Genomic DNA, 144,179 nt, shown 5'->3' with positions numbered 1-144,179 from the left:
AGGGTGATTGTCCCTGCCTCCCTACTCCTACGGCCGCTAAACTTACACTCCAAATATTCTGTCTTACTTCGACTCAACTTAAAGCCTCTAGATTCTAGAGTTTGCCTCCATAGTTCCAACTTCATCTCCACTCCTTCTTTCGTCTCATCAACCAACACAATATCATCTGCAAACAGCATGCACCATGGTATACCATCTTGAAGTGAACTTGTTAGTTCATCCATAACGATGGCAAAAAGAAATGGGCTTAGTGCGGAACCTTGATGCACTCCAATCGTAATAGGAAACTCTTCAGTTTTCCCAACACTAGTACGTACACTCGTGCATACTCCCTCATACATGTCCTTTATGATGTCAATATATTTCCGCGAAATGCCTTTCCTTATCAAGGCCCACCAAAGTACTTCCCTTGGTACCTTATCATATGCTTTCTCCAAGTCAATGAAAACCATATGCAAGTCTTTCTTCTTATTTCGATAGTGCTCCATTAATTGTCTCATTAGATGGATGGCTTCCATAGTTGATCTTCCCGGCATAAAGCCAAACTGGTTTTCCGAGATCTTCACCGTCCTCCTTAGCCTTTGTTCAATCACTCGCTCCCAAAGTTTCATAGTGTGACTCATTAATTTGATTCCCCGATAGTTGGCACAATCTTGGACATCGCCTTTGTTCTTATACAAAGGGATTAAGGTACTTTTCCTCCATTCTGATGGCATCTTATTGTTTCTCCAAATTTTGTTGAAGAACGTCGTCAACCATTCGATTCCTCTTTCTCCCAAACATCTCCAAATCTCAATAGGGATGCCATCAGGTCCTACTGCTTTCTTCAACTTCATCTTACTTAATGCCATTTTGACTTCACCCTTTTGAATTCTCCGCAGGCATTCATGATTTATCATATCGTGATGGATACTTATATCTCCAACATCTTGTTGGCGATCTCCATTAAATAAGTCATCAAAATAGGACCTCCATCGTTCCTTGATATCCTTATCTCCAACTAGGAATTTCTGGTCCACATCCTTCACACATTTAACTTTTCCGAGATCTCGCGTCTTCCTATCTCTCATCCGAGCAATTCTATATATGTCTCTTTCCCCTTCTTTCGTATCCAATCTTGTATACAGATCCCGATTCACCTTTGCTCTAGCATCTCGTATGACCTTCTTTACTTCCCTTTTAGCCTCTTTGTATTTTTCGTAGTTCTCGTCACTCCTACATTTCCCCAATAGTTTATAGGATTCTCTCTTACTCTTTACTGCTTGTCGTACTTCTTCTGTCCACCAAGATGTGTCCTTACCCGGTGGCATGCTACCTTTAGATTCCCCTAGAACTTCCTTCGCTACTTCCCTTATACTATGCTCCATCTTATTCCATATTGAATCTATATCTGAATCCATATTGCAAGTCCAAATATCTTTTTTGGTCATCTCATCCACAAATTTTTGTTGATTCTCCCCTTGCAATTTCCACCACTTAATCTTAGTCTCTACTTGAGGTGTTTGTTTTCTTATACATTTCCTACTTCGAAAATCTAGCACCACTACTCTATGTTGGGTTGTCGTACTCTCACCAGGGATCACCTTACAATCAATATAACTCTTTCTCCAAGCACTCCTTACTAAGAAGAAGTCAATTTGGCTCGCATTACCGCCACTCCGATAAGTCACTAAGTGGGATGTTCTCTTCATAAACCATGTGTTCATGATACTCAAGTCATAGGCTGATGCGAATTCCAAAATATCATTTCCTGCTTCATTCTTATCTCCAAAACCATACCCTCCATGAACACTCTCAAACCCATCTCGCCTAGAACCCACGTGTCCATTGAGATCACCCCCTAGTACCATTTTTTCATCCCTAGGAACCTGTTGCACCACTTCCTCTAAGTCATCCCAAAAAGCTTGTCTTATAGACACATCTAATCCTATTTGTGGCGCATATGCACTAATGACATTCACAACCTCATCCCCTATCACTAGCTTAACACTCATAATTCTATCGCTCTTCCTAGACACCGCTACTACCTCATCAATATACTCCCTATCAATAAGAATACCTACTCCATTTCTACCCTTATCCTTTCCTGAGTACCAAAGCTTATAACCCCAATGAGCTATCTCTCTAGCCTTGGCTCCAACCCACTTGGTTTCTTGTAGGCATAATATATTTATTCTCCTCCTCTTCATAACATCTACAATTTCAGCTAATCTTCCTGTCAAAGAACCTATGTTCCATGTCCCAAAGCTTAAATTATAAAAAAACATTATATCCTTTTTTTAGAACAAATTGATATGCAATTGGTGCAAAATAAAGAAAAAAAATGACTGTATGTTATAATAGTGTCTGAAATGATCCAATTTATCAACGTTAGGGGTAAAATTGCTCTTGGCTACAACATAAACATTAGGGGTAAAATTGCACCATTTTAGATGTTAGGGATAAAATTGCTCCTGACCCAAAACGTTAGGGGTATTTTTGCTCTTAGCTACAAACATTAGTCTTAAAAAAAATTTACATAGAGTTTTGACCCCCTCCCTTAAATCCTGGATCCGCCACTGTCACTATGAAAGAGAATTGGACCATAGTTAATTTGCTTACAAAGTACAAAATTAAGAGAAATTTAATAAAGTCAAATTATGGGTCTGTCTAGTTTAGCTGTTAGCTAATAGCTATTGCAGTTGTTGTTAGCCGTTTGCCGTTGCAGTAAGCTGTTAGCTGTTGTTGTTAGTTGTTGTTGTTAGCTGTTTGTTATTAGTTGTTTAATTACTAGTGTTTGGTAAAATTATATTGAACTGTTGCTGTTCGGATTTAAAATGTCTAAAATGGACATGTTTTAAATTAATCAACGATGAAATTATAAAAGGAAAAATGTGAAAAAATGGTCATAACGTTTACAATTAGGAATAATTTTACTCTTAACGTCTAAAATTGTGCAATTTTACCCATAACGCTGGCTGCTAAGAGCAATTTTACCCCTAACATTGACAAGTTGGATCGATTTCAGATATTATTAGAAAATATAGATATTTTATTTCTTATTATACACCAATTACACATATCAGTAGTTCTAAAACAGAGATTTTATATTAACTCAAAAAAAAAAGATTTCATATTTTTTTTTTTTTTGTGATTTAAAAATAAAATTGCAAATTAATATTTATAAATTCGGCGAAATATTTGAATTTTTTTTGTCCATATATTTGTGATATGTTACTAACGATAAAATGGTGCACATATGAAGTGTAGATGACAATATTGATAACCAAAAAGACAGTTTGATAAATTATTTCTCAAATTGATCCAACTTGTCAATGTTAGGGGTAAAATTGCATTTGGCTGCTAACATTAAGAGTATAATTGCACAATTTTAGAGTTAAGGGTAAAATTGCTCCTAGCTATAAATGTTAGGGGTATTTTTGCACTTTATCCTATTATAAAATAAAAAATGTGTTACACAAATTAATAAAAATAATGCATATAAAAAATAAAAAATTTATACAACGCAACAAAACTTTATTCTTCCAGTAATTATGTTGCAGAAATATAAATAATGTTAAAGAATAAATATATTTTATGGAAATAAGAAGGATAATTTCATCAATAACAAATAACTACAAACAATTGTTTATTAAAAGCTCCAAATAGGAGCTTTTCGTGAAACACTCCAAAACGCTGCAGTTTCCAGAGAAAATGCTAAACGCTGCGGTTATATAAACCTAACCAAACACTATATTTCCTGCGGTTTAGAGTGAAACGCTAAACGCTCCTCCGAAAAGCTGAAACAAACACCCTCTATATGTACACATAAGAAAAAGCAAATTGGTGAAACTTAGGTAAACATATGACCAAAGTACAAAATTAAGAGCAATTAGCCGAAAGTGATTGAAAACAGTTGTCTAAAATCATTTCAAAGAAAAATAAGCTTCACTTTGCAACGAACAAAAAACAACTCAAAGATAAAACAAAATGAAGTTACTTCTAAAGATTAACTTACAAGGACGCAAAGCAACTTGGACAAAGCTAAATGAAGTTACTTCCTTTTTTAAGACTAAGTCACACTGGTAACACATGGGAAGGAAGTGACAATTTCAACTAGCTTATATGTAAAAGGTTTCATAAGTCTTTAACTAATTATTTGAGGAAGACTCTCTTATATGCAGGGATGAGGGGATGCAATTGAAGTATCATCGGATTAGAGATGCACACCCACGAGTGGATGATGCAAATACCCCCACTGAGATAGAGGCCTTTGGACCAACCTACTTTTGCTTCGCTCATTAAGTTTTTATCATGTAAATACTTGACCTGATTTCTGTTCATAAGCTGAGCTGAATTATTATTTTTTATTTCACACGTTTTAATTCCAACAGTCACCTCTATTCATGAACAACCATGTTCATTCGTGAGCAGTTGTATTTGTTCATGAATAGTCGTGTCTGTTCGAATTCTATATATAAAGAATTCGAACTATAAGTCGATACACACACTACTGCAAAAGCAAAATTACAGATTTTTGCTCTCTGAAAATATTTTGCTCACCGTTCTGTTCTAAGTGATATTTCTTCTCCCTGTCTGTTGATAACGTCTTACACACAGTCAAAGTTCGCTTGCGTATTTATTGTATCATGAAAGACGATCGTCAATAGCAACAAAAACTATCTTAAGAAGACTGTTAATACATGCCTTAGTTTTTTGTTTTTCTATACTCTGTTTCAGGTTTTCGTTTTTTATTTATGTTCTTATATTTACAGTTTGAGCTGTTATTTTACTACTAGATATTGTTGGAGATTTGAATTGAATGGCTTTTTAGTCATTTGTCTTTACTTTTGTAACTTTATGTATCCCACATGAGAAACTTATAAGATAGTTCAAAGGTTTATATTGGGTTGGGTTTTATGAGATATTAAATTGTGTTAAGTGGGTTTTACAAAATATACCACACACGCGCGCTTGCTTGTTCGTTCGCGCGACGCCCGACCGGACTGGGCCCGATTTGTATTTTGCTATTAAATATTTTAAACCTTTTGACTAATTCTTTAGCTGTTGAAGTCTTATCTCCACTATCCCTAATTTTATTCAACAAGCCACGTTTTTCTCTCATGAACGTTGTCCACTACAACGTTCGTTTTCCAAACCAAAATAAAAGGGTTTTCAGAGCATCTCAAAGACATAGTTTTTCGATTATACGGTTTTGCTCTCAAATATTAATTTCTTCTCTAGGCATTAAATTCTTGTTGTTCCAAAGCTTCGCCCTAGAGTGCACTAGGTCGGTGCTTGCTGTGTAAACCTTGGTTGACGATCGGACTTCCAGATTGCACCAGAGTCTGCCGCAATCGTTTTCAACTCAGTGGTTTTGTCCATGACACATCGATTCCATTCCGATAAGTTATTATGTTCCCTCTTTTGTTCCTACAGATATTAAGTTTGCCTTGGTGAATTTGTTTTTGTTGCCATTATTTCTGTTGTTTTCATACCCTGGGGAAACCCATGTTTGCGATAATAATCAGAAATTGGGAGATTACCTTGCTTAAGATATTGGATCTCGTGTTGTAACTCTAAGATCCCAATGTTATCTCCCTGAGAGAAGTGGTCCTTTAGATCATTCCACACTAATTTTTCAGTGTTAAACCAAAATATGCTTTCCCAATCTATGGTGATACAACGTGTTGAATCCATGAGAGAACCATTGTGTTGCATCTTTCCCATGTTGAGGACAGAGTTGCCTCAAGCTCTGGTGCAATGATTGTGCCATCAATAAACTCATATTTGTTTTTAGAAATAAGGGCCCTTCTCATCGACCTGGATCATTGATGATAATTAGGTCATGTTAATACTTATGTGACTAATATCAATGATGGGTTTTCATTTGAAGGTATAAAGTAAGGGTTAGAAGAGTTTGTGGCTACTGGTTGTGCCATTTTTTGTTATAGTTAAGATAAAGGCCGAAAGAAATCTGTAGATGAGAAGAAGATCAGATCTAAGTTTCCTTGTGCGGATAGCTTGAATTCTCTGATACCATGATAAAAGTAATGATGAATTTAGAAATTGTATTACTTCATCACGAGAAAAGTGTGCACATGTACTTTGTTATATATACAAAATTGTAAAAGTAATGGTAAACATATAAAGGTAAAAGAGTAAATTGGTAATATTAAAGATATCCATGAGATTGATCTAACAGTGTCTATTGTCCCTTAATTTTATTTCACTTGGATCATTGATATGTTCTTTCCATTTAATTGTTTTGCTCATCTTGTGAATCATGCAATGATGGAATCTATTTGTGTAGTGTAACAGTTTATATATATTTGAAAAAAAAAAATTACTTACATTAAAAAAAAGAGAGAAAAAAATTTCATTCCATCTCATATAATTCGAATCCATGACTTCCATAGTCATATATAAGCATAATTAAATTTTGAAGAAGATAATTAGGAGTTCATCTTCCCTTTACCGAAATTTTAAAGCATATGTTATTTAAATGTTATGGTTTACTATTTTTTTTACTGTTGTTAGTTACTATTTATTATTTATAGGTAGTTGGAATGTATTATTTTATTTTACTTTTTGAAATAGTTAATAAGTTGTTATTTATTGATCATAATCATTTTATATTTACTGTTAGAAACAAAATAATAAACAAGAGTTTAAAAAAATGATAGTAATTTAGTTTTGAACTCTTATTGAATGAAGGGTTAAGGTGTAAAAATACCACTAACGTTTTGAGTTAGGAGCAATTTTATTCCTAACGTCTAAAATTGTGCAATTTTATCTCTAACGTTTGTAGCCAAAAGCAATTTTACCCCTAACGTTGATAATTTGGGTCAATTTCAAATACTATTATAAAACACAATCATTTTTGTTTTTTATTTTTCACCAATTACATATCATGAAAAAAGAATTTCATGTTTTTTGTAATTTAATAGTAGAATTGAAGATTAATATTTATAAATTCGGTGAATTTTTTGATTTTTTTTTTTGTCTAATTCGTACAAAAGATAGTATTTTTTTTTTACATCCCAACATATGTTTGTGATTTGTTACTAATAAAATGATGCACGTGTGAAGTGTAGATGACAAGATTCATGACCGAGAAGACATTTTGATGAATCATTTCTCAAATTGACCCAAATTATCAATGTCAGGGGTAAAATTGCTCTTGGCTAAAAACGTTAGGGGTAAAATTGCACCATTTTAGACGTTAGAGATAAAATTGCTCCTAACCCAAAATGTGAAGGGTGTTTTCGCACCTTAACCCTTGAATGAAGCTTTCAGATAAAAAAACAATTAAATATTATAACTAAGTCGGTTGGAGATTGTTCAGAAACCTTTAAATGGGTGCTGTTAAACCCAGCCCCAATTTCTCACCTCTAACCCCGTGAAAGGACGAAAATACCCTTTGAGGCTTTGAGGTGGGAAATGGGGGAAAAAACCTCTCCCGGCACGCGGGCGTGAGGTAATCACGTCTCCCCACAGGGTGAGGCGTGAGGCTATCACGTCCGCACTACGGTGCAGACGTGATAGCCTCACGCCTCACCCTGTGGGGAGGCGTGATTACCTCACGCCCGCATGAATAAATCCAAAAAAATTTGTTGATGATTCTGGTTAACTCGAATTATCGGTTTACAAATAAAATTACGGCATTTTAACTCGGATTACCCTTTAACAAATAAAATTTAACAACATAAACTTTAAAAGAAAAATTAATAAACATAAAAGAGTACATATAATATCAAAAGTGTTAAAATGTATAAAGTTCTACTAAAATAATTTAGTTCGCCCGACGCCACGCGTCCATAAACTCATCCATCTCCCTCTTAATGAGTGGAGCATCCTCGTCAGATCGGTGGGTAGTCGCTAGTTGGGTGACACCCCACAACCAGCTAACCCACTATAAAAAAAAATAAATATTAAAAAATACACATATAAACTAATACTAAATAATAATATTAAATAATAATAAACTTACAAATTCGCTGTTGGCGCGAGCATACTGGACCGGTCCATCCTGTGGTGCATGAAGGAGATGAGGATGCGAATATCGCATATACCAGTCCATGTAAGCAGGATCACAGGCAGTGGGATCATATCCAACTGGCCGGCATCTCCTCCGATCAATGCCCCGAGCCGATGGAAATCTCCGCCAGGTATCCTCAACTGTGACAGAGGAATACGTGAGCCTGTACGATAAAGACCTCCATGGTCGTACTGCTTTATCAGGTCTAATACGCTCAGCTGGGGTAGGCTAAGTATATCCGACCTGTCGTAAAGATCGATCCGGCATATACGGCTCGACGATGTCTCTACACCGTATCCAACCGGCGTAGGACACTCGAAGCCGATCATCATTGGGGACAGGACCATAAGGCAACCACGTCACCTGAAAAAAAATACTCAATAATAAATAATAATATACTATAAATAATACTTAAATTAATTACAAAATTTTATAAAATACCTCTGCTGCTGTCATACGGTCCAGCTGCCCGCGTATGGTATCTAGTCGGGCGGTCGTCTTGCTTGGTACCCCGACCTCCCATCTTAGTGAACGGGCATGGTCAGTTGGGATCACGTGAGCTAGTCTATGCGGCCGAAACACCGGAAAATACTCGTATATCCACGCCTGTAGTAGGGTCAAACATCCGCATATACCAAAACAATCTCCTCTGCTCGCTATCCCCAGCTGTCGGTACAACGTGGCAAGTGTAGCAGACCCCCATGAAAGTCCAGCTGCCCCTCTGACACCGCCGTAAACCTCAGCAAGATGGGCGGGTCTAATCCTATCTCCACTCTTGTCAACAAACAAAGTGGATCCGAGCATAAGCCACATCCACGCTGTGGCCCGAGTAGCGTCATCCCTACCCTCGATGATAAGCCTGTGTACACCATCAACAAATACACCTCCACCACTCTAGAGATGTCGGGTCGGCGATAGAAGCTGCTCCCGATCCACCCCGAACATCATCATGCATATGGCATGCAGCCGGTCAGTAGTGGGAGACTCGGACACCATCGCACCGTCGATCGGGATTCGAAGAATCTGCCATACATCATGCAGCTGGATAGTCATCTCCCCGAACGGCATGTGGAAGGAGTTCGTATCGGGCTGCCACCGCTCCACAAACGCAGTCAACAGCAGAGTGTCGAGGTTCCTAAACATGATATGTGGAAGGTGAGACAACCCAGTCTTCTCGATCATATCCTTCAGTTGTAAAATGACACATATACAATTACTGAATGTTTTTTAGGTTTATAGTTAAAAATACAAATTACAATAAATGTTGACAAACTAAATTATTCTTACCTCGGGTGACGCACCAGAAAACCACACCCACAAATCCCGGCATGCTGTTGATCTGTTGTAGCATGTCAGAAACGACCGAAACTCTCCTCCCAACATCTGTGAGGCAACATGTCTTAGAAAACTAGGAATCACGGAACCATCAACGGGGCCGCCATCCACCGGTCTACTAACAATCCAACTCTCGTCCTCACTAGCTTTGGGACGTTTGCTGTCCCCTGAAAGTTATAAAATTATACTAAAGTTATAAATTATACTAAAGTTATACTAAAATTATACTAAAACTATTAAATTATACTAAAATTATACTAAATTTATAAAATTATACTAAACTATACTAAATTTAAAAAATTATACTAAACTATACTAAATTTAAAAAATTATCTAACCGGGGTCGGCTGCTGATCGACATCCTCACCCTCGCGATCACGTGCAACTGCAGACTATCGCAGTACCTGAGCTACCACATCCAAGTAGTCCTCCACAAAATCGCTATCAGGCTCTCTGTCATCAAAATCTGTCGCCCCCTCTAATCTATGAATATCGGGCTGATCCACAATCGGATCCCTCCGCACCTGCTCCGTCGCAGCCCCTCTCCGCCTACGACCAGATATATCAATACCACGCAATCTCGTATGTCGTGGTGTATCATTCTCGTCGTCCATATCTAGATGACGAGCAGATGACGGGATGGATTCCCCCCCCCCCAGTAGGCCGCTCCGTCTACAAATAATTACACTAAATTAACCTAAAATCGTAACATATAAATTATAAATTAGACTAAATTAATTTAAATGTAAATATAATTTAAAAATAAAACACCCTCGGACGTATGAACATCACGTCCGAACCACTGGTCGGGCGTATGAACATCACGTCCGACCTATGGTTCGGGCGTTTAAACATCACGCCCGACCTATGGTGCGGGCATGTCGCTATCAAGCCCGCACCACTGGTCGGGCGTGATGTTCTTACGCCGGAACCACAGGTCGGGCATGATGTTCATACGCCCGACTGCGATTCCGGCGATTTTTAAAAATATCTCACATATCTCAAATTGAAGCGTAAATCAACAAAATAAAATCGTAAATCTTACCATTTTCGCGTTCCCTTTACGACCTCTGTCACCATCCATGATTTGGTTCAAAAATTAGTCCGGATTTGATCGAAGAGTGTATAGGGTTCTTGAGAGATTTTGTCTTTTTTCAATTTTTGTGCAAAGGGTAGTTCGGTCAATTCCCGAGGCTAGAGGTAGGAATTTTTGACTAGGTATAGTAATTCACCTTTAAATTCATTTCTCCCCTATTTTAAGTAAATAATTTCGTTAATTAAAAATTAATTGGATAAATAATTATAAATTCTTTATGTTTTTGTTTGGGGTTAATACACATATTTGTCCTTGTGTTTTCACGGAAAAACAGATTTACCCTTAAATCAAATAAACCCACAAAAATATCCCTGAATTTTCCATAAACCTGCAATTATACCCTAATCTGACGGAGCTGCTAAACCTTCTTGTCTCCAAAAAAATTGGATGACGACAATCAAAATTCATTTGGTTTCTTATTGTTTTCTATTGCTATTGCTTTTGGATTAATTAGGAGATTTAGACGTCATTTTATTAGGTTGATTGAGCTTTTATGAAAATGAATTTTGACCAATCTGTTCTTCTAACTTGCTTTTAATCGAAATTGAATGTGCATATTTTTTTCTGTTTGTGATTGGTTGTTCTTTTCTGAAGTTTTTCTGGAGATAAGAAGGTTTGATGTCATCGTCATTTAGTAGCTCCGTCAGATTAGGGTATAATTGCAGGTTTATGGAAAATTCAGGGATAATTTTGTGGGTTTATTTGATTTAAGGGCAAATCTGTTTTTCCGAGAAAACACAAGGGCAAATATGTGTATTAACCCTTTTGTTTAACATATTAGTAGGTCCATCATATTATTATAAGGTCCTTAAGTTTTATTTTAATCAACTCTTTAATCCTTCCATTTGTTTTTATAGATGAAAGTCCAAATTGCCCCTAGTTATTTACATAAAAAAAAATTATCTTTTAGTTTCAAATTTTAATCTAAATAGTTTTAATAAAGTTTATGAAGTATATATACCGAATTCTTATAATTGCATATACTAATCATTAAAAATGTATTTTTATTCTTTTAAAATTTTATTTTTTAATATAATGTCTTTAAACTAATATTAAATATTAATAAAAAAATTTAAAAATCATATTTTTTTTTTCATTTATAAAATTTATTAGAAATAAATAAAGATTACTTTTTACAATTTATATAGTTTTACTCTTATTTTGATAGTTTTTGAAATATGTTTCATTCATTTTTTTAGTCCATAAAATTTAATCTACTAAATTAAATTTCTATAATTATATAAAATAGAGGACTGACTTATCCAAATTAATTTAAGTAAAGGAAGATTTTTTTCATTTTTTTTAAACTTCATTTGTCTAAGCTATGATTCGGAATATCACAAAGGCCCAATGAGCAAGGCCCGCTAAGCCATCTCAGCTCATGATAAATACCCCCAACATTGGAAGGTAAAGGGGCAGAAAAACTAGCTAACGACAATCGGGTAACCTCTCAAAAGCTATTCGATTATTTCCTTTCCCTTAGAATCTCAAACATTTAACTGTCTTGATCGTCGGAGTGTTCACAGGGACCGCTCCCCGTGTAGAGACGATCTCCGAAGAACGACCAAAACCCCCGATGAACCGCTCGAATCCCTATAGTCCGTTCTCTAATTATTTGGTGCGGTGAGCGTGGACTACAAGTGATTTTCAAAAATTTCAGCAGGATGCAGACACCAACTTAGTCCACTCCGACCGGAGTGCCAAACGTCGCAGCTACCAGCTCCATGACCAGCGAAGCACGCCCCACGCTGTCCATCCTAATCTCTCCCAGAAACCTGGCTCCACTAATGGAGGTAGTAGATCCCGATGAGGAGGAAGCATACAATACCTCGCAACTTCTTAGCGCCATACGAGGATTTCAGACAACTTAGGCCATTCATACGGCGGCTCAGATGAAGGTCATGGAGCAACAAAAAAGCCTGCAGGAGGAGAACGCTAAAATTTGGCAATACCTCAAGGAGGCCGCGGCGCCACAGCAAACAGGCGTAGTTGCGGACAGATCGGCAGCCCCGGAGGCGCTCATTGACAGACGAAACGAACCCACCGCGGTTGCACCAGGAGCAAGGGGCGCGACGTCCGGAGGACTGGCAGCCACCGGCGATGAGGATCTACTAGAGCAGAAGATCCAGCGTTTTTTGGATAAAAGAGCGCTCGGGGGAGTAATGGGGGGAAGCATCACCTCCAGCAAAACTTCGCTGGTACAAAGAATCATCGAAACAAGGTTCCCTCGTGATTGGAAGGCCCCGCGCTTGTCCCAGTATTGGGGAACCGAAGACCCAAATGATCACGTGGCCTCTTTTATGAGCACCATCAACCTCTACTCCAAGGATGAGGACATTATGTGCAAGGTTTTTCCCACCACACTTTCCGCGAGTGCGCAGGAGTGGTATAGAGGATTGGCCCCTGAGTCCATTGACTCCTTCGACCTATTGAAGCACCTTTTTCTCTCTAGGTTCGCCGCGGCAGCGAATGTAAGGAAGATCGGCTCGGACCTCAACGGACTCAAACAGCGGACAACCGAGCCGCTGCGCAATTTCCTCTCCAGGTTCCACCACATGGCCGCTCAGGTCAAAGGCCTCAATCTGGAAGTGGCCCACGATGCCCTCGCAAAGGGTACCTCGTGCGAGCCCCTTAAACAGAAGTGCTTTAGGAAGATGCCCCAGTCCTTCGAAGAGCTCATGACCATGGCACAGACCTTCATCCGGTACGATGACTGTGATCAGCCTGCAGGGTACGAGGAATCGGAAAAAGACAAGGCCGGAGGAGACTCCCGGAGAGAAGAGAAGGGCAAGCCGACCGGGGATGCTCGGGACGGGGGACGGAGCTACAGAGAGGCTCCTCTTCCATTCCCCCCGCGAGTGGAATCGACAAACTCGGATCGCAGAGGCGACCGGTCCCGCGGCAAGGAAGTGCACTATGTCACTCAGAACCTGGCTCGAAGATACGCACACTAGACCCCCGCCAGCGGACAAAGGTAAGACCCGCATCGAAAAGGAATACTGCAAATACCATAAGTCCTCCGGACACTCCACGGAGAACTGTTATCAGCTGCAGAAGGAAGTAGATCGCAACACGCAGCAGGGAGCCCAGCCGAGATCCCTCAGACAAAAAGAGCAGAGTCCAAAGCAGCGTGACACCTGCCATGCCGTGGACCCGAAAAGACCAAGGTTCCATGGGGAGATTCACGTCATCCGAGAAGGGGCACCAGCGCTCTGCCCCCATCCGGAGACCTCTCGGAAGAGAAAGACAACCGATCAGACCCTGACACTACAGCCACTAGTCCGAACCAGCCACTCGGAGGCCCTCGTCGTCACTATCAATATCGCCAGCTTTAAGGTACACAGGGTCCTAGTTGACACGGGAAGCTCAGTCAATTTGCTAACCTGGACAGCGTTGCGCGCTATGAAAAATACCCACACTGCCCTCCACGTTGGAACTTTTCCTCTGGTAGGGCTATCCGAGATAGAAGTCCCCGTCAAGGGGATCATCTCTCTCCCTACGATCCTCGGTGATGGCGGTAAAGAGGTTGAAAGCATCGTCGAATGGGTAGTGGTGGACATCCCCTTGGCCTACAACGCTATCATCGGAAGACCCCTGCTGGCTAGCCTGAAGGCTATGATTAATGTCTCTGAGCTGTGCCTAACCATACCACATCAAAGCGGCGAGATCACCGTCCATGGAGACCGAATCTTGGCTAAGAAACTGCAGTGGCAGGCTACTCAACCTCGGACAACTCTCTATCTTGAGGACGATCTGATGGATATGAGGGGGTACAATCCCACCCCCATTGAGACGATCACAGACTGCCCGGTCGGGGAAAGCAAGACACTGAAGATTGGGACTAAGCTGCAACCCCAGCTGGTCGATGAGATAAAGGCCGTCCTTACCGAACACTCAGGCGTGTTCGCTTGGTGCACCGAAGACATCACTGGTGTTTCACCCGAGCAGGCAATTCACAAGTTGAATATCGATCCTTCTGTCGAGCCTCTGAAACAGAAGAAGTGGGTATAGGCAAGGGACAAGCAGGCAGCTGTCAAGGCAGAGATCCAGAAGCTTTTGGCTGTAAAATTTATTCGCGAAGTTCACTATCCGGATTGGCTTTCTAATGTTGTACTTGTAAAAAAAGCCAGCGGAAAGTACCGCATGTGTGTAGACTTTACCGATGTTAATAAAGCATATCCCAAAGATTCTTACCCGCTGCCTAACATAGATCAGCTTCTCGACCAAACAGCATGACGCAAAATCCTATCCCAATTTGATGCCATAGCCGGTTTCCAGCAGATACCCCTGGACCCAGCCGACGCTGAAAAAACCTCCTTCATAACGCATGAGGGCACATATTGCTATAACGTAATGTCTTTCGATCTAAAGAACGCAGGAGCCACCTATCAGCGGCTGATAGACAAGATGCTTTCTCATCTAATTGGCGAAATGGTACATGTATACATTGACGACATGGTCGTCTTAAGCACGGAGGAAAGCAATCACCCACGGGATTTGGCGAAGGTGTTCAAGATTTTTTGAAATTACAACCTCAAACTCAACCCGGAAAAGTGTTTCTTCGGAATTCGTTCGGGCAAGTTCTTCGGTTGCGTAGTTTCGGAGAAGGGTATTGAACCTAATCCCGTGAAGATCGAGGCAATCTTAGAAATGAAAGAACCGCACAATCTACAGGGCGTTCAGAGACTTAATGGGAGGATCATCGCCTTGGGGTGGTTTATCTCATGTTCGGCACAGGGTTGCCTCCCTTTCTATAAAGCAATCAAAAAGGAGCATCCCTTCAAATGGTCAACAGACTGTCAGGCGGCATTCAATGCCATCAAAACCTTCCTCGCCACTCCACCCCTGCTGTCAGTACCAAAACAAGGCCGAGACATCCAACTATACTTCACCATAGCCGACGAAACCGTGGCAATGGTTCTCACTCAAGACGAGGGTATTGAGCTCTATCCGATATATTTCTTAAGCAATGTGCTCAAGGGAGCAGAAATCCGGTACTCAGAGGTTGAAAAGGCTTTGTTCGCCATCACACAAGCATCTGAACGCCTACGGCCGTATTTCCAAGCACATACGGTTGTCGTCAAAACCAATTACCCTCTCAAGAAGGCAGTCCAGAAGCCTGAGGTTTCCGGTCGCATTACCAACTGGTCGGTCCGACTGTCGTAGTTTGATGTGCGCTTTGAGGCCCGCACCACGATCAAAGCTCAAGTGCTTTTAGATTTCCTCGTCGATTTCACCGGGTCATCAACCAGTGACCTCTCCCTGGATAAAGCTCATAACAGCGACCAGTGGACTATGAGTGTGGACGGGTCTTATAGCCCGGGATGGGTAGGCGCAGGCGTCGCCATTCAAGGACCTAACGACCTCCGCCTGCGATACGTCATCCGACTTGATTTTCCAACCACAAACAACTAAGCATAATATGAGGCCCTGATCGCGGCCCTCCGGCTAGCCAAGACAATGGTAACAGGGCACCTAACAATGTACTCAGACTCCAAGCTCGTCGTCAGCCATGTCAGTGGTACTTAAAAAGCAAAGGACCCAACCATGTGTCAATACTTGGAGCTTGCCAAGTCCCTGCTCGAGGATCTCAAAAGCAAGGGAGTTACATTCACCCTAAAGCTCGTTCCACAAGAAGAAAATGAAGAGGTAGACGGCATCGCCACCCTCGTAGTGGGGGAACAGTCCAGTGATCCGCATACCCTTATAGAAACCGCCGCTGCCCTAGCTATTAGCACATAATGTTCCTTACATATCGACACAGCCGACGCAGCAACAAACGGATGGAGGAGTCGTATAATCAAATATCTATAGGATGGAGCCCTGTCGAAAGATAGGACTCAAGCATCCCTCGTGGTTCGGCGATCCTGGCGGTACGCGATGCACGAAGGCATCCTGTATCGGAAGTCGTCAGCCAGCCTTGGTTGCGATGCATATCCGAGGAGAAAGGAGATCACTGTCTAAAAGAAATACACCAGGGAGTCTGTAGCTCGCATCAGGGTGCTCGATCCATTGCGAAAAAGGCCTGGCTTCAGGGACTTTACTGGCAGACCATGGACTCAGACGCGATCCGAATAGTGTGCAAATGCCAGACGTGTCAGATTCACGCGAATACCCATCATGCGCCGGCAGCTCCACTCAAGGGCATCATCACACCCTGGCCTTTCGCCGTTTAGGGGGTTGATCTGCTCGGCCCTTTTCCGTTGGCCTTAGCACAGAAGCGTTTCATTGTAGTCGCTGTCGACCACTTCACAAAGTGGATTGAGGCAGAAGCCATCTCAAAGATAACCGCCAACAATGTCATAAGTTTCCTCAAACGAACAATAATATACTGCTTCGGAGTCCCTCATTCTTTCATCATAGATAACGGATGACAGTTTGACTGCGTTTAGTTCCGCAACTTCTGCTCCGAATGGGGCATAAGGGGGCGCTACACATCGGTTACACACCCTTAGAGTAACGGACTCACTGAAGTCAGCAACCAAACAATTTTGCAGGGAATAAAAGCACAGCTTTTTAACAAAGGGCAAGCGTGGCCCGACTACATCCCAGCGGTGTTATGGTCATATCGCACAACCCCGCACTCTGGCACGGGGCGAACTCCTTTCTTCTTAACCTATGGAGTGGAAGCAATGGCACCTTCCGAAGTCATCCGTCGATCTCCTCGCCAAATCACTTACACGAGGGCCAGTAATGATGAGGAACTTACCGAGGCCGGCAAGCGACTCGAGGAGGAACGCCTTAATGCCCTGCTCCACATCACGGACCATAAACAAAACTTGGCATGGTATCACAACAAACGGGTACGACCCTGCACATTCCAAGTAGGGGACCTTGTGCTCCGAGATGCGGCCGTCGCTTAATCCCCGCTCGCCAAAGGAAAGCTAGGATAGACGTGGGAAGGACCCTACAAGATTGACACGGTCCTACACAATGGGGCTTACAGAATCGCCTCCTTAGACGGGCTGGTTTTCGACAATAGTTGGAACATCCAGACATTGAAAAAGTATTATCAATAGCTTATGTAACCTATCGATGACTAATCAAATCAAATGCTTATTTAACATCAGACGTTATTCAAAAGGCTTCTCGAGCATCTCGAACGCCTCTTAGCAATCGCTTAAACAACCCCATGTTGTTACCGATTGACCAAAACGCGAGCTACCCAATACGGTCCTCCCTTAACAACATCAGACGTTATTCAAAGGCTTCTCGAGCATCTCGAACGCCTCTTAGCAATCACTTAAACAACTCCATGTTGTTACCGATTGACCAAAACGCGAGCTACCCGATACGGTCCTCGCTTCACAACATCAGACGTTATTCAAAGGCTTCTCGAGCATCTTGAACGACTCTTAGCAATCGCTTAAACAACCCCATGTTGTTACCGATTGACCAAAAAGCGAGCTACCCGATACGGTCCTCGCTTAACAAAATCAGATGTTATTCAAAGGCTTCTCGAGCATCTCGAACGCCTCTTAGCAATCGCCTAAACATCCCCATGTTGTTACCGATTGACCAAAACGCGAGCTACCCGATACGGTCCTCGCTCAAAAACACCAGATGTTATTCAAAGGCTTTTCGAGCAGCTCGAACGCCTAAAAAACGACCCAATGTTATAATCCATTGGCAAGAATACAAACTATACAAAATTCGAAGCTGGGAAAAGCGTCACAAAGTTTATCGACACACAAAAAGTCATATATTGCACATACATTAAAAGCACATATCCAGTACAGAAATCTAGAAGCGTAAATAGAAACCGCTCACAAACAGGGTACGTCTAAAAAAAACCAACATCTACTAAGGCAACACGTTGGCACAGTCAGGATTAGGGATAGCCTCATCATCCATCAAATCTTGATGCACTGCTCGCCAATCCGCACACTCGTCAGTATTATGCCCATTTTGCCTATGATACAAGAACGCCTTGCCAACATGAGTCACGCGATGATTTGGGTTCGTCGGGACAGGCCCGAGATAACCTTGCCTGACAAACTCAAGGAACACCACGCTACGAGGCTTCAGAGGGTCAACAAACGTCGGGCCATATGGGCGAGACGACGAAGCATGGCATCCCACACGTCGGTACTCAAATTCGGGAGGAAGATTTGTCACCCTTTCCAGTTCATTGGCAAGAAGCCTCTTAATCCACGAAGGGTGCGGATTCAATATAGGTGCGATCGTCTCATCAGGGTTGAGAAAGCCAATACCATCTTGCGACCAAATCTTTTTCTCGGTCGTAGAGTACGCACTAACCGCCACTTCGCAGGAATCTGTCATCGATCCAGTATACGGAGTAGAACTCTCACTCTCCGTATTTCTTTTTTGTGAGTTAGAACCTCGTTTCATCCACACCGGGGAGGCATACCGGGATTTCCGCTCCCCGTCATGATCCACAGTTGGCGGATAGTACACATAGGGATGTGGCATCGCTGATATCGCCTTTTTCACCTCAAGCACTCTGGCAGGATCGACAATATCTCGAAGAGACATTACAAAAGAAGAATATGTCAAAGAGCGACCAAGTAAAAATCCTAGCAAACAAAGTAACCCAAAATGAACACAAAATCGACTCCTATTTATAGCCCAGAAAGACAGGACGTGAAAGACAGTTCAGTAAAAGTAAACATCAGATCAATTGCAGAAGTATAATGATAGAATTCAAAGAACCCGTCCAAAAGATCTTCCAAAATCCGAAAAGTATGAATACATCATTACAGAAGAAAACAAATAAAAGATAAACTATCTTCGCCTATTTTTTCTTCTTAAAACGCCCACAAAATTCGACAGCTTTTGATTGGGCCTCTTTGTCGAAGACATCCGGAGCAAATACAACCTCTGGAGGGACAGTATATCTGACAGTATGAGCAGCAGCGATCAGCATCATTCGGTCCATCTTAACGAGTTTTTCTTCGTGCTGCCTCGCGAAAGCACGAAGTTCAGCAACCTCTTTCCGAGCTACCTCGAGGTCCCGACGAACTCTCTCGTTCTCCATCTGCGCGCTCATCTTCTCCTCAACCAGCGTGACAATCTGACGGGTCTTGTCTAGTAAATTCTTTTTGATGCGACGAGTCTAGAGGATTGCCGCCCTCAACAGCAACTTATGACAACACAGCTCTTCGGCATCGCGCGCCAATGCCTGCAACAGCTTGGAATTTTTCTTCTTTTCCTCCGTCAGCTGATCGGACAAACTGGCAATCTTGGCTTCATGATGCTCCAGCAACTCGCCAGCACTAGCCAACTTCACATTCGCCGCCTCTAACTCGGCCACAACACCTCGCAGACCTTGCTCCATCTCCTGAAACACTTTCTCATCATTAACGCACATGTCGAACACCATATTAGCATTCGCGGTGGCCTGCGGAAAAAACAACATAATGGAACTCGGATCTTTAAATGAATCATAACATATTAAGGAAAACTTACCACACCAAGCGCTGACAAAGTCTCTATCCCCAGATTCATCTTCGATACACCATCCATCTGAAATGACTCTCCAGGGACCCTGGCAACCCGGGCCATCGCCCGCGGCAAATCCAACAACATCATGTCTGCGTGCACCGATAACCCCATGACGAACTCACGAAACTTCACCAGTTTCACGTCCATCCTCTTCACCATCTCTGGATGATCACCCACCTTGTCGACAAGGTCGTCGCATGCCAACTCGGCCTCCCCCTCGGCACGTGTTCGCTTCGAACCCTGACCAGCACCACCAACAACGTCATGCGTGACCAACCCTTCCTTCTCACTCCCAATCACTTCTTTCCCCTTACTCATTTTTCGCTTCCGGGATGACACAGCCTCAATCTGACCCGCACCAACCGAACTATCTTTGAGCACAACCTCTGGTTCCTCCCCGGCCTTGATCAGCTCGTTTTCTTTCACGGGAAGCCCCTCGGGGACCTCTGCTGCCATATCACCATCATCAGCCACGGAAAGCACCCTGCCCATACTCTGGATTACTTGATTCGCATCTTCGAGCAACGAGAATGAGGCCAGAGAAGCCGAAGCACCAGCAAAAGCTTCCTCAGTATTCTCGATACCGACACCAAACTCATCCGGATCAAAGTCCATGCTCACCTGAGGATTCCCGGTACCTGCAAAACAACAAAGGAGTCAAATACTTAGCATATTTCCAAACGAAAGTAAAATCACTATCACATCTAAGCCACCCACACGCCTCACCTACAACGGCAACGTTTACGGTTATCGACTCCAATTCGGCAAGCTCACCGGCTGAGAAATTGTACCCTCTCTTCCACTTCTCGAAATCTGACGCCACCCATCCCCACAGCTGAGCCATCCGCCACTGATTCCAGATATAATAACCTAAGGCAAGGAAGTGACCGATGAGTTCGTCCACATCCTTTTTCTGATCCTTTCCCGCAGGCAAGCCCTTCAGGTACTTCACCAACTGAATCTCCGATTCCAGCATCTCCCGGGGCCTCAGCCACCGACCAGAGTCCATGAGATCCTCATTCCAGACCACTTGGAATGGAAAGTCCCCGTCCAACTTCCGGACAAGTAGGAAGCGATGCCTAAATTCATTCACTTTATCTTTCAGACCCACTATTACTTTGAATTTTTGGTGGGAAAAGGTAACATGTTGTGATCGCGGTCCTTTGTTTGGCCGAAAGAGCTGACGAAATACAAGACCAGTTGTTCGAAATCCCGCTGACCGGCACAGGGAGTAAAATGTTGGTCCCTTATAACGTAACAAGTTAGTTCCAAGGGGGGGATAGGAACTATTTAAAATTTTGCACGTTGAGGCTGACTTCTTTTTCTTTAAAAAAAGGTTTACACAGCGCGCTGAGTGAGCTTAAGACAATAGCTTAGTCAACTGGTGACTAAGTCAGCTTCTTTCCTTGAGTCAGGAGATAGCACTTGAGTTTATTCCTGAACTCAGATACTCAATGCACACAACTCAGCGTGACCTCTTTACTTAGTCAGTATTTAAGCAAGCAATATATATATCAAAGGAGTTTAAGGTTAGAAAGATGTTACTCAGCAGATTTATCCAGGTTCAGCCTCTATGCCTATGTCCTGTCCCCGGAACACGTTCCGATCTTTCGAATTCTCTACTGAGCTCTTTAAAGGTAGAGCACCAAACCTTTTACAATTAGAAGCTGAGTATAACAAGAGTACCTTCCTCTATACCTCTACTCACTCCTATTCTACCGCTGAGTACTATAACCGAGTTGATAATAAGATTGTCCTAAACAACAATTGATAATAAGATTGTCCTAAACAACAATTGCTAAGACACTTTAGATGATTGGAAATCACTCTAGAATTTTACACAATAATCTGGAAATTGGTGTAAGTATTTGCTTTGCTTTTCTCACAGATTCTTCGAGTATGAATTTGGTTAGCGTAATGGCTAGTTGAAGATCTGCATCGAATAAAGCAACTGAAAGGCCTATTTATAGTGACACTTGAGGCACCGAAATCACCGTTGGAGGGAAACGGCTTCATGTCGTTGTCACTCAGTCTGCTTCAGTGCCGTTGGCCAATCAGATTCTTGCATTTTCTGTCTTCGGTCAGTGCTAAGCAGCTTTTGGTCAGTCCAGCAGAATGTCTCTCCTTTTACGGCAAAGTCAACCAGACAGCTTTCTGTGTCTTCTGAACTTTACCCGAAGTGGAAATACTTTGTCTGGAAGTTGCTCTTGCTCAGCTGCTGTCTTGTACTCTTTGTCGTTCAACTCAGCAGCTTCGTTCCGAAGTAGTCAAGAAAGGTCTTCTCGATCCTTCTCATGCTGAGCTGCGTTTTATCATCAACGACAGTGTTTTGCTTACATGGGCCGAGTGGTCTTGATCTGTTTTGACTTGGGCCTTTGACTTTCTTTTGGGCCTTTAGCCTTTTAATATTTGTGTCTTATAAATAAGTAACTTAACATTGAACAAACACATTAGTATAATAAATCAAAGCATTTAAACTTAGTGTGTTTAGAATATTTTAAATCATATACTTAAATAATTTTGTCAAATCAAAATCATGTGGAAAGGTGTTTCAACAAACTCCCTCATTTTGATGTTGGCAAAACTATTCAGTGAAGAACTCAGTGTTGAGCTCCCCTATGATAGTTGACCTTTTATAACTTAATAAACTCCCCCGTAAGGGTTGAGCTACTGACTCAGTTTTACTCTAACCATTTTAATTTTAAGGTTTAATTGAGTAAGCCCAAGGTCAGTTTTTCAGATAAAGGTCAGCTCATGGAACATATTCTATTAACTCAGTTTTAAGCGGAAGATTTAACTATCAGAGAACGCTGAGTATATTGTTGTTCAATGAGTCTTATAAGACAATGTTTTATAGCATGCAAGACAGTGTTAACAGCATACAATCAACAAACATTATAAATAATAAACATGGTTGATGTATTTGAAGATGTAAAACATAAAATATAATAACTCAACATCACATAAGATTTTAATCAAGTTGAGAAATTAATGCAGGCATTGTATTAAGTTTAAAGTAGTCAGCATACATAAGCAAAATAAACATAGAAAATAAAACTAAGAAAGTTGAGCTAGCTAGTTCTATTTCTTTTTGCTCTTAGGCTTTTGCTGACTGCTTCCAATAGCATCCTCTTGCTGAATTCTTCTAGCTTGTTCATTCTCCCCCGTTTTGGCAGCATCGGGAGGAGGAGGAGGCCTGAAGGAGCTTGTTTGGACAGCTTCAGTAATTTTAGCTGACATGTTTTTTAGCTTGAGGGTGCTTGCATTTATGCCATCAAAAATAATGACACCCTCTTCCAGTACATCTTTATCAACCTCAATGTTGGATGAGCTGAGCATGCTCAGCACATATTCTTGTGATTTGCCTACCCAAGTTATGGTGTCCGTCAGCGCAGCAAATGCCTGATGAAACATTCTCAGCAATGTTGTGTCATAGTACTGACGCTGGATGTTGGAATGATGTATATGGGTGAAAGTACGTTGTGAGTACTGGAGAATTTCATTCTGCTTCAGTTGGTCAGTTTCCATCTCTTCCTTGTTTAGATTCAGCAAGCGAACAGCTTCGCCGATCTGCTCAACTGAGCATTGAGAGTAGGAAGCCAGCTGATCGTTGGTCTTTGCTTGCTCAGTTTGCAGCTGGTTGAATAGATGGTGGACTTTAGCTGAAGTGGCATACCCAGAATTCGCAGCTGACAAGGTTTGGAATTGTCCCTGAAGGGAGTTAAGGTGTTGAACCATAGTCAGCTGGAGTTCAACCAGCTTTGTTATGGACTCCTGCTTTGGTTGTTGAGCTTGGATATTGGTAATGACACTCAGTAGGTCTTTTAGACCTCGAACCTCGTTGAGAAGTTGAGTGGCTTGAGAGAGCTGAGTGGACTCATTATCGGCAGACCCATCAGCAGTTTCTGAGTTCTGATGAAGGTTTTGGATCAAGGCCTGCGCCGAATTAATGATCCTTCTACCAGACTCAGTGGCAGTGAGATAGTTGTATGTGCTTTCATCAGTTTGACCAGTTGGTGGAGGCATTAAGTTTAACTCAGCATTTGAAGTGCCAGCGGGTTCAGTGACTGGTCTTCGTGTATCAATCTGCACTTGTTCTGTTGGTTTGGGAAGTGATTGAACAACAGTATTGATGATAGGTTCAGAGTCAGGCTGAAGCTGACTTATTGGTGAAGATGGGATAGGTTCAGTGCTGCTTGGAGCAGGAATTTCCGTAGTCGGCTGAGGACTAGGTTCAGCATCGGCATCGAGAACTTGCTCGGTGTTGGTCGGATTTTCAGAAGCATTTAAGTCGGCTTGTTCTTGTGGAAGAGAAACAGAGACTTGCTTTTCAGTTTGCTCTGGTAGAGAGGTAGAAGGTTTTATGAAAAACTTTAGCTTGATACGTGAAGGATCAGGGGTCAGCTCAGGTTGGTTTTCAGTAAAGTCCAAAACTGTAGTCTGATGTGCCTTTACAAGTCTTCTTCTTTTTCCCTAAGTCCTTGGAGGAGTGGGATCAGCGGGAATTGATTGAGATGGAGAAGGTTCTCCCTGATCAGTATTGTGCTATTCTGTGTGCTCAGCTTCTTCGTCTGCAGCCAACTCAGTGTTAGTTCGCTCAGCATCTTCATCTTCACTTTCTGACTCAGTGTCATCCTGACCACTTTCTTCGTCAGATTGTTCTTGCTCATCATCCTGCTCTTCTTCCTCTAATTCTTCTTCTAGCTGGTCAATGAACTGATCATCCAGTTCAACTTCATCGTTCTGTTGCTCAGGGTCAAAGCCTTGACTCTGGGCATAATGAGAGTTGATGGGTACGAATAAGGTAGTAGGTAGAGCATCAATTAGACTTAACTCCGAAGAGTTCTTCTGTTTCTTGCTCAGTGATTCCTCATCAGCGTCTGCTCTTTCTTCTGCCTCAGGCACATCTTGCCTAGGTCTTTTCTTAGCAGACTTGGGCTCAGCTTGACCTTGCTGGGGCTGAGCATCTGTTCCTTTGGATACAACCCTCAGTTTCTTTGGAGGAGGAACATCTCCCTTAGAGGTGCTTTGCACAGCTTTCCTCTTCCTATCAGTGGGAGCTTTGGTTCTTCTGCTCTTTTTAACCACTGTTCCCTCAGCGGTCTGATCAGCAGCACCTTTTGCTTTCTTAATTGGCTGATCAAATTTCAAAGCGAACAGAGCAGCAGCAGTTATCTCTGATCCTTTGGCTTTGGTTTCCTGCGATAGGTCCACTCGGTGGTCCAGGAGGATTTTGGTGATGAGTGAACCCAGCCTTAGAGTTCCAGTGCTCCTTTGAAAGCCGGCGATCAGGAATACTGGCATGTTGATGGGCTTGTAAGTCAGCATATGCCATATGAAGCATTGCTCAAAGTTTGTTGCTGAGCTGGTGCAATTTATCTTCGGGAAGATATAATTGGTCAGCAGGTAGTGTGCCATCTTTTGGTGTTGGCCCATTGAAGTACTGGAGATTTCTCCAGCATGGCCAGTAGGTTTGCAGAACGTAGTGGAGTACCCAGTGTTGTCCTGATCTCCAGACTTCCTAAGAATGGATCCTTCATTCTTAAGTTTCAGAAGGCTGGCTAAATAGGTGGGATTTATGAAGATGGTTTTGTCCTTCACCTTGGTGACTAAGCGGTCCTGGTTGTCATCAGCGACACGAAGGTGGTGGTAGAATTCCCTCACCAAGTCAGTGTAGGTAGGATCTCTTATTGAGAACAGCTCGGTCCAGCCATTCTTTGAGATCCACTCACAGAATGGTTGCTCAGTTTCCACAAATTCTTCTAAGAACCACCTTGAGTAGTCAATCTTGTATTCCCTGATGTTCTCATAGACCCTGGTATATGTTCGTTGCTTAGGTTTCTTTCCCTTGGAGGAGGTACCTTGCTCAGTCTGGATTTTCTTCCTCGATGTGGTAGCTTTAGTTTGATCATGCTGGGTAGGAGGCTTAGGGTTTCCAGCAGATCGGTCACCGGCATCGGAGATGTTTACAGAAACGTTCGTCATTTTCGCAGAGAAGATTGGAAGGATTTGAAGTTTTTTTGAGAGAGAAAGTATTAATGGCAGAGAATTCTGTAAGCGTAAAGAAATAAAGGTGGGGATTTGCCCACTATTTATAGAGGTGAGAGATTGGTCTTATCGAATCCATGTGTCAGTTTTGCCCTTGGGATATTCAACCGACAAGAATCCTGGCATTTATGACACATTCGGCGCATACGTCATCCTAGGTGTCTATACGCGTTCTTTTGCATTCAATGCAACGGATCAATTTACTCAGTGTGACAATCCTAATCGTTCTATATTCTGAGTAGTCAGTTTTATATAAACGGATGGTTTAAGTAATTGGTTGCACAGTTTGAGGTAACTACTCAGTGCGCATATTTGCTCAGCATGTGATATTCATTCATTTAGCATTAAACACTCAGCATACATCTATTCACTCAGCAAGTAATAGCATAAATCATTCAGCATGGTAATTCACTCAGCATGAATATATATTTAGAACTGGAATTTACTGAAGAGGATTAAACATACCAATGGCTTCTCTCAGTATGTTGAACTGCTCACGAGCCAGTGGCTTCGTGAAGATATCCGCAAGCTGCTCATCCGTTAGGACATAGGTCAGCTTGATCTCACCCTTGAGTACATGGTCTCTAATGAAGTGATGTCTGATGCTGACATGCTTCATCCTGCTGTGCTGAATTGGGTTCTTTGATAGATCAATTGCACTTTTGTTGTCACATTTGACCTCAATTGTCTTTGTTTGAACACCATAGTCTTCAAGCTGTTGCTTAATCCATAGGACTTGAGCAACACATTTTCCAGCAGCAATGTACTCAGCTTCAGTGGTAGACAAGGCTACTGATGCCTGCTTCTTGCTGAACCAGGATACAAGACAGCTCCCTAGGAAGTGGCATCCTCCAGAGGTGCTTTTTCGTTCAAGCTTGTCTCGTCCATAGTCAGCGTCAGTGTATCCAACGAGTGTGAAATCATGCGTGTTGGGATACCATAAACATGCGTTCACTGAGCTTTGCAAATATCTAAGGATTCTTTTTATAGCTATGTAATGAGTTTCCTTAGGGTTAGATTGATATCTAGCACAGTAGCATACTGAGAACTGAATGTCCGGTCTACTCGCTGTTAAGTAAAGTAGAGAGCCAATCATACCTCGGTACAATTTGCTGTCTACTGACTTACCATTTTCGTCAGCGCATAGGACAGTGTCAGTGCCCATAGGAGTAGATATTGGCTTCCAATTTTCAAGATCATATTTCTTCAATATCTCCTTGGCATATTTAGCTTGACTGATGAAGATGCCATTTTTTCCTTGTTTAATTTGAAGTCCAAGGAAGAAGTTGAGTTCTCCCATCATTGACATTTCAAACTCAGTCTGCATTTGTTTGCTAAATTCCTTGCACATTGACTCATTAATTGCACCAAAAATAATATCATCAACATAAATTTGAGCCAACAGGGTATCTTTCCCCTTTCTCTTAATGAATAAGGTTGTATCAGCTTTGCCTCTGACATAATTTCTAGTCAGCAGGAAACTGGTCAGCCTTTCATACCAAGCACATGGTGCTTGCTTGAGGCCGTACAGAGCCTTTTTGAGTTTATAAACGTGGTCTGGGAACTTAGGGTCCTCAAACCCTGGAGATTGGTTAACATAAACTTCCTCGTTTATAACTCCATTAAGAAATTCACTCTTAACATCCATTTGAAATAACTTAAAGTTCATATAAGATGCATATGCACATAAGATTCTAATAGCCTCTAACCTTGCCACTGGGGCAAAGGTCTCACCATAGTCAATACCTTCTTGTTGACTGTAGCCCTGAGCTACAAGTCGCACTTTGTTCCTGACTACGTTTCCTTGTTCATCCAGCTTGTTGCGGAAGACCCATCTTGTTCCAATGGTCTTCTGACTCCTTGGATGTGGCACTAGCTCCCATACATCATTTCTTCTGAATTGATCAAGTTCTTCTTGCATGGCGCTCATCCAAAATTCATCGTGCTCAGCTTCAGCGAAATTCTTTGGTTCCTGAACTAAGACGAAGGCTACGTTGCTGAGGTATCTCCTGAGTTGATTTCTTGTCATCAGGGTATTCTCAGTGGCATCAAGAATAGCACTCTCTGAGTGTCCTCTTGGTATCCTTATCTCCTTTGGTAGATTGATGTCTTGTGCTGTCTGTGTTTCAATAATCTCTGCAGGTGTAGACTGGTCAGTGAAAACAATTTTAGGTTCACTTTTACCGTTGGTCAGCCCTTGAGGGAATGACTCAGCGGCTGTATCTTGATCAGCGGGTACTGAGTGGGGATCATCCTCAGTCAGCGGCTGATATCTTCCTGCAGGGTTAGTTTTGTCGAACTCAACATGTACTGACTCTTCTAAAACTTGAGTTCGTTTATTGAAAACTCTGTATGCTTTGCTGTTTGTTGAGTAGCCTAAAAAGATAGCTTCATCAGCTTTTGAGTCAAACTTAGATAAGCTATCTTTGGTATTCAAAATAAAGCATTTACAGCCAAAGGCACGAAAGTATCCAATATTGGGCTTTCGTCCTTTCCAAAGTTCGTAGGGAGTTTTCTTTAGTATAGGTCTAACAAGAGCCCTATTAAGAATATAGCACGCTGTGTTGACAGCTTCTCCCCAAAAGTACTTTGGAAGCCCATGCTCACTCAGCATTGTCCTGGCTATTTCAACCAAGGTTTTGTTCTTCCTTTCAACAACCCCATTTTGTTGAGGCGTTCTAGGAGCAGAAAAATTATGGTCAATGCCGTTGGTTTCATAGAATTCAACAAACTGTTGGTTCTTGAATTCTCCACCATTATCACTTCGGATGTAAGCCAATTTTAGGTCTTTGTCATTTTCAAGTTTTCTTACCAAATTTGAAAATGTCTCAAAGGTCTCATCCTTGCTACTCAGCAAGATGATCCAAGTGTACCGAGAAAAGTCATCTACAATGACTAAGGAAAATCTTCTTCCACCCAAGCTCAGCGACTGGACTGGGCCGAAGAGATCCAAGTGTAGTAACTCTAATGGATGCTTAGTTGAGACAATGTTTTTACTATGAAAAGATTGTTTGGTTTGTTTTCCAGCTTGGCAAGCGTGGCATAATTGATCTTTTTCAAATTTAAGTTCTGGCAGTCCCTCAACCAATTGCTTTCTTGCTAATTTGGCCAGGAGGTCCATGCTTACATGACCAAGTCTCTTGTGCTATAGCCAGGAATTTTCTTCCTTTGATACTAAGCATACAGTTTTTGAAAACTTTTTCTCTATGTTCAGCATGAAGACATTATCAATACGAGGGGCAGTTAATATTAACTCATTCGTTTTACCCTCGAATATTTTACATCTAGTGTCATCAAATATAACTTTTCTCCCATTGTCACATAGCTGAGCTACGCTGAGTAAGTTATATTTGAGTCCGCTGACTAGGGAGACAGACTCAATAGTAGGATTACCTCCAACGGTTCCTGACCCTACTATCTTACCATTCTGGTTGTCTCCAAAACTTACGTTTCCTCCTGGTTTACGCTCAAATGTGATGAAATGAGTTTCATCACCAGTCATATGCCTCGAGCATGCGCTGTCAATATACCACATTTTTTACTTCTCAGCACACCTCAGGCTTACCTGCAATGTAACTAGTTACTTTTAGGTACCCAATTCTTTTTGGGTCCTGGCTTGTTAGGTTCAACAGGTAAAGCATCATATTTTATTTTATGGCGACATACTTGGATAGTATGGCCATTCTTTCCACAGAAGTCACAGCTGACCTTCCGTTTAGGATGTCTCACTGACTGGTCAGCACCCCAGTGCTGAGCGTGCCAGCACACCTTTGTGGTGTGTCCTTTCTTCCCACAGAAGTCACACTGGACATTCCGCTGAGGATTCCATCTCTGCTGACCAGTACTTCGGTACTGAGTATTCAGAGGAATATTTCTTTTGTTTGGAACCTTTAGTTGGTTCTGAATAGATGTGACGTCCTTTCTCAGTTTCTTAGAATCTGATTGGACCTCAGAGACAAACTTTTGCATAATTCCAATGTTACTATGCAAATCTGAGTTGTCCTGAAGAAGATATCGAAGGTCACTCAGTTTGACCTCCTCAACCTCGTCACATTGCCTGCTGAGTGCTCTAACCTTTTTATTACACTTTTTGACAAGTGTGTAGAGGTCACTCAGGGCATTAACCATTTCATTTCTGAGCAAGGGTAGTGATATTACCTCAGTTGAATGTTCCTCATTGTCAGATGCAATGGAGGGGTCAGCATGCTCAGAAACACATGGCTCAGCAAGTTCGTCAGCCATGAAACAAATCTTTGCTGACTCAGTGGCATCAGCTTCAGATGATGATGAATCATCACTATCACTCCAAGTTGCCACCATTGCCTTCTTGCTGTTCTTTCTTTCTTTCCTCAGCGAGGGACAGCTTGACTTGATATGGCCAGTTTGATGACATTCAAAGCATGTAATGGGCTTTGAGCTGTCCTTCTTGTACTTGTTGTCGCTGGTGTCAGCTTTGTACTTATCAAACTTCTTATAGGGCTTCTTAGAATATTTGTCATTCTTTTTAAACAGCCTTTTCATCTTTCTAGTAAACATAGCCATCTCTTCATCGTCTGTTGAGCTCCCATCAGTGGAGTCAGCTTTCATGACAAGAGACTTTTGCTTCTTGTCTTCAGACTTTTCCTTCACCTCGAAATTCTTCATCGAGATCTCATGGGTCAGCAGTGAGCCGATGAGTTCATCATACTTATATGTGGTTAAGTCTTGAGCTTCCTCAACAGCGGTCTTCTTTGCTTGCCAGCTTTTAGGAAGACTCCTAAGAATCTTCTTGACTTGTTCTTCCTCAGTGAAGATCTTCCCAAGTCTCTTGAGCTCGTTGATGATGTTTGTGAATCTTGCATTCATGTCTGAGATCCCTTCATCATCGTTCATTTCGGACAGCTCGTACAATCTCATATGCTGGTTCACCTTGGATTCTTTCACCTTGTTGGTTCCTTCGTATGTGATGTTGTCCTCAGATGAGACTCTAGCAAGTGCACTAGATACAAGTAATAAAGTGATAAGTTGAGTATCGTATCCACAGGGATTGATGACCAAATTTTACTAGAAAAACCTTGCAGAACAGGGTGTTCATGGTGTGTGATTTTCTTTAGTTGAGAAAAGATTTGATATGGTGAATAGAAATACTAATGATAAAGATTCAGTCTCAGAAAATGTGTTTTGGTTATGATAAAAAGAGAGGACAGGCTAGGCCACAGCGGAACAGGTTACTTTCAGCCTCTAAACATCCTATTTATTCATGAATGACATAAAGTGAAGTCAAGGTCTCTGTTTTAAAGCTCACTTAAGTCAACTTTCGTGTGTTCTTAAGATTCTAAGATGTACTACAACATTAAGGGCCCTTAATGTTGGTTCTTTCTTGCATTATCATCTAAACAGCATTTCAATGAAGAAAACCCTTGATTCAACCTCCTGACATCTCTGTTTCGGGGTTGAATGCTTGACAAATAGTTCCGTGAAGATGAAAGTAGTGTCCTATCATGCATCTAACACTAACATACATGCATTTAGCAATGGAGTTAAGGATTTGTCAAGCACATCAACATATATCAACATTCATTCATAAATAAGAAAAATAGAAGACTTACATAACCAGCCCTTGCTGGCCAAGCCCGTTCAGTTGACTACTCACTCATAATGATGAGTGAACAACCACAGAAACTACAATAAATCTCCATTAATGAAGTTAGGTCTCCAAAATTAAAGAGAACTCTCGTGAAGATGAAGTTTTAGCTCCCCAAAAAGTTATCCATCTGTCCTCACACAGTAATCTATTTAATTAGGAGGAAAGAAACATAAAATATACTAAAAAGTACTAAAAAGTACACTAAACAGCCGTTCTGACAGATTATGGCCACTTGAACACTTCAAGGCCCTAATCTTCTTCAATAAGCTAGATCTCCACTGGTCCCACGTCTTTCCTTAGCTGTCTTCCATCTCTTTACATGCTATTACCCTTTGGTCCATAGATTTCCCTTTAATTTGTCCTGCAACGGGCTGTTTGACAGCAGTTTCCATTTTTCTTCACAAAATCTGCAATAAGGGTTATTTAGTCCTAAATTGATAACAATTAACATCCCATAAGCTCATTTTTAGTGAAATAAAATATGGTTATTAGGGTCAATTATGAACCCGTCAAATACCCCCAAATTGAACTTTTGCTTGTCCTAAAGCAAACACAACAGAAAATAGAGAAAAGAACAACAAAAAGGGAAAAGCACAGAAAATAAAAACAAAAGGGAATGACATAGAAACAAGGCAATGGAGAAAACATAAGAACAAGAACTGGAACAGATCTAGAAGAGATAATAGAGAACAAAAAAGAAAAAAAACAACAACAGCAGAACTTTATTCAACTTTCAACTAACTCAACCTTTGATTAGCACACAAGACCTTGATAAAAATGTGGTTAGACCATATCTAAAACATGCATTCCAATTCAAGAAATTCATCAAAGCTTAAGGTTGAACTTCAAAATTCAATCAAACAACTTGTATGCCCCAAAGCGCCTCACCAAGGAAGGAATTTTCACTCACTCTCAAATGGCCTTTGTTGCCACAAGGAAGGGAATGGAACTTCACTCCTCAGCTCAGTACACACATCAATAGGCTATGATTTTGCTTATTGGCCTTATCTCCACGGATTAAAAATTATCCAAACATAGTCAAAAGGTCTTAAACATAGGTTGTAATATTAGGCTAAGGCTAAGGTATGGAAGTGAATGGCAATTTAAGTGTAAGAATTCTGTCTACATGCAATGAAATTCAACCATACTCAGTTCTTAACACTAAGCAATTCTGCCACAACCTAATCACTCTGCACAGCCTGTTTCAGAACATTGGCCAAACTATTCTTCAAACACACCACAGACAACCATCCAAACATTTCATTCCAGGCTCAAGATATGAACATGTGTCCTGAAAATGAAAATACTTTATTCAAAGATATTTTTGTCATCTTCTAAAATTTCTATTTGGGATTTTTATTTTTATTTTTTTTTCTTTTAACCTTATTCAAAAAATGGTCCTCACTCCATCATCATCCCTTAAATGTCATCATCTCAACAATTTTATCATTACACACTCAGATTTTCTCAAAAATGTATTTTTCTTTAACTAGAGCAGCTTGTTCTAAGGCATGAGATAAATTCAAGGCATTTTGGGATTAAAGTGAAGGGAATTGGTTCCTTTAAGTAGTGTTTCAGAAAGAATAGGCTAAGGCACAAGTTGGTTATCCTAAAAGTGTGAGTGCAATGCACGGGTAAGCTTTTTGTGGAGTGAATTTGGGATCTAAATGCCTTTTTCATTCTATGTTCTTCCAAAATTTTACCATTTTGACTAGGCAACCAAAGCAAAACCTACCTAAAGACAATATGTACTAGCCCTCTCACAAAGAATCAATGCATTTACATGCTAATGTAGGCTCAAGTTCTCACAATTTAGGGCTTTTACATGCACTAGGGCTTAAGGTCCTCTAATTGAATTTTGAATTAAAACCCAAAATTTTCAGAACTTCTATCTTTTGAAAATTGAATTATCACTGGGTTCACCACACACTAAATTTGAGGTGCAAGCATGCAATCATTGATTGGCAATTGAAAGTCTTTTTTTTAATATATATATTATTCTGCTGCTATATACAGAAAGAAAGGAAAAACAGAGAGCAAAAACTAGAAACAGAACATGCTATTCAGAAACAGAGAACAACACAGAATTTTTAGACATTTAACACAAAGTACGAGGAATTAAGAAAAACTGCGAACATGTACTAACATTTACAAGATAGAAAAAGAAAGGGAATGACACAACATTTGTGGTTCGAATGACACACTAACAACCATATCAAGCAAGTGTCTAATTTTGAGTTTCCTCAAATTTTCACAAGCTAATTTCACCTTTCAATCACAGTTTTCATCAAAATTTTAGGGCTTTTATCCCGTTCTCACAACAAATATATCAAGATATTCATTTTCTTTCCCCACCCCCAAATTAAAATATAACATTGTCCTCAATGTTAAACTTAAACACCGTGAGAGTGGAAATTTGCAGATTATCAACAAGCATGCAGTAAACAAGAAATTAGAAGTAGGGTTAGATTCGTTACCAAAAGAGGAAGACAGCAAACACCCCCAAATTAATTTGGTAAAAATTCAAACTCCATCCTAATTTTAGGAAATGAAAGTTTAAAACCTTTGCCAACAAAATTTAGGAAGAACCACAAAATTCAACATTAGTCATGTTAGTGCATAAAAATAACAAAATTAAAAAGGAATTTAGCACAAATCTAACTAAGGGATAGATAAATTGGGGGTTGCCCAATTAGTTTGCTGCAATTGGTGTTTGCAGTGAACACACTGTTCTCTTTGAGTCATGGTGGATCCTGGAAGTGGACGGCCTCAACTACTCCTGGTTTAAAAATTTCTACAGCCCCATTAAGGAACACCTTGTTCACAATGTAAGGTCCAGACCATATGCACTTCAATTTTTCAGGGAACAGCCTCAACCTGGAACTATACACGAGCACTTTCTGCCCTTCATGGAATTCCTTCCCTTGAATCTTTTTATCACGCCACCTTTTTGGGGTGGGTATATCAGGTGGTTCTTTGAGTGAGAGCCCAGTTGTGTTTGGTGGAAATGGTGCTTTTGTTGCTGTTTCTAGGGAACAGCCTGTTCCTTCACAGATATTCACTTCTTCCCCCAGCAGTGTTTCCAAAGTGTCTTGGTGATAGTCCTGCAAAACAGACGAGGTATGGCATGCATCCAAAAAAATAGCATGTATCATCACTTGAGTTAGCACGCCTCATGGCCTCATTCATCCTAAAAATTATTTCTTCACCATTTATCCTTAAAAACAATTGTCCCTTTTCAACATCTATCAAGGCCCTACCCGTAGCTAAAAATGGTCTGCCTAAAATGATGGGCACATGCAAATCCTCATCTATGTCCATGATAATAAAGTCTACGGGTAATATGAATTTCCCTATTTTAACTAGCACATCCTCCACAATTCCCCTAGGATAACGTACAAACCTATCTGCTAATTGAATCGACATCCTAGTAGGTTGAGGTTCTCCCAAGCCTAGCCTAGCATAAACAGAATACGGCATAAGATTGATACTAGCTCCAAGGTCACACAATGCATTTTCAATATTCAATTTACCAATGGAATAAGGGATTGAGAAACTCCCTGGATCTTTGAGCTTTTTAGGAAGCTGCTGCCTGTTCTGTAGTATTGAGGAACAGTCTCGATTCAGTTTGATCATGGAGATGTTCTCAAGCTTTTTCTTGTTGGACAGAATATCCTTCAAGAACTTGGCATACTTTGGCATCTGAGCTAGAGCTTCCACAAATGGAATATTGATGTGTAACTTTCTCAATGTATCAAGGATTTTGGAGTTTTCCTCTTTCAACTTTTGATTCACAAGCCTTGCTGGATGAGGAACAGGTGGTACATAGGGAGGAGGTGGAATATGTTGGGGTTTAGTGTCCTATAGTCAATTGTTGCAGGATACAAACTTAATGTAAATGAATTGTTCTTTATATCATTTGTTTTAATGAGATATATGTTTTATAACTATATAAAGGCAATCCCTTTTAAGCACTAAATAAAGTCTAATAAAAGGAAATCTGTAGGTTTGTTTAAAGTGATTATAAAGTGTTCATACAAGCATGAAGTGAGACAAAACTTTATAATAAACTAATAAACTTAAAACCACCCCAAGTCAAGTGATATGTTTAGGATTGATATATCACTGTTGAGACTTGTATGTAACAATGTCTTCTGTCCGACAGAAAGCTGATCTCACAAGCTTCATATATATAGATATCTAGACAGTTACATAGATCCGATGAAACGTCGTTCATTAGGATTGGGGATCCGATTTGAGATAACAGGATGGGTAGATTCATCCTTGTCACCTGTTCATCTCATTGGTATTAATAGGTATAAGTAATCCTCAGACTCAAAGGAATGTTAATTGGTCATCCTGAATTACTGAATGTGAGACTTTGATCCTGTGGTCCCACGATCCTTAACAGAGATGACTCTGGGGTGTGAACTGCAAAGGTTGGGTGTCACAAGAGGTAATGTCAGGGTAGTTATTCATTGGATTGAGCATTTATCACTCCCGATTAATGGGAGATATATCCAAGGATCGCTTGTGGAAGACTCGACTCTAAATCCTTGCAAGGTGATAGCTTAAGAGTAGAAATACAGATTTCACTTAACCTATCTATTTGAGTTGACTCGGCCTGTACAAGTAAAACAAACGTCTCGCTATATGTGACTTGACATCACCCATAGTCATAAGATTCAGTTCAAGGATATAGTTGATGAAGGATCGAATTATACTGTAACTAATACGGAAGGGTTAACGATAGAATCAACCTGTCTTCTTAACGGACTCTGGGGGAATGATTACAGACTTGCCAATAACATACTCAGTACATCATTCCGTTATTCAAGGATTAAATATAATTCTTGAAGAAATTAATTTAATAGTTGCATACGGCCAGAAGTAGTAAGAACCTAATGGATCACACATAAGACTTGGAACCAAAAGAGAGATGGATGTGATTAATAGATGGAAGCCCAATTGATCCCAGTAAGGCCTGTTTAAATGGAGGGGGCCGAAATTTATATATAGAAATAAGGAATTATTTTAATTCCATTAATCCTAATTTGATTAGGTTTGTGAATTAAATTAATTAAGAGATAATTAAGTTAGGAGTTTTAATTAGATTAATATACTCCTATTATTATCCAATTAGGTTATTTATTATTATCCTAAATGTATTTGATATATTATAAGATAATAATTAGGAATCCTATTCCGAATGGAATTCCTATTAAGTAACCTATTCCTATCTAACTAGGGTTTAGATACAAGCAACTATATATACCCCTTCCTTATGAGAATTTCGACTAAGCCTCCTAACTCCCCTTTATGTGATTTTCGAAACCTACATTAAAAGAGAGAGAGTGAATTCGCATCCCCTAGTTCGTGGACAAGAATTCATACGGCTTCCGTCAATTGATTAATCTCATTCATCTCCTTTTCTCTTTGATCTTGTGTTGGTTAATTAGAGGCAATCTATTTTGGTTGCATCTCATAAGGGTTGATTTCATCTTAACCTCACCGTGTTATACTTTGTGGTTGGAATCTAGGAGAAGAATTGTGGGCGCTTCTTTAACAACGGTAGATTGTTCATCGAAAGGTATTCCTTCTTATCCCTCTTTATATGAAATAACGATTAACGGATCCTATGGAAGGAAATAGGCTAAAATTTTATATTTCCGCTGCTATACCTTAGCCTTAATTTCCAACAATGGTATCAGAGCCATCGTTAAATCCGTTATTTCATATATGAAAATTTAGAAGTTTTTCAATAGGATTGAATAAATATTTATGGTTAGGATTAATTAACAAATTGTTTGGTTAATTAATTCTAAAGATAAATAAATTTTAGTTAATTGTTAATTAAAATTGATTATGCGTATGTTCCTAATTATTTCGGTTGATAATCATTATAACAAAATCTATTTGTTTTATAGTTAGGTTAATAAAATTAGTTTTATTAATTCTAAAAGATAAAACGGAAATCTATTGTAGTTTTTCCTATTTCTGAAAAACGTTTTTAAAACTGTTTTAAAAACTGATATATATATATTTATATTTTATAAAAAAAAAAGCGGCTCGGGTCGCGCCTCACGGCGCGACCAGCCGCTGTCGCGCGACTGCTGCCAAACGGCAGCAGCCCAGTTTCGGGCCCAAGCCCGAATCCCACTTGATTTTAATTGTTAAAATCGGCTTGTAAATAATTTATATATATATATATATATATATATGTTTCGGAAATCAATAGTTTTCTGTTTTGATTATCGAATGAAAAATTCGTTTAAAAGTTTATTTTTACCAAGTTGTAAATCAAAGCGTTAAATAAATTGAAATCAAAATAATTGGGACATGCATAATCGACGTTTTATATGGTTATATTAATCTAAGGGTTAATATAAAGATACGAAACGATAAGATGTAAAATTGGATGAAAGTTAATTTGACGAGTTAATGTGATTAACCTAAATATTACATAAGACAGTTATGTAATCAACCAATTAAATTTATTTAATTGAGTCTTTGCATGTTTGGAGTTATGGACATATTTGGACCCTCTTTTAGTCTTTTGGTATTTTTTTGAAATAGGGCCTGCACGTCCTGCCTTTCTACTATCTATTGTAATTTCTCCTCTCATCTAATTCCCTTCAATTCAGTTGAAGTTTTCTTATAGTAGTATAGAAATTAATATGTAATTTCAAGGCGCCATGGAGAAGACGGGGGACCTAAAGAGAAATATGTAATAGTTAGTATTTCCTTAGGTTTGGCCTTTTTATTCCGTCTCTGGCTCGACGGAATAATTTAGATGATATGTCCATAACACCAATGTATGTATGTATGTGTGTCTGATGTATGCTAAAGCAAATCAAGACTAAGTTAGATTATGAGACTTAAATAAAAAATCCCTCATTAAAAAGTTAAGTAAATAAGCAAGTTATTAAAAACGGTTGCCCCTCCCTAATATTATAATTCAGCCGGCAGTACTGGGGGCCTTTGGGTTATTGGCTAAAGTCAAGCTCGGGGTCTTATGGTAACACATGGATTATCGAAAATCGTTCTTTCATGAATATGGGGTAGTACTTAAATTAGATTATGATAATTGGATGAGCAAACTCATGTTGTCATAAACTAATGGGCAAGATGGTTGGGATTAATATGAATGACATATTAGTTACTAATGTGGTTAGTAACCCAATAACCTAGGAATCACATTCGAGATGTGATTGATTGCATGAATCTACCTAACGAATGGGACTAGCTTGTTGGCTAAAGTCAAGGCGAAATCTCAGGAGTTAGGATCCTAGATCACTAAAGGATTTGTGAAATTCTTCGAATTAATATGGAGGGTTATTAATTTGGCAAAATAGTGGGAGCAATCTGAAATAAATTAAAAGGCCTATAATTTTAGATTGTTATACTTTAAAGCAAATGAATGACATACGTTTACTCTTTCTCACTCTCAGGTTTTGTTTAAACACACACTCTTAAAATCATGACTAAAACCAATCTGCAAAACATTCTTACCGATAACAAACTGAATGGTTCAAACTTCACCGACTGGTTTCGCAACCTCAAAATTGTTTTGAAGTTCGAGAAAATTGGGTATGTACTTGATACATCGATACCCCCTGTCCCTGAAGATGATGCTCCCATCGAGGAAATTGATGCTTACCAGAAGCACAAGGCTGATGACGATCATGCCGGATGCATCATACTTGCATCGATGACATCGGAATTACAAAGGCAACATGAGGAGATGAATGCCTATTCCATCATCATGCACCTAAAGGAATTGTTTGGGAAACAAACCAGGTGCGAACGCTACGAGATATCCAAGCTGTTATATCGTTGCAGGATGCAAGAGGGCACATCAGTCATGACACATTGTGTCAAGATGATTGGCTACATTACCAAACTTTCTAGTATTGGATTTGCGATGGATAACGAATTAAGTGTTGACTTAATTCTTCAATCCCTCCCAGAAAGTTATTCACAGTTCATTATGAACTATCAGATGAATGACTTGCAAACCTCTCTTGAAGAGCTTGCAAACATGCTCAAGTCAGTTGAGCCCAATATGAAGAAAGACAAGACCATACCGGCTCTTGTAATTGAGGGATCGAAGAAAAGGAAAGGGAATTTTCCCAATCCTATACATCCCAAGAAAGGTAAGAAAGCTGTGTCCAAGGGAAAGGAAGTGAAGAAGCCCAAAGGAGAATGCCACTTCTGTGGTAAAGACGGGCATTGGAAGAGAAACTGCAAGGAGTATCTAGCCACCCACAAGAAGGGAGAAGGCAGTGCTTCTACATCTGGTATGTTTTATATTGAAATAAATACAGTTTCATTGTCTGAATCTTGGGTACTTGATACCGGATGTGGATCTCATATTTGTACAAATATGCAGGAGCTAAAACAGACTAAGGAACTTAAGAAAGGAAGCATAAACTTGCGAGTGGGAAATGGAGCAAGAGTTGCCGCCCTCGCAATTGGAGATTATGTTTTACTTTTGCCCTCTGGGCTTGTAATAGAATTAAGGAATTGTTTATACGTTCCTGAGATGTCTCGTAACATTATTTCTATTAGCTGTCTTGTTGACGATGATTTTCATATTTCAATAAAGAACAATAGTTGCAATTTTTATAAAGATTCGATCTTTTATTTTTCAGGAATATCACAAAATGGGATTTATGTGTTAGATGATAAAACTCCTGTTTTTGCAATTGATACCAAAAGACATAAGATAGATAATTCAACTTACTTGTGGCATTGTCGTTTAGGCCATATAAACAAGAGACGCATGCTAAAGCTACATTCAGATGGGCTTATAGATCCAATCGATTCCGAATCATTGGAAATATGCGAATCATGTTTAAAAGGTAAAATGACAAAGACACCCTTTAGCAATAAAGGTGAGCGTGTATCAGACACTCTAGGACTCATTCATTCAGATGTATGCGGTCCTATGTCAGTTCAAGCAAGAGGAGGATTCAGATACTTCATAAGCTTCATAGATGACCATACTCGATATGGTTACATCTACTTGATGAGGCACAAATCAGAAGCCTTTGACAAGTTCAAATGCTTCAAGAATGAAGTAGAAAATCAATTAGGAAAGAAAATAAAGACACTTCGATCCGATCGAGGTGGCGAATATCTTTCAGATGATTTTCTGAATTATCTAACTGAATGTTGGATATGCTCATAATGGACACCTCCCTATACACCACAACACAATGGTGTATCCGAGAGGAGAAACTGTACCCTATTAGATATGGTACGATCCATGATGAGCATGGCCTTACTTCCAAAGACGTTCTGGGGCTATGCCTTAGAAACTACCCTCTTCACCCTAAATCGAGTACCAACTAAATCTGCTAGTTCCATACCATATGAATTGTTCGTTGGTAGGAAACCCGTGTTCTCATTCATGAGAGTATGGGGTTGTTCAGCGTTTGTCAAACGTATTGTGTCCGACAAACTAGATTCGAAATCTAATAAATGTTTCTTCATTGGATACCCTAAGGAAACTATGGGGTATTACTTCTATCACCCAGATGATCAGAAAGTAATAGTATCCAGATACGCAACCTTCTTAGAGAAAGAGTTTCTCGAAGAAACACAAAAGGGAAGCGTGATTGAACTCGACGAAGTTCAAGAGGAAGAAACACCGACTGAAACAACAGAAGCGGTTGAGGTACCCGAAGAAGTCCCATTAGATGAGACTCAAGTGGCACCTATTCGTAGATCATGAAGAGTTCGTGAACTCCCAGTTAGATATGGTTTTCTAGTGGGAGATGATAACGAGGTTCCCGTGTTAGACGACGAACCCGAATACTACGAAGAGGCTCTTACTAGTCCAGATTCTAAAGCATGGCTTGAGGCCATGGATTCTGAAATGGATTCCATGTATACTAACCAAGTGTGGACTTTGGTTGATCCACCCGAAGGGATAATTCCCATTGGGTGCAGGTGGATCTTGAAAAAGAAGACTGACATGGATGGAAAGGTTAGCACCTACAAGGCTAGGTTGGTAGCGAAAGGATATCGTCAGAAACAAGGTGTTGATTATGATGAAACCTTCTCTCCTGTTGCTATGTCCAAATCAATCAGAATCATGCTTGCTATTGCCGCTCACTACGATTATGAGATTTGGCAAATGGATGTGAAAACAGCTTTCCTAAATGGAAACCTGCTTGAGGATGTATACATGATGCAGCCTGAAGGTTTCATATCAAAGGATGCAAATAAAGTTTGCAAACTTCAGAGATCCATTTATGGACTCAAGCAAGCATCTAGAAGCTGGAATAAGCGTTTTGACGAAACCATAAAACAATTTGGTTTCGAACAAAATTGCGAAGAAGCTTGCATTTACAAGAAAGCAAGTGGGAGCTCTATAGCATTTCTCATACTATATGTGGACGATATATTGTTAATGGCAAATGACATTGCTCTATTACAATCGATGAAAGTATGGTTATCCGGTAACTTCTCAATGAAAGACCTTGGTGAAGCAGCCTATATACTTGGTATAAAGATCTACAGGGATAGATCGCGTAGACTGCTTGGTCTTTCACAGGCTACATACATTGAAAATGTGCTAAATCGGTTTAGCATGCTTGAATCGAAACGAGGTAACTTACCCATGGTACATGGAGTAAAGTTAAACAATCATCAATGTCCTAAAACTGATGATGACAAACGACGCATGGCTGTAGTCCCGTACGCCAGCGCGATCGGTTAGATTATGTATGCTATGCTATGCACTAGACTTGACGTAGCGTTCGCGTTATCTGTAACGAGTCGTTACCAAGGGAATCCGGGAGACGAGCATTGGATTGCCGTCAAGAACATTCTTAAGTACTTGAGAAGGACTAAAGATATGTTCCTAGTGTACGAAGAAGGAGATCTGAAAATTGAAGGATTTTCAGACGCTAGTCATCTCACAAATGAGAATGATTTTAAATCCCAATCAGGATACCTGTTTATCTTGAATGGGGGCGCGGTCAGTTGGAAAAGTTCCAAGCAGGGAAGCGTAGCTTTCTCTACGACCGAGTCAGAGTACATCGCTATTGCGGAAGCAGCAAAGGAAGCAGTTTGGATTAGAAAGTTCATTACAGAACTAGGTGTGGTGCCTGACATTGTCAATCCCATTACTCTGTACTGTGATAACAATGGAGCCATTGCGCAAGCAAAGGAACCACGGTCTCATAATGCATCCAAGCACTACCTAAAGCGATACCACATCATTAGAGAGATTGTGGCTAGAGGAGATGTGAGAATAGAAAGAGTACCTACAGAGGACAACGTTGCAGATCCGTTGACAAAGCCTTTAACCCAGAAAGTACATGATCGTCATTTAACTTCTACTGGGATAAGTTGTAGAAACAATTGGCTTTAGTCCAAGTGGGAGTATGTTGGGGTTTAGTGTCCTATAGTCAATTGTTGCAGGATACAAACTTAATGTAAATGAATTGTTCTTTATATCATTTGTTTTAATGAGATATATGTTTTATAGCTATATAAAGGCAATCCCTTTTAAGCACTAAATAAAGTCTAATAAAAGGAAATCCGTAAGTTTGTTTAAAGTGATTATAAAGTGTTCATACAAGCATGAAGTGAGACAAAACTTTATAATAAACTAATAAACTTAAAACCACCCCAAGTCAAGTGATATGTTTAGGATTAATATATCACTATTGAGACTTGTATGTAACAATGTCTTCTGTCCGACAGAAAGCTGATCTCACAAGCTTCATATATATAGATATCTAGACAGTTACATAGATCCGATGAAACGTCGTTCATTAGGATTGGGGATCCGATTTGAGATAACAGGATGGGTAGATTCATCCTTGTCACCTGTTCATCTCATTGGTATTAATAGGTATAAGTAATCCTCAGACTCAAAGGAATGTTAATTGGTCATCCTGAATTACTGAATGTGAGACTTTGATCCTGTGGTCCCACGATCCTTAACAGAGATGACTCTGGGGTGTGAACTGCAAAGGTTGGGTGTCACAAGAGGTAATGTCAGGGTAGTTATTCATTGGATTGAGCATTTATCACTCCCGATTAATGGGAGATATATCCAAGGATCGCTTGTGGAAGACTCGACTCTAAATCCTTGCAAGGTGATAGCTTAAGAGTAGAAATACAGATTTCACTTAACCTATCTATTTGAGTTGACTCGGCCTGTACAAGTAAAACAAACGTCTCGCTATATGTGACTTGACATCACCCATAGTCATAAGATTCAGTTCAAGGATATAGTTGATGAAGGATCGAATTATACTGTAACTAATACGGAAGGGTTAATGACAGAATCAACCTGTCTTCTTAACGGACTCTGGGGGAATGATTACAGACTTGCCAATAACATACTCAGTACATCATTCCGTTATGCAAGGATTAAATATAATTCTTGAAGAAATTAATTTAATAGTTGCATACGGCCAGAAGTAGTAAGAACCTAATGGATCACACATAAGACTTGGAACCAAAAGAGAGATGGATGTGATTAATAGATGGAAGCCCAATTGAGCCCAGTAAGGCCCGTTTAAATGGAGGGGGCCGAAATTTATATATAGAAATAAGGAATTATTTTAATTCCATTAATCCTAATTTGATTAGGTTTGTGAATTAAATTAATTAAGAGATAATTAAGTTAGGAGTTTTAATTAGATTAATATACTCCTATTATTATCCAATTAGGTTATTTATTATTATCCTAAATGTATTTGATATATTATAAGATAATAATTAGGAATCCTATTCCGAATGGAATTCCTATTAAGTAACCTATTCCTATCTAACTAGGGTTTAGATACAAGCAATTATATATACCCCTTCCTTATGAGAATTTCGACTAAGCCTCCTAACTCCCCTTTATGTGATTTTCGAAACCTACATTAAAAGAGAGAGAGTGAATTCGCATCCCCTAGTTCGTGGACAAGAATTCATACGGCTTCCGTCAATTGATTAATCTCATTCATCTCCTTTTCTCTTTGATCTTGTGTTGGTTAATTAAAGGCAATCTATTTTGGTTGCATCTCATAAGGGTTGATTTCATCTTAACCTCACCGTGTTATACTTTGTGGTTGGAATCTCGGAGAAGAATTGTGGGCGCTTCTTTAACAACGGTAGATTGTTCATCGAAAGGTATTCCTTCTTATCCCTCTTTATATGAAATAACGATCAACGGATCCTATGGTTAAAAGGAAATAGGCTAAAATTTTATATTTCCGCTGCTATACCTTAGCCTTAATTTCCAACAGAATATACTTCTCCCTAGGTTCCTCCTGGACTTGAATAGGCTCATGTTCTTGAGCAACCTGCCTGGTGGCCTCTGGAACAGTCTGTTCCTTAACAGTTTCAGCTTCTTTTGAGGTACCTGCAACATCAACAACTTTTTTAGTTTTAGTAGGGGCAGAGATTTCTTTACCAGACCTCAGCGTGATAGCCATGACATCTCCCTTAGGATTAGGCTCGGTATTGCTTGGAATGACACACTTTCCCTTGGATGAGCATGAATTTGCCAATTGATGCATTTGAGTCTCCAGATTCTTGATGGAAGCTTGAGTTTGCTTCATGAATTGCATGATCATGGTTTTCTTTAGCCTGAACAGGCTGTTTGTACTGTTGTTGAGGTTGTTGTTGGTATTGCTCTCTTTGTTGCTGCTGGTACCTAGGTTGTTCTTACTGATTTTGCTGCTGTGTCCACTCAAAGTTGGGATGATTCATGGAACCAGAATCATATGTGTTTGAGTACGGATTGGGTGAATTTCTTTTATTGTACCCAATATAATGACATTGTTCTTAGTTGGCTTTGCTCGGTTTAACCCTTGGGCAATTGATATCGAGGTGTGGACCACCACAAAAGTCACATTCATCAGAAAATGAAGGTTCACTATGAATGGAAGACACATTCATCTTGCTGATTTGCTTAACAAGTTGTTCCACCTGAGTTGTCAGCTTTGAAACAACATCAGAATCTGAAATCTTCTTCCCATCACTCCTCACCGAGTGCCAATTGTAACTTGTGTTGACCACCCTTTCAAAGAGATCATATAGAGCTTGTGGTTCAAGATCTTCAGGGCTACCATTTGCAATGGACTCAATTTGAATTTTATAGGTATTGGTGACTCCATTATAGAAATTCTGAACTTGCATCCACATGGGAATGCCATGGTTTGGTACCCTTCTCAAGAGCTCATTGTAACGTTCCCAAGCCTCGGCTAACGACTCATCTTCTTCTTGCATAAAACGAGAAACCTCATTTCTCAACTTGATAGCTTGCCTTGGTGGGAAATACTTCATCAAGAATGCACTAGCCATCTCTTTCCAAGTAGTTATTGATCCGGGTTGAAGGTTCTTCAACCAAACTCTTGCTTTATCCTTTAGAGAGAAAGGAAACAGCTTTAACCTTATAACATCATCGGCTACCCCCCTATTTGTTCTGAAAATGTTACACATTGCAACAAAATCCTGAATATGAGCATTGGGGTCTTCATTGTGGTATCCACCGAACTGAACAACAGTTTGAAGCATTTGTATCATGGATGGCTTGATTTCGAACAGGTTGTTCTCCTCATTAGGCAGCACAATACATGATGAGTGCCCTTCAGTGGTAGGTCTTGAATAGTCTCTGATTGTCATGACTGGTGGATTATTGTTTTCACCTTCTTCTTCTTGAACAGGTTATTCTGGTACTCTTCCAGCCATTCTTCTTTGTCTTGCTCGTGTAGCTGCTGCCTGGTTCCTTCTACACGTTCTTTCTAACTCAAGATCGATAGGAAAGGCTGTACTATTAAACAAACAAATTAAAAACACCTTGTTTCACAGAAATTTTCAAATAAAATTGTTCCTTTCAATCCCCGGCAATGGTGCCAAAAACTTGTTGTCCTCAGATGAGACTCTAGCAAGTGCACTAGATACAAGTAATAAAGTGATAAGTTGAGTATCGTATCCACAGGGATTGATGACCAAATTTTACTAGAAAAACCTTGCAGAACAGGGTGTTCGTGGTGTGTGATTTTCTTTAGTTGAGAAAAGATTTGATATGGTGAATAGAAATACTAATGATAAAGATTCAGTCTCAGAAAATGTGTTTTGGTTATGATAAAAAGAGAGAACAGGCTAGGCCACAGCGGAACAGGTTACTTTCAGCCTCTCAACATCCTATTTATTCATGAATGACATAAAGTGAAGTCAAGGTCTCTGTTTTAAAGCTCACTTAAGTCAACTTTCGTGTGTTCTTAAGATTCTAAGATGTATTACAACATTAAGGGCCCTTAATGTTGGTTCTTTCTTGCATTACCATCTAAACAGCATTTCAATGAAGAAAACCCTTGATTCAACCTCCTGACATCTCTGTTTCGGGGTTGAATGCTTGACAAATAGTTCCGTGAAGATGAAAGTAGTGTCCTATCATGCATCTAACACTAACATACATGCATTTAGCGATGGAGTTAAGGATTTGTCAAGCACATCAACATATATCAACATTCATTCATAAATAAGAAAAATAGAAGACTTACATAACCAGCCCTTGCTGGCCAAGCCCGTTCAGTTGACTACTCACTCATAATGATGAGTGAACAACCATAGAAACTACAATAAATCTCCATTAATGGAGTTAGGTCTCCAAAATTAAAGAGAACTCTCGTGAAGATGAAGTTTCAGCTCCCCAAAAAGTTATCCCTCTGTCCTCACACAGTAATCTATTTAATTAGGAGGAAAGAAACATAAAATATACTAAAAAGTACTAAAAAGTACACTAAACAGCCGTTCTGACAGATTATGGCCACTTGAACACTTCAAGGCCCTAATCTTCTTCAACAAGCTAGATCTCCACTGGTCCCACGTCTTTCCTTAGCTGTCTTCCATCTCTTTACATGCTATTACCCTTTGGTCCATAGATTTCCCTTTAATTTGTCCTGCAACGGGCTGTTTGACAGCAGTTTCCATTTTTCTTCACAAAATCTGCAATAAGGGTTATTTAGTCCTAAATTGATAACAATTAACATCCCATAAGCTCATTTTTAGTGAAATAAAATATGGTTATTAGGGTCAATTATGAACCCATCAGGTGACCTCCAGCTTCTTCCAGATCTCCTGCGCTGACTCACAACCTGAAATCTTGTTGTATTCTGCAGCATCTAGCGCACAGTGAAGCATGTTTATAGCCGAAGCATGATTTTGTAGCTTCTTGAGATCATCCTCTGTCCATCTGGTCTCAGATTTGACAACCGTTTGGCCATCAACAGTTTCAACAGGAACAAATGGGCCTTGGACTATAGATAGCCATGCACTCATATTTGTAGCCTGAATGAAATTTTTCATCCTATTCTTTCAGAAGGTATAGTTAGACCCGAAGAATAGGGGAGGCCGAGTTATGGACAGACCCTCAGGTAGAATCTGAGTTGTCAGATTTCCTGGGAGAAACCGAGTGCTGTTTTCAGCCATAGTGGGGATCAGCTCAAGGTAGTTAAACCTTGCACAGTGAGCTTTTAAGCTCTGATACCACTTGTTGGTCCCTTATAACGTAACAAGTTAGTTCCAAGGGGGGGGATAGGAACTATTTAAAATTTTGCACGTTGAGGCTGACTTCTTTTTCTTTAAAAAAAGGTTTACACAACGCGCTGAGTGAGCTTAAGACACTAGCTTAGTCAACTAGTGACTAAGTCAGCTTCTTTCCTTGAGTCAGGAGATAGCACTTGAGTTTATTCCTGAACTCAGATACTCAATGCACACAACTCAGCGTGACCTCTTTACTTAGTCAGTATTTAAGCAAGCAATATATATATCAAAGGATTTTAAGGTGAGAAAGATGTTACTCAGCAGATTTATCCAGGTTCGGCCTCTATGCCTACGTCATGTCCCCGGAACACGTTCCGAGCTTTCGAATTCTCTATTGAGCTCTTTAAAGGTAGAACACCAAACCTTTTACAACTAGAAGCTGAGTATTGTTGGTCCCTTGTAAGGTTGCAAGTATAGTTCCAAGGGGGGGGGGGGTTAGGAACTATTTAAATTTTTTCGCAATTGGGGCAGACTTCTTTTTCTAAGGAAAAAGGTTTTAACAGCGGCGGTGAGTAAACAGCAAGATACTGGCTTAGTCAACTAGTGACTAGGTCAGTTTCTTAGCTTGAGTCAGGAGATAGCACTTAGAGTCTATTCCTGAGCTCAGACGTTTAACGCGCACAACTCAACTTGACCTCTTTACTTGGTCAGTTTTTGGTTATTTTAAGCAAGCAATATAAATAAGGAGTTAAAGGTAAGAAATACTTTACTCAGCAGATTTATCTAGGTTCGGCTTCTTCTAAGCCTACGTCCTGTCCCCGGAACACGTTCCGAGATTTCGAATCCTCTACTGAGCTCTTTAAAGGTAGAGCCTCAAACCTTTTACAATCTTAGCAACTGAGTATGACAAGAGTACCTTCCTCTATACCTCTACTCAATCCTAATCTCTCGCTGAATACTAAAACCGAGTACTCAGCCTCTCCTTTCTATCTCTAGAAATGATAAGTGTTTTGTCCTATACAAAGATTTGCTAAGACACTTTAGACGATTGAAACAATCACTCTAGACTTTTACACAGATATAAGAATTGTAGTGTAAGATTTGCTTTGCTTCTTTGCTTGCAGAACTTGTGTAGAAATTTGGTCAGCGTAATGGCTTGATCAAGTTCTGTATGGAATGAAGCTTGTGATGGCACTATTTATAGAGACGTCTGGGCATCGGTCATTTCGAATTTCGAAATAACCATTGGAGGGAAACAGCTACATGTCGTTGTCATCCTGACTTGCTCAGAGCTCTCGGCCAATCAGAATTGTGTATCTTCTGTCCTCGGTCAGCTCAGCAGACTGTCTCTCCTTTTATGGTAAAGTCAACTGGACAGCATACTGTGTCGTCTGAACTTTACCCAAAGTAGAAATACTTTGTCTGGAAGTTTTCATTTGCCAGCTGCTGTCTTGTACGCTTTGTCGAGACTACTCAGTAGCTTCATCTTGAAGTTGTTCCCGAAGGTCTTCTAGATCCTTCTTTTGCTGAGTTGCATTTTGTTCAAAACGGCAACGTCTTGACAAACGCGGGCCGAGTTGTACTGAGTTGTTTGACTTGGGCCTTGACTTTCGTATTGGGCTTGGACCTTCTAATTCTTGTGTCTTATAAACAATTTAACTCAACATTGAACAAACACATTAGTAGAATAAATCAAAGCATTTAAACTTAGTGTGTTTAGAATATGTATTTTAATTATACTTAAACAATTTTGTCAATTCAAAATTTATGTGGAAAGGTGTTTCAACAAGTATAACAAGAGTACCTTCCTCTATACCTCTACTCACTCTTATTCTACCGCTGAGTACTATAACCGAGTACTCAGCCTCTCCTTTCTATTTCTAGAATTGATAATAAGATTGTCCTAAACAACAATTGCTAAGACACTTTAGATGATTGGAAATCACTCTAGACTTTTACACAATAATCTGGAAATTGGTGTAAGTATTTGCTTTGCTTTTCTCACAGATTCTTCGAGTATGAATTTGGTCAGCGTAATGGCTAGTTGAAGATCTGCATCGAATGAAGCAACTGAAATGCCTATTTATAGTGACACTTGAGGCATTCGGTGATTTTGAATTTCGAAATAACCGTTGGAGGGAAACGGCTTCATGTCATTGTCACTCAGTCTGCTTCAGTGCCGTTGGCCAATCAGATTCTTGCATCTTCTGTCTTCGGTCAGTGCTGAGCAGCTTTTAGTCAGTCCAACAGAATGTCTCTCCTTTTACGGCAAAGTCAACCAGACAGCTTTCTGTGTCTTCTGAACTTTACCCGAATTGGAAATACTTTGTCTGGAAGTTGCTCTTGCTCAGCTGCTGTCTTGTACTCTTTGTCGTTCAACTCAGCAGCTTCGTTCCGAAGTAGTCAAGGAAGGTCTTCTCGATCCTTCTCATGCTGAGCTGCGTTTTATCATCAACGACAGCGTTTTGCTTACACGGGCCGAGTGGTCTTGATCTGTTTTGACTTGGGCCTTTGACTTTCTTTTGGGCCTTTAGCCTTTTAATATTTGTGTCTTATAAACAAGTAACTTAACATTGAACAAACACATTAGTATAATAAATCAAAGCATTTAAACTTAGTGTGTTTAGAATATTTTAAATCATATACTTAAATAATTTTGTCAAATCAAAATCATGTGGAAAGGTGTTTGATAGGGGTATTTTACCCCTATCTTTTAGCGTGATTTACGGGTTGATTTTGGATAAAATAAATAAGTTTAATTACAAAAATAAAGTGTTTTGATAAAATAAAGAAATAAAAATAAATCTCGTACTTTCAGTTAATTTTCCGTGCTTTTGATTAGTTTAGGAAATAAAAACGTCAAGCTAACTCGGCTCGCAAGATTTGTATTTCAGGTATGAGCAAGGAGCAAAAATCTACTCAAATACGCGGGGCGTATCATCCTTTACGCGGGGCGTGAAACATGTTGTCAGCAATAATTGCCTTATCCGCAGGTGCCATGTGGAATTGACTCAGCATACGCGGGGCGTATGCCACCCTACGCGGGGCGTATGACACATGTCGGAAATAATTGGCCTAATCCTGAAAGTCAGACTGCACTGTCTCCCTGAGTCAACTCTTCATACGCGGGGCGTATAACCATACACGTGAGGCGTACCAGGCAATTCCTCAATGATAAAAACTCAGAGACTCTTTTACGCGGGGCGTACTTCAGCTACGCACGGCGTAAAAGCTCCAATTCAAGCAATAAAACTTTAGAGACTCAAACACGCGGGGCGTACTTTAGCTACGCAGGGCGTGCTTGAGACAACAAGACACGGAATTGGTCCACATGCAGGAGATTTCTGACGGAATGGGCACTTACGCGGGGCGTAGACCACCTCACGCGGGGCGTATCATGGGATTTATGCACCAAATAATGTTGCTCCATACTTGTACTTTGTGAAGTTACAACATTGCCCTTGCTTGATGTCTATAAATGGGAAGCTCTTGAACTTCATTTGACACCAAGAAACAATTACACACTAGAGAGCAAACTATACTTGTTTTGATTATTGTTGTAGTATAGATTCAGTTTTTGTAGCTAAACTCTCCACCTCGAGAACTTGTTCAGTTGTTCCGGCATTTCATCGAAGCTCCGCTCCACCATTCGTCACCAAGCTCGAGAGTTCCACCTCCACGACCTAGGAGACGGCTTTGAGTCCGGTTAGCTAGTTTCAAGGGCGGATTCTCCCCTTTTACATGCTAATTAGCTTGTACTCTTCCTATGTACTAGGCTTGGTTGTATTCCATTTATATACATTTCATATTTATAATTTCATGATTTATAATCTCTATTTCCCTTTACGTGTTAGTGTTTGCTACTTGTTTTGATATTGATAATTGATTATTGTGTAGGACGATTTCCGACGCCATTCGGGCTATCCTTAGGGAGTTATATAGGTGTTGCCCTACCGGGAGTGACAAACCGAAAACCGTAGGAATTGACAAGCCACGGAACTTACGGGCCCTAGTTTCTAATTCCCCCGTATTAGACACGCCTTGACTAGGAATCACGTAGTCTAAGTGCTTCACGGGTCGGTCCTACTACACTTAGTCATCTTTGCAAGAGTAAACTATTATCCGTATACATTTAGAGTCGTTATTTATCGTGGTTATAACTTATCGATATTCATCCCACTTCATAGGGGTTTAGCTACACAAATCTGAGCCGCCAATAGTTAGGGATAGTGTGTAGTTGTGTCTTACTTTACCCCAAAGTAATCGCCGCTTAAATAACATACGAAACCGAGTCGTCTAATACTTGTAATTATAAATCCCGTGGATTCGATACCCGATCTTAACCGGATTATTACTTGATACGACGGGGTACACTTGCCCCTAAGTAGTCGTAGCGTCTAGTAGAGTTAAGAGCAATTTATAAATATCACATCCATAGATATAGAGTCCACACTCATAATATATATATTTCGTCGTAGAAACTCTACCACTAGGCGTCGCGCTATCAAGTTTTTGGAGCCGTTGTCGGGGATTTATAATCTCCTACAATATTAGACAAAAACGTTTCATTGTTAGTTTAAGCATTCTTTTTGTATAAATTGTTTATGTATACTTTTACTAACATTATTTTTTCATATTGATAATTCTTTTATACTTGTTTTACTTTATGCACACCCGATCTAAGAGTGATTCTCTCGTACCTATTGATCTCGAAATTGAACGTACTCTTTGTAGGATTCGAAAAGAGAGAATGGCAAATCTCAACAATGAAGCTAACCAGCCCGAGATCAACCAAAGGGTGCCGAAACAACCCGTGAATAACGACCGTAATGGTGAAGGCAACGACACGCGTTCGATGTTGGAGATTCTTGCTCCACATCGCCCTCAAATCCGCCACGGAATCGTTGCCCCCACCATTCCGGCTAACACATTTGAAATAAAGACTAGCATGATCCAATTAATTCAACAACTCGGTCAATTCGGAGGGGAACCCCATGAAAACCCTAACGAACACCTTGATAAATTTCTTATGTGTGCCAAAACTTCAAGGCAAAACGATGTTTCGGTTGAGGCCGTCCAACTAAAACTATTCCCTTTTTCTTTGACAGGGCAGACGTTGGAATGGTTGCACTCATTAGAGGCGGGATCGATCACATCGTGGAAGGAACTCGAGAAGGAGTTCCTATCTTACTACTTCCCGCCCTCTAAAACGGTTAAGTTGAGAAAAGATATCACTTCCTTTCGGCAACTTGGATACGAGGCCCTCCACTCAGCTTGGGCTAGGTTCCGAAAGTTGCTCCGAAGCTGTCCCCATCACGATATCCCTAAGCATGATCTAGTAAGTACTTTTTATCATGGTTTAACACCTACTAATCGTGCAACCGTTGATTCTTCCGCAGGTGGGGATTTGTTTCGCAAATCGGCAAGCAAGGCATATGAGCTCATTCACGAATTAGCTAGGAAAAGCGTCCAATGGCAAGAAGATCGGCTTGCCGGACCCTCGCAACATCAAACCTTTGCCGTAGAGGACGAGGCTTCCACAATCTTCATGATCGAAATGAATAAGAAGCTGGATGATTTAATGGCGCAAATGAGCCTCCAAAATTCAGCACAAGTCCTAGTGTGCTCTCACTGTGGTGGTCGCCACCAAGGTAAGGATTGTTAAGCCGAAAGCCCTTTTGCCGGTGACGCCGAAAGCGTAAGTTATGTAGGGGGACAACAAAGGTATAATTCTCATTATAACTCCTATACGCATGCTTATCACCACCATAACAATAATAATAACAGAAGGAGGCTTCAACACATTCCATCTTATGATAACAAGCGGAATGTGTTGAAGCCCCCATCCGAACTCCATGGTAAATTTGTGGAACAAGGGTTGGGCCAATTCCCTCATATCCAAGAAGGGAAAAAATCACAACCTCCTAGCAATGCACAAGATGCAATGGTAATTGATCTCCTTAAAGAAATATCTTCCTGTCTTGCTAACAATGAAGCATTTTGCAGGGACTTGGGACAGCAAGTGGCCCAATTAAGTCGCCAACGACAAGGGAGACAACATGGGTCTCCCCTGATTAACACCGAACAAAACCTGAGACCAAAAGATTGGGAGACCGCACAAGCAATAACTCTCCGTAGTGGTAAGGGTTTGGAACCACCGGTTCCAAAGGCGACTCCACCCACTCCACAGGTAAGTGATGAATCGGAAGTGGTAAGCAACCCCGGTTCGGATCCAAAACCCGCGACTTCCTTGGATAAGAATAAAAATGTGTGTGATCCAATTGGAGCTTACGTACCGAAGCTCCCTTTTCCACAACGACTTAAAAAGGAAAAATTGGACCACCAATACGGCAAGTTTTTGGAAATTTTTAAGAAACTTCACATTAACATTCCACTTGCGGAAGCATTGGAGCAAATGCCCACATATGCGAAGTTTCTTAAAGAAATCCTCGCCAAAAAGAGGAAGTTGGATTATAATGAGACGGTAGCGCTCACGGAGGAATGCTCCGCGATTATAACAAACAAACTCCCACCTAAACTCAAGGATTTGGGTAGTTTTCTATCCCTTGCACGATTGGTAATGTTGAGTTTAGGAGAGCTTTATGTGATTTGGGTGCTAGCATCAATCTAATGCCTTTATATGTATTTAGGAAGCTCGGCTTGGGAGAACCTAAGCCTACCAATATGATGCTCCAGCTGGCCGATAGATCCATTGCCCGGCCAAAAGGAATTGTGGAGGATGTCTTAGTGAAAGTGGACAAGTTCATTTTCCCTGCCGATTTTGTAGTGCTCGATATGGCGGAAGACGATTCGGTACCAATCCTTCTAGGACGACCATTCCTTGCAACAGGTAGGACTCTCATTGATGTCCACGAAGGTAAGCTCATCCTACGGTTGCAAGACAAAGAGGTAGAATTTAACGTGTATAACTCCATGAAATTTCCATCTAATACCATGGCGGATTGTAATTTTTTAAATTCCGTGGACTCTATTGATCTTTTTGTTGAAGAATTTTGTGATAGGTCTTCTGCGGAAACCTCTTCGAAAATAGATGGTATTGAGCATTTGGATGAGGAGCCATTGAACAAGCCGTTTGAATACTCCTCCGAAATAGAACAATGTCTGTTGGCAAGGAGCCGGTTCGAGGGTTTAGACCGGGATAGCAAAGCAAAGCCGAAGACCTCTCTTGAGGAACCTCCAACTTTGGAACTTAAACCCTTGCCTCCTAATTTAAAATACGTATTTTTGCAACCTCCTAATTTCTTACCGGTTGTTATTTCTTCGCTTTTGACAGCGGAAATGGAGGAAGCATTAATTGCGGTGTTACAAAAACATAAAGGCACATTTGGGTGGACCATTCACGACATAAAAGGGATCAGCCCCACCATTTGCACACACCGCATCTTTATAGAGGATAAAGTCAAGCCCTCCGTGCAGCCGCAACGACGGCTTAACCCCAATATGAAAGAGGTAGTGAAGGCCGAGGTAATCAAACTCCTAGATGCAGGTATAATCTTTCCTATCTCCGATAGTCCATGGGTTAGCCCGGTCCAATGTGTTCCCAAAAAGGGGGGCACAACGGTGACGGAAAATGATCAGGGGGAATTAATCCCCACACGGAAAGTAACCGGGTGGCGAGTATGCATTGATTATAGAAAACTTAACGAAGCCACCCGAAAAGATCATTTTCCCTTACCGTTCATCGACCAAATGTTGGAAAGAATGGCGGGTCATAAATTCTTTTGCACCCTCGATGGCTTATCCGGTTATATGCAAATTCCCGTCGATCCTTCGGACCAAGAAAAGACGACATTCACTTGTCCGTATGGGACATTTGCATATAGGCGGATGCCATTTGGGCTTTGTAATGCCCCCGCCACCTTTCAAAGGTGCATGATGGCTATATTCTCCGAAATGATTGAGGATTTCATGGAAGTCTTCATGGACGATTTTTCTGTTTTTGGATCGTCCTTTGAGATTTGTTTAGGTAATCTTGATAAAGTCCTCCAACGTTGCGAAGACACTAACCTTGCGCTCAGTTGGGAAAAATGTCAATTTATGGTTCAAGATTGCATTGTTTTGGGACACAAGGTGTCCGGGGAGGGGATCGAGGTCGATCCGGCCAAGATCGAGGTAATTGAAAAACTACCTCCACCAATCAACGTTAAGGGAATTCGGAGTTTCTTGGGTCATGCGGAGTTCTATAGACGATTCATCAAGGATTTCTCTAAGATAGCAACCCCCTTGACCCAACTCCTTGCAAAGGATGCGGAATTTAGTTTTTCCCCCGAATGTTTACTTGCATTTAATACGCTAAAGGAAAAACTAGTTAATGCACCTATCATGGTGAAACCCGATTGGAACCTCCCCTTTGAACTAATGTGTGATGCGAGTGATTTGGCTGTAGGTGCTTGTTTGGGCCAACGGGTGGATAAACTCTTTCGCCCTATCTATTATGCGAGCAAAATGCTCAATGAGGCCCAACAAAACTATTCCATCACGGAAAAGGAGATGATTGCCATTGTTTTTGCTTTCGATAAATTTAGGTCATATCTTGTGTTATCCAAAATTATCGTATACACTGACCACGCAGCTCTCAAGTACTTGATGACTAAGCAGGACGCCAAACCACGCTTGATACGGTGGATCCTACTCCTACAAGAATTCGACATCGAGATCAAAGATAAAAAAAGAGTAGAGAATGTTGTGGCCGACCATCTCTCTCGCTTACAAGGCGAGCAAGGCGAATCTCCGGAAGCTATTGAGATCAAAGAGACCTTTCCCGACGAAGCACTCTACACGGTAACATCTTTACCTTGGTATGCCGATATGGCAAACTACAAAGCCGGTAATATTCTTCCCCCGCACCTTACATATAAGCAGTGTAAGAAATTCTTTCACGATGCTAAGCACTATTTTTGGGAAGAACCGTATCTGTTCAAATCTTGTGCCGATAACATTATTCGTAGGTGTATACCGGAAGAAGAGGTTAATCATGTGCTACATATGTGTCATACCCAAGAGCCGGGGGGCCACTTTGGCCCTAGTCGGACTATGGCAAAAGTCTTACAATGTGGGTTTTATTGGCCTACTTTGTCCAAAGATTCTCAAGACTTCGTCAAATCATGTGACACTTGTCAAAGGAGCGGAAACATTTCCCGAAAACATGAAATGCTCCAACAAGGAATCCTAGTCTGCGAACTTTTTGACGTGTGGGGGATAGACTTCATGGGACCTTTCCCTAAGTCACATAACAACGCTTACATTCTTGTAGCGGTTGACTATGTCTCCAAATGGGTAGAGGTCGTTGCCTTACCTTCAAACGACTCTAAGGCGGTAGGGAAATTTATAAAGAAAAACATTTTTACTCGGTTCGGGACCCCTTGAACTATCATTAGCGACGGAGGTTCCCACTTTTGCAACCGACAATTCGATCAACTCTTACTTAAATATGGGGTTGCACACCGAGTCTCTACACCCTACCACCCGCAAACTAGTGGGCAAGTTGAGGTTTCTAACCGAGAGCTAAAACACATTTTAGAAAAAACGGTTAACTCCTCTAGGAAAGACTGGAGCTTGAAGCTCGATGATGCTCTTTGGGCTTACCGCACGGCGTTTAAGACGCCCATCGGGATGTCCCCTTATCGCCTAGTTTTTGGAAAATCGTGCCATTTGCCCGTAGAATTAGAACATAAAGCATATTGGGTGCTGAAATTTTTAAATTTTGACGTGCAGGCTATAGGAGGACACCACCTCCTCCAACTCAATACTCTTGATGAACTTCGCTTAGGGTCGTACGAAAATGCCAAACTTTACAAAGAACGTATAAAACGGTGGCACGACAAGCACATTCAAGTTCGGGAGTTCACAAAGGGGGATCAAGTTCTCCTCTACAATTCTCGCCTCCAGTTATTCCCTAGAAAATTAAAAAGTCAGTGGTCGGGACCATACACCGTAATCAATGTGTACTCCTCTGGAGCAATTGAGATCCAAGGTCCCGACAATGCAACCCTCCGGGTCAATGGCCACCGTCTAAAGATATACCACGGCGGCGTTTTTCCACAACAAGGCGAAACCACACTCCTCGCCACACCGTGGGCTTGCGCATCACCAAGGAAAGTCGAGCTACTCCGTCTATAAATGTAGCGCTGGTTTGATGCTCTCAAACCCTGTATATATCCATTCACTTTTTTCTTGTTTTCTTCGTTTCGCTTCACTACCACAGAAAGCCAAATCCCAATTATAATCCGACATAATACGCGGGGCGTCTCCTTATGCACGCCCCGCGTCTTTGTGCCTCTGATCCGAAATAATGCAAGGGACACCTTTCACGCAGGGCGTACCCCCTATTAAGCCCCGCGTATGAGTTCCTTTCCGTGGTTCCCAAAGTTCAGAAACTCAAACACGCGGGGCGCCCTGTTCCTGCGTCCCGCGTATTTGAGTCTCTGACTCAAAAAGCAATAAAAACGCTGCCCTACGCGGGGCACCCCCCTGGGCACGCCTCGCGTAGGGCCCCTGACCACTAAGGGTCTTCTTTTCCTTCCTTACCTTTATTTTTGTTTTTGTTTTGATTTCTTTTTCCAACGCCCTTGGAACAGGCGTCATTTTAAATAACGCGGAGGGTCGTGCAACCCCGCACCCTTAGTTTGGTTTGCACTACCAAAAACAAAAAAAAAATTAATAACAACAAAAAAAGTTAAACTAATTTATTGACTCTTTTAAATTTTTCCGACACGCTATCCCTCCTTCGGAAATTGACTAAAGTTCCATTATTTGTCGTCAAAAATAAAAGCGTCGGAACATAAAGGAATGATTCAATTAAGAAATTTTAGTCTTGGTTTTGAAATTAGGGAATTTGTGCAAAGCTTAGGTTAGTACTAAACTAAGGCATTGAGTCTTAACCCAAATGTTATCTCCATAATAAACTTTAAAAAGGCAATAAAAATGGGATAGTTGAGAATTTAGCGAAGACTTGATAGTACACAATTTAAACCCGAATCTTTGTGAGGTATTTTTGAGCCTAAAAGAGTTCGTACGAGAACTCTAATTCTTTCACAATTTTTCGAGAGCTTTGATTTCACTCGACTCATAGAATTTGCATCCAATACCGGGTTAAGTACACTTATTTTTTGTAAAAAGGCAATAGATGATAAACCGAACCCACTTAGGCTAATTTTTCTTAATTTATTTTTCTCGTTTTCATTGAACATTAGGAAACCCCTTCGAGCCTATTAACCAACCTTTTTGTTAACACCCTTTTAAACATTTAACCCTTTTTCCTCTTGTTCAAATACCGACATAATCAAGTTGCACCCGAATTACCCAAAATAAGTCACGGCCTTAGCAAATGAGCACCATAAGTTTTCAAAATATTATTTTTGTGCCTCTATCAAAACAAAGGATACGATAAAAATAAAAATGCATTCTCAAGCTCCACCCGAGCAATTTTGAAGTATATTTTGTAAAATTCGCCAAGGCCGAAATAAACAAAAATACGGTGCAATCACAAAACGGTATTTTTGAGCTTGAGTTTCTTTAAACTAACCACTAAAGAAGCCACCCACATTACAACCCCCCTCCGGGTTCATTTTTAATGTTGCCTAACCATATTTTAGGAGGAAAAACCCGGATGAAAATGCAAATTCAACATGATCTCGAGTAAGTGCAAAAAAGAGTGCTAAAACACCGACCCACCTAAAATTGAGCGTAAGAGCGAAATCCCTTGGTGAGGTACTATCGGGTTCTCAAAAGATAATCAACCACCGTTAATATTGCCTATTAATCTTGATCATGGAGGTTTCAAACAAGTTTCGTACTCAATTGTTTGCGTAGGTACTTACCGAAACCTTTGCATAAAACCATAACTTTGAAATCACGCACTTGGCAAAACCAACCTTCGGTTTGTTTCTTAATTTTCTCAATCCCTTGTCTTTCGATTTCTTTTACTTGAGGACAAGTAAAACTTTAAAGTCCGAGGAGGTTTGATAGGGGTATTTTACCCCTATCTTTTAGCATGATTTACGGGTTGATTTTGGATAAAATAAATAAGTTTAATTACAAAAATAAAGTGTTTTGATAAAATAAAGAAATAAAAATAAATCTCGTACTTTCAGTTAATTTTCCGTGCTTTTGATTAGTTTAGGAAATAAAAACGTCAAGCTAACTCGGCTCGCAAGATTTGTATTTTAGGTATGAGCAAGGAGCAAAAATCTACTCAAATACGCGGGGCGTATCATCCTTTACGCGGGGCGTGAAACATGTTGTCAGCAATAATTGCCTTATCCGCAGGCGCCATGTGGAATTAACTCAGCATACGCGGGGCGTATGCCACCCTACGCGGGGCGTATGACACATGTCGGAAATAATTGGCCTAATCCTGAAAGTCAGACTGCACTGTCTCCCTGAGTCAACTCTTCGTACGCGGGGCGTATAACCATACACACGAGGCGTACCAGGCAATTCCTCAATGATAAAAACTCAGAGACTTTTACGCGGGGCGTACTTCAGCTACGCACGGCGTAAAAGCTCCAATTAAAGCAATAAAACTTCAGAGACTCAAACACGCGGGGCGTACTTTAGCTACGCAGGGCGTGCTTGAGACAACAAGACACATAATTGGTCCACATGCAGGAGATTTCTGACGGAATGGGCACTTACGCGGGGCGTAGACCACCTCACGCGGGGCGTATCATGGGATTTCTGCACCAAATAATGTTGCTCCATACTTGTACTTTGTGAAGTTACAACATTGCCCTTGCTTGATGTCTATAAATGGGAAGCTCTTGAACTTCATTTGACACCAAGAAACAATTACACACTAGAGAGCAAACTATACTTGTTTTGATTATTGTTGTAGTATAGATTCAGTTTTTGTAGCTAAACTCTCCACCTCGAGAGCTTGTTCGGTTGTTCCGGCATTTCATCGAAGCTCTGCTCCACCATTCGTCACCAAGCTCGAGAGTTCCACCTCCACGACCTAGGAGATGGCTTTGAGTCCGGTTAGCTAGTTTCAAGGGCGGATTCTCCCCTTTTACGTGCTAATTAGCTTGTACTCTTCCTATGTACTAGGCTTGGTTGTATTCCATTTATATACATTTCATATTTATAATTTCATGATTTATAATCTCTATTTCCCTTTACGTGTTAGTGTTTGCTACTTGTTTTGATATTGATAATTGATTATTGTGTAGGACGATTTCCGACGCCATTCGGGCTATCCTTAGGGAGTTATATAGGTGTTGCCCTACCGGAAGTGACAAACCGGAAACCGTAGGAATTGACAAGCCACGGAACTTACGGGCCCTAGTTTCTAATTCCCCCGCATTAGACACGCCTTGACTAGGAATCACGTAGTCTAAGTGCTTCACGGGTCAGTCCTATTACACTTAGTCATCTTTGCAAGAGTAAACTATTATCCGTATACATTTAGAGTCGTTATTTATCGTGGTTATAACTTATCGATATTCATCCCACTTCATAGGGTTTTAGCTACACAAATCTAAGTCGCCAATAGTTAGGGATAGTGTGTAGTTGTGTCTTACTTTACCCCAAAGTAATCGCCGCTTAAATAACATACGAAATCGAGTCGTCTAATACTTGTAATTATAAATCCCGTGGATTCGATACCCGGTCTTAATCGGATTATTACTTGATACGACGGGGTACACTTGCCCCTAAGTAGTCGTAGCGTCTAGTAGAGTTAAGAGCAATTTATAAAGATCACATCCATAGATATAGAGTCCGCACTCATAATATATATATTTCATCATAGAAACTCTACCACTAGGCGTCGCGCTATCAGTGTTTCAACATAAAACGCGACCATCATCCTCCATCCGTTCGGGTGAATTTGGCCAGGACAAAGGTCGTATTCCTTCAGGACCTCCACGAAGAAAGGAAGAAGGGGGAGCCGCATCCCTGATTCAAGCTGCTCCTCATAAAACATCAGCTCATTGGCCCCACCCGCATGATGAGCACGATCCTCCTCGTCTAGTGCAGCCAATTCGTACGGTTGGCCTATTCGATAAACCGCAGAGATAGAGGCTAGATCTGCGAACATAATAATACTATGGGCGTCCTCTACAGCGAAAGACTCTGGCCACTTCGGACGCTCCACCCGCTCGAAGCGCCTACCATCGGTACCCGATGCACCCGGTTGCCTCGTCCACAACTTGGCCCTCATCTCTTCGTATATCGTGCCCAAATGATGAGTCGACGTTATTAAACCATCCGGAACAACCACCACAACCTCAAGAACCCCGACAACAACACCAGCAGCATGTCGTTCCTTACTCGGTACAGCTCGCGGCACGACCGCCTTTTTCTTTTTCGCCTTTAAAACAGGAGAACTACTTTCCCCTTCCGATTCTATCCGCCTTTTCCGCTTCGAGGAGCGGGTCCGTGATACATCACAAAGCGTGAAATCACCCGGAGTAACAGGCGGCAATCGTCTGAAGGCTCCCCGGGAAGAACCTTCTGACATACTCCCTCTCTCCCAAAGAAAATAGTAAAACAAAAGCAGAAAGGGGAAGGTGTGACTGACCTTCGAAAAAAGCAAGAGGAGAAACGGCAAGAAAGAGCTTTCCCTAGATGACACGAGGAGCACTAAATTCCCGGACACTCCAACCTAAAGATGGTCGAAATCCACGGAGCGGCAGCCAACTTTCGCAAATTTGGGATCCAATTGGAAGAGACGAGTCACGCCAAGAAAAATAGGAAACAGGAAATGAGAAGAAGTCATTCTCAAAGTATTTATACTAAAGCCAAAAGTAAAAGCGCCGGCAAAGCACTCCATCCAAGGTATCTGGCGGCGCGTGCAAACAGAAAATAAATGTCACATTTAATGCTACAACGGTAGCCCTAAAAGCACAGGCGTGGAAATTGAGGAATCTCTTCAGCAAAATTCGAACCGCTTACTCCGTTTTACTACTCGACCACGTCGTTTTATGATACTCACTCCGCCACTCGCATGCAATGCTCGTCATGCCTGTTCGCGGGGGGACTACTTGATTCGAAATATCACAAAGGCCCAAGGAGCAAGGCCTGCTAAGCCATCTCAGCTCATGATAAATACCCCCAACATTGGAAGGTAAAGGAGTAGAAAAACTAGCTAACGACAATCGGGTAACCTCTCAAAAGCTATTCGATTATTTCCTTTCCCTTAGAATCTCGAACATTTAACTGTCTTGATCATCGGAGTGTTCACAGGGACCGCTCCCCGCGTAGAGACGATCTCCGAAGAACGACCAAAACCTTCGACGAGCCGCTCGAATCCCTGTAGTCCGTTCCCTAATTAAGCTATATACATATATAATGATTAGTGATGTAAATGAGCCGAGCCAATCATGAGTAGCTCGGTGATCGACTCGATTTATTAACGAGCCGCTTACTAACATGTTTTAGAGCTCGATTCATAAACCAATCGATATTGAGCATGACAAGCTCGGTTCAAAAGCTCATGAGCATACTCAGTTAGAGGCTTGTGAACAAGTTCATAACCAAGCTCGATTATAATGTTCACAGCCATATGATTTAGGTTTTTTTTTCTGAATCATCATTATATCACTTCATATCTTCGTCACATTCACTTCTCTTTCTCTCATACCTCTTTTCATTTCCACCTTGTCTCATAATTTTTTTTATTTAATGACTAAAAATAAATTTTTAATGTTTATGCATGTAAAATCGTATTATTTCATTTGCTAAACATGGTATTTTTTTATTTGATATTATTTCGCAATTAAGTTCGTGAATAAAATAAATGAGCAGTTCGCGAACTAAACTCATGAAAAACATAAACGAGTTGGCTTGTGAGCAGCTCATGAACAAACGATATTTTAAACAAACTCGGTTCAAACACAAATTTGAACTTGAACAGAGTTCGAAACTTGGTGAACTTGTTAACATTATGACGAACCGAACTTGAATATACCAAAACTCGGCTTGACTCGACTCGATTACAACCTAATAATGAGTGTGAAATGGAAAATGGATTGTAGATTTTAGATAGTGAAATGCAATTGAATTTTATGCTTGTCAATGTAAAATATCTCAAAAATCATTTAAAATGAAACTTTAAATACACACTCATTTGGTTAAAGTCAACCTTCATATTATATTGAAATATTGAGAAATATTATTTCTCGGACTAGTAACGTAGCCACTTTCTATGGAGAAAAAGCTAATGATACATGGAATGTAACCGAAAAAGTGAAACCTCGTGAAATTACAACTACCTCTACATATTCATTTTCATCGATACTACTTTTCAATCACTTTTCAATTTCTTTTCAACCTCTTTTCTCCGCCTCATCCTCCATTTTTCATGGATCCACCGCCGCACTCCACCACCATGCACCTCAACTATCCCGACTCCGTCGACTCCTCCCCTCGCTACCACACAACCGACACCTTCAATGACCCTCTCCCTCCCGTTCCCGGAGCTAAACTCCGGGTAATGTGTAGCTACGGCGGCCACATTATCCCCCGTCCACACGACAAGTCTCTCTGCTACGTTGGCGGCGAAACACGAATGGTAGTCGTCGATCGTAACTCCTCTCTTTCTTCTGTAGTTAGCCGGCTATCCCGTAGCCTCCTGGACGGCCGTCCTTTCACTCTTAAATACCAGTTGCCTAATGAAGACCTCGACTCTTTAGTATCAGTCACAACTAATGAAGATCTTGATAATATGATTGAAGAGTATGATCGTATAACTGCTTCGTCTTCAGGTTTAGTTCCTTCTCGTATCCGTTTGTTCCTTTTTTTTGGCAAGCCTGAAACTACAACTTCAATGGGTTCACTTCTCGATGATGCTAAGTCGGAGACGTGGTTTGTTGATGCTCTTAATGGCTCTCTGCTCCCGAGAAACCTCTCGGAATCTGCTGTAATTGAATGTCTGGTGAATCTAGATTGCGATAGCAGTCAGGATTTAGAAGCTCAGGGAGAGATTAACAAACAGGAATTGATGAAAAATCTGCATCAAGAAGTAGTGCAGACGGGTCTTCCGGATTCGCCTATGATGGAGAATGGTTCGTCGTCGTTTGGTTCATCTTCTTCTTCTCCATCGATGTGTAATTTGCCGCCAATTCGGGTTCGTGTGGATCAGGATCAGAGAGTTGGCAGTACTATGGAAGAGCAATTTGCTAAGATGAGCTTTGCACAAGTTGTGCAGAAGCAAGATGATGGTTATATTAATGGCGCTCCGGCTGCTGCTCTTCCGCCGCTTCCTACATCAATAGTACCGGTTGGAATGGCGGCTCCGCTTAATCCTTGTGGCGGGTCTAGTGATAATTTGAGTCGGATTTCATCAGAAGATGAGAGATCCGATCAGGGTGTGCCTGTCAATTTCAGGAAAAAACCACCGTTGCCCCTGCAGACTGTTCAATTGAAGCCCTCTGCAGGTTCCTCCAATTATAGTCTACCTTCCCCAGATTCAGTTACAAGGTACTTAATATCTATTGATAAATGTTACTGGTGAGTGTGCTAATTGCGTAAGAAAGAAATCGAACTCTTATGACATTTCACCTAGATACGATATTCGCTGCTGTTATTGGAATACCCATAGGTGCAGGGGTGGTTTATTCAAAATCTTTAATGGATTTGACATTACTAATGGAATCGGGATGAAATTGGTTTTGATAGGCCTATTTAATTGGGGGAAGAAATATGATTTTGTTGCTTTGAATATTATCTCAGATTGATGATTTAACTATATATATGCAGTGATTCAAGTGTTGCATCAGCTGGAAATCCACTGTCTAAGACAATGTATTATCAAGAACAGAGTAGTGGAGAGGCAAAATCTGAAATCTCCCAAATTCAAATGCAACAGCCTCAAAATCCAGCATATGGACAGTATGATCAGCAGCAATATATGCACACAAACACACATTATATCCCGCACCCGCACCCGGTCTCATCTTACTACCCAATTTATCAAACACAGCAGACACCAAATAACCAAACCATAGATCAACATCAGCCCCAATACCCAGTTTATGTAATGCCTGTTCCACAAACCCAACAATACATGTCTGTTCAACCTAATGTCAATTCCTCTGCTCACCCACCGCTCTACCCCACGCCTGAAGCCGTGGCAGCTGCGAGTGTTTATAGAACTTCCGCGACTCCAAATCCATCATTAGTCCCCATATCAGGTACTGGCCAATATCAGCAACAATATGTGAGTTATGCTCAAATGCAACATCCATCTCAAAGTGTTGCACCAGGTGGTACTTATGGTTATGAATATGGGAAAGCTACTCCGGAACAAGTTTATTACACTCAGGTTCAAGCAGCGCCGAGTTTGCCTCCTCAGTATCAAACCATGACTGCAGCTACTGCAGTTGCACTTGCTGCCGATGCTTCGAATCAGCTGCCGATGTCCAACGCAATGCACCAGATGGGGACCTCGCAGCAGCTCTAAAGCTAATGCTGATTTTCAAGATATAGTACTGAATAAGATACTTTGTACAATTAAATAAATTAATGCTGATTTTTGTTGTGAAATTGGGATCATATATGTAGCAATTACAGAATGATATCATATAATTTTTGTTTGCTGTCTTTGCTAAGGATTGGAAGCTCTAATTGATAAAAGTATAGGTAATTGATGATTGAATTAACAAGACATTACTACTACTTTCTTTTTTATAACTTTCTATATACAATAAAAGAGGTTTTCTGATGCAGTTCCTTCAGTTTAATTCTCATACAATTTCAGGGCCCGGGATGCAGTTTTCCTCCTCTAGTTTATTTGGCAATTTTAATTTAACTCTCAAAGTTGATCATTTGTCCCTAAACTTGTCTAAAAACTTGATTAGCCTCTTAGATTTTTAAAATGTCTTGATAGACCCTCGATTTTTATAAAAAGTTCAGTTAGCCTTCTGAACTTGCGTAAAATATAATCATCTAATCATTCAATTGCAAAAAAAAAAAAAAAGTAAATTAAATGCGGAAGATGTATTGCACGCGTCTTTAAAAAAAAAGTAAAACGACCAAGATTGAAGTATGCGGTTCTAATATTAGAAAAGACAAGTTTTACACTTGAGCAAGTAAGAATTTTTTTAATTTATTCTGCGAGACAATTTAGAAATTTAGAAGGTGAATTAAGTTTTCAATAGCTGATGAATTAAGTTTCTTTTTCATCTTGGGGAAATTAAATGGGTATGAGTACCCTTGTATGCTAGCTGCACCTAATGCGTTGGGCTTAGTTACATAGTTTTGTAGGCTTTTTATAAAATTAGTTCAAAAACATTAGGCTTAGTTAAATAAGGGTCACATATAGTACAAAATTACAACTAAGTTTTTTTTATTTGAAGGCCGGTAACTGAGAGGAAAATTACAACTAAGTTATATCACTAAATTTAATTTTTAGGTGCTTTCTATGGTTACTTTTTTTTTTTTAACAAAGTACCATTATTTGATGCGTTTTCACTCCAATGGTGAAAACACACAAAGTAAGGTTCACTTTGTTAAAAACAAAGTAAGCATAGTCTTTACCTTAATTCTTAATATGTTATTATTTTCTATATATTATAATTTTACACTATAATTTAAAAAAATTAGATTTCAATCCATAAATCATAAACTCTAAAAAATATATTCTAGACTTCTAATTTATAAATTCCAATCCTTAAAGTATATTAAAAATACTGATTTTACTAATTTGACATAATCTAAAATTATGATTTGACATAGTTGTAAATAGTTTTTAAAGATGAATTTCTGTGTAATTTTCCCTAAATAATTCGTTGTAATTTTACTTGGTTCTTCAATATCTCCATAAAAACATATACTTTTTAAAAATGTATAAAAATTTGCAGGAGCCAAATCAAAATCAAAATATATTATGGAATTCCATCACAAATCAATTTACGAACAATTGTAAAATTAACATACTAAAACATATTGACATCTAAGTCTCCAATATAAAATCAATATATGAATATTGAATAGCCATGCATTTCTAATGATATCTAATAAATTGGGTTCAAATATAAACTATACATCTCAAACAAAATAAAGAAATTTTAAAACGAGTGTAATTAATATTGAAAGAGTATAATAATAAATAATAATATTATATTATTGCTACTTTCCCTGTGAGGTGTTGTTGGGATCGGCGGAAAACACTCTCATACCAAAATCAGTAGAGTATTTGAGAATATTAAGAATGATGTCAAGAGCTCTTTTAGCAATTAGTAAGCATACCTAGAATGCATCGGGACTGAGGTATTTATATGGATTTCTATAACCTTTGAGCATTGATGATATTCTACTCGAACAATCATGCCATTAATGCTTTTTAATGGCTATTAATTACTTCTTAAGTTCATTTGTTTCTGTCTTTAAGGTTATTAGCGGTAATAACCATTGAGTTCCCTTGAGACTGTTTCAGAAAGGATGTGAGGGCGAATATACGTGGGAGGAGAATGGATGGTGAGTTCTACCCTTTTAACACCTTCTGACGCATGTCTTAAAATGGCGCATGTCAAAAATTCTAATTAACTACACTTTTTTTCACATTAATGATTTAAGGCCTTTTTAACAGGTGTATTGGGCCTAGTGGTCCAAAAATTGAAACCTCGTGAAATCTATATATAATATAAAACAGTAACGATGGAGCTGAGGTGTTACTTCCTCATTTTTTACTGATAAAAAATATTATATAATATATAACATATTAATTTTAATTATATTATTTTATTTATCTATAAAAAGATTATTTTATCTGTACTATATCTAAAAGTTCTACAAAATTTAAATTAACCTCTAAAATCTCTCTAATTCTCTGCATATCTATATATAATATAAAACAGTAACGATGGAGCTGAAGTGTCACTTCCTCATTTTTTATTGATAAAAAATATTATATAATATATAATATATTAATTTTAATTATATTATTATATTTATCCACAAAAAGATTATTTTATCCGTACTATATCTAAGAGTTCTACAAAATTTAAATTAATCCCTAAAATCTCTCTAATTCTCTGCATATCTATATATAATGTAAAACAGTAACGACGGAGCTGAGATGTCACTTCCTCCTTTTTTACTAATAAAACATATAATATAATATATTAATTTTAATTATATTATTATATTTATCTATAAAAAGATTATTTTATCCGTACTGTATCTGAGAGTTCTACAAAATTTAAATTAATTCCTAAAATCTCTCTAATTCTCTGCATATCTATCTATCTATATATATAATATAAAACAGTAACGATGGAACTGAGGTGTCACTTCCTCATTTTTTACTGATAAAAAATATAATATATTATTTTTTATTATATTATTATATTTATCTATAAAAATATTAATTTATCCGTACTATATCTAAGAGTTCTACAGAATTTAAATTAATCCCTAAAATCTCTCTAATTCTCTGCATATCTATATATAATATAAAACAGTAACGATAGAACTGAGGTGTCACTTCCTCCTTTTTTACTGATAAAAAATATAATATAATATATAATATATGAATTTTAATTATATTATTATATTTATCTATAAAAATATTATTTTATTCGTACTATATCTAAGAGTTCTACAAAATTTAAATTAAATCTATAAAATCTCTCTAATTCTTTGCATATCTATCTATATATAATATAAAACAGTAACGATGGAGCTGATGTGTCACTTCCTCATTTTTTACTGATAAAAAATATTATATAATATATAATATATTAATTTTAATTTTAATTTTAATTATATTATTATATTTATCCTCAAAAAGATTATTTTATCCGTACTATATCTAAAAGTTCTACAAAATTTAAATTAATCCCTAAAATCTCTCTAATTCTCTGCATATCTATATATAATATAAAACAGTAACGATGGAACTGATGTGTCACTTCCTCATTTTTTACTGATAAAAAATATAATATAATGTATAATATATTAATTTTAATTATATTATTATATTTATCTATAAAAAGATTATTTTATCTGTACTATATCTAAGAGTTCTATAAAATTTAAATTAATCCCTAAAATCTCTCTAATTCTCTGCATATCTGTATATAATATAAAGGGATAAGTACAAAAAAAATGCCTGTGGTATACGCTTTTTGCGAACTCGAACCTGTGGTATTTTTTTTTGCAAATAGAGGTACGTGTTACACGTCGTTAGCAAACAGAGGCAAAATTGACTAACGGTATTAAAATTCAAAGAGAAAAGAGTTAATTTGGTCCTTGTATTTATTTATTTTATAAATTAACCCCATAATTATCTAATTATCACAAATAAACCCCAAAATCAAAAATAAAAATAAAAAATACCTTCTTTTTCTTCTTCTTCTTTTTCTTCTTCTTCTTCTTCTTCCATTAATTTCTTCTTCTTCCTCTTTCATTAATTTCTTCTTCTTCCATTAATAAGGAGAATAAAATATTTTTCTCTCTCTCTTCCTTCTCTCTCCTTCTTACATGGTTCTTCTTCTTCTTCTTCCATTAATTTCTTCTTCTTTTCTTCTTCTTCTTCCATTAATTTCTTCTTCTTCCATTAATAAGGAGAATAAAATATTTTTGAAAATCTGGAAATTTTCAGATTCTTGGAAATTTCCAGGAATCTGGAATTTCCAGATTTCCTTCTGGAAATTCCAGATTTCTGATTTCGGAACTTAAAAAAATAGAAGAAAGAGAGGAAGGAGAAGAGAAGAGAGAGAAGAAGAAGAAGAAGAAGAAGAAGAAATTAATGGAAGAAGAAGAAGAAGAAGGTATTTTTGATTTTTATTTTTGATTTTTATTTTTGATTTTTATTTTTGATTTTGGGGTTTATTTGTGATAATTAGATAATTAGGGGGGTTAATTTATAAAATAAATAAATATAAGGACCAAATTAACTCTTTTCTCTTTGAATTTTAACACCGTTAGTCAATTTTGCCTCTGTTTGCTAACGGCGTGTAACATGTACCTCTGTTTGCAAAAAAAAAATACCACAGGTTTGAGTTCGCAAAACGCATATACCACATGCATTTTTTTTATACTTATCCCTAATATAAAACAGTAACGATGGAGCTGAGGTGTCACTTCCTCATTTTTTACTGATAAAAAATATCATATAATATATAATATATTAATTTTAATTATATTATTATATTTATCCACAAAAAGATTATTTTATCTGTACTATATCTAAGAGTTCTACAAAATTTAAATTAATCCCTAAAATCTCTCTAATTCTCTGCATATCTATATATAATATAAAACAGTAACGATGGAGCTGAGGTGTCACTTCCTCCTTTTTTACTGATAAAAAATATAATATAATATATTAATTTTAATTATATTATTATATTTATCTATAAAAAAATTATTTTATCCGTACTATATCTAAGAGTTCTACAAAATTTAAATTAATCCCTAAAATCTCTCTAATTCTCTGCATATCTATATCTATATATAATATAAAACAGTAACGATGGAGCTGAAGTGTCACTTCCTCATTTTTTACTAATAAAAAATATTATATAATATATAATATATTAATTTTAATTATATTATTATATTTATCCACAAAAAGATTATTTTATCCGTACTATATCTAAGAGTTCTATAAAATTTAAATTAATCCCTAAAATCTCTCTAATTCTCTGCATATCTATATATATAATATAAAACAGTAACGATGGAGCTGATGTGTCACTTCCTCCTTTTTTACTGATAAAAAATATAATATAATATATTAATTTTAATTATATTATTATATTTATCTATAAAAATATTATTTTATCCGTACTATATCTAAGAGTTCTACAAAATTTAAATTAATCCCTAAAATCTCTCTAATTCTCTGCATATCTATCTATCTATATATAATATAAAACAGTAACGATGGAGCTGAGGTGTCACTTTCTCATTTTTTATTGATAAAAAATATAATATAATATATAATATATTATTTTTTATTATATTATTATATTTATCTATAAAAATATTAATTTATCCGTACTATATCTAAGAGTTCTACAAAATTTAAATTAATCCTTAAAATCTTTCTAATTCTCTGCATATCTATATATAATATAAAACAGTAACGATAGAGTTGAGGTGTCACTTCCTCCTTTTTTACTGATAAAAAATATAATATATTAATTTTAATTATATTATTATATTTATCTATAAAAATATTATTTAAAGTAAATGTAAAAATAATAATATTTAATTTATATAGCACCTTTATATCATTAATTATAATTATTAGATTATATTTTTATTAATATTTATATGTTAAGATGAATCCGTGCATCACACGGGCCAAAAACTAGTTACAATTACCTCAATAAGAAATTTTATAGTATTCTGAAAATAATACAGCGATAAATAAAAATTGTTTAGGATACTTTGTTATATGAGAACAAGATGAAACGACGTAGTTTTGGTACCTTTAATTAAAGATTAAATAAGAAAATGAGGGTGAAGATACGTAGTTTTGGTACCTTTAATTAAAGATTAAATAAGAAAATGAGGGTGAAGAGATTCGAATTTTGGACTGAGGCATAGGAAGAGTATAGCACGCACCATTTACCACTGAGCCACTTACTTTAGTTTGTTTATTATATAATTCATTTATTTATATATTATTAAGTGTCTCTGATGCTAAAAAAAATCCAATACTATATTTTTTAAATAAAAATACACTTGCTTTAGTTTGTTCATTATATAATTCTTTTATTTATATATTATTAAGTGCCTCTGATGCTAAAAAAATCTAATACTATATTTTTTAAATAAAAATACGATTGCTTTAGTTTGTTTATTATACAATTCTTATTTATATATTATTAAGTGCATCTGATCCTAAAGAAAATTCAATACTATATTTTTTAAATAAAAATATATTATATATTTTAATAAAATTTCATATTAATATTTTATTTATATAAGAAAATATATATTTTAAAACATACGTTAGGACATATATTTTAACTTTTAAAACACGAACTATGAAGTTTAGAACATACGATATATTTTTTAGAACATACGTTATGTTTTTTAGAACATGCGTTATGTTTTTTCGAACATGAATTATAAATTATATTATAGAACAAATGCAAAAATGATCCAGATATCTACTGATTTTTTTAGAACATTATACTTAATTTTTAAAACACAAACTATTAACTTTAGAACATACGTTATGTTTTTTAGAACATACGTTATGTTATTTAGAATATGAGTTATAAATTATATTATAGAACAAATGCAAAAATGGTCCATATAATATTTTTTAAATAAAAATATATTATGTTGTTTAGGATACTTTGTTATATGAGAACAAGATGAAACGACGTAGTTTTGGTACCTTTAATTAAAGATTAAATAAGAAAATGAGGGTGAAGAGATTCGAATTTTGGACTGAGGTATAGGAAGAGTATAGCACGCACCATTTACCACTGGGCCACTTACTTTAGTTTTTTTATTATATAATTCATTTATTTATATATTATTAAGTGTCTCTGATGCTAAAAAAAATCCAATACTATATTTTTTAAATAAAAATACACTTGCTTTAGTTTGTTCATTATATAATTCTTTTATTTATATATTATTAAGTGCCTCTGATGCTAAAAAAATCTAATATTATATTTTTTAAATAAAAATACGATTGCTTTAGTTTGTTTATTATAGAATTCTTATTTATATATTATTAAGTGCATCTGATCCTAAAGAAAATGCAATACTATATTTTTTAAATAAAAATATATTATATATTTTAATAAAATTTCATATTAATATTTTATTTATATAAGAAAATATATTTTTTAAAACATACGTTAGGACATATATTTTAACTTTTAAAACACGAACTATGAAGTTTAGAACATACGATATATTTTTTAGAACATACGTTATGTTTTTTAGAACATGCGTTATGTTTTTTCGAACATGAATTATAAATTATATTATAGAACAAATGCAAAAATGATCCAGATATCTACTGATTTTTTTAGAACATTATACTTAATTTTTAAAACACAAACTATTAACTTTAGAACATACGTTATGTTATTTAGAATATGAGTTATAAATTATATAATAAAACAAATGCAAAAATGGTCCATATAATATTTTTTAAATAAAAATATATTATATATTTTAATAAAATTTCATATTAATATTTTATTTATATAAGAAAATATATTTTTTTAAACATACGTTAGAACATATATTTTAACTTTTAAAACACGAACTATGAAGTTTAGAACATACGACATATTTTTTAGAACATACGTTATGTTTTTTAGAACATGCGATATGTTTTTTCGAACATGAGTTATAAATTATATTATAGAATAAATATAAAAATGATCCAGATATCTACTGATTTTTTTAGAACATTAGACTTAACTTTTAGAACACAAACTATAAACTTTAGAACATACGTTATGTTTTTTAGAACATAAGTTATGTTATTTAGAATATGAGTTATAAATTATATAATAGAACAAATGCAAAAATGGCCCATATTTTACTGATTTTTTTAAAACATTATACTTAATTTTTAGAACACAAATTATTAAGTTTAGAACGTATGTAACAAATTATATTTAGAACATCGTCCTTAACATTTTAAAACATAAATTACAAAAATATAGAGGAATTAAATAAATAAGAAATTGGAGCATGTTCTTGGATTTATTTTTCTATTAATAATTCATTATTATGCATATTTGTTTTTTTATTAATAATTCATTATTATGCACATTTAATTGATATTAATAAGTGTATGCGTCAAATATTAAACAATAGAAGATACAAGGACAGTAGTATATTAAGCAGCGCGCGACATAATGTACAAAAAAATCAATTGGGTTAGTGGTAAGCAGCATGAAAGTGTCCTAACCTAAAAAATGGTTCTTACAAGAGCCCTCTCATATATATATATATGATATGAATTGATTAGTTTTTCTACCAATTACTCGAGGAGCACTACTTTTTTCCATCACTTTCATTCAATTTCCATTAATGTGAGCCATCCAATTTTAATTGGGTAAATTACACCTATGGCCACTAAAATTTATCCATTTTAACATTATGGCCACTGAACTTCAATTCTTAATGGGTATTACTATATATCGCCCCCAAATTCCGGTCCACCGCATCCTCTTGACCATATTGCCCTTCTCATTTTATTTCTTCCAAAACCTTAAAAACTCTCTCTCCCTTTCTCTCCCTTTCTCTCCCGAGCACAAATCCTGGATTTTACAAAAATGGACCCAAGCATTCCCGAAGATAATGATTTCGAACACGAGGTAATATTACGATTCTTAAATACGTGTCTGTTTAATTTTTAATTTTTTTTCGTTGGTTTTTACCTGAACGGGTAGCACGTACTCCCGGTCCGTCGGCTGAACGCATGAACTACCCGTTCGGCCTAGGGACGGGCAGCATGCGCCACCCGTTCCACCGAGGGAACGGGCAGCATGCGCCACCTGTTCCACCGATGGAACGGGTGGTACGCGCCACCCGTTCCACCAATGGAACGACAGTATGCTTTGCCCATTCTCACCAATGGTGAAACGGGTAAGTTACCCGTTCAGGCAAAAAGGGGCAGAAATTTTCCCGAAGTATTTTTTTTAATTTTAATGTCAATTATGCTAACATATTATGCATTTTTTGTATATTCAGGTACCGATAGAAGATTGGAAACCCGATAACATTGATTATAGTTCGCGTTTCATAACGGATACAGTTTTCCCTTCGTGTCAGGATGCTATTGATTGGGCAAAAAAGATAGCTATTCAGAATGGGTTTGAGATTGTAATATCTTCACACAAACATGGGGGAAAACAGAAGTTGGTGCGATGTTCACGGGGTGAACGATATAGAGGTGTTGTGAAAATTGATGAAGATCCTACAATTAGAAAAAGTAAAACTAAAGCGTGCCGCTGTAAATTTCAGATTAAAGCCTATCAACATGCAGACCTTTCTAGATGGGGGATACAGGATAAGGCTGGGATAACTGGAATGCATAACCATACAATGCGTGTGTATCCAGAGGGAAGTCGGCAGATGAGCGGACTCAGTATCGCATCTAAACAAATTGTGCGTGATATGACTTCAGCTCAAGCAAAGCCCTGTGCTATTTTAGCAGCAGTTAAAGAAAAACACCCAGAAGACAACTCAGTAATTAAACACATATATAATTACAGGGACAAAATGAGGAAGGACGAGTTTGAATGTAGAGACTTGGCTAGTCAATTCTACCATATTGCTGTGGAGAACAAATATGTCAATTACACACAGGCTGATTTAGGTGTGATAATGCATGTGTTCATGGCACATCCAGAGTCAGTTGATATGTTCAGGACTTACCACTAGTACATCGGCATTGATTCAACGTACAAAACAAACAAGTACAAAATGTCGTTTGTTGAGATTGTGGGAATGACGCCATGCAATAACAACTTCAAGATAGCGTATGCTATTGTTAAAGACGAGACTAAAGGGAGCTATCGTTGGATTTTGCAAAGGCTGAGGATTTTGATTGGGTTTGATCTTAACTCGACCGTTATTGTTAGTGACAGGGAGCTTGGGTTATTAAAGCCGATCAAAGAATTTTTTCCACAAGCAGCGCACTTGCTATGCACTTGGCATATAAATAAGGATGTGGAAGATCGGGTGTATAGAATTTTGGGAGATAAAGGACATGCCTCTAAATTCAAGAATGGAAGATGGAGAACAATATTACAATCATTAACCATTGAGGAGTATGAGACCAATCTTAGCATGATGAAGGATAAGATGAGTAGGTACAAAAATCTTATCTCAAATGTTGAGGAGACGTGGTTGGTGCATAAGGAGAAGTTTGTTATTGCTTGGACAAAGGAGTTCCTACATTTTGGCAACACAACTTCTTATCAAGTGGAGAGCGAACATGCTAGTCTAAAGCAATGGCTCAATACGGCAACTGGCTCCCTTGACACGGTATGGCAGAAGGTTCACAAGCAGATTGAATCACAAGCAACTAATATAAGGTATTTGCAATTTGTTCTACTGCAATTTAGGAATTTGCATTTATGGCTGTATCATTTCACTAACTAATAGTAATTTTGTCTTCATCTCAGGTACATGCTTGAGCAGTCCCGACTTCGTCAAGCAGTCACTTTCGCCGGACGCCCATTAAACCAACTTGTATTCAATGTCTCTCACTACTGTCTGGAGTTACTGAATGAAGAGTTAGAGCGTATGAGAGGGTTGAGCCATGAAGTGGACGTGCGTTGCGGTTGTGTATTGAGAACCTCGCATCAGATACCATGTGCATGCGAGCTGAAACGAGCTTGTGATCTGGACCAAATGATCAGTATTGAGAGTGTTCATGTGTTCTGGGGAACACTTTTAATCAATTATGGTCACACTGATGAAAATGCAGGGTGTAATGATCTGAACGAGGATCAGCGATATTTTCAGTCCTTAGTGGACCAGGTCTCTAAAGGCGACCCAACCATAATGCGTAATATTTCAATGCTTATCCATGATCAACTACACCCTGATCAAGCTCAGTACACCGAACCCGATGTCAAAATTCACGTTCGAGGATGACCTAAGGTGAGCAAATCCACAAAACGTATGCCGAGTTCTTGGGAATACAATAAAACTCGTCGTGGACGGGCTCGTTCTACTAGTTCATCTAGGAGTCATGGTAGAAGTGGCAGAATTAGCTCTTCATCCTCGGTACATAATGGTGCCTCATCAGGTAATGTTTATTTGATAAACCTAACTTCTTTTTGTAAATGTTTTGCAATATATAATTCATTTACACTAATATACGTGAATGCAGATGGAAAAACGTATTATGGTTCTAACTTCGTACATTCCGATAAAATAGTTGGCATAATTAAACCATATGTCGAATCATACTACGACGTTGCAGGTGATGGAAATTGTGGTTTCCGTACGGTTGCAACTTACATTTTTGGTAGCGAAGAAGCGTGACAGACAGTTAGGCATAACATTCGAAATGAAATAATTACTAACCGTTGTCTGTATGAAAGAGTGTTTGTTGATAGTGTTGATGCAGCTATTCGTAGGATAAGTTGGGACGGTGCAGGTTGTACGCCGGATTATTGGATGCTCGTTTGGGATGACTTGTGGCCGGTTGCTACAATGTACAATGCTGCTGTCATGTTATTCGGCTTCTCGGGTGGGGACACATTGGCGTTGTGTGGTACTATCTTACCCTTGTATGCCGCATCCACTGCTACAAGACCAGCACGTGAGATATGTATAGCTCATTTAGGGAATCACTGCCATCACTACATACGTTTTAATTTATCGCCTAACTTTCCGGTGCCCCCTATAATACACTCGTGGTTTCGGCACCGAGGTCAAAGCGTTGTAGGATGGGAGCGCTTCTATGAGGATAGGGTGGCACAGTGGACCAGATTGGCCAAACTTAGGGGATATTAGTATTTGGTATTGTGTAATGTTACAGTTTAGTTACATTAATGTTACAGTTTAGTTACATTGATGTTACAGTTTAGTTACAGTGATGTTATAGGTATGTGATGTTACAGGTTTGTTACAGGTGAATTCTGATGTTACAGGTGAATTCTGATGAATTCTGTAGGGTTCTGTAAGAGTATGTAATGTTACAAGTTTGTTACAGGTGAATTCTGATGAATTATGTAGGGTTCTGTAAGAGTATGTTATGTTACAGGTGAATTCTGATGAATTTTGTAGGGTTCTGTAAGAGTGTGTTATGTTACAGGTGAATTCTGATGAATTCTGTAGGGTTCTGTAAGAGTATGTTATGTTACAGGTGAATTTTGATGAATTCTGTAGGGTTTTGTAAGAGTATGTTATGTTACAGGTGAATTCTGATGAATTCTATAGGGTTCTGTAAGAGTATGTTATGTTACAGATGAATTCTGATGAATTCTGTAGGATTCTATAAGAGTATGTTATGTTACAGGTGAATTCTGATGAATTCTGTAGGGTTCTGTAAGAGTATGTTATGTTACAGGTGAATTCTGATGAATTCTGTAGGGTTCTGTAAGAGTATGTAATGTTACAGGTTTATAATAGTACAAATATAAATAAAAATACAATAATATCAAAATACCAATTCTGAAATTCGTACAACTAATAATAGTACTAAAATACGTCGAAATATAAATCGTATAACCTGTATACAGTCATAAATCACTTGGCCAAATGCCAAGCACCCATAATCTGCTCTAACGACTGTCTATAGCCAGTCGCAGCATCCTCGTCCAGATGACTCATGTGATCCAAAACAGCTTCACCCCAGGTAGATAAATGACTAACCCACTGTCAAAAGAAACGAACACAAAACAGAGTAAATATCATTTCATATTTGTAGATCAGTAAAGAAAAACCAAAAATGACTTACAATCTCACTGTTCAAGCGAGTATAAACAGTCGGTCCGGGTGCAACAATCTCCAGAAGTAGACGAGGGTGTGAGTGACTGGTGTACCAATGCATGTACTGATCCTCAAAGTCCGATGGAGTATGTGCTGGAGTGAATACAGACAATATAAGCACGACCGACTGGGGAAAAGAGTCCCAAAGATCCTGCACCATCACAGCTGGCACATCTACTCGATACTTCAAACTGGCCCAGGGACGCACAGCCTTGGAAGGCCGCAATATCGGTCTGGGGATGCACTTCTCATATCCAAGCTGTCGAAGGCATCTCCCCGACATGTACGGCTCGATCACATCCCGATATATTATCCATCCAGCGTATAACGTCCTCGGGGTTCCCGTAACGGCACCAGGGCCATACGACATCCACATCACCTACAGATGTATAAAATTACATTAACACATACAAGTAATACAAATTTGTTTTAATTGAACAGTATTTATAATTATATAGCAACTGTACCTCATCTGCCGTCAACACATCAATCTGGGCACGAAATGCTCTCAGCCGATCATCGCTCTTCTCCATCGATATAGATGGCCACATGGAAGCCCTAGGAAGATCCGGGTCAACTGTAACTGCCTCTCGATGAGGCCTGAAGCAAGGAAAATACTCATAAATCCATGACTGGAGCAATGTCAGACAACCCGTCATCTGCCCGCAATCTCCTCTACTAGCAATACCAAGATGACGGTATAGATATGCTAGTGCAGCCGATCCCCAAGAGAGTCCAGCGGCTCCAGCTGCCGAGTCCTACACCTCTAGCAGGCAAGAAGGTCTGGTCACCACTCTTGTCTACGAACAAGGTGGAATCGAGCATCAGCCACGTCCAAGCGATAGCCTGGGTCTCAGGAATCCGATCACCTCTATAATAATCCATGACTGAAGCAGCTCGTATACCGCCAAAGGAGTAGTGACCGATATCTAACTCAGCCTGAGTCATCCCAAACAAATCCATCACGCAATCCTTAAGCTAGTCAATACTTGCATCAGCAGTCACCATGGCACCATCTATGGGGATGCGCAATATCTCCCACACATCATGCATCAAAATGGTCATCTCGCCGAATGGCATGTGAAATGATATCGTGTCTGGCTGCCACCGCTCGACAAATGCCGTGATTAGAGCAGCATCTATGTGACTGTGCATGATACCAGGTAGATGGAACATGCCAGATGTCTCCATACGCAACTGAATCGTCCTAGAAGAACCACTGTACCATAATCTCAACTTCGAGCAATACCCTGATCTGGTATGACACATAAGGACGCCCCTATCCTGACCGCCCCAGATAGCACATGCAATATGTCCCAAAAGCTCGGGATCACAGCACCATCAAATGGACCCCCGGGGACGAGGTCCTTCACAACCCAGTCATCATCTGTAGCACTCCTCGAGCGCTTGCTGTTACCTGAAATTACAGTAAACGGTTTACATTAAATTTTTGGTAAATTTTCTAATAATCACGAATAAAACAAATAAAAATAAGCACATTTTTAAATTTCTCTTACCAGAAGACGATCCTGCGGTAGAAGAAAATCGTCCGTCTCGACCCCTCGTCACGACGCCACGAGGTACGGGGATAGTATCAGAACTAGGACGAGGCATAGAGTCATCTCCGTCCATCTCTACATCAGCCGCCTCATCCTGACCCTCGACACGCTCCGCCTGTGCTGCATATGCCCTCTGGGCGTCCGCCATGAACCGCTGCTGCTCCGTCCGCTGCCGCCGAGCAGAGGCAGTAACAACACGTGAAGACGTGTGTCTGTGGCCAGATCCCCCCTCAACAACATCATCCTGTAATATTATTTATTTATTATATTCAATTTACCATTTTTCTTATTTTTTATGTGTTCGGATCAGCCTACGACCGGTCCGAAATAATTTTTTTTAAAACAAATCACAAACCGGCCCATTTTTGGTCTGGGGCGGTGGTTTACACCACCTGCCCACAGGCCGAACGGGAACGCGCGGCGCACCAGATCCACCATAAGGTGGAACGGGTATCGATCCCATTCCACCTTACGGTGGAACAGGTGCGCCGCGCGTTCCACCATCTGGTGGAACGCGCGGCGATTACTTGCTCCTCCTTAGGTGGAACACACAGTTCGTGCGTTCCACCTAAGGTGGAGCAAGGAAATCGCACCCGTTTAGTGCGATTTCTGGGTTTTTTGCCTCCGATTTCGGAGGCAAAAATCAAGATTTCGTTAATAATTTTAAAGGAAAAACTTACCGTAATACCCATGTATCCTTTGCCCTTGCCTACTCTTTGTGCCTTGTCGTTTTAGCTCGATTTTTTTAAAATGCAAAGAAGGTAGAGAGGATTTGGAAAATTCAAATTTCTTGTTTGAAAAAGTGAGGAGGGCAAATATGTCACAAATGGGCGGTGAACCGGAATTTGAGGGCGGTATATAGCAGCTCACATTCTTAATGGTATAACCACTAAACTTTACACTTTTTAATATCGGTGGCCACTCAATTTTAACCAAGTCCTCAAAATGATCGTTAACGATCTCAAAATGAAAATATTAAAAAATTAAAGTTGTTCAGAACGACATTTACCATGAAATCACATTTTTTATTTTCCAAAATTACCTTTTTTGGAGCTTTCTCTCTATAAAAATTCACTATCTCTTTTAACCAAACAACACTTAAATGATCTCAAAACGAAATTTTTTAAGAATTAAAGTTCGTTAGAATATCATTAACTCTTTGATTTTTTTATTTTCAGACCATCAGCGGTAATTTTGAGATGTTGAGTGGCCACCGATGTTAAAAAGTATAAAATTCAGTGTTCATACTGTTAAAAATTAAACTTCAGTGGCCATAATGTTAAATAGGCAAAGTTCAGTGGCCATGGGTGTAATATACCCAATTTTAATTAGGTTAACCTCTCCTGTTTCGGGTAACCAAGAGAGGATCCGAACCGAATCCATACTACTTTCATTCAATTTCTTTTCAACCTCTTTTCTCCGGTTCATTCCCCATTTTTCATGGATCCACCGCCGCACTCCACCACCATGCACCTCAACTATCCCGACTCCGTCGACTCCTCCCCTCGCTACCACACAACCGACACCATCAATGACCCTCTCCCTCCCGTTCCCGGAGCTAAACTCCGGGTAATGTGTAGCTACGGCGGCCACATTATCCCCCGTCCGCACGATAAGTCTCTCTGCTACGTTGGCGGCGAAACACGGATGGTAGTCATCGATCGTAACTCCTCTCTTTCTTCTGTAGTTAGCCGGCTTTCCCGTAGCCTCCTGGACGGCCGCCCTTTCACTCTTAAATACCAGTTGCCTAATGAAGACCTCGACTCTTTAGTATCGGTCACAACTAATGAAGATCTTGATAATATGATTGAAGAGTATGATCGTATAAATGCTTCGTCTTCAGGTTTAGCTCCTTCTCGTATCCGTTTGTTCCTTTTTGTTGGCAAGCCTGAAACTACAGCTTCAATGGGTTCACTTCTCGATGATGCTAAATCGGAGACGTGGTTTGTTGATGCTCTTAATGGCTCCCTGCTCCCGAGAAACCTTTCGGAATCTGCTGTAATTGAATGTCTGGCGAATCTAGATTGTGATAGCAGTCAGGATTTAGAAGCTCGGGGAGAGATGAACAAGCAGGAATTGATGAAGAATATGCATCAAGAAGTAGTGCAGACGGGTCCGCCGGATTCGCCTATGGAGAATGGTTCGTCGTCGTTTGGTTCGTCTTCTTCTTCTCCATCGATCAGTAATTTGCCGCCGATTCGGGTTCGTGTGGATCAGGATCAGAGAGTTGGTAGTACTATGGAAGAACAATTTGCGAAGATGAGCTTTGCACAAGCTTTGCAGAAGCAAGATGATGGTTATATTAATGGTGCTGCAGCTGCTGCTCTTCCGCCGCTTCCTACATCTATAGTTCCTGTTGGAATGGCGGCTCCGCTTAATCCTTGTGGCGGTTCCAGTGATAATTTGAGTCGGATTTCATCAGAAGATGAGAGATCGGATCAGGGTGTGCCTGTCCATTTCAGGAAAAAACCACCACTGCAGACTGTTCAATTGAAGCCCTCCGCAGTTTCCTCCAATTATAGTCTACCTTCCCCAGATTCAGTTACAAGGTACTTAATCTAATTATCTATTGATAAATGTTACTGGTGAGTGTGCTAATTCAGTAAGAAAGAAATCGACTCTTATGACATTTCACCTAGATTCGATATTAGCTGCTGTTATTGGAGTACCCATAGGTGTAGGGGTCGCTTATTCTATGGGTAGGGTCGCTTATTCAAAATCTATAATTGATTTTACATCACTAATGGAATCGGGACAAAATTGGTTTCGATAGGCCTAGTTAATTGGGGGAAAAATATGATTTTGTTGCTTTGAATATTATTTCAGATTGATGATTTAACTCTATATATATATGCAGTGATTCAAGTGTTGCATCAGCTGGAAATCCACTGTCTAAGACAATGTATTATCAAGAACAGAGTAGTGGAGAGGGAAAAACTGAAATTTCCCAAATTCAAATGCAACAGCCTCAAAATCCAGCATATGGACAGTATGATCAGCAACAATATATGCACACAAACACACATTATATCCCCCAGCCTCAGCCTCAGCCTCAGCCTCAGCCTCACCCGGTCTCATCTTACTACCCAATTTATCAAACACAGCAGACACTAAATAACCAAGCCATGGATCAACACCAACAGCAATACCCAGTTTATGTAATGCATGTTCCACAAACCCAACAATACATGTCTATTCAACCTAATGTCAATTCCTCTGCTCACCCACTGCTCTACCCCACGCCTGAAACCGCAGCAGCTGCGAGTGTTTATAGAACTTCGACGACTCCAAATCCAAATCCAACTCCAAATCCATCATTAGTCCCCATATCAGGTACTGGCCAATATCAGCAACAATATGTGAGTTATGCTCCAATGCAACATCCGTCTCAAAGTCTTGCCCCAGGTGCTAGTTATGGTTATGAACATGGGAAAGGGACTCCGGAACAAGTTTATTACACTCAGGTTCAAGCAGCGCTGAGTTTGCCTCCTCAGTATCAAACCACGACTGCAGCTACTGCAGTTGCACTTGCTGCCGATGCTTCCAATCAGCTGCCGATGTCCAACACAATGCACCAGATGGGAACCTCGCAGCAGCTCTAAAGCTAATGCTCATTTGTACAATTAAATAAATTAATGCTGATTTTTCTCGTGAAATTGGGATCATATATGTAGAAATTACAGAATTATATCATATAATTGTTGAACGTTTTATTTTGTTTTATTGTTTGGAAACTGTAATTGATAAAATTATAGGTAATTGATGATTGAATATGACATTACCACTCATTCTTTTTAGATACTTTCTATACAATAAAAGATGTTTTCTGATGCAGTTCCTTCAATATAATTCTCATACAGTTTCAGGGACCAAGATGCAATTTCCCTCCTTTATGTTGTTTGGCAATTTTAATTTAAGTCTTGAAAGTATTTTTTCAGTGTGAAAATTGACCCTTGTACATGGGCATGAGTACCCTTCCTAGCTGCGCCTAATGGGTTGGGCTTAGTGGCATATTTTTGTAGGGCTTTCTATAAAATTAGTTCAAAAAATATAAATTATTTACAAATAATCCCGTAAAAGTAAATTATTTTTGTATATATTTATTCAAAAGGATATATTTTATGTAATTTTGTTTTTGTATGTATGTGGTTTGGTTCGATTAAAAATGAATTTCAACCTTGGACATAAAGGGTTTATAATTACTTAGTTATCATGTGCTAAAAGAAAATATTAAGAAAAACAATTATTAATGGAAATACTGCAAAATTTTGCATGCGTTTATTGTCATCTTTGAGTTAATCAAATCAATTATTTTTAATGGAAAAACAATTAATAATAATAGAATTGATTTTGTTTAATCCTCCCACAAGGGCTAATAATAAATTCATTTGTTAATTTTATTTTTCTCTCTTCTTATATATAATTTTGAATCCTCCAATGCTTTGTACTAAATGACAAAAGTTAGATCTGTTTTAGGGAGCTGTTTCATCAATTTGACGTCTTCCACATTTTTTTTTGTTCGCTTAATCTAACCTGTGCCATAAGGCACAGGTTTATGTATTAATTATGCTATTAAAAAAAGAAAAAGTAAGATCTAGAGGTATTAATTATGCTAATTAATAGGTATTAATTACTTTCCTTTTCGGTAAATCTCCAAAATTCCACTAATATATGTAGGGTAATTAATTTATTAGTCCTAATATTTTGAAAAAACATACTGTTTAGTCCTCGTATTTTAAAAATACACGGTAAAGTTCCTGACCTTTTTCTCGATGAACTGTTTAGTCTTTCCGTCTGTTTGTTAAATTTTTTACCATTTAGAAAAACGGTAGGGACTAAACAGTTCACCAAGAAAAACGTTAAGGTCATCGAGAAAAAGGTTAGGGACCTTACTGTGTCTTTTTTTAAAACACATGGACTAAACAGTGTGTTTTTTTAAAACACAGTGACTAAATAAATTAATTACCCATATATGCATGAGTTTTTTTTATTAAAGTTCTAATGAGTAGTCCTCGTATTTTCAAAAACACACGGTAATGTTCCTAACCTTTTTCTCGATGAACTGTTTAGTCTTTCCGTCTGTTTGTTAAATATTTTACCGTTTAGGAAAACTGTAGGGACTAAACAGTTCACCAAGAAAAACGTTAAGGTCATCGAGAAAAAGGTTAGGGACCTTACTGTGTGTTTTTTTAAAACACATGGACTAAACAGTGTGTTTTTGTCAATATAGGGACTAATAAATTAATTACCCATATATGCATGATTTTTTTTATTGAAGTTCTAATGAGTGAGTTAGTCCTCGTATTTTTAAAAACACACAGTAAGGTTCCTAACCTTTTTCTCGATGAACTGTTTAGTCTTTCCGTCTGTTTGTTAAATTTTTTACCGTTTAGGAAAACGGTAGGGACTAAACAGTTCACCAAGAAAAACGTTAAGGTCATCGAGAAAAAGGTTAGGGACCTTACTGTGTGTTTTTTTAAAACGCATGGACTAAACAATGTGTTTTTTTAAAACACAGTGACTAAATAAATTAATTACCCATATATGCATGGGTTTTTTTTTTATTGAAGTTCTGATGAGTAGTCCTCGTATTTTCAAAAACACACGGTAAGGTTCCTAACATTTTTCTCGATGAACTGTTTAGTCTTTCCGTCTGTTTGTTAAATATTTTACCGTTTAGGAAAACTGTAGGGACTAAACAGTTCACCAAGAAAAACGTTAAGGTCATCGAGAAAAAGGTTAGGGACCTTACTGTGTGTTTTTTAAAACACATGGACTAAACAGTGTGTTTTTATCAAAATATAGGGACTAATAAATTAATTACCCATATATGCATGAGTTTTTTTATTGAAGTTCTAATGAGTGAGTTAGTCCTCGTATTTTTAAAAACACACAGTAAGGTTCCTAACCTTTTTCTCGATGAACTGTTTAGTCTTTCCGTCTGTTTGTTAAATTTTTTACCGTTTATGAAAACTGTAGGGACTAAACAGTTCACCAAGAAAAACGTTAAGGTCATCGAGAAAAAGGTTAGGGACCTTACTGTGTGTTTTTTAAAACACATGGACTAAACAGTGTGTTTTTATCAAAATATAGGGACTAATAAATTAATTACCCATATATGCATGAGTTTTTTTATTGAAGTTCTAATGAGTGAGTTAGTCCTCGTATTTTTAAAAACACACAGTAAGGTTCCTAACTTTTTTCTCGATGAACTGTTTAGTCTTTCCGTCTGTTTGTTAAATTTTTTACCGTTTAGGAAAACTATAGGGACTAAACAGTTCACCAAGAAAAACGTTAAGGTCATCGAGAAAAAGGTTAGGGACCTTACTGTGTGTTTTTTAAAATATATGGATTAAACAGTGTGTTTTTTAAAACACAGTGACTAAACAATATGTTTTTATCAAAATATAGGGACTAATAAATTAATTACCCATATATGCATGAGTTTTTTTTATTAAAATTCTAATGAGTGAGTTAATTATGTTTTATTAATTACATATGATTATCTAGAAAAACTAAACATCTTTTTGAACAAAAAAAATGTATTAATTATGTCTTATCCTATGCCTTATGGCATAGGTTAGCCGGACCGTTTTTTGTTTTATGTGACCAGGTAGTTCAGTCCTTGTTAAATTATATAATATTTTTTCTGTGCTAAATTACTTTTTCTTAATAAAAATGCCACTTGTTATTCCATTGGCTTAAAAAGTATAAACAGCACGAAAAATAAAAAGGAATAAAACCTTCGTACCATACATACTATAGTCAGTATAAGACCTATAAAAAAATGCTACAAAGAGCAATAAAAAGATTACAAAGAGCAATAAAACCCATAAAAGGTACAAATACAACAAACATAAAAATTATATCTTCTCGTAAGTCGAATCCCGTTGAAAAACCATTGTAATCCATACTTCATCATTTAGATTCTTCCGGATGTTCGGATCTGAGTCCTTTCTGTTTATGCAACCACGCATGTCTATAGATCTACGGACAAGATAAATTTTTTCCGCTCATGCTAAGACCGAAAAAAGAATAAAAGAAAGAAGTATAGCTCACAGATGTAGATTTGATGGAAAAAGAAGTTCAAGAAGGTATACAGACTTCAAACTAATAAGAAAAAGTAAAACTAAAGCTAAAAACGAAGACTAAAATATAAATGGAAGCAGGAAGAAGGAATTAAACCCGAAAAAGTGATGGTGACAGTAGGGCTGTAAATGAGCAGAGCCGCTCATGATCGGCTCGATAAAAGCTCGACTCGACTCAGCTCGATTTGTAAACGAGCCGCTCGTGAACACGATTTACTGGCTCGGTTTGTAAACGAGCCGAGCTTGAACAGGCCAAAGCTCGGCTCGAAAGCTCGCGAGCAGGCTCGATTAGAACATTTATGAACAAATTTTAGTTTTGTAGAAAACTATATAGTTTTGTGTTAGTTCACAAATATCTAAACTTAATATTATTTAGTTGTTATTAGATGAATTCGTTCACAAACATAATAAATGAGTAATAGACAAACTATTTGTAAGCATCTTATTTATTTATTCACGAACTTTTCTTGTTAGCTTGTTTATGTACATAATTAAAGAGTTATTTGCGAGCAAACTTCACAAATATAATTAACGATTTACTCACAAACAATTCATAGTTAGATAATTTTCTTAATGAATAAAGTCCAAAGAGGATTTTGGGATCGAAACAAGCTCGAAGCTCGGTTCAAGCTCGTTGAGCAAGCCAAAGCTCGGCTCAGGCTCGGCTCGTTAATTTTATAGCAAGCTCGGCTCGGGCTCGAGCTCGTTAATTTTATAGTGAACAGAGCTTGAACAGGCCAAAGCTCGGCTCGGCTCGGCTCGTTTACAGCCCTAGGTGACAGTGATGGTAGCAGAAATGACCGAATCTGAAAAGAAGAAAATCAATGAGAGGAAAAAGTAGAGAGAAGGAGGAGCCTCTCTCTCTACTTTTGCTGAATTGTTTAATGATATGGAACTTTTTAAATGTCAATCTATCCTAAAATATTTGAGCACACATTTCGAAATATCCTAAATTTCAACCTCGACAGAGTTACGTTAGTGGAGTTAAAAAGTGGTAAAAATAATACGGACATGTCAGAAAAAGCTAGTTCTCGAAAAGGCAAAGTGGTAAATAAATAAATAAAATAAATGCGCTTAATGACTTGATTTCTAACGAAACAATTGAACAAGAGCTACAAGGACTGAAAATAAAAACAACTCTCTTGAATCTCCGATGTCGCTTAACAGATCGATCGGAAAACAATTTCTACTTATATAGGTACTAAAAATAAAAGCAATAAAGACACAAAGAATTAAGTTTTAATTTTTTTTTCTATTTTTATTGATTTTGTAAATCTTTTTCAATATTTTTGTATTACACTTGTGGGAAATAAAGTATAAAAATTACAATTAGCAATATCACCGGAAGCTAGCAATTCAAAGCAACAATACAAGTTATAAAACTTAAATTAAAAATACTTGCAAAAATATGTACTAGATCAAACAAAAATAAACAAACTTGTTCTCGTCGTCGGAGTGGCCGTGGATGAAGCTAGAAACGTTATGGAACTCGGATTGGAAAATCTACGTTGTTCGGGTAATTCCGGGCGAATTTTGAAATGACTTAAAAAGTTCAAGAAGTATATCAGCATTTTGCCATTTAATGGAATATGAGCAAAAAAATAATGGAAAAATTAGTTGGTTTTTGTGAGACTTTGGATCTCGAGTGCGAAAGAAACTGCTCACTTAGTTGCTTGACAGGTTTTTTCCATACAAAAATAAATAATTGAGTTACAAAAATGTACAAAAAAATTTGCAGTTATAAAATTACTGAATTATAGTGTGATCATAATCACACTTATGTGTAGATTAATATTCCGGAATGAGAAAAGAAGAATTCTTCCAATCGACTAAAGCAAAGAGGACTTCGAAAGCAAGGAGCTGGTCCAACCGCTCAAAGGAAGGTGCCAACCCAAAGAAAAGGCACAAGAGGAAAAGCGATGTCCAAGTCGCTTCCTTTGTCTTTGCCGAATGCAGCTTTTAAGGACTCGGTGTCACCACCTACTGCAGCCGATGTTGCCGATTTTGCTTCAGTGAATGAAGGGGGCACGCTCCAGGAGATGTCATCGATCCGTACGCCTTTTCAGGCCAGTGGCTCTTCAATCCGTACGTTGGCTTTCGTATGGTCATTCCATGCAAAGGCAGGCCCGGAAACAACCATCGCCTCATCGTGATTGATGAAACCTAAGAATATTTACGATCAAGCACTACACTAAGTTGATTAAGGCAGCTTATACTTAGGTGGCTCACTGCTGCTTTCAATCGATTACTGGTCGTAAGCGTAAGGGGCGGGATATCTGGTTCAACAGCAGATCCTAATTACCCATAACTACGCTGACTCGTATCCGGTTGATATTTTACCCTATCAAGCTTGGCCTTGTGCTTTCTTGCCCATTCTATAATGGGGATGTGTCCGAACAATGGTCTACTAATTAAGTCCCTTAGAGTTTCCCCTCGGCCTATGCCTCTGCCCTCTGACGATTCTCCCACCTTTCTTCCTTCATGCCGAAGCTTTATGGTAGCCGAACGCTTTGCAACTACGTATTCGCTTTCCCCCTCTCTACTCTCATCTTCTTTTTGAGGATGTAGCTCACCTGCATGGGCTACACTAATTCTTTCTACTGGCCATTGTCGTGTATTTTTTCTAGTCAAGTCTTATTATATATATATTTATAACTGAGTATAGAAGACATTTCTCTCTCTATCCGAAGGAATCTTCACAAATATATATAAATGTATATATTACAAATGGGAAGATAAATTTATTTATAGTAATAGACTTACAAAAGTCTTAGTCTTAGTGTATATTACAAATGGGAAGATAAATTTATTTATAAAAATAGACTTACAAAACGAATGGTTCTAATTACACTTATCTTCTTTTTCAAAAAAAAAAAAATACACTTATTTTTAACGATCATATGTATATAATTAAGGGTAAATTTTAAATAAAATCCATGTGGTTTCACTAATTTTCAGATAAAGGGTTGCAGTTTACTTTTTATCAAAACGAGGATTGATGTTTCACGCTTTTAAAAAAACAAGGACCTTTTAGATTAATGCTATTAAAACCATCTTTAACGACATGAAAATGAAAATTTTCAAGAATTAAAGTTGTTCAATGTCATATTTTCTATGGAACTACATTTTCGATTTTCGAAAATCATATTTTTTAGAACTTTCTCTCTCTAAACGTTAACTTTCTCTCTTTACCAAACATTATCTAAATAATCTCAAAATAAAAAAGTTAAAGAATTAAAGTTGCTTAGAAAATTATTAGTTCTTAAAATATGTCATTTTTGAAATCGTACGGGTGATTTTAATTGTATCAATCGAAAAAGCCCTTATTTTACCAAAGTTGAAAACCCCAATCATTGTTTTGACAAAAAGTAAACAACAGTTCTTTATCTTAATGAAACCACATGTTATTTGAAATTTATCCTATAATTAATACTTGCGGGTGGATATCTATTTGGGTTAGGCTATGCTTACTTTGTTTTTGATGACATTTATTTAGATACCGTGGACATACATTAAAATAATTATTAACCTAAATAATAATTATTTCATAACGTGGTACAAAATTAAATTTAATAATATTAGTATTATTTTAAGTTAACGAGTCAAAATCAGACCACCAACAAGTATTCATAATTTGGTTGCCAATCAGGCCAGAATCCACGTTTTGTTTATCGTCTTCCCCACATCTCTCTCTCTCTCTCTCTTTCTCAACTGAACTTCATCACTGAAAGAAAAAGAAAGGAAAACATCAGTTAGTTAGTTAGTTATAGTTAGTTACACTTCCACATTTCTATTCTTTACCATTCTTCACTAAATGCTCTCTTCCCTCACTTATGGCCACCATCTACCACCTCCGCCACCACCACCTCCTCTCATTCTCTCCACTTCCTTCATCTTCCCCATTTTACCCTTCTCGTCTCTACTTCCCCACCCACCCCAGACCTCGCAAGATCCTATCTTGTTTATCGATTAACCATTCAAACAATACCCAAATCATCGCCGGAAATACCCAATGTCACCAGGAATCCCATGATGTTCTCCGGGTGGTATTGGCTGCCGGCGGGACTGGTGGTCACATAATCCCAGCTTTGGCAATTGCCGACGAGCTCAAAATTGCAAACCCTAATACCCAAATCATCTTCATTGGAACCCCAGATGGTATGGAAAGTACTTCTGTTCCTTCAGCTGGTTATCCTTTCTCTCCCATTCCTCCTGTACGGTTATTCCGGCCATTGATTTCACTTCGAAATCTTTCCCTTCCTTTCCATTTGATTCAATCAATAATCCATAGCTTCAAGCTTCTTAAAGATTTTGATCCTCATGTTGTTATAGGCACTGGGGGATATGTTTCTTTCCCTACTTGTCTTGCTGCTTTGTTAAGAGGAATCAAAATTGTGATCCAAGAGCAGAATTCTGTTCCAGGCATTGCTAATTACATACTTTCATTATTTGCAGAGGTTGTTTTTGTGGCTTATAATTCCACAGTCGAGTGTTTTCCCAGAAAGCATAAATGTGTGGTGAGTGGAAACCCAATTAGGTTGTCGTTGAGGCAATTCGTCTCTAAAGCAGTGGCTAGGAAGCTATTCTTTCCTAGGTCTGCTGGGAAGGAAAATGCTAAGGTCATTTTGGTGCTTGGTGGATCTTTGGGGGCTCATGCTGTTAATATTGCCTTTTTGAATCTTTATAGCCAAATGTTGCTTCAGCACAAGAATTGGTTTATCATATGGCAAACGGGTGTTGAGGCTTATAATGAGATGGAAAGCCTTGTTAGGAACCACTCACATTTGATTTTGACAGAGTGAGTACTTTTGTTTCTTCTTTTTGTATAGTTTCTGAGTTTAGCCTGTGATATATCTTTTTCATGAGTTTATACACATGATTGATTATATATGATATAAATGCAACAAAAATGATAATGTGTCGACCATGTTGTTTTGTAAGTTGTGTTGTCGTGTCATAAATCGACAGCCCTAGTGAAAATCAAACCTTGGTATCAACTGAGACAAAGTGACACTTTTCCTCAAGGAATAGCAAAGATGAAAACTTTATATTTAGAAAGTCTGTTTAAGTCTATTTTGGAATGGATTCTCAGTGCTGTGAATGGATGATGAGTAATACTCATACATTTTTTACATCATCCTTGAATTTGACTTGGTTTGTGAAACTATCATATGTGTAGATTCTTGCATACGATGGATTTGGCATATGCAGCTGCAGACCTTGTTGTCTCCAGGGCCGGTGCTATGACTTGCACCGAAATCTTAGCTACTGGGAAACCTGCTATTCTGGTAAATTGGAAAACTTGTTCTCTTTTATTCTTGATGAGTCATTTATATAATCTTCGTTTTTCTGTACTTACATTCATGTTGGAGTTGAAATGATATCTCAAAATGTCGTATTTGGTATTCTACTAAGCTAGATGAATCAAAATATCACTTTGCAGTTTGAGGTTTGACACACTTAATCATCTATTATTATGATCTGACAAACAAGTATATATAATTTTCTTGCTAGTTTATGTTGATATGACAATATTGAGATAGAACTTAAGGTAAAGAAAGATCTTGCAACATAATATATCCTCTATTACGGTATTAGTTAAAGAAGAACGCATGTCAAACTCACAACTGTACTGCAAAATCATGTTATTTTGCAAATTATGGTAACTTGCACAACAATTTCACCTAGCAAGATATTCTACAATTGCTTCGAATGGGAATTTGATTTGTGAAGGTTTTGCGAACAGCTTAATCATCTGATTCTTGAAGTTTGTAACATCTCTGAGCTGAGTCCACAGACATCCAAAGATACACCCAAACGAGTTCTTGAGTAGAAGGGGCATATAGTTTCTAGACCTATGTATCATATGACATTTAGAAACTCATATTCAGAACTCCTTTATTTTCATATTTTACATGGTAAATTTTAACAGAAAAAACCCGTTATAGTCTCATGAATTTGAGACAGACTAATGTTTCACATGAATTTGCAAACAGTTTGGACAAAAAGGTGTTTGTATATGGTTAGTTGCAAAGAGCTTTTGCTCTAACGGTACTATTGTTGTCCCGAAGACTACTTGGAGCCTTCTGATTAAATCAAAATATGGCGAATTTTGAATTGAAATAATTAATATTGCTAATTTCATCAATAGATTTCGTGATTCTCTTTTTGTTGTTAGAGCATAAGACTTGTGCTGCCATTAGCACATGTTTCATAATTTCAGCTCTGTTTAAGCAGAAACTATGCAGCTGGGAATATCCATTGATCCAGTGATCCATTCAGCTTTGCTAATTGTGTTCATTACTGATGGTTGTGTTGCTGGAAGAAATAATTTCTCTGTACTTTGCAGATACCGTCGCCAAATGTAGAAGAAGGACATCAATTGAAAAATGCTCTTTTAATGGCAGATGTAGCAGGTTCAAGGTATATAACGGAGGAGGATGAACTAGATTCAACTACATTGGGAACCGCTATTGAGGAGATATTAGGTGTGTTTGTCTGATATTTTGCTCAATTTAATGATTGTTGCTTCTTGAATATGAGATCATCATGGTCATAATATTAAAGTTTGTAAGTTGAATTATTTATCGATTGTTAATCATACGGGGTGGTATAACAGGAGACGAGACCCTGATGGCAGATATGTCGGAAAGAGCATTGAAAGCAGCAAAGCCTGATGCTTCTGCTGAAATCGCACGCCAGATTCTTTCCCTCTTTGAGACATCAACTACAAAGAAGTAACTCATATACACATTTATATTGAACTGATGAATGAAGAAAAAGGGGGGTTTACTTGATTAGTTGCAGTTTCTGCAAATCTTTTCTCATGGTGAAAGTATCTTGTCTAGCCTTGGCTGGGGTAATTTCTTTACAAGGCTGAAAAGATTGATGTTTGAAGGCTAGAGTAGAAGGATTGTTTCATTTATTTAGAACATCAATAGATAATTTTAGGATGATTTTTAGCTTAGGAGTTAGGATGCCTCTTGAATTGACTTTTGGTTTAATCCAAGTTGACTTTTATTTATGTTTTAAATTTGCTTTTGTGTCTTTCTATTTTTTGTTTGACACGAATGCTTCATGTTCAATGGCACATCAACTAGTTCATCTTTGTTGCAAGACAATGGAAACCTTGTCTTGCCATCTTCTTCTTCTTCTTCAGGCATCATCCGGCAAAGTTCTGATTGATTTTCCCGCGGACAGAAGCTCTAGTCCAACGTGAGTCAATTACTTGAAAGGGTGACGTAAATGGATGGAAACATTGTTATGTCTGCATACAGGATTGTTGATCCTGGTTAACAGCGGAAACCAAAATGCAAGCTTAATTTACAATAAGAATAGTGCCTTTTTTATGTATGTTTCCAATGGCACATCAGTTATATATTCAATGACAAGCAAAGTCCCTACTCCAATTGTTATCTGTAAATGCTTTCTTTTCCTTAGTGTATATTTTGCCTTATTTTAAAAGGTCTCTTTTTATCAGACATTAAGCAACCATTAATGCAGAATTAAGTAACAGCAGCAAACATTGAGAGTCCATAAGCAAAAAAGTGTAATCTTAGTTTATTGCAAAATCTTGTTTCAAGACAACCATTGTTTAACAACCTTACCTTTAGCAATAAAACAGCCATTGTTCTTCCTATCAATTCTCATGGGACTCCTTGTCTGAACCATTATCTCTTTAACCATACCCTTAACTGGAGATTCCCCTCTAACACTACTATGATTTCCAGATCCACACACCACTGTAATTTCAGCAGGAACCTTTTCATTTCCACTATTCAATCTTTTTCTTATCTCTTCAATCCAAATTAACATTATTACATAAGCTGAACTCAAGTGCATTCCATGTAAATCCAATTTACCCTCTAATTCATCCCACTTCATTGCCTCCTTCAAAACACAAGATCCAACCAATTCTTCAACCAGCTTAACCTCCTCTTCATTCAAAATCTTTATCAACTCTTGAATTGAAACCGGATAAAGGCGACTCGAATTTGAATTTATCACCAATGACATGATTGTTGGACATGCATTCAACACTGAATTGCAAGTCCTTAATGAGAATGGAATCCCCAAATCTTTCATCTTTTGAACCCACAATACCATTTCAGGAAGTGCATTTTGAGCCCCATAAGATGCAACAATCATATTTGAACAAACTGTATCAATTTCAAACCCTTCTTTTTCCATTTTGTCAATACTCCTATGCATCTCTTCAAACAATCCTAATCTTCCATATGAATAAACAACACACCTAAACTCAAACATCGATGGTTTCACTCCTTTCTCCATCATCTCTTCAATCAAATCTTCTGCTTCCCTTGGCCTACCCATTTCACACAATCCACTAACCATGGATTTATACCCCTGCCTTTTAACATAAACTGAATTAGAACCATACACCAGCTCCCTCAAAAACGCAAAAGAATCATCGAAACCTCGAATTGAATTGTGTTTGGAGTGAGACTCGACCAAATTGCAATAAAAGAGAAGGAGATCTCGTTCTTTGAGCTGTAATTTTGAAATGGAATCGGAGATTAGAGTTGTAGACTCACTGTATTGGCCTTGTTTATTGAGAAAAGCCGCAACATTTGCAACTAGCTTTGGATTCCAATCGAACCACCGCGCTTCTGTAATCTTCAAATATAGCTGCAAAACATGACCACAAGTGTTAGAGCTTGCTCTTAGCCCTTGTTTGGAAGGGGGTTAACGGAAGTAAATTGGAGTAATAGAAGGTTAAATATCAACCAGATAGATAGATAGATAGATAGAGAGAGAGAGAGAGAGAGAGATAAACCTACGGGGAAAGCAAGGGAGGAGAGATTAGATTGAGAGAGAGGCGGGGAGAGGAGTTGAGAGAGGGCATCGAGAGCAATCGATTTAGGAGATGCGGCCACGAATTTTTTTATCACACGGTTGGCGGCGGAAATGTCCCCTTCCGCCGTTGCAGTAGCAAGAGAAGATAAGAAGCGTTGCCCCTGTTTGCTTAACGCTTCGCATTTCTTTGATAGCTTCTTCGATGGTCTGACTGGCTGTGAGAATAAAGCTATTAGCTGTTGGCAGTGACCATGGTGGCGCCACTCTTGGTTCCCTGGAAGTATCAAGGGGCCTATCCTCGCCGGACTTCGGACGTAACTATGCATAATTTAGAAAGGGGGTGTGGAATCTGTCATCTCTAAAATGCACATGATATCTGAATTTAAGAACAGTTATATTTGCACAATTTTAATCAATTTTTATTTCAAAAAAAAAAAAAAAATTTTTAATCAATTTTAGAGGAATTTTTGCACATTATTTTTTTTTTAATAGTAAAGCTAATATTTTATTAAGTAGTAAAATTGCAAGTACAATACGAGATTAGTAAGGAATAAAACCTCACATACATATAGACAAAACCTAATAAATAGTCCACTAGGGCAAGAAAATGACTACTAAAAACAGAAAAGACCATTAAAGGTACAACAAACATAAACAACAGTTGAAATATATATTGATCGTAACTCCAAATTTGCCGCAAAGCAACTGTAGACCAATCTTCAATATTTGAACCATTCTGAACCTTCGGATCTAAGTCTTTTCTTTTGCAACCTCGTAGATCCAGTGATCTACGGATAAGATCTACCGTTTCCGTCATTGCTACAACAGAAAAGGTTACAAAAACAAAGATTGTAGCCAACAGACACAGTTCGAACAGATCTGGAGATCCGATAAAATATATAAGATCCAACTGAAAACCGAAGCGAATAAAAACAACTACACAAAAGAAAACCAGAAAAACAAGAAAGGTGGGCTTCTTCCTCCTCAACTAGACAGCAGGAAGGAGTAAACGAGGAGGTTCGGCTTGGCAGCTTGGGTTAGGGAAGAAGAAGAAAAAGAAAAAGAAAGAAAGTGAGGGGGAGGCGGCGGTGAAGACCAGTAGAAGAGGAGGTCTGGTATTTTAGAGAGAAGGCTCTAGGTTTCTCTACATTACATTGAATTTTTGCACATTATTAAAAAAAAGGGTTAAAGTGCAAAAATACCCTTAATGTTTTGGGTCAAGAGTAATTTTACCCCTAACGTCTAAAATGGTGCAATTTTGCCCTTAACGTTGGAAGTCAAGAGCAATTTTGCCCATAACGTTAATAAATTGGGTCAATTTCAGACACTATTATAAAACACAGATATTTTTGTCCCTTATTCAGCACCAATTGCATAACAATTCGTTTTGAAAAAAGGATTTCATGTTTTTTTATAATTTAATAATAGAATTTGAGATTAATATTTATAAATTTGATGAATTTTTTGAATTTATTTTGTCTAGTTCGTACAAAAAGACAGTATTTTTTTTATTTTTTTTTTCACATCCCAACGTATGTTTATGATTTGTTACTGATAAATGACACACGTATGAAGTGTAGATGACAAGATTCATGACCGAGAAGACAGTTTGATGAATTATTTCTCAAATTGACCAAATTTATTAACATTAGGGGTAAAATTGCTCTTGACTTCCAACGTTAGGGGTAAAATTGCACCATTTTAGACGTTAGGGGTAAAATTGCTCCTGGCTCAAAACGTTAGGGGTATTTTTGCACCTTAACCTTAAAAAAAAACAAAACAAATTAGAAAAATATTTGAAGTTTGTTGATTTAAATGTGTAACGGTATAAATATTGTTTGTAAAATTTCAAGTATATTATTTCGATTATTTCAAGGGTCAAATACATGAATATCATAATTAAGTACAAAATTATAATTAATTCATGTCATCAAATTCAATTCTTAATATGTCATTATTTTCTATATATTATGATTTTATATTCTAATTTAAAATTTCTAGACCCCAATTCATAAATTATAAACCCTATAAAATATATTCTAGACTTTTAATTTATAAATTCTAATCCTTAAAATATATTAAAAGTACTGATTTTATTAATTTGATACAATCCAAAATTATGATTTGACATAGTTGTAAATAGTTTTTAAAATATGAATTTCTGTGTAATTTTCTCTATTGACACGGAAAGGAAGAACGAAATCCGAGAAACGGAAGGTAAAAATTTATGTCTTTTAATTTCATAGAGAAAAAAATAAAAGAATATATATAGAATGAAAAATTATATTTTCATTTGACTATTTACCTATTCATAATTAGAGATGGTTCTAGAGAGGCGAATGCAGCCTTCTGTTTAGAGAGGCATCCTATCTAAATATTTTATATATAAAATAAAAATTTATTTACTATTATTTGTTATGAATATAAAAAATTTATTTTAATTATAATACAATATTAAAATTTCAATTATTAAAAATTATCCTTATAAATAATTAATTTTTTGTATCTGTATTTAATATTAATTATATATAGAAAATAAGAATATAATCTTCTAAGTAAAATTAAAATCGGCAGCAATAATACACATTATCTTTTTTTAATCACCGTCCTTTAACAACAATAACACAACATGAGACTCCAAAATTCATTTCACAACTTCTCTCTTAACAATAATATCGATAAGTTACAAATTTAGCCATATAGTTATGATGAGCGAATTTAATCTCTATGTACAAAACAATACGATTTTAAACTTAACATTTACCAGACGATATAATTTCAAACCTCATTAATGGAAGATGCGTTTTTTCAGTAAGAGAAGATGTAAAATTTTAGCCTTATCGAGTGGTCAGTATGCTTGAGATTGGAGGATAGCCATATATGAAATTGCATATGCAAAAAACTTATCTTCATTTATGCGGCTTGAAATTGCAGTATTTTGTACGTAAGCTAAATCTACTTTTTGTCCATAATCATAGGGATAAATTTATACCTTATCTAATAGTGATAATATAGCGATTAGTTGTTTTGTTCTTTGTAAATTGTCCAAAAAATTTGATCTTTATTTTGTTCTTCTTAAGGTTGTAAGACCCGGACAGGCCTGGTCGGTTCAACCTGGTTGAAAGGGACCCAGTAGACAAACCAGTCTGGAGATACTAAAAAATTATGAAACCTGCTTAAAACCCATTGAACCGGTTGATGAATCGTTAAAACCGGAAAACCGGTCATAGGTTAGTGGGTTTCACGGCGGTCAAAATTGTGTTTTTTTAAGAAAATCTAAAATCAAGTTTAATTTATACTATTAATTATAAATAAGTCATTAAATAATTACTAGATAAGTTTGATGGAAATTTAAGAATTTATGCACTGTGATATCAGAATATCCTTTAATTATGGACAACAAACTTCTGATCACCTGAGAAGGAAGGAAACCGTCAAACAGGGGGCCGGAGACCGGCAAACCCTCTCTGATGCCTAAATTAGTATATAGAATATGTAATCTAGGAAGGATTTAGGAATGTAGTAATTAAGAGAATTGTATACATGCCTTCTATATTTCCATGCTATTTATAGATATTAGAGTTTGTATCTTCGTATACGTGTCAACTTTCTATTGGTTTGAAACCTATCTTTCCGCAATATAGTCAGTTGAGCGTGATGTTTGGAGTCCGAAGCTTCCTCCCCATGCTTAATTCCAGAAAGATCATTTGTAGCTTATTAGACTAACAAAATGTATAAAATAATGAGACTGAGATTGTATGTCTAGGCCCATTCTATTATTTTGTGCCATATCACACTCCAATAATTCAATAAATTTATTACTTTAGTTCTTAGTTATTCTTTTACATTTTCTATATCGATATAGTGATACTACAACTCTCTAGTTTCTAAATTCTAATTATATGTTTACAATTTCTACTTTAGATTTTATTTTCTATTTCATACATCCTATTTGCAATCTACCAAATTGTATTTTAAGATTAGTTTTGTAGTGTTTATTTATAAATTATTCTCTTTATGTCTTGATGGATTTCAAGTTGCATATCAAATCCGAATAAAATATACTAATCAATGAAGCATTTGAAAAGAAAATTTTAATTTCTAGATATTAAAGAACATTATGTTATTATTAATATGTATTTTTATTGATATTATTAATAGTTTGATATGTTTAAAGGTTATATTAATTATCACATGATATTTTAAACTCCGGTTCAATCCTGGTTCAACTTCAGTTGAACCTTAAACCTTTATCCATTTAAACCTTAAATCTTTATCCATATGTTTAAAGGTTATCTATGACTTGTCTTTTTTAACAACCATTGTTTCAATCAAGAATTAAATTAAGTAAATTTTATATATATTAAAAATGTAAAATAGTCTTAAAATTTTTGAGGAAATATCAAATTAACACCGTATAAAAAAACAGCATCATTTTAGCCTCTGAATAATATAATTATAATATTAGATAATGAAATTTGAGGTTAAAAGGGTACAATTTCACAAACTTAAAATATCAAATCTCATTATCTAAAGCCATAATTACATCATTTCATAAATATTTGAAAATGATTTTTTTATATATTAAAATTAAATTAACATTTCTCAGAAACTTTAAATCTATTTTGATATTTTATTTTTTATTAAATTTAAATTTATAAAAATTTATAAAAAGTAAGAATATAATAACTATTAAAGCCTCCAAATGCTGCAATCGCACTGTTCATAATAATATAAATAGATTTGATCAAGAATGACATGTTGAAATATCCAACAAAGCTAAATCAACATTCGGTAGTTTTAATATGAAAATACGCCCATAATATTTAAGCTAAATCATGCCACGTATTCATTTCAGTTCAAAATTATTTTTCTAAAATACTACGAAAAAAAAAAAAAATCCTGCACGTGTTTTCGACGGAATAAATACATAGCATGATTATCCAGTTAAACATCTGTAATGGAAATTCATGGCTGCCACGTGGATATGGACCCCACTCTTCATCCATTACTTAACGCAACTTTCCTCTCCGCAGCCCCACCTTTACTATTATTTATCCAAATTTGATAACTAGTTTTCTTTAATGAAATGCTAAAAAATATGGTGCTTCTGCATTCCCATCTTTTTACATCCAGCCCCCCTTCATTTTACCTCAACACCTCCTCCTCCTCCTCCAAGGTTTCGCCGCCGGTTACCGTAAGGATAGCCAAAAACAAGCCTCAGCTCTGTACTGCCGATGAGCTGCATTACGTCCCTGTCTCTTCTTCTGATTGGAAACTCGCTCTCTGGCGTTACCTGCCTTCACCAATGGTATTCCGTACCCGATTCTTCTCTCCCTTACACTCTTGCTTTGTGCTTCTAATTCAATTTTTTCCTTTTTTTTTTCCGATTGCGTAACTCAGAGTCAGCCAAAGAATCATCCATTGTTGTTATTATCTGGTGTCGGGACCAATGCTATTGGATTTGATCTCTCTCCTGAGGTTTTTCTCTTCTCTTCTTGTAATTTGTTTTTTTTTTCGTTCTCTTCTTCAATTGTGTATATATGGATTATATTCCTATTTGTTCGATATCAGTCCTCCTTCGCCCGCTTCATGTCTCGCCATGGATTCGATACGTGGATTCTTGAATTTAGAGGAGCTGGGTTGAGTGCATTGGGGATGGACTCTGATGAAGGTAAGAACATTTTAAATGGTTTTCATGGAATAAATGTGGCTTCCCTTTTATAATTGGGGTTATTTAGCATAACCAATACTCGCATATACTGAGATTTCTTCAGCACAAGACGAAAACATAGGAACAGTCTCTAGATCTAAGAAATCAGTATCCAAGTTGTCGGAAGCACTTCTCCATTTATTTGAAGGACTCTCTGGACTATTTGAAGGTAATCTTTTTAATTCTTATATGATGCTATTAGCTTTGAAATCAATAACTTAAATGTTTTCTTGAAAGCAGGGCAAAACTCCGCCATTTCAATCCAAATTAAGGATTTTGCTCGAACATTTGTGAACATTATTGAAGAAGGTCAACAAGCTGCGAAACCACACTTCTTTGATTTCCCAGAGCGTTTTTCTACTGCATTAGATGACTTCCTCAAACAGCTTGAATTGTTAGTGAAATACGATTGGGATTTCGATCACTACCTGGAAGAGGATTTGCCTGCTGCGGTGAGGTGACAGTTCCTCTGTATTAATGCGTTCATATATGTATTAATTAGCTTGTTCATCTTCATTGTTTCGCTCTTTCAACTTCACAGTAATAGCAATAATCATGTTGAATGACTATTACAATCTTTCGTTGCATCATCTCAGATGGAGTACATAAGGGCACAATCCAATCCAAAAGATGGAAAATTACTTGCAGTTGGGCACTCCATGGGGGGCATGCTGCTGTATGCTATGCTCTCACGATGTGGTAAGATGCCATAGTCTTTTGCATGTTGTGAAGTGGAGTGGTCATTTCTTCTTTCCTGTCTTGTTATTTTAGTTCTTATAAGCATTCCAAGCACAATTTTCTTATACAGGAGCCTATAATGATGGATTAACAATTGTTCTGGGATTGAATTTCAACTATAGCTATCTTAGTTTCAAAGTTCATCTGCCTCCTAGTAATGCAAATCAATAACTGTACTGATTAGGAAACTTGTTCCTGAACTTCTCTCAAGTTGTCAGATCACTGGTCGGTGGAAAACTCCATTGGACCTGTGTATGAAGTTATAATTTTATAGGGTAAGGACACCAAAAAAGTTTAAATTAAGCACCCACAGACATTGGAGGACCCCTATCACTGAATCGTGGATCCGTCACTGGGTAGATGCCTTGGAGTTGTAATACTTTACTGTATTTACCAATTCAATGCCATTTTACTGTGGTAGTCTACTGATAGATATGTAGCATGTGCCTGAAATCATTCTAAACTAGCAATTCTATTTGGCATCTTAAGAAAGGCGCTTGGTTATAAAAAAGGCTTGAGCTTGGCCATATAAATGGCAAGATTGGATCAAGTTTAATATAAATTTGATGTTTTCTAGGTAATGCGATGCATATTGCTGGTATGTTTTGTTAATAGTATTGAAGAATTACTCTGGTCATTTCCAGAGTCAATTGTCTTTGGCAATGTATCTGTAGTTCTTGGTATCAGTTGGGATGTCCTATGTTTGTTTGCAAGTTGTTTTTTATAATCATGCAACTGATATCTCAATAGTTGTTCTTCTTGTTTCCTCAAATTTTGTTTTTCCTTATAAGCCTTTGAAGGAAGGGATTCAAGGTTGACATCAATTGTCACTTTGGCTTCATCACTTGACTTCAGACCTTCAAAATCATCACTGAAGCTGCTCTTACCAGTGGCAAGTGAACTGACATTTAATAATACCAACTTATTACACTTCTAATTAATATTGCTGCAAACAGAAAGAATCAATAGCTGATTTTTAATTGATAATTTCCACAGGCAGAACCTGCAAAGACGCTCAATTTTCCTATTATTCCAGTTGGAGCATTGGTGGCAGCTGCTCGCCCCTATTCATCTAGACCTCCTAATGTCCTACCTTGGCTGAATTCCCAAATTTCTGCTCCAGGCATGATGCATCCACAATTGTTCGAAAAGCTTGTTGCAAAAAACTTTTGTAAGTACAGATTGAAATGCCTTTGTATTAATTAATGGGTAAATAATTTATCAGTATCCACCTTTTCAAGTAACACACTGTTTAGTCCCTCTATTCTGAAAAACACATTATAAGGTCCCTATCTTTTGTTACCGTTAACCCTTTGGCCCTTTTGTCTATTTTTTTAGATTTTTAACCCTTTACTTTGTTTATGCTGAATATAACAGTTAAAAATCTAAAAAAAATAGACAGAAGGACCAAAAGGTTAACAGTGACAAAGGATAGGACCTTATAATGTGTTTTTCAAAATAGGGGGACTAAACAGTGTGTTAGGTAAAAAGGAGAGGACTGATAAATTATTTACCCTTAATTAATTTATGCAACAATTATTTGAGTGTAAATGGTAATATGTTTGTGATTCCTAGCCGAATTTGAACTGAGTCCTCCAATAAGTACGACACCTTTGTAGCAATTTGGAAATCGATTAATCATTTTTAATTTGGTGGGAGACATATTGTATTTCATTTCACAGGTTGCTGCTAGTAAAGAAACTTTATTCTTAAATCTATTTTTGCCTGAAAAGACAGTCTTTACATTGATTCTTGTATTTACTTACCCCATTGGCAAGGTGAGACAATTGTAACTACTATTACAACATCAATTTTTCGTTTGCAACTATTTTCATCGTATATTTCAGCAAATCCCTTTTTATTGATGGATATTAGGGTATATAGTCATTAAGAATTACTATGATGTTTAAATACAGTGAAGAGGTCTTTTGTCTACTCTAAAGTTTGGTGTTTTAGCTATTGTGGAAACTATTGTTAGGAATAATTGAAATTACGATAAACGAAAATTGCCCAAAATAATGCCTTGGAGTTGGATCGCTTCAGTTGGGCCTATCTATTAGTCTCCAGAAAAGCCCAACAAACTAAAATGTCATCGTGACCAGAATACTGCTCTTAGTAGCAGAGAAATGCTACTGGAATCAGTAATGGTTCTATACTCACTTGTTTTAAATTTTCCTCATGCTCCACACTATTCTTTGGATTAGCTCTTATTAGCTGGTGCCAACTTTGTTTATCTTCTCAACTTTTATCATCATGACTGAATTCAGAGAACTGGATGGCAGCATCTTACTGTGGCTCTGTTGCTGAACTGCAGGGGGGGGGGGGGGGGGGGGGGGGGTGGGCAACAAGTACTAGTCGATGAACTAGTTGGTTGGTTTAGTAGAACTTCAATTCGAAATCCGAGGCTCCCCCGCCTGGCACTAATACGTCCGGCATGCTTATGAAGCACTATCCATTGTCTAGTCAGTTCTATTTATTGCATGTTTTAGTTGGAGTAAATAATCATCAACACTATGGCTTCTATGAGTCATGCACTTATTTTGTGAGCTCGAGTAATACCATATGCACTCACATAATCCTGATGATTGATCATATATGAATTGAATTGTTCACATGCATGGATTTTAAGGCTTGGATAAAACATTGCTGTGCTAGGATTTCCACTTGTAATGTTTTTAATTGCTTGCTATTTTCTCATAATCTGATCATAATTTACAGGCACAATACCTGCTAAGCTTCTCTTGCAGCTGAAAACAGTATTTGAAGATGGTGGATTCAGAAGTCGAGATGGAACTTTCTCTTACAAGGAACATCTTGGCAAAAGCAACATTCCCGTGTTGGCAATAGCTGGAGATCACGATCTTATCTGTCCACCAGAAGCTGTATATGGTAGCTCATCGTTACATTTAATTTTCCATTAGATTAATAACTTCTGATGTAATTCTTACCTACTTTCTGCTCATGATGTTGCTGCAAATGGAGCAGAAACTGTAAAGGTCATTCCTAAGCATTTGGTTAATTATAGAGTCTTTGGAGAGCCAAAGGGTCCTCATTATGCTCACTATGATCTGGTGGGAAGTCATATGGTATGAACTACCTTATTAATTTTCTTTTATTCTTTTTTTTGGAGAATTTAGTTAACATAATGAGAAATTATATTAGAGGGCGAGCCTTGGCGCAACGGTAAAACGTTGTTGCCGTGTGACCAGAGGTCACGGGTTCGAGTCTTAGGAGCGGCCTCTTGCCAATTAAATTGGCAAGGGAAGGCTTGCCCCCAATACACCCTTGTGGTGGGACCCCTCCCCGGACCCTCGCTCAGCGGGGACGCGTAATGCGACCGGGCCGCCCTTTAATGAGAAATTATATTCCTTTACATAACTGACTGTCGAGCAACGGTTTACTACTTCACAGGCACAATATCAAGTGCATCCATTCATAATTGACTTCCTCAATCATCATGATGTACATGACTAGTTTGATAGGAGAATCTCCAATGTTAAGCAAAGATATCTTCTCAAATATTGAAATATTGAGGTGAAGCTCAAGACAGGTAAAAGTTTCTTTTGGATATACATATCTGTGTATAATATTTACTGTATATATTGTATACCAAATAGTATAGCAATCACGACAGAAGACAACGTGCTCGTCTGTAGAAGTATATTGTGAAACAAAATATTCTAATCTTGTAATAAGAACTCAACTGATTAAATGAAGATGTATCCATGTTATACTTCAAGCTCATCTGTAGAAGTATATTGTGAAACAATTATACTCTAGTCTTGTAATGAGAACAGAACTGATTAAATGAAGATGTATCCATGTTATACTTCAAAAACGTGACGTTTAGATGATAATAGTTTCAATTTTCCATTCGTTCCTGTTTTTGCACTAGTTGCATATCAATTAGTTCAAAAAAGAAAAGATTTTATGTTTTTTGCAATTTCATGATAGATTTAGATAGAGATCTAATGTCTTTAAACTCGATAAAATTTTTGGATTTTGATTTTTCCCCACATATATACACTTGTCTTTGATCTGTTGCTAATGACTGATAATACGTATACATGCAGTGGGAATAATAGGATTTGTAACTGAGGGGAAGACTTCTTTAATTATGTCTGACCGAACTTTTCAATGTTAGGTCCTCAATTGTTTCATTTATGATTTTAGGGGTAAAATGGTTATTGATTGACAATATTAGGTGTATTTTCCTACCTTATTCCAGATAAATATATGAAGTATTTTCTTTTTCCAGTTTTTGTTTCACAGCATGCACATATATAATAATGTTTAGCTTCATTTAATTGTTGAGCAAAATATTAATGTTTGTGCTACAAAATCAAAGGACCTGAGATCCAACTGTAGATGTGGTAGAAGAATACAATGCAAATGGAGGAGGAGAAGATGAAGAAGAAAGGAAAGGCTTTGGTGGAATAGTGAGGTTTTGAGTGCTTCCTTTTAACATTTCTATCACATAACTCATTGTTGGTCTCTCTGATGGATTTGTCTGAATGCACCATAATCCAACCAATTTCAGTTTCCTTACAATTTCACCCTCTTTATCTTCTTCCCAAATAGTGTCATTTCCATTCTCCAACTCCAGACTCTTATATATCCAACTTGGAAAATACATCTCACTAGAATTACTTCCTCCAACTTGTTCATCTTTCTTTCTCACTCCTACTATTTCTAGAATCATCATTCCATAACTATAAACATCTGACTTCGATGAAACTTGTCCAAAATTTCTGCTGAAAACCTCAGGTGCTATATACCCAATCGTCCCTCTAGCTTCTAACATGGATACTATACTTTCTTTCGTAGCGCATAACTTGGCTAGTCCGAAATCTGATATTTTTGGACTAAGCTTTTCATCAAGAAGAACATTATGAGGCTTTATATCAAAATGCACAATCCTTGTGTTGCATCCTCTATGTAAATACTCAAGTCCTTGTGCTATGCCAATTGCAATTTCTTCAATAATTTCCCATCCTAAATGTTGATCACTGTTGAGTGTAGTTTTATCGCATATGAACTTGTCAAGTGATCCATTGGGCATAAACTCATAAATCAAAGCTCTTTTCTGACCCTCCAAGCAGAAACCTAGAAGAGAAACAATATTAACATGAGAAGTTCTACTAATTGCAGCAACTTCATTTATGAAGTCTTGCCCTAATTCTTCTTTTGACACATTCAACATTTTGACTGCTACAAGGCGACCGTCCAATAGCTTTCCTTTGTAAACGCTTCCATAGCGGCCTTGGCCAAGCTTTTCTTTGAAAGAATTGGTCATTTTTTTCACTTGTGAATAGCTGTACCTTTTTACAGCTAAAGGTCCATGGCTTTCAAGAAATGCTTCAAAATCTTGATTCTTCCTTAAGAAGCATCGTGTTATTTGTCGGATCCTCATGAAAAGACAAATGAAGCCACATGTGAAGAATACCCCAACCAATGTCGTTGCAACTGGAAAACCATCAATAAAACTTAGATACATATTTCTGTAACTTATGTAATCAAGAAAAGTAAGTGATAATATGAACTTACTACCAATAAGAGCTTTCACTTTAACAAAACTGAAAATGTGTTGTTAGCATTAGCGCAATAATAAAATTGAGATTATTGAAATTGTGTATGAGAATGCTTTAGAGCAATTGCACTGCAAGCGCTAGCAAGTCTGTATGTAACAAAATTTGGTAGAGATAAATCCTTGCTTTGAGAAATGAAACTGTAGATGAAAATTCAACAATTATGGAAGTTCCAGCGGGAAATATGGCAGACATCTAGATATTTACTGTAATATATATAAGCAGCCTAACATGGTATAAAGGAAAAAGATGAGACCTAAGTAGTACATAACATGTTATGATAGAATTCAAGATCAGGATGGCTCCAGAATGCACAGGGTTCAAAGGGGTAAATTTCATCAATGGTGTACAACTTTGACCCATCGTACAATCTTCAATTTGTCTCACTAATATATACGAACTTATAGGTGACCTCTCACTTTGGTGTATAGCAGGTAAAAATGACCGGTCAACGCAAAGTTTCAACAGTTTGACCGGTCAAAAAGTCAAAGTTTGACCCACCTAATATAAAATTATTTTTACACCTATTCTTCCCTTTCCCTTTCCTTTTCTCCTTCTAAAATTTGGCAAAAACGCATAAAAACACAAACTTAGAATACCTGAAGCTGAGATGATAGAGGAATGGAGCAAAGAAACTGAGGTGTTAAGAAAGAGATGGTCACGAGATATGAAGAATTAATTAGAAATTTGGAAAAATGAACTCCCAGCTATGATCCAAAACATTCGCATGGTGAATAAAATCTCAAACAAAATAGAGATGAACGAGAATAAAAATGGTTACAAAGAAGACGGTTGCCTTATCGCCGTTTCGATTAGGAGTGGCCTTGCCATTTTCAAGGAGAGAATTTAATTGTGGTGCTATTTACATGGCAGTGCTGCACTTTTGTTTTTCTTACTAGAAACCAATCTGAACCGATCTTCGATTTAATCATCTCCATCCACGACTCTATTAAACTTTTGTATTAGTTTGCCTTTCAATTAATGAACCTGGAAGAGATGTTGGTGTCGGCCCAACTTAGAGTCTGAATTGAATTGAATATAGTAAGTGTTGTAACTGAATTAAATCGTAGTAGGAAGGAAATTATTTACTAAAATTTGCAAAAGAATAAGTGAAATTAAGGTTGACATCTATGAAAATATAAAGAGTGAACCATTCGAAATTAGCAAGATCAAACTCCATTATTAAGAAAAAGAAATAAGGTAGAGAGAGGAGTTAGAGGGAGAAAAGGGAAGGGGAAAGGGGAAAGGGAAAGAGGAAGAAAGGGTATAAAAGTAATTTTATATTAGGTGGGTCAAACTTTGACTTTTTGACCGGTCAAACTGCTGATGTGGAACGTTGACTTCCCGTTGACCGGTCATTTTTATCTGATGTACACCAAAGTGAGAGCTCACTTATAAGTTCATACATATTACTAGACAAATTGAAAGTTGTACGCTAAAGTGTGAAATGGTTCAGAGGTTGTACACTATTAATGAAATTTATCCGGGTTCAAACAGGAAAAAATGTGACAACAACATTAAATTTAAAATTGTCAACATTTAATATTATCTTTAGATGCCTATACATATAGCTGCTAATGTAAATTAGATTTCTCAGAAACAAATGTTGGTTTGAAGGATCATGTTAGGCACATAAGACTTTGGAACTCTTGCAATCAGAGGAGGAGGAGGAGACATATCACGATGTACCTTCACTGTATATGATAAATGTCAGTTAGGAAGGTATGACTAAAAGGTACTCAATTATTGTGTCAAGCACAATGTAAACTACATAGTAACATAAAAGTTATACTGTGCAATAATGAAAAAGGCACCTGGAAAACAAGAATCATGTAGTACGAGAAACGAAACATCCTTCAAAGAGAGCAAAGAAGTGCAATTATATTCATGCCCTTCATCTTCAGTTCTAACCTTAACCTTTGGATACACTTAAAAAGAAACAGAAAATAATATCAAAGCAAGAAAGAAAATCTAAAAACTAAGAAAACTAAAGCAAAACAAAAAAAAACACAGATCAAAAGCTCACCTTTTTGGTGGAGTTTGGAGGTGATGAGGAAGAAAGAAGAAGCTAAACCTTCAAACATGATGTTTTGATGAGAGTGTGAGAGATGAATAGAATTAGAAAAATGAAAAGCTCTAGATCAGAATGAATGAGAAAAATGAAGTTTTCTCTAATCTGAAATAAATATATATATTGGTTTCACAAATAGTGATTTAGGTAATAATGGAAGTGTGGAGCCACACTTAGAAGCATACAGAAATGAAGAAAAATGCCAGAAGAAAGCACCCTACCTATTCCAACTTTCAGCTTTATATTTCGGTCACTGCCTACAATAGATAAATATAAAACAGTGTAGAGTTAGTATTAGCACAATCATAAAATTGAGAATATTGAAATTCTTTATCAAAAGAACAATACAGATTTATGTACAGATATTAAATTAGTACAATGGTGTGCTCTAATTATAATCCAATTAGAAAAACTCAGTGTAACTTATACTGCTAGCAAGCCTGTATCTAGCAAAATTTGACTGAGACAAATCCTTGCTTGCAGAAATGAAATTGTAGATAAAAACTCAACAATTGTGAAAGTTTCACCAGGAAATAGGCAGAACATCTAGATATTTACTGTCATTTAAGTAGCCTTGCATGGTCTAAAGCAAAAAGATAAAGATGAGACCAAAGAAGTACATATAGCTTATGATATAATTCCAGATGAAGATGGCTCCAGAATGGGCAGGGTTCCAACAGGAAAAACTTTGTGACAACAATAGTAAAATTGCCAACTTTTGATAGTATCTTTAGATGCCTAATACATATAGCTGTTAATGTCAATTTTTTGAAAATGTAACAAGGTTATTAGACACACCAGTTCTGATCATTTGGAAGAAAAGATAAGAACTTGGAGAATTTATATCCAACAAAAGTAACAATTCTGCAGCAAGTGCACTCACTCCTCACCCATGCGTTTACCATCTTCAAAACTGACCCTAGAACATAAAATGAACCCAAAGTGATGACAGAAACGATGAATATTTAGTTAACCAGAAGCAAAGTGATTCTAACTTTAATGCATATGCTATGTGTTCTAATCAGAATATGCAAATTGCTCAAATAATAACAAGCATGTTTAAGGTTGAATGATAGAGAGATGATACCCGTTTTCTTTGGGCAGGAATCAGGATAGGGATGGCCTGGGCAAAGACAAGTGAAACCCGGATTAGTTAAATTGGTGCCGCATATCCCGCCTGATTCACTACACTTAACACAATCTTCTTCATACTTGTACGATACATTAAAACCCTGTCTTAAAACTCTTCCCAAATCATCCAAACCAAGAGAAGTTTTTGGAACTGGAATCCACACTTTAATAGTACATTCAGGCATCCATAGCCCATCATATCCATAAAATGCTTCACGTTCTTCACCATCTACGGAGCATACAAATCTCAGTGGACTGTTCTGGAGGCCGGTACAGTTGTAAAATAGAGTTATGTTTGAAAATTTGGTATAGAAGTCTGGGACAAAGCTGAAGGGACTACTAGTTAGAGTTATGTTGGTGAAACCAGTAGTATCATCAGGACAAGGATCATCCAACAAATCCATACGAGCAATTGCCATCTCCTTTTGGGATTGATTTACAGATACAACCAAGAAATCTTTGTTTTCAATAGTTATAGCAGGAAAAGCATCATCCACGCATAGGAGTTTGAAACCTTCAAAACCACATATTTCCGAACGACCATCCCTCCAAAAAGGATAAGATAGATTCTTCAGGTTTCCACAATCAAATGGTTTTACGCACTCACTGTAATACTTATCTTCTTGACAATATGAAGATGGGGCTAATATTAAAAGAATGAAAAGACTAATCATGATGATGGAGTATTTACCAAAACACTGGAACAAATAGGCAACCAATTTTTTCATTTTTCTTCTCTAATAAATAAGAAACAGGAAGTAGTAAAAGATATTAGGCTGAACCTAAGGTATACTATCAGTTCTTCAAAGAATTGAAAGAGAAGAGAAAGCAACTCGAATGCTGCTTCCTAATTTTCTTTTTTTCCAAAATTTGACCATTTGAACTACGAGGAAATATCCTACATAAACCCATTCAGGGGCCAAAGCCAAAGTACCAAAAAAAAAAAGGCTGATGCTAAAGAAATCATTGGGCTTTAGCTCTTAATAGGCGAGGGGTGTTATTCAACTGTAATTAATTAAAATAACAGCCTTATTTCATGAAGTTCGATTTTTCGATCTATACATTTGGGTTTCGGTTTCAGATTTCACATATTTTCAGTTAGTATGATTGGTTTGTTGTTGAACAAAAAATCCCGAATAAACCGAACCGATTAATATTTACAATAATGATTTGTAAGTAATTAGCAACGTTTACTGTATTGGTGAAAAATTGTCTGAAACGTTTTTTAATTTAACAATATAGTCTACAAAGGTTGTTATGTTTTATATATGGTGATTAGTGATATGCTATATTGTAACCAAAGAAAAATAAGATATTATAATTAACATAATATATGGTAATTACTAATTAGTTTTATATATGGTATTCATCAAGTATCATTTTTAAAAATTATATGTTAAAACCAAAGAACTGAAGGAAACTGAAATATTCAATTCGGTTCAGTTCGGTTTATTCTCTTAACTAGGTTCAGCCTATTCGTTAAATCCATCCTTGCAATTCTGAGGATTTGACTGTCGGGATTGATTTCAATGACATGGTACTTGAGATTCATGATAATCATAGTTGCTATTTGTCCCTGACAATCAATCCTCAAGCCTGGTTGCCCACAGTATAGGCTGCCCATTTCCCTAAAATGGGTATCTTATATTTTTTATGTTTCCATAGCTAAAAGATGCACACTTGTAATACCGCTTGTCATCACTATAAACATTGCTAGGTATGTATAATATTGAAATGAAGAGGAGGATGATCAATGAGGAGAAAGGGGAAGAAGATTGGAAAGAAATAGTAAAATGGTCTCGTCCGGACTAAGGATGGGTAAAATGCAATGTGGATGGGGCTTTATTTCAGCAGAATGATAAAAGTGGAGCAGGCTATTCTTAGGAGTTCTGATGGCTCATTCATGGGCTGCCATAGCCGTTTGCTATCGTTCTGTCCTACTGCCAGAACTGTCGAAGCATTGGCGCTAAGATCGGCACTGGAGTGGGTCATTGAGCTACACTGCACCAATGTTACATTAGAATGTGATGCCAAAGAAGTGGTGAATATCATCAATTCATCGGAGGAGGACTGGTCAGAATTTGGAGTCGTTATTCAAGACTGCAAGGTTCTTTTAAATATCAGACTCGAGTATAGGGTAACCTTTTCACCTCGTTTAGTGAATAAGGATGCCAATACTATGGCATGACAGGCTCTCTCACAGGCTAGCGTTTTCTATTCTTTTTCGATCCCTAGTTGGTTGGAGGATCTGATTTGTAATGATTTGATTGATTCAATTAAATTGAAATGATTCTTCTTAAAAAAAATGGATTTGTATTATCCCTGTTAACCCATGAACGCATCTAGAGGGGGGCTTAAGCACCGAGTGGTCACCAGAAAACATTAAAAATTCTATGGAAATTGTATATAAGTTTTAGTTTTTTTTTATATAAAAACACCAAAAATATCTATTTAGTACCAATAAATTACGAGAGAGACGGTGAATTCTAGATCCGTCAGTAGTTAACGTGCTCGTTGCATCAAAACAATTGGAAGAGAAAAAACCAAGTGGAAAGAAGAGAAAGATGTGACTACCACGGACGCAAATTCCAAGTTGTTTCCATGATGATAGATGAGTTGATTGACTGGGTCAACTATTCTAGTTTAAACAAGAACAATTAAGAGAAGAAAATGAGATGATAGACAATAAATAACAAACAGGAAGTACTAAAAGATATTTGACCAAGACTTTCGGTACAAGAAGATGATAAACGTATCCAAATGCTTGAACACAGTTATTCTAAGTATTGATATTAAAAAGTTACATAACCAAAGGCACATATTATTTACAATAAGTCATTTTGTTGGACAACAACCGCTATATCAGCTATATAACGACACATCAAGGTTGTTTATCAGTTCTAGAAACCAACAGATCAGAATAGCAGATGTATAACAATACTTTTTAAACAATGTTGCAATAGATCAAATTTAATTATATGTATTGCAACACATAAAGACAAAACATGTATGTGCCGTTGCAACTGACCATTTATGATGTAGTGTTTTCTTTTTCCAGTTTGTTTTGTACATATATAAGAATATTTAGCTTCATTCAATTGTTAAGGCAGATATTAATGTCTGTGGTACAAAAACAAAGGAACTGAGATCATCAAACTGTAGATGTGGTAAAAGAATATGTTGACAATGGAAATGGTGGAGGAGGAGATGAAGAAGAAAGGAAAGGCTTTGGTGGAATACTGAGGTTTTGAGTGCTTCCTCTTAACATATCTATCACATTACTCATTGTTGGTCTCTCTAATGGATTTGTCTGAATGCACCATAACCCAATCAATTTCAATTTCCTCACAATTTCACCCTCTTTGTCTTCTTCCCGAATAGCTTCATTTCCATTCTCCAACTCAAGACTCTTATATATCCAACTTGGAAAATACATCTCACTAGAATTACTTCCTCCAACTTCTTCATCTTTCTTTCTAACTCCTACTATTTCTAGAATCATCATTCCATAACTATGAACATCTGACTTTGATGAAACTTGCCCAAAATTCCTGCTGAAAACCTCTGGTGCTATATACCCAATTGTCCCTCTAGCTTCTAACATGGATACTATGCTTTCTTTCTTAGTACATAATTTGGCTAGTCCGAAATCTGATATTTTTTGACTAAGCTTTTCATCAAGAAGAACATTATGAGGCTTTATATCAAAATGCACAATCCTTGTGTTGCATCCTCTATGTAAATACTCAAGTCCTTGTGCTATGCCAATTGCAATTTCTTCAATAATTTCCCATCCTAAATGTTGATCGCATATGAACTTGTCAAGTGATCCATTGGGCATAAACTCATAAATCAAAGCTCTTTTCTGACCCTCCAAGCAGAAACCTAGAAGAGAAACAATATTAACATGAGAAGTTCTACTAATTGCAGCAACTTCATTTATGAAGTCTTGTCCAAATTCTTCTTTTGACACATTCAACATTTTGACTGCTACAAGGCGACCGTCCAATAGCTTTCCTTTGTAAAGCTTCCATAGCCGCCTTGGCCAAGCTTTTCTTTGAATGAATTGGTCATTTTTCTCACTTGTGAATAGCGGTACCTTTTTACAGCTAAAGGTCCATGGCTTTCAAGAAATGCTTCAAAATCTTGATTCTTCCTTAAAAAGCATTGGGTTATTTGTCGGTTCCTCATGAAAAGACTAATGAAGAATACCCCAACCAATGCCATTGCAACTGGAAAACGATTAATAAAAAACTTAGATACAAATTTCGGCAACTTATGTAATCAAGAAAAGTAAGTGATAATATGAACTTACTACCAATAAGAAGAGCTTTCACTTTAACAGAACTGAAAATATTTCGGTCACTGCCTACAATAGATAATGTGTTGTTAGCATTACAAGCAAGCCTGTATGTAACAAAATTCGGTAGAGATAAATCAACAATTATGGAAGTTCCAGCGGGAAATATGGCAGACATCTAGATATTTACTGTAATATAAGTAGCCTTACATGGTATAAAGGAAAAAGATGAGACCTAAGTAGTACATGTGAACATTCCTGGCCTACACATATAGCTGCTAATGTAAATTTGTTGAAATGCAGTGAGAGACCGCGTTTCTGTTCCTTTTGCAGATAAAAGAAAAAAGACAACATTCTAGTTGTCACAAGTGATATAGTTGGCAAAATGAGACAATATTCAACACAGTATATATACTAGTAGTCACAGAACTACAAATAATATACATGGCAAAATGAGACAATCTTAAACACAGTTAGAGGGGGAGATAAAAATCTGTCAATAAAAAAGAAATACTTGTTGAGAAAATTAACTATTAATTTAAAACAATTAAAGAATTGTTGTGAAGTTCTAATTATGAAGAACTATTTTTGTAATTTGTATTATTGAGGAATTGGTTTTTATAATTTGTAATAAATGAAAAAAAAAGAAAAAAAAATGAAAGTCAAAATTGGATGCCTCCATTGTTGAAAAAGGAGGCATCCACATTTAATTATTCAACTACTTGATTGAATAATGGGTTCATTACATGGCTATATATAGCCATGTAATATACTTCTCAAATGTATCAAATTGTGGGAAATATAGGAAGAGAAAGGGAGTTAGGGTGGAACCAAAATGTAGTGAGAGGAGGCACAATTGTGCCTTGTGAGTTTTTTTGAGAGTTTATTTAGAGGGTAGTCTAATTATTTTTGGGGAGAGATAAAAATAGTAAAGATAATTATTTCGGGGTATTTTCGGGAAACACCGGAGTGTACTATTTTTGTTTTATCTCATTGTAACTCTAGAAAGTTTCTAGAGAACACCCTCTTGTAAACCTCATAAATTCAATAAAATTGTTTTATCGCTTCCGCTAAATTGTCGCGATCCTAGAAAAATTCCCAACAATACTTTGAATCTTGTGATGCCCTACCAATTCAAGTGTTGCATTTACATTTTGAATTCATGTTTATTACAAAAAACCTGAGATTGACAAGCTGTTGTCTTGAAGAGTTTAATTAAGGAACATATATGTAAAGCAACTCACGGCCTGCAAAAACGATCCTATTTCACACAATAAATCATAAGATTACATTACATTTTATTGCATGGATTGACTGGAGTAACGATGGTCTAAGTTGTCTGTCAAAGTAGCATCATCTCCTAACCTCACACAACCTAGGTAATGTTTTATTGCTTTGAAAACCATTAGAAATTTGAAGGGAATTATAAAACAAAAATTCGTTTTAAAATTTATTAACATCACATTTAAGAAAAAAAAGAGGTACCATTTCACTCAAATATCCAAAATAAATGAGGAACATTACAACTCGAAAGGAAAAAATCTGAATTTGATGAAAGAGTTACCAGCAGAGCAGGAATTGGAGTAAGACTTACCAGTACAAAAACAAACAAATTTATTATTCTCAAACCCACAGCGACCACCACTTCCTTCGCAAGTGCTGCAATTAGGTGCAGTCCAATTTAACAGGATCCCACTCTTCAAAATGTCAGTATAAGTCATTGTCGAAAGATTTCCATCAAAATTATCATCGATATGCAATTGAGCATAAACAAAATAGTCACATGAATCCAAGGCTGAGTTATCAGACGACTCTAATAAATCAGCATGAAACAAAGCAAAAGAATACTGGGAAGAATTGAAATAATCAGGATTGATAGTGAATGGAGTTGGATGAAAGGTCATATTATGCAGAGGAACAAGGCATGTGTCCTCCTCATAAAGTGAAGCACTCGCTATATGGAAGGATTGATTGGGATAAAATATATCTTTGATGACATACTCATCATAGGGGAGAGTAAGAACTGGATAGTCATCATGGTTACAAGTGAGATCGAAATCTGGATAGCCACAATAGGATTGTTGAACATCAGATAAGCGAAAAGGGTAGCTTATATTAGGACCTTTGCCACAGCTTTTTGGTGCACAAGCCGTGAACTTTTCATTCAGTGATACAGATTGGTTCGTTAAAACGGTGAAAAAGAGAAAAGTAAGATAAACAAAAACAGGATTGTATGATATGCACAAGTTTATGAAATCCATTAGAAGAGGAAGAACCAAGTGGAAAGAAGAGAAAGCAAGAAAAATGGAAAGAAGCAAATCAAAGGAAAATTCTATGAAGTTAGGCAGTTTTATATAATTACAAAAGTCTGAAACTTCCTTCTCGTATAAGTTTTGAAAATGAGGAAAAAGACAAAAAGCTATTTTGTTCAAGCCAAGGCAAAGATAAATGTGTTCAACAACCTTACAAGCATTCTTGTGAAAATGATAAATAAATACAGACTTATTTCATCCTCATAAAATTTAAGTTATTCATTTCACATAATGAAAATGATATATAAGCAACACAGTAATCATTATGGAAAAAAAAAAAGAAATGTATTCTGGTGGTACTAAGGAGAAATGTATTGTGCTGTTTCCATGATGATATTGATAGATTAGTCCGTTGACGGGTAAAGAATGCGTAGAATCTAACAGCTCTATCCGTATGCTAACTAAGACTGGTCAACCATCGTTACGTTTCTCTTTTGACACAAGGAAGTACATATCTAGGCATAAAAAAAGCCCTATGATCTAATCATTTGGAAGAAAAGATAAGAACTGGGAGAATTTATATCCAACAAAAGTAACAATTCTGCAAGTGCATTCACTCCTCACCCATGCGTTTACCATCTTCAAAACTGATACTAGAACACAAAATGAGCGGACAGTGATGACAGAAACGATAGTTGTTGTGCTAAGTAAACGCATTCTAATCGCTGGAACTGGAATTGGATGAATATTTAATTAACCAGAAGCAAAGTGATTCTAACTTTAATTAATGTATATGCTATGTGTTCTAATCAGAATATTATGCAAATTGCTCAAATAATAACAAGTGTGTTTAAGGTTGAATGATAGAGAGATGATACCCGGTGGGCAGAAATCAGGATAGGGATGGCCAGGGCAAAGACAAGTGAAGCCCCGATTAGTTAAATTGGTGCCGCATATCCTGCCTGAATCACTACACTTACCACAATCTTCATTATACTTGTATGACACATTAAAACCTTCTCTTAAAACTCTTCCCAAATCATTCAAACCAAGAGAAGTTTTTGGAACTGGAATCCCCACTTTAATAGTACATTCAGGCATCCATATTCCTCCCCATATCCATAAAATGCTTCACGTTCTTCACCATTTACTCGGCATCCAAAACTCTGTGCAATCTGACTCTGGGGTTTGGTACAGTTGTAAAATAGACTTATGTTTGAAAATTTGGAATAGAAGTCTGGGACAAAGGTGAAGGGACTAGTATCTAGAGTTATGTTGGTGAGACTAGTAGTATCAACAGGACATGAATCATCCCACAAATCCATACTAGCAATTGCCATCTCCTTTTGGGATTGATTTACAGATACAACAAAGAAATCTTGGTTTTTAATAGTTATAGCAGGGAATCCATCATCTATGCAACGGAGTTCGAAACCTTCGAAACCACATATTTCTGAACGACGACCATCACTCCAAAAAGGATAAGATAGATTCCTCAGATTTCCACAATTAAAAGGGTTTCGGCACTCACTGTAAAACTCATCTTCTTGAGAATATGAAGATGGGGCAAAGATTAAAAGAATGAAAAGACTAATCATGATGATGGAGTATTTACCACAACACTGGAACAAATAGGCAACCAATTTTTTCATTTTTCTTCTCTATTTTTCCCGAAGGAGATTGAGATGATAGACAATAAATAAGAAGCAGGAAGTAGTAAAAGATATACAATCAGTTCTTCAAAGAATTGAAAGAGATGAGAAAGATGAGAAAGCAACTCGAATGCTGCTTCCTAATTTTCTTTTTCCAAAATTTGACCATTTGAACTACGAGGAAATATCCTACATAAACCCATTCAGGGGCCAAAGCCAAACTACAAAAAAAAAAATGCTTATGCTAAAGAAATCACTGGGCTTTAGCTCTTAATAGGCGAGGGGTGTTATTCAATTGTAATTAATTAAAATAACAGCCTTATTTCATGAAGTTCGATTTTTCGATCTATACATTTCAGTTTCGGTTTCATATTTCACATATTTTCAGTTAGTTTGATTGGTTTGTTGTTGAACAAAAAATCCCGAATAAACCGAACCGATTAATATTTACAATAATGATTTGTAAGTAATTAGCAACGTTTACTGTATTGGTGAAAAATTGTCTGAAACGTTTTTTAATTTAACAATATAGTCTACAAAGGTTGTTATGTTTTATATGTGGTGATCAGTGATATGCTATATTGTAATCAAAGAAAAATAAGATATTATAATTAACAGAATATATGGTAAGGGGTGAGATCAAGTGTGACAAGGGCTTACGGTGCGACAAGAAGCTTATTGTGTGACATAACAAAACTACGTAGTTTTGGCAATAAAATTCAAATAAAAAAACACGCGTCAATTCATTCTACTGTCTTCCTCACACAAAAAACGCGCGAATCAACAGTTCATTCTTCACCATGCTTGATCGATTTTCTTCTCCAAACCATTGTCGATCGATATGTAATCTGTTTTCAGATTAATCACTGATTTTCTTCTCCTCACCATTATTGATCGATTTTCTTCTCCTCTGAGTTATTGATCGATTTTCTTCTCTCAACATTACTGATCGATTCTCTTATGCTTAACATTATCGATCGATTTCTCATCTGTATTCATATAATTTCACTCTGAATATGGAATCCGAACACCAAAATATGGAATATGAAGACCATAAGCAGTCCAAAATGACACACGGAACAACATCATCTTCTGGTATTTTGCTTATATCTGCAACTCGAAATTTATCTGATTTATATTGAAAATATTGAGATCTGTTCACATTAGTAATTGATTTCTTACACTAATTATTCACAAAGGCTGTAGACTGAATGTACCAGTTGTTCAGTGTAACTATATCATTTGTTCCAACTGAATGTACTATTTGTTCCTACTAAATGTATGGTTTGTTCCGAATGAATTATATCTGCTATATATTGAAATCTGTTTATATTAACAATTTATTCATTGTCTTAATAATATATTTCTTACACTAATTATTCACAAAAACTATAGTCTAAATTCTAACAAATACTACCACTTGTTACATGTAACTATATCATTGAATAATAGCTATGATTAGTTTTAAGATATTTGGTGAAAGATATAAAAATGTGACACAATGCAAGTTTATTGAATAATAGCTGATTTCGGAGTTGACATGTAACTTTATCATTTGTTCCAAATGAATGGCCCAATTGTTTCAAATAAATGTATGGTTTGTTCCGAAATAATGTACCATTTGTTCCAAGTACATCTTTGTCCTAAACTCGATTCTCTTACCTGTTTTGTAGATTTGCTTTCGCCTAGTTACTCTTCTACTGCAATTGTACCTTACACACCAGAAGTAACTACAAGACTCAGTCCTAACGGAATAAAATTATGGGTCTCTAATTGTTCAAATGAGTTAAAACCTGCTCTTGGAATGATATTTGAGAATTATGATAAAGCTCAGGAATTCTACAAATCATATGCATGTGCTGCTGGATTTAATAGTAGGGTATCAACATCAAGAAAAAAACAAGGTTTTATAAAAGAACAATTTTTTATGCAATAAAGAAGGTTACAAATATCACAGGAAAAAAGCGACATCCAGTGATGTAAAAACAAGAAAAAAAACACTCACTCGTGTAGGATGCAGTGCTAAAATGATTATCAAACTTTCTGACAGTGGATTCTATGAAGTGACACAGTTCAAAGAAGAACATAATCATATTCTCTACACTCCAGGATGCGTACAATATCAAAAAGAGGGCAGGAACATGAACCTTCTACTAAAAAAGATGGTAGTTAATAATGCAAAGGTAAACCATCTACTTCATAATAGTTATGCATTGTAAATACTAAACTGATTAGTTATATAATTCTGCTCATTTCATCTAAAAAATAAAAAATTTGATTTGGTTGAATAGATGAATGTTGGTCCTCTGAAAACTTATAGACAAGCAAAGGAACTTTATGGAGGATATGAAAATATTGGTGCATCGAAGATAGATTTTAAAAACTTCCAGAGAGACTTGAAAGCCTATATTAAGGATTCGGATGCACAAATGTTCGTAGATAATTTTCAGAAAAAAAGGAGTTATGGAGTGCATTATTTTTCGAATTTGAAGTAGATCAAGACGGCAGACTCTGTAGAGCTTTATGGGCAGACCCTGTATGTATCAAAAACTATGCTCTTTATGGTGATATAGTCTCATTTGACACCACATATAGCACAGATAGGTACTACATAATAATCTTTTACATAAAATTATTGGTTTCTGCCCTTCATATATTGGTGTTGCCCCAGAAAACTTATGTTGTTCCAATACAAATGTCATGTTCTTCAAACAAAAAATCTTATTTTTATGCTAAACTGAACAGGTACAATATGATATTTGGACCATTTACTGGGGTTGACAACCACAAAAAATGTATTACATTTGCATCTTGTTTCGTGGCTAACGAAGATACTACATCATTTGAGTGGGTTTTTAGAACATTTCTTAAAGCAATGGACAACAATGAGCCGACTTGCTTGATAACAGACCAAGATCCAGCAATGATAGTTGCAATAAAAAATGTTTTAAAAAAAACAGAACACAGATTTTGCATGTGGCACATTATGAAGAAAATGTCAGACAAAATAGGTATGAAAAATCATTCTATGCCCTTTATTTTCTATTATCCCATTCAATAAATAAAATGTTCCCAAATAATACATGTGTTGTTCCATAATAATACATAAATTGTTCCTACAAAATATATGTGTTGTTCAATATACATACATTCAATTTCTTCTAAAACTCTTTTGTTACTAATACAAGACGACAAATAATGCAAGAAACAGATTTTATCACAAAGATAAATTCTTGCATGTGGAGTGTAGAATTGGAACCAGAAGAGTTTGAGGAAAAATTGATGGGAATTATTTTGGAATTCAATTTAGAAGAACATGGATGGCTGAAACACATGTATGATATAAGATCAACATGGATTCCTGCATATTTCAGAGACTCATTTCTAGCCGGCTTAATGAGAACAACATCAAGGTCAGAAAGTGAAAATCACTTCTTCAGTTCTTTCACAAAAAGTCATTTAACTCTCATAGAATTCCTCCTCCGGTTTGAGGGTGCAATGGAAGCACAAAGGCATTCACAAGGTAAAAATGACAATGATTTCAAACACTCAATACCTATATCTCAAACACCAATTCCTATTGAAAAACATGGATCGGAAGTATTTACATGAACAATCTTTTATGATTTTCAAAAACAAGTGCTAGATGCTTCCTTTAATTGTGGAGTTGATGATATACAGAGATACAATGACAAATGCATAATCACTGTAAGGGAAAAAGGTAAAAAAACAATATATCAGGTTGTTTATAATACAGACAACAGTGACACAACATGTTCGTGCAAGATGTTCAATAGAGCAGGAATTCCCTGTAGACATATGGTGTTCGTATGGAAAGATAGAATGCTGGAGAGAATTCCTGAGCAGTATGTCCTAAACAGATGGAAAATCTTACTAGAGATAACATTGCAAAATAATGTTATAGAAGAATGTGCTAAAACAATGGGTAAGAAAATAATGTTGAATAACTTATGGTCTGAGATTCACATGACTGTGTGCTTAGCTGAAGGAGAAGAAGATGATCTAAATAATCTCACAAGAAACATTCAAGCATTGAGGAGAAATTTGGAAGCAAAGAAAAGAAAGACCATCAACAATTCTACTAAAATTCAAGACATACAGATGTTGGTTGGAACAAGTCGGCCCTCTGAAGTTCTTATCAAAGAACCTAAAATTTCAAAAAACAAAGGAACTGGGATTCATGTTACAAACAGTGAGAAAAGATTGAAGGGAGAAAAAGAGAAAGCAATTGAACAAACACAGAAAAAACAAAGGATGTGCAAAGGTTGTAATCAATTGTGCCACCACGACATTAGAAACTGTCCAGAAAAAGCAAAGAAATAAGGTAAATTCCCTATGTCTAAACTTTCTTTAATCTAGCAATATATTTTCTTATTTGACTTCTGTAGACACCGAGTCGGAGGACCTGTGACGAAAACCTGAAACAAGGCGGTCGAAGCGATTGATTCCGGAAGTTTTGAAAAATATATAAAGAATAATAAGCTGAGGAAAATTAACGGCACGGCGCGGGCACACAACGGCATCCCGCACGCGGACGACGATGGTCGAACGCTCGCTTGACGGCTCGAGACGTGCGCGCGGCGTCCGTCGGACGCACCGCGAGTGGCATGCTCTCGACGCCCGAGCAATGCCTGGGACCGCTGGCGGTGCGCGCCCTCGTGGGCCGTTGAGCACACGTGCCTGGCAGCGTGGGGCGCGCGTTCGGCGGCCGCGACGTGCGAGCGTCTAGCTGCGCGGAACGCGCGCTCGACGACCACGGAGTGCACGCGTCCGACGGCGCGGGGCACGCCCCGAGGGTCGCCGGGCGGGCACCCAACTACGTCGAGCGAACGCCCAACGCGTCGGGCGGACGCCCGACGAGGGTTGGGCGCGAGCGCCCAACCTCGCGTTGGGCGCTCGCCCAACGCCGTTGGGCGGCCGCCCAACTCATGTTGGGCGGCCGCCCAACCACAATGGGCGACACCCAATTTTTTTTGGGCGTCGCCCATTGTTCCGGTATCCGTTTCCCTATATAAGGGCACGGATCCCAAGGTGAAAGGAGGCTTTTTTTTTGGGGAAAACTTTCTCACTCTAAACATTTTTAGAGAGAGAGAGAGTGGATTTTTTTGAGAAAAATCTTTTTTTCTCAAAAATTCCAAATTTCCTAAGTTCAATTTTTACTAAATTTTTATTAATATCGGGAGCTCGCGGTTCGTGGAATCAATCAGCTTCGACTGTCAGATACCGAATCAAAGGTATTATCCGAGGACTAGACTCTTTATTTTATTTAATTTATTCTCTCCTTCTATTTATTTTTTTTATGCTATAGTTTTTATTCCTTTAGTTATTTATCTATTTTGTCACGTTTTATTTAATTAACGTATTTATTTAATTTTCGTTTCGTGTTAAATAAAACTCGGGTTTTGTTTTAAAATAAAAACCTCGTTTTGGATATCCCAATACGAACCGTGATCCGATAAAAAGGTAGTTCGGGTATCGAAAATGTTGTAATTATAAGTTTTTAATTTAAAAGAGGTTTTCAAATAACGTTTTAAAATAAAAACATCGTTTTAGGAACTTCCGTTTTCGACTATGATCCATCTTTGGTAGTTCGGAAGTCCAAAACAATTGAATTAGATTTAATTTAAAGCTTTTGAATAAATCTGGAAAATATTGGAGTGCTGCTGTAATTTGCCAATTCTGTCACTAAATGCTGTTTACCGACGGATTTTCCGTCGGTAAATCTGTCAAAATGTAAAAAATGCCATTTCGGTCCCTTTTTCTGAACTTTTAGACTTTTAATCCTTAATATATAAATATATAATAATGTAATATATTCTTTTCAAATTGTTTTAAAACTTCAACATATATAATTATTTTAGGAGATTGGTATTCCATTTTTTATTCTAATTTTTTGTATATGTACATATTACTTTCTTTTTATTATTATTCATTTAAATTACATTAAATTCTATTTTAAATGTTATTTACTTGGGCATTTTGGGAGATAATTAGTAGATATTGGGGGATGAACATATAGTCTTTTTGACATTAGGATTATATTAGTTATGTATATATATATAGTTTTGGGGTATATTTGGGTTATCTTAATTATTGTTAAATAAAATTGTTTTGAGTGATAAAGGCTATTTTCCTATTTATGAATTTCATTCACTATTTTCTTATGTTTAAAGTATAAATATATTATTTTCATTATTCTTTCTTATATATGTATTAGATAATATATTTTCTTTTACTCTTATTTTATGTCTCTTGGACCAAAATGTGTAAATATATATCTATATTATTTTCTTTATTTCTTTTGGTCATCTATAAGTCCATGTTTCAAATGGGCTTCACTTGGAAAAATTAAATTTTGGGCCTAAATGTGTTTATTGATGTAATTATAATAGTTAGAGAGTCCATTAAATAAGTGGGAAAAATAAGTCACAAAAAGAGAGTTTTCAATTAAATTATTTAAGCTAATGAGCTTTCTTAAATCTCTAATGTAGATAAATAGAGTCATTTTGGTTGATATTTCAAATCGTTTTCTAAACACCACGGTTTAAAACCTTAGTCCCATCCAACGACGGATTAAGCGAACATTGTAATCAAAATCGTTTTCTTTATTAATAATGGAGATTTTGAATCGCTTTCTTAATGAATTTGTACAAAATAAAATTGACTTGTATGTTTAACCACGTTTTCTTATTGAAAGGCTTTTACTTTAACGTTTTCAATTACTCGAGTCGTTCCAACGGCGACTCGGGTAAGCTTCATCAAACGGGGTTTTAAAACGTACCTAAATCGTTCCAACGGCGATTAAGGTGCGAACCATGTAATAAACATCGTTTTGAGGAAATAAGTTAATGTAGAATAGACACACAACATAACATTTAAATACGGTTGTAAATAAATCACTTCTTTCTTCCCCCTCTCTGTGTATGTACAAATATAAATGGGTGATTCTTTACTGATGTGGCTTTTCAATATCATATGCTCAAAATGGTTTCCAAAAAGAGAAAGAAAAGGGTTTCAAATGAATTTTAAACTTAAAGAAGTATACGATTAGTCCGTTATCGCCTAACATGCTGAGTAGGAGGCCGGTGGTTCATAACCGGGCGATGTCGGGGTGCCTAGTAGCCTTTCTCCGGAAAGGAGCTAGCCTTCTCGGCTCGTACCTAAGTTTCTCGAACCCACACCGGTCTCCCGCAAGGGATCGGTGTTCATTTTCCCATTCGTGGGTGGCGACTCTTCCATATCTCCGAGCTTCGGTCCTGCCGAGCAGCTTGATTCCGCGATTGGTTGCTTTCGGCGCCAATCACCGCTTACGTCGCCATGAGGTTGTCCACCCCCCGGTCCGCCCGGGAGATTAGGCCGCGGCACCTCGTCTAACAAGTGGCGACTCTGCTGGGGAAGCGAGAAATTTGATTCCGGAAGGCATGCACTAAGCCCTTAACGGGGACGGATCGTTTTACTTCTTTTCGTATGCATTCACGAGCATTATTGCAAACCCTTTGGGTAATTTCCACGAAACCTCTAGCGAGAGTCCATTCGTCGCTCGAAAGAGGATAGCGTAAGTTCCCCCTTACAGTAAGGCGCCAGAGGGTCCCCATCCATTCGTTAGGGGCGAATCTGTGCGGTCTTGTGAGGTCCCGCGGTCAGCCGTGTCAGCATATAGTAGCCTTAGAAGTTTCCATAGGATTACCCGTTACTATTTTTGATGTGATAAATGAATCAGTTTGTGTTTTCAAACCGCCATGATACGTGTCTAATCCTAAACTATGTAAAGAAAATGAGACGATGCGTTAATATATACTCATGAATCGACATACTAGTTACCCTAAAACATCGAAACGATTTGAACTAAAGACGACTTAGTCATCTCATATGAATGAACATGTGCGACCCGCCTTGTCCCTTTCGGTGTCCCGACGAAGGCACGTATTCAGGAAATACGTTATGACGTAAGCACGTATTAGTATGAATCGGTTCGGTGTTAAGGATAGTTACATTTCGATACAAGAGACTATATTAACGGTAGCCGTTATTCACATTCTTTAAATAAATTGGGATAAAACGAGATCACGACGAAACGAAAACGAAGAACATTTCTGTTTCGAACGACCTTGTTGTAACGTGAAAAGTTTCGCACAAGTAGCCTGTCCCTTCCGAATAAAAGACGAGCTTTTACGTTATGCCTTGCGTCATTCTTAAGAGAAATGGACGTGTCCGCAAAAGGTGACTAAGAAAAGAAAAATGAACTAAAAGACCAAAATCATTCCGAATCTGCGATATATGTCAATCCCGAGAGTAGTTAAAGAAAATAAACCAATACCGTTGAATACGTGCCTCGAACGAGTGTATACCCCGTTTAAAATCTCGAAGCCGAATCAAGCCAAACCATATAATTGCGCCATATGGACGAGACTGCAGGTTTTGACTAACGACTCGATCATTTCGACCGTTACCAAAACTGCAAGAAATATGGCCCGATGTACGTGTTTGCTTAAATTCGCGCCTAAAGGAAGGAAAATGGTGATATCCTCGCTTCGAATAAACACGCGATTCAACGAAACGTTTATTTTCTATAACCACACTGAGATGATATATCCCGTGGAGTGGGAGGAACAAAGAGTTGTAATTAGCCGAAAGATTATCGTGCGCTCAAAATAAGACTCGCCGTCTTTTCACGTAGCAAAATGAGCAAACGGATCCTCGACGCTAAGAACAAACGCGTTACGCGATGAGTCCGTTCCCTAAAATAAAATCCAAAAGTGATTCCATCACTAAATAAACACGTGGTTACGTCTCTCGATAGATCCAAAAGGTCCCGTTGTAATCCAAAAATCGAGACACGAACCCACGTAAACAAAAGGGAACGAGTCATTGACAATAACGAACGATTGGACTAGAAGAATAAATCGAACCACGTCTAAAAACTGAGATGCGCTCAAAGGGAGTCAAAACTCGAATTAATGCATCTCACGAAAGGACGATAGACGAGTTATTCTGAAAGAACAATCCAACTTGGTCGATTTCTTAGTCACTGAACGTTGATACGTCAAAACGAACTGTATTGTCTGATGAATGATTTATTTTCCCGCAATAATCGACGGCATCACGCGTCCCCTGGACCGCAATGTGAGCCAAAAAACCAAAATCCTAGGAGAGAGACCTGGACCAACGAGTGTGTGGAGGAATAAGGGTGGAAGAGAGATGTTGTGATACATGTAAATAGAACTAACGTTTGTTCTTCTTATCTTATAATCGTAAATAAATAAACGCACACACCACGAATCATGCATATGAAATCATGCATACATACTAATGGATATCGTTCGCGCAGATGTCATCATTAAGCGGTTGTGGTTTCGCGAGAGTAATCGGCTTGTCAGACAGTTTGATCAGTTGCGAGTAGACAGTTCCGAATCAGTAGTTGTGGCTCCTGAATCATCTTCATTCGAGTATACTCAGTCTTCCGTCAGTATGTCCGCAACCGACGAGAAGGTGGCTGAATTGGAGAATTCTGTGAACAATATCAACGACCAGCTGGCCGCAATCTTGGCCCAGCTAGCTGAGTTAGCACTAAAGGACAACAAGAGTGGTAGTAAGCGTGCTGAGAATGAGGTGAACGATGGCCCTCGCTTTGGGAATGAGGAGGATTATCAGGATTATGTCCGAAAACAGTTAGAGAAGGAGAAAGCTAAGGAAGAGGAGTGGAGGCAACACATCACACAGGAAGTGCAGGACTTGCGCGGAGGAAGCTCCGGAAGTCAGGATTTCTATAACTTGAAGAATTGCTTGACAGCAACAGCTCTGCCTCTGAAATTCTGGCTCCCTGACATGAAAAAGTTCGATGGAACTGGAGATCCCACCGCTCACATGAATCAGTACGTTGCGGTAATGAAGCACACGATCCTGACCGAGGATCAAGTCTTGGGGCTGTTTAACACTTACCTGGAGGGGGCTGCCCTCACATGGTTCCATGCGCTGCCAATGGTGACAAAGAAGGATTGGAAGGAGTTGGCAAAGTCATTCATCGCTCAGTATAGTTTTAACACCATGTTGGAAGTCACTTTGAAAGAGTTAGAGAGCACTAAGCAGCAGACTGGGGAATCCTTTTCAGACTTCGTGAAGAGATGGAGGGCTAAGGCCACGGTCATGAAACAGAAGCCGCTTGAGCAAGATCAGATCCGAATGGTGATTGGCAATACGTTGCCATATATTAAGAATGAGTTGAGATATATGCCGTTCACAGATTTCAATCAGATGTATAGTTGTGCCTTGACTGTCGAAGGCGATGGGGAGCCGAAGAAAGCTTATACCAAGTGGACGAAGTCTGGATATAGTGCCGGAGGGCCTAGCGCGAGTACGGAATCTGCGACAATGAAAGTGGTTGATCTTAATGCTATCGAAAAGAGGCGGTTCGCCAAGTTCGATCAGACCTATGCGAAAGTTTTTGAACGTTTGCAGAAGAAGGGGTTGTTGAAAGCCCTTACCCCGTATAACAAAGCTCAACCTACTCTGCAGATTCAGGCTAGAGGGTATTGTGAATTCCACAGCAGTTATGGACATACGATTGAGAATTGCGAGAGGCTGAAACACGAAATCCAAGATTTGATTGAGGAGAAGAAGATAGCTGATCCTTCGTCAGCAAACCCTTCCGTTAGGTGCAATCCATTTCCTAATCATAGGGTGAGCGTGATCGGAGTTGGTTTGACGGAAACTGTAGTGATGGAATCTTTTGAGGAAGATGTAGAGGAGTTGTTGGACTCCGTCGAAAGAAGCAATGTGGGAAATGGTTTGTATGTGTCCTTCTTGGATGAGGAACAAGAGGAAGAACCAATGGAGGAGGGATCAGATGGTGGAGCACCATATGACGAGGATAGTGCCGAAGAGACCGGTGAAGGGGCGTCTCGGACTATCGTGCCAAATTTGGGTTTGTTCAGTGGAGGAAGGGATCCCGAAGTGCACTTGCGTGAGTATATGCACGACATGTTTATTGAATCCTTCGGGGTAGATGAAATTGCTTAGTGGTTCCACCATTCACTGGTAGGTGAGCCTTTGCAATGGTTCCATTCATTGCCCGACTCTTGCAAGCACGATTGGGATCGGTTGTCGGATTTGTTTCTTGAAAAGTATCAGAGAGCTGAGGATAGAACCGCGGAGCACTTTGCAATGCAGATTGGACCCATCAAGCGTCCATTGCCAAGGGTGAGCAAGTATAACGGCAATAAGGACCCTATGGAGCACCTTCACTTCTATTTGTCGGCTATGACAACCTTGAGTTTCAAAGAGGAAGAGATCACTAGCTTGTTTTGTAATTCATTGATGGGTGAACCGCTGATGTGGTACATGTCGCTACCGATGTATGTTAAGACCGATTGGGCAGCTATGACGAAGAGATTTATCAAGGAATATACGGTATGGATGCTAGCAGAGCAAACTCCTGATTCCCCGTCTTACCAAACACCTGATGCGGTGTTAGCAATGCCTAGGTATGGTGGATACCGGGATCCTGTAGAGCATGCGAGGATATTCCGCGATCATATGTATAACGCTGGATTCCCACAGTGTGAGTTGCATGAACATTTTCCGGAAACCTTGATGGGAGAAGTCTTATTGTGGCATCAGGGTCTGTCGGAGGAAGAGATGTGTCATTGGGTACCACTCAGAAATGCCTTTGTGGCGAGATACGAAATGTACATTCCGTGGACGGGATCCCTGGATGATTTGGACAGGATTAGGCAATTCCCCGAGAAACATTTTGTGGATTATGCTAGAAGGTGGAGGCACCGTTATGAGCAGTGTAATGAGACAATGAGCGATAAGGTGCAGCTTATGTGCATACAACGAGGCGCTATTCCGTTGGCCGCAAGGAGGATGAGCCGGGTGTCCCTCCGTGACTATGATGAGTTGATAGGTTGGGCCTTGTATGGATCGGCGGATCCCTTTTTCCTGAATCCGAGTGTTCCTCACGTCATGGATTTGATGGTCGTAGACATTTGGGCGAGTTCCTCGGACGAGGAGGATGCTAATCGAAGGGTTCCTATTAACATCTGGGACGAATCAGATGATGAGCCAGAAATTGCGGTAATGACGAGATCAGGTCGTGTGGCCGAGGGAAAGGCACCAATGGTAGAGACTGAGATTGGAGAAGGGTCGGCTCCTAAGCCCGATGACCAAGTTCTTGAACAGTTGAAGAAGACGCAAGCTAAGTCTACGGTCTGGGAAGTTTTATGCCATTCTAAGTACCATCGTGAGAACCTGATGAAGGAGTTGCATAATTTGGTTATTTCCACCGACACTGAGCCAGCAGCGCTAGTAGGGGCAATAATGGCCCGGAAAAAGACTGAGATCACGTTTACCGACGAGGATCTCCCAGAAGAGGGGAAGGCTCACAACAAGCCATTGTATATCCGAGCGGAAATTAACGGGAAGAAGACTAGCTGTGTTATGGTCGATGATGGATCGGCCATTAATGTTTGTCCTTTGAAGCTCTTGTCCAAGTTGGGAGTGGAGAGAGGAGATTTGACAGCTTCTGAAACAGTGATCAGAGCATACGATGACAGCCATAGGCACATTGAAGGAGTCTTCAAGGCCAAATTGAAGGTAGGGCCGCATGAGGAAGAGACTGAGTTCACAGTATTGGACATCCCGGTAACTTTTGCTGTGTTGTTGGGACGCCCTTGGTTCCACAAGCTGGGAGGTGTACCCTCCACGCTCCACCAAATGATTAAGTTCCCCTTCGGGGAGGAGATAGTTACAATTAGAGCTGAAAAACTGAGCTCGGTGGCAGCATTGGGAATTGAGCCTCAACTTTTCTCCGGATTCCAAGTCTCTGGGATTTACGAGTCGAGCATGACCACCGATGTGGTGAAGATGATGAAGGGAGGTTTCATCCCGGGAATGGGATTAGGAGCACACCATCAAGGGTTGTCGGAGTTTTCGGATTTTAAAAGTCAGAAAACCCAGAGGGGTTTGGGATATGAGCAGGGAAGTCCATCCAACATGAGTGCAGAAGGAAAAATAGGCTTGAGGAAGCATTTTGTAAGCAAGGGGCATGGAAAGCCATATTCGGGAACCTCCGAGTCGTGGACTAGCACGGAAGGAAAGATTCTGCCAGGGTTTGAAATCTTCAATGATGTCGCCGAATGGGGCAAAGGAAAGGCAAGCTGCTTTGTCGAGGAGATCATGATGCTGGATTCAAATGCCGATGAGCAAGTCATCACCATTGAGGCAACTGCAGGAGCGAGAGATGAGCCTAGTACCTCCAAAGTTTATGAGAAGTCCGAAGATATTGAGGATGAAAATTGTATTACTGCTTTGTTTGAGTCCGATGATGTAATCACCCACGCTATCAATGAAATGAATTCCGATTTTTCTTACTTGCTTGATGTTGATCATGATCATTCCATGCATTCTCATTCATATAACATGCCTACATTTGAAATCAATACAATAGAAATGTCAACTTTCAATCTTGGTACGGATGAAAATCCTAAACTTATACAAATTGCTCAAGAATTAACTATTGAAGAGAGAAAAGAATTTGAGAGATTAAAAAATACGAAATTGTATTCGCGTGGACATACGAAGACATGCCTGGAATCGATCAATCAATCGTAACTCACCGTATTCCAACATATCCCGAGGCAAGGCCCGTAAAGCAGAAGCTCCGACGTATGAGACCTGAATGGGCAGATAAGATCAGAGAGGAAGTGAAGAAGCAGTTAGAAGCAGGATTCATCGAAGTGATCGACTATCCCCCTTGGGTCACAAATGTAGTGCCCATTGCGAAAAAGGATGGCAAAGTGAGGATGTGCGTGGATTACAGAGATCTTAACAAGGCATGCCCCAAGGATGAGTTCGCCTTGCCTCATATCGATGTATTGATCGACAGTGCAGCATCAAGCGTCTTACACACAAATGTGGATGGTTTCATGGGCTACATGCAAGTTCAGATGGCCGAAAAGCACAAAGCGAAAACCTCGTTCACAACAGAGTGGGGAACATACTGTTACAGAGTGATGCCATTTGGTTTGAAAAATGCCGGGGCAACCTACCAGCGAATGGCCACAGCCCTATTCCATGACATGATACACAAGGAGGTAGAAGTCTACGTGGATGACATGATGGTCAAATCAGAGACAAGAGAAGGGCATTTTGCCGCACTCGAGAAGTTTTTGGCCCGAATTGCAGAATTCAAGCTAAGGTTAAACCCGAAGAAGTGCTTTTTCGGCGTTTCGTCGGGGAAAATCTTAGGCTATGTAATCGGAAATAAGGGAATTGAGGTGGATCCCGATAAGGTGAAGGCTATAAAGGAAATGCCAGCGCCGAGAAATGAGAAGGAAGTGAGGGGGTTTCTGGGGCAAGTTCAGTATATCAGTCGGTTCATAGCGAGACTCACCGCAATCTGCGAGCCAATCTTTAAGTTGCTAAGGAAAGACCAACCCGTCGTTTGGAATGATAAGTGTCAACAGGCGTTGGAGAGTGTCCGAAGTTACTTGTCTAATCCGCCAGTGTTGAGACCGCCTAAACTGGGAAAGCCACTTCTCCTCTATGTAGCAATTGAGGAGCGATCTATCGGAGCAATGTTGGCTCAAGAGGGAGACACCGGTGTGGAGCACGCGGTGTATTATTTGAGTAAGAAGTTCCTGGAGTATGAGCTCAAATACAACATGATCGAAAAGACATGTGTGGCAGTGGTGTGGTTGACGAAGAAACTACGGCACTATTTCCAATCGTATAAAGTGATCATTATTTCTCGGATGGACCCCGTGAAGTATCTATACCGAACTCCATCCTTGACGGGGAAGTTAGCCAGATGGTTGTTGCTTTTGTCCGAGTTGGACATTGAATATGTGACGAAGAAGGTTATCAAAGGAAGGGCCGTGGCAGAGTTTCTGGCTAACCAACCCCTGAATGCAGAAGAGGAAGAAGTAAGCTATGATTTTCCCGATGAACATTTGAATGCAATCGAAGTTATACCGTGGAAAATGTTCTTCGACGGAGCAGTTAATTTGAATGGAGCCGGAGTAGGAGTACTACTTATCTCCCCGGAAGGAGAAAGAATCCCGATGGCGAAGAAGTTATCCTTCCCCCTTACCAACAATATGGCCGAATACGAAGCATGCATTTATGGTTTGGAGTCATTAGCAGCACTGGGAGCATCATATGTCGAAATTTGGGGTGACTCCAAGTTGATCATCGAACAGGCACAAGGGAACTGGGAAGTGAGAGAAGAAAGGCTACGTCCGTATCTAGATCAGCTAGGAGGGTTGGCACGAAGATTCAAGGAATGTCGTTTCTATCATATTCCTCGAGCACAGAACCAGACGGCGGATGCCTTGGCTACTTTGGCGTCAGTTTGGGACAACCCCCGGAACCTTGCTTCGAAACCATTGGTATTGAGAAGATCTCACAAACCGTGCTACGAAGACGTAATGCTGTTAGGGGCAGATGAAAAACCGTGGTATTTCGATATCGTGAACTTCATGAAAGATGGAACATATCCGGCAGAGTCGGAACCTAGGGATCAAGCTGTGATTAGAAGGCTAGCCCGTCAGTTCGTCATCCACAACGACTTGCTTTACAAAAGGCACGTTGATGGATTACAACTAAGATGCTTGGATGCGGGGGAAGCCCGCGAGGCGATGGAATCAGTACATTCGGGAATTTGTGGAGCCCATATGGGAGGAGCAGTACTAGCTAAGAAAATTATTAGGCAAGGCTTTTATTGGCTCACCATGGAAAGAGATTGTAACGAGTATGCGAAGAAATGTCACGATTGTCAAATCCACGGCGATTGCAGTCATCTTCCGGCCATGGAATTACACGTACTAGCACCTATTTGGCCATTCGCTACTTGGGGCATTGACATCATTGGCGAAGTAAGGCCTAATGCTTCAAATGGACATAAGTTTATTGCAGTCGCCATCGATTATTTCACCAAGTGGGTAGAAGCAGAGTCGTTTAGCAAACTGGGATCCAAGCAGATGAGAAAGTTCATTGAAAAACACTTGATCACCAGGTTCGGAGTGCCTCATCACATGATCACGGATAACGGGGTCCAGTTTCAGGGGGAAGTAAGGAATCTTTTCCGAGAATATGGCATTGAACATCACAGGTCTTCTCCGTACCGTCCACAGGCTAATGGGGCAGTAGAAGCAGCTAATAAGAACCTTAAAAGGATCCTCGTAAAGACGGTGGAATCACATCGGAATTGGCATGAGCACCTCCCACTCGCACTGTGGGCTTATCGCACGACAGTCAAAACCTCGACTGGGGCAGCACCATTCTCCTTGGTATACGGAACAGAAGCAGTCTTGCCGATTGAGATCGAAAAGCGATCGTTGAGAATCGCAGTGGAAGCAGAAATTCCCGAGGCGGAATGGGTAAAGAGGCGATGCGAGCAGTTGGCTTTAGTTGATGAGAAAAGGATGGAAGCCCTTTACCATGTACAGTTGTATCAAAGAAGGATGGCTCGGGCTTTCAATAAAAAAGTCAAGACCAGCCCTATCAAAGAAGGAGATCTGGTGCTGAAACAGATCCGTGTGACGCACACCGACCCGAGGGGGAAGTTCAGGCCTAACTGGGAAGGACCATTCGTCGTGAAGAAGATACTAAGCAAAGGAGCGGTGAAGTTAACCACAATGGACGGCATGGAATTCTCCGAACCTACCAATCTGGATAGGCTTAAGAAATACTCTTCGTAAAAAAAAAAAAAAGAAAAATTCCCGATAGGTCGAAAACCCGCAAAGGGCGACCTATGCAACAATAAGGGAAATCCCAATGGGTGAAAACCCGAAAGGGTGCTCATTTAAAAATTCCGGGATAGTAAAAGGAGAGGAGGAAAATCGCCGGGATCCGAAAACCGAAAGGCGGGTCCTGGTAACAATAATTATAACTTGAGCAATTACAAAAACAATGTATAAGAGACTAAGTATTTCTGTTGTTTGTAAATAAATAAAGGCATGAATATATTTGACGAGAATGATTGGAATCATCATAATCTACTGAATGCATGGTAATATGAATCACGAGTTATACATTTCCTATCCTACTTTTCACAAAAAGCCTACCTACTATCCACCCCACTCCCTATACATCAGCTATACATCGGAGAAACCCTAATAAAAGCTACAAAGCAACAATGAAAGCTACGAGCCTAATACGGAGGGAAGTCCCAATAGTTCTCAAAATCTCTCAGGTGAGATGCCCGCTCCGCAGATAGTGTCTCCTCGGCAGCACGCGCTCTCTCATCAGAAGCTCGCGCTCTCTCATCAGAAACCCGTGCTCTCTCATCAGCAGCTCGTGCTCTCTCCTCTGCAGCAAGGCGTCTGATTGACTCATCACGCGCCCTCTCCTCGACGGCAAGGCGACCCTCAGTCTCCCGTCGCATCACTCTCGACCAGTGGTCGTTCCTCTCTTGATACACACGACCAACTCGGGCATCAGCTTCCCGCACTAGCTCACTCTGTCTCCGCTCATGGGCATGAAGATCACTCTACAAAAAAAAAACAAACAAAAAACAGATAAGAGGCAGCATAGGCAAAAACATAAATCATACATACATGCATACATTTCACTACACTAAAGTACAATAATGATACATACCAGGTGGTCGGTGCAGCGCAAGCTGAGGCAATCTCGTAGGAAGCCGGATAGATCCACGTAGTCTGTACAGGTCTCCCTAGTGGTCAGTGAAGCGTCCGAGGGATCAAACGGGACCCTCGAGGAGAAGATAGGAGGGGCCGCCTCAAATCCCGCATAAGGTGTCCCAGACTCGTCATAGCGGATCGTAGCATAATCCCTCCCGTAGCCTGGTATAGGCACGCCTATGGACGATCTCTCCGGTCGGGCTGCGCTGGAGGACTCGCCGACGAAGTAGGGCTGCTCGCGCGCTGGTGTCTGAGTCTGAGTGCCATCAAAAAAATCAGATAAGTGGGCACTCCTCCAAGATCCCTCCTGCAAAAAAAACACACAATAAAACCTCCGAGCATATCATGAATAAAATGAAAAGAGGGCGGAATCACTTACCGGAACCTCCGCCTGACCAAAGACAGCCTCGACCGCCTCTCTCGAAAACACGTCCGCCACTGGATCTACCTCCATCGCTGCCGACGGGGCATCCCTCACGCTCAGTAAAGTAGAAAAATAAGGCTCGCGGCCCCCGACATGAATCCAGACCACTCTACCGACAAAACGGCAGGTCAGATCTCGACGAATGGTCGATAAGGGCATAGTCCGTACCGCGAACATAGAGATGGGGATCTCACCCGGCGTCCAATGAGCGTCTCTAACCCCGGTAATGCCTCGATCCCCTAGATACCACGCCCGCACGCAGGGGCCGGTGAGCACACACTGCTGCTCCTGGATCATCGACACGTATGCATACTCAGGGCCGAAGTCGAGGTCATCCCACCTGAACTGAATCTAAAGCAAAATACACAAAGAGAAAGTCAGAAAGGCTCAAACCAAAATCCGGCATGATGGGGCAAAATCTACCTGACTCAGGGTCAGCGAGTCGATCCGATCCAGAAGCCGCGACACTGTCCGACTCCTCTCAATGCTCAAGTCGAAGTCCCTCCATCGAGTCATAAATGGCGGCCTCGGCACTCTCGGTCGAGGTCGAGACCGGCTAGGAAGGATGTGTCTCTCGTATGCCCACACCTGCGGTAAAAACAAGGACTAGGAGTGTGAAAAATGCGAAAAAGATAAGACGGATAAGTCAAGAAGGCGTCACGTACCAGCAGGGCAAAGGTATAACCGCCAAAGTCCTTGCGCTTCCGGCAAGTCAGATCCAAGAACTTGTAAAGAAAGGCTAAGCCTGCCCCTGCCCAATCATAAGAAGCCGCTGCATCCAGATCGCTAAGTTCCTGAATAAGACCTGCGTGTACCTTCCCGCCCTTCGTGCGGAAAATCGTCTCACTCAGAGCATATACTAAGAAACTACGAACCGCCAGGTCGGTAGCGTCAGTCTCGCAGAAATCACGTCTACTCAAGAGGCTCGCGGTAGAGACAAACTTCGTCGGAGTAGACTTGGCGCATAGGCGAACTCCCGATCCAATCAAGGTAGTAAGCCTAGCGGGGTCGACCCGTGGTCGCATCATACCAAAGTGGAAAGGGACGGGAGTGTTGCTCCCTCGCAATCCTATCAACAGCGAAAAATCTCGAGGCGAGATGGTCATCTCCCCAAAGGAAAGGTGGAAGGTGTGGGTCGAGTCAACCCACCGCTCGCATAAGGCCCGTAGGCCAAAAGGATCGCATACCCCGTTGGTGCGGGGCAGCGCTGCAATAAAGGGCTCGAAGCCCAACTCCTGCACACGGGCTCTCGCCGCGGCACCTAGCCTATCATACCATGAGAGAACCTCGGCGGTGGTCCCCGAAATCTCAATGAACTAAAAAAGAACAAGATAAGAAAATTTAAATACAGCTCCTAAAGCAGGCAATTGAAAAGAACGCGTTAAGACTAGGTATTCTTCCATTTTCTAACCTAGAGACATCCGGTCAGTTAGGACCAATTTTCTGCAAAAATCTCTCATGTAGGGTCCTTCACGTAAGGTTGAGTCAATTCTTTGATCCACTCTCGTCTACGGCGACGAGGAGCATAGATTAGGTTCTACTATTCACGTGCATTAGCTAAGTTTTTACTATTCACGTGCACTATTCACATTGTCACTATTCACGTTTTTACTATTCACGTGCATTAGCTAAGTTTTTACTATTCACGTTCATTAGCTAAGTTTTTACTATTCACGTTTTCACTATTCACGTGCGTTAGCTAAGTTTTTACTATTCACGTTTTTACTATTTCACGTACATTAGCTCAGTTTTTACTATTCACGTTTTCACTATTCACGTTTTTACTATTCACATCGTTTTTACTGTTAACATGCATAAATTCGTAGTGTACTATTCACATGCATATAGCGCGCATTCTTACAAAAACAAACAGGTGTTACGTGTAAATAAAGGAATTCACGTTTTCTAGCTAAAGTCCTCTAAGGCAGTCTAAGAGTTAGCATACAAATCATGTTCGTATAGGAATGCTAAAGCCTAGAGTTCAAATCAAATAAAAGTGAGAAACCACTTACCTTGTTGCAGCGTGTCTTGCTCAAGTGTGTTGTAGGGTCGTGGAAGGTATCCACTCTATCCAGGTTTACGTAAACCTCGTCCATGCCTCTGGTGCCATCCCATTCGTCTAAATCCATCCCGAGAATAATCCAAATTGAAGTCTAGTGAGAGAAAGAGGAGAGAGAAGATGTGGGGTTGAAATGAAACCCCACCACCTTATATAGGAAAAGGGAATGGCATTCCCGTAAATAGTGAAAAAAGTACGATTTGACATAAAGGTAAAAAGTAAATAATTAATTACCAGGTGCACAGACCTCCGATTTGCAGTCCGTTTCAGCCTGCATTTCTCCCAGACAGTGACTAACATTGTCAAAACATCAATTCCAGACAACAGCTAATTTTCACAGAACAGTGACACCAGTCGAAATACAGACGGCAGTCAATAGAAAAACAATCAGTAGTCTATTTCATTTCGGACTCAGACGTGTGCCCATCGAATCGTCGAGATGATAGCTCTAGTGAGAAAGTACAGACAACCGTGTGGTAAGAAAATCCAGAAACAGAACCCGCTTTTTTGCCATTTGACTCACGGTCGCAGACCGAAGTTGCTTTTGAGCCATTTGACTCTCGGTCGCAGACCGGAGTTGTTTTTGAGCCATTTGACTCTCGGTCGCAGACCGGAGTTGCTTTTGAGCCTTTGACTCACGGTCGCAGACCGGAGTTGCTTTTGAGCCATCTGACTCACGGTCGCAGACCGGAGTTGCTTTTGAGCCATCTGACTCACGGTCGCAGACCGGAGTTGCTTTTGAGCCATCTGACTCACGGTCGCAGACCGGAGTTGCTTTTGAACCATCTGACTCACGGTCGCAGATCGGAGTTGCTTTTGAGCCATCTGACTCATGGTCGCAGACCGGAGTTGCTTTTGAGCCATATTTACCTAAGATCGTAGACTAGGGTAGCGGTTTAGCCATTATCCCCACAGTCGTAAATCAGGGTAGCTGTTTAGCCATTATCCCCGTAATCTTGAAATAGGGTAGCAGTTTAGCCATTATCCCCGTAATCTTGAAATAGGGTAGCTTTTTAGCCATTATCCCCGTGATCTTGAAATAGGGTAGCTGTTTAGCCATTATCCCCGCGATCTTGAAATAGGGTAGCGGTTTAGCCATTATCCCCACAGTCGTAAATCAGGGTAGCTGTTTAGCCATTATCCCCGTAATCTTGAAATAGGGTAACCGTCTAGCCATTATCCCCGCGGTCATAAACTAGGGTAGCTATTTAGCCATTATTCCCGCGGTCGTGAACTAGGGTGCAGCCCGAAGCAGAGTCTGATGCAGTCAGAGAGAAACGTCGGAGCGCGCAGCGCAAAGGTCAGGTATGTTTCCTCCTACTCGTTACGTGTCTTTTACTTTTATATGTTTTACATTGCATGTGTTACGTTAGCAAAAACGTTTTCGAACCACACACATCACTGTCAAAATAGAAAAGTAGGGGCAACTGTAGACACCGAGTCGGATGACATGTGACGAAAACCTGAAACAAGACGGTGGAAGCGATTGATTCCGGAAGTTTTGAAAAATATATAAAGAATAATAAGCTGAGGAAAATTAACGGCACGGCGCGGGCACACAACGGCATCCCGCACGGGGACGACGATGGTCGAACGCTCGCTTGACGGCTCGAGACGTGCGCGCGGCGTCCGTCGGACGCACCGCGAGTGGCACGCTCTCGACGCCCGAGCAATGCCTGGGACCGCTGGCGGTGCGCGCCCTCGTGGGCCGTTGAGCACACGTGCCTGGCAGCACGGGACGCGCGTCGGTGGCCGCGACGTGCGAGCGTCTAGCTGCGCGGAACGCGCGCTCGGTGGCCATGGAGTGCACGCGTCCGACGGCGCGGGACACGCCCCGAGGGTCGCCGGGCGGGCACCCAACTACGTCGGGCGAACGCCCAACGCGTCGGGCGGACGCCCGACGAGGGTTGGGCGCGAGCACCCAACCTCGCGTTGGGCGCTCGCCCAACGCCGTTGGGCGATCGCCCAACGAAAGTTGGGCGATCGCCCAACATTGTTGGGCGGCCGCCCAACAAGGTTGGGCGGTAGCCCAACACTAGGTTGGGCGGCCGCCCAACCACAATGGGCGACACCCAATTTTTTTTGGGCGTCGCCCATTGTTCCGGGATCCGTTTCCCTATATAAGGGCACGAATCCCAAGGTGAAAAGAGGCTTTTTTTTGGGGAAAACTTTCTCACTCTAAACATTTTTAGAGAGAGAGAGAGTGGATTTTTTTGAGAAAAATATTTTTTTCTCAAAAATTTCAAATTTCCTAAGTTCAATTTTTACTAAATTTTTATTAATATCGGGAGCTCGCGGTTCGTGGAATCAATCAGCTTCGACTGTCAGATACCGAATCAAAGGTATTATTCGAGGACTAGACTCTTTATTTTATTTAATTTATTCTCTCCTTCTATTTTTTTTATGCTATAGTTTTTATTCCTTTAGTTATTTATCTATTTTGTCACGTTTTATTTAATTAACGTATTTATTTAATTTTCGTTTCGTGTTAAATAAAACTCGGGTTTTGTTTTAAAATAAAAACCTCGTTTTGGATATCCCAATACGAACCGTGATCCGATAAAAAGGTAGTTCGGGTATCGAAAATGTTGTAATTATAAGTTTTTAATTTAAAAGAGGTTTTCAAATAACGTTTTAAAATAAAAACATCGTTTTAGGAACTTCCGTTTTCGACTATGATCCATCTTTGGTAGTTCGGAAGTCCAAAACGATTGAATTAGATTTAATTTAAAGCTTTTGAATAAATCTGGAAAATATTGGAGTGGTGCTGTAATTTGCCAATTCTGTCACTAAATGCTGTTTACCGACGGATTTTTCGTAGTAAATCTGCCAAAATGTAAAAAATGACATTTCGGTCCCTTTTTCTTAACTTTTAGACTTTTAATCCTTAGTATATAAATATATAATAATGTAATATATTTTTTTCAAATTGTTTTAAAACTTCAACATATATAATTATTTTAGGAGATTGGTATTCCATTTTTTATTCTAATTTTTTGTATATGTACATATTACTTTCTTTTTATTATTATTCATTTAAATTACATTAAATTCTATTTTAAATGTTATTTACTTGGGCATTTTGGGAGATAATTAGTAGATATTGGGGGATGAACATATAGTCTTTTTGACATTAGGATTATATTAGTTATGTATGTATATATAGTTTTGGGGTATATTTGGGTTATCTTAATTATTGTTAAATAAAATTGTTTTGAGTGATAAAGGCTATTTTCCTATTTATGAATTTCATTCACTATTTTCTTATGTTTAAAGTATAAAGATATTATTTTCATTATTCTTTCTTATATATGTATTAGATAATATATTTTCTTTTACTCTTATTTTATGTCTCTTGGACCAAAATGTGTAAATATATATCTATATTATTTTCTTTATTTCTTTTGGTCATCTATAAGTCCATGTTTCAAATGGGCTTCACTTGGAAAAATTAAATTTTGGGCCTAAATGTGTTTATTGATGTAATTATAATAGTTAGAGAGTCCATTAAATAAGTGGGGAAAATAAGTCACAAAAAAAGAGTTTTCAATTAAATTATTTAAGCTAATGAGCTTTCTTAAATCTCTAATGTAGATAAATAGAGTCATTTTGGTT

At 38.4% G+C, this 144,179-nt stretch overlaps 6 protein-coding genes and 1 pseudogene across 9 annotated transcripts; 4 read left to right on the top strand and 3 right to left on the bottom strand.

Moving 5' to 3' along the window:
• Positions 1–64,282: 64,282 nt before the first annotated feature.
• LOC136217988 (RAF-like serine/threonine-protein kinase PRAF) lies at positions 64,283–66,662 on the top strand. Its single transcript, XM_066004708.1, has 2 exons — positions 64,283–65,538; positions 65,818–66,662. The coding sequence occupies exons 1-2, from the start codon at positions 64,421–64,423 to the stop codon at positions 66,518–66,520; spliced, it is 1,821 nt and encodes a 606-aa protein (XP_065860780.1). The 5' UTR covers positions 64,283–64,420; the 3' UTR covers positions 66,521–66,662.
• Positions 66,663–82,426: 15,764 nt separating this feature from the next.
• On the top strand, positions 82,427–84,781 carry LOC136217987 (RAF-like serine/threonine-protein kinase PRAF). Its single transcript, XM_066004707.1, has 2 exons — positions 82,427–83,614; positions 83,923–84,781. Exons 1-2 carry the CDS (start codon positions 82,506–82,508, stop codon positions 84,665–84,667), a joined length of 1,854 nt encoding a protein of 617 aa, XP_065860779.1. The 5' UTR covers positions 82,427–82,505; the 3' UTR covers positions 84,668–84,781.
• A 7,025-nt stretch (positions 84,782–91,806) lies between these two features.
• Positions 91,807–95,617, top strand: LOC136217986 (uncharacterized). Its single transcript, XM_066004706.1, has 4 exons — positions 91,807–92,951; positions 93,333–93,441; positions 94,503–94,641; positions 94,773–95,617. Exons 1-4 carry the CDS (start codon positions 91,987–91,989, stop codon positions 94,892–94,894), a joined length of 1,335 nt encoding a protein of 444 aa, XP_065860778.1. The 5' UTR covers positions 91,807–91,986; the 3' UTR covers positions 94,895–95,617.
• Positions 95,618–95,689: 72 nt separating this feature from the next.
• LOC136217984 (pentatricopeptide repeat-containing protein At2g17033) lies at positions 95,690–97,347 on the bottom strand. Its single transcript, XM_066004705.1, has 2 exons — positions 96,955–97,347; positions 95,690–96,802 (listed from the first exon to the last, which is right to left on the bottom strand). Exons 1-2 carry the CDS (start codon positions 97,294–97,296, stop codon positions 95,732–95,734), a joined length of 1,413 nt encoding a protein of 470 aa, XP_065860777.1. The 5' UTR covers positions 97,297–97,347; the 3' UTR covers positions 95,690–95,731.
• A 4,687-nt stretch (positions 97,348–102,034) lies between these two features.
• LOC136217982 (uncharacterized) lies at positions 102,035–107,906 on the top strand. 3 transcript variants are annotated; one of them, XR_010683605.1, is made up of 12 exons: positions 102,035–102,281; positions 102,374–102,451; positions 102,545–102,644; positions 102,748–102,852; positions 102,924–103,135; positions 103,280–103,382; positions 104,213–104,317; positions 104,422–104,592; positions 106,140–106,310; positions 106,407–106,507; positions 106,833–106,971; positions 107,770–107,906. XR_010683605.1 is itself a non-coding variant. In XM_066004702.1 (11 exons), the coding sequence occupies exons 1-11, from the start codon at positions 102,060–102,062 to the stop codon at positions 106,893–106,895; spliced, it is 1,431 nt and encodes a 476-aa protein (XP_065860774.1). In that variant the 5' UTR covers positions 102,035–102,059; the 3' UTR covers positions 106,896–107,302. The 3 variants fall into 3 exon arrangements, 1 of the variants encoding a protein (XP_065860774.1); XR_010683606.1 differs by lacking the exon at positions 107,770–107,906 and adding an exon at positions 107,495–107,676; XM_066004702.1 differs by lacking the exon at positions 107,770–107,906 and having other exon boundaries at positions 106,833–107,302.
• On the bottom strand, positions 107,750–119,784 carry LOC136216907 (LEAF RUST 10 DISEASE-RESISTANCE LOCUS RECEPTOR-LIKE PROTEIN KINASE-like 2.1; annotated as a pseudogene).
• Positions 110,451–113,075, bottom strand: LOC136217983 (LEAF RUST 10 DISEASE-RESISTANCE LOCUS RECEPTOR-LIKE PROTEIN KINASE-like 2.1). Of its 2 annotated transcripts, none has more exons than XM_066004704.1 (5): positions 112,168–113,075; positions 111,302–111,337; positions 111,036–111,077; positions 110,824–110,937; positions 110,451–110,703 (listed from the first exon to the last, which is right to left on the bottom strand). In XM_066004704.1, exons 1-5 carry the CDS (start codon positions 112,937–112,939, stop codon positions 110,603–110,605), a joined length of 1,065 nt encoding a protein of 354 aa, XP_065860776.1. In that variant the 5' UTR covers positions 112,940–113,075; the 3' UTR covers positions 110,451–110,602. The 2 variants fall into 2 exon arrangements, with proteins under 2 accessions (XP_065860776.1, XP_065860775.1); XM_066004703.1 differs by having other exon boundaries at positions 111,036–111,083; positions 112,168–113,073.
• Positions 119,785–144,179: the final 24,395 nt, after the last annotated feature.

Source organism: Euphorbia lathyris, chromosome 2, assembly GCF_963576675.1.
Source record: "Euphorbia lathyris chromosome 2, ddEupLath1.1, whole genome shotgun sequence".
Classification (NCBI taxonomy): domain Eukaryota; kingdom Viridiplantae; phylum Streptophyta; class Magnoliopsida; order Malpighiales; family Euphorbiaceae; genus Euphorbia; species Euphorbia lathyris.
This window is presented reverse-complemented; position numbering and strand designations above follow the sequence as displayed.

Coding starts and splice junctions, on each gene's coding strand:
- LOC136217988 (XM_066004708.1), top strand. CDS start 64,421: ATGGATCCACCGCCGCACTCCACCACCATGCACCTCAACTATCCCGAC. Junction 65,539..65,817: donor TCCCCAGATTCAGTTACAAG/GTACTTAATATC, acceptor ATATATATGCAG/TGATTCAAGTGTTGCATCAG.
- LOC136217987 (XM_066004707.1), top strand. CDS start 82,506: ATGGATCCACCGCCGCACTCCACCACCATGCACCTCAACTATCCCGAC. Junction 83,615..83,922: donor TCCCCAGATTCAGTTACAAG/GTACTTAATCTA, acceptor ATATATATGCAG/TGATTCAAGTGTTGCATCAG.
- LOC136217986 (XM_066004706.1), top strand. CDS start 91,987: ATGGCCACCATCTACCACCTCCGCCACCACCACCTCCTCTCATTCTCT. Junction 93,442..94,502: donor CTGGGAAACCTGCTATTCTG/GTAAATTGGAAA, acceptor TGTACTTTGCAG/ATACCGTCGCCAAATGTAGA. Junction 94,642..94,772: donor CGCTATTGAGGAGATATTAG/GTGTGTTTGTCT, acceptor GTGGTATAACAG/GAGACGAGACCCTGATGGCA.
- LOC136217984 (XM_066004705.1), bottom strand. CDS start 97,296: ATGCATAGTTACGTCCGAAGTCCGGCGAGGATAGGCCCCTTGATACTT. Junction 96,803..96,954: donor TCTCCTCCCTTGCTTTCCCC/GTAGGTTTATCT, acceptor CATGTTTTGCAG/CTATATTTGAAGATTACAGA.
- LOC136217982 (XM_066004702.1), top strand. CDS start 102,060: ATGCTAAAAAATATGGTGCTTCTGCATTCCCATCTTTTTACATCCAGC. Junction 102,282..102,373: donor GTTACCTGCCTTCACCAATG/GTATTCCGTACC, acceptor TGCGTAACTCAG/AGTCAGCCAAAGAATCATCC. Junction 106,508..106,832: donor ATCTGGTGGGAAGTCATATG/GTATGAACTACC, acceptor ACTACTTCACAG/GCACAATATCAAGTGCATCC.
- LOC136217983 (XM_066004703.1), bottom strand. CDS start 112,939: ATGAAAAAATTGGTTGCCTATTTGTTCCAGTGTTTTGGTAAATACTCC. Junction 111,338..112,167: donor TTCCTGCCCAAAGAAAACGG/GTATCATCTCTC, acceptor TATCTATTGTAG/GCAGTGACCGAAATATAAAG. Junction 110,938..111,035: donor CTCCAAACTCCACCAAAAAG/GTGAGCTTTTGA, acceptor TTTCTTTTTAAG/TGTATCCAAAGGTTAAGGTT.